We start from the raw sequence: 127,987 nt of genomic DNA, 5'->3' as shown, positions 1-127,987 counted from the left end.
GAACTGGACACAATTCCAAAAAACCCAAACAAAAATTTTCCGTTCCCGGGTGGCTATTTTTTTAAATTTTAAAAAAAACGCAACCCAAACCAAAAAAATTGGGGTTTCAATTACCCGAAATTAAAAAAATTTTAAAAAAATTAATTTTAAAATTTTTTACAAAATTGATTCCAAAAATCTTATACTATTAAAAATATATAGGTACAGTAAGTCATGTAATAGGATTCTAAAAAAAATCTTACAACTTACAAGGTCACTAAATATTTATTTTTTTACGTAGAAAGGTAAGGGGATATTATATAAATAATTCATTAATTTATATATATACATAATCTATCAAACCATTAACAACATTTGCACTATAATGGTAATAAGAAAAATATTCCTTTTTTATCATTTCTTTAAATTGTTTAAATTACAGTCATTACGTCCTATTGAAAAATTCATATCGATGACAAGTAGTAAATTGAAAAATAAATACATCTTGTAACTTTCTCATAGAAGTTATTGTCATAGGTTTTTTTTTTAAAAAATCTGCTTCCTTATTTCAAACACTGAACTATTCCTTAGTGGCTTTCAAACAGTTTAGAAAAGTTCATTTTTCTTAACATCAAACTGTAACACTTTTCAACATTAACATATTTAACACAGCATTAACTTATGGTAATTCTGAAGATCATAAATTTTAAGACACAAGTCAGGATCTGATTGGCTGACTTTCATTCAAATATTTCAAATTGACCAATGAAATGGTTGCAATCATTGACTGGTATACTTTAAACATACAAACTAATTTTCATAACCTCTAATCCAAAATGTGCTATAAATAGAAACACCTTCACAAAAGTAAAACTTAGCTAAATGTCAAATGGCATAAAGTTAATGCTTTCATGAGCTGCGATTAATTTCTTATTTAGTTTGATTTCTTGCTATCAGAACCTCCATCTACTGCCGTCTGTAACTTCTCCTGTAAATATAAGTTTGAATATAAATGAGCCGCGTCATAACAAAACCAACATAATGGGTTTGCAACCAGCATGAATCCAGACCAGCCTGCGCATCCGCACAGTCTAATCAGGATCCATGCATGTAAAAAAGAAATGCATACACATCATATGACATCAGATATGACTATTGACATCAGATCTGATGCCAGATATGACATCAATAACATTAAATAACGTTAGGATATTTACTTGTACGCTCAAATGTTGTTCAACATATTTTTAACAATGCCCTTTTTTTACTAGCATTTTAGAATGAAAATAGATGAGAATTTTTTTGTTTTATAATAATTCACGGTTTATTGTTCAAATGCTTTGTAATTAATCACTCAGGTCTATTGGTGATTGATTATATTTCTGCGCATTTGAAATCAACCCGGGCATTTTTCTACCCGACCTGTACATTTTTTCTACAACAACACTCTCAGAATTTATATCTATTTCCTGACTATTATCATTGTCCCATTGATCAAGACACAGGTAATTATAAAATAGTTGCCAACAATAAATTGTTAAAACTTCTTTTCCAAATATTAGGAAAAGCCCTGTAGGTAAATACACAAATCTATTTTATAAGGGGAAGTCTGAATATCAACCACAACTTTAAATCCAGCAGTAATATTAATCTAGCAAACTTTTGAACAATTAAATTTCCAGTTTAAATCTGTTCAAGACTATTTTAAACACATTTGGAGAAAAATTCTATGACATTTATCTTTTACTCTCATCATTTTCTAACATGTAAACAATTTTGCTTATCGAAAACATGTCTATACAATAAAATGTAAACAAATTATGTTTTAACTAAACATAAGGATTGGAATCATAAACCAACATAATGGGTTTTTCGACCAGCATGGATCCAGACCAGCCTGCACATCTGCGCAGTCTGATCAGGATCCATGCTGTTTGCTTACAAACCCTATTACAAGTAGAGAAACTGATAGCGAACAGCATGGATCCTGATCAGACTGCGCGGATGCGCAGGCTGGTCTGGATCCATGCTGGTCGCAAACGCATTACATTGGTTTTGTCATGACGCGGCTCATTCATTGGTTAAAGAGAACAAAGAATCCTTCAAATAAAGACCACTTGTCAATAAGGTCATGTTTGATTCCGCCTTTGGGTGGCCTTTGTTAACAGATTTAAACTGTAAATATGGAATAAAAGTAACTGAACATACCACTTCCTTCAGGAGTCTATCATATTCTTTATTTGTTCCTTCAGACTGCTTTTTTAAAGTGTCAAAATCTAATTGCTTTTTATCTAGCTCTGAAATAAAACAAATCAATAACATGTTTTACTTGCTACTAATTACATAATTAACTTTTGTGCTGTGAATCTTAATTTCATTGGTTGATTTAATGGCATACAATTTAATTTCATTAGTTTATTTCATAGCATAAGTAAAGTTATAAATGATTTCTATGGTAAAATGCCAAGAAAACCATTTTGTGCAAAATTACCAGTAAACAAGAGGGCCATGATGGCCCTGAGGTCGCTCACCTGTATATAGCCCCCCCCCCCCCCCCGCAAAAGCGGGGCCAGTTTAAACCCCCAGGGCTTTTATTTGAACAAACTTGGAAGACACCCATTAGAACATGTTTCATGATGTTAAGTTTTTACTACACACATATAATGAAAACTATGATCTCCCACCCCTTCCAATCCCTCCCTCCTCACCCCCCTCCCCCATTCCTTCCCCCCCCCGGCAGGGCTAATTTTTACCCAAGGGCTTTTATTTGAACAAACTTGGTAGACACCCATAAGAAGATGTTTCATGCTAAACATCTAAGCTCTAGCTCATTGGGTTTTTTTTTAAAAGAAGATATTTTAAGTTTTTACTGTACACATATAGTTAAAAACAATGACACCACTGGGGCGGGGCCAGTTTTGACCCCAGGGCTTTTATTTGAACAAACAATGTAGAGCCTACTAGAAGATGTTTCATGCTTAATATCTAAACTCTAGCTATTTGGGTTTTTTCAAAGAAGATTTTTTAAGTTTTTGCTATACACATATAAAGAAAATCAATGACCCCTGGGGCGGGGGCCAATTTTGACCCCAAGGGGGCCAATTTTGACCCCAGGGCTTTTATCTGAACAAACTTTGTAGACACTCACTAGAAGATGTTTAATGCTTAATATCTAAACTCTAGCTATTTGGGTTTTTTTCAAAGAAGACTTTTTAAGTTTTTGCTATACACATACATGTATAAGGAAAATCAATGACCCCCTGGGGTGGGGCCAATTTTGACCCGAAGGCTTTTATTTGAACAAACTTAGAAGACACCCTTTAGAACATGTTTCATGCTAAATATCTTAGCTCTAGCTCTTTGAGTTCTTTAAAAGAAGATATTTTAAGTTTTTACTATATGCATATAGGGAAAATCAATGACCCCCTGGGGCGGGGCCAATTTTGACCCCAGGGCTTTTATTTGAACAAACTTGGTGGACACTCATTAGAAGATGTTTGATGCTCAATATCTTAGCCATAGCTCTTTGAGTTCTTTAAAAAAATATTTTTTAAGTTTTTACTATATGCATATAGGGAAAATCAATGACCCCCTGGGGCAGGGCCAATTTTGACCCCAGGGCTTTTATTTGAACAAACTTGGTAGACACCCATTAGAACATGTTTCATGCTAAATATCTTAGCTCTAGCTCTTTGGGTTCTTTAAAAGAAGATTTTTTAAGTTTTTACTATATGCATATTGGGAAAATCAATGACCCCCCGGGGCAGGGCCAATTTTGACCCCAGGGCTTTTATTTGAACAAACTTGGTAGACACTCACTAGAAGATGTTTCATGCCAAATATCTAAGCTCTAGCTCTTAGGGTTTTTTAAAAGAAGATATTTAAAGTTTTTTCTTTCGGTTGCCATGGCAACCAGAGTTCAGCATGGAATTAAATTATTTGAACAATTTTTAAAGGTGACCACCAAAGGAACATTTCTGTGAGGTTTGGATGAAATTGGCTTAGTGGTTTATGAGGAGATGTCATTTAAAGTAAAAGTTTACGGACGGACGACGTACGGACATAAGCAAAATAAGCTCATAAAAACAAAAAAATAGCTCTTAATTTGAATTTTATGAGTTTATGTTTTTTATTTAACTACGGAATGAAGCTCATAATAATCAAATGTTGGCTCGGACGGACGACGGACGGACGCCGGACGAAAAGCGATCACAAAAGCTCACACTGTCACTTTGTGACAGGTGAGCTAAAAATCCATGAATTTAAGAACCCACGAAAATGACCGTTTTGATAAAACCACGAAATTTCATGCCCACGAATATAAGTGAATTCGCAGTATAGCTTACCTTTTCACTATCACATGTAATTGTAATGATATATGAGCCTCAAGATCTAATAAATAAGAAAACCAGTTAATACACTTTTTAACCAACAAGAATGTTTATTACCTTTCTTAGTCTTAGAAAGTTCTTGTCTAACTTCATCTAGCTCCTGCGCCAAATCTTTTTCCCTCTTAATAGCATCAACATCTGTGTCGTCTGCTCTAGCCTAAAACATATGTTGTAAGGCGGATTACTATATTTTATTTTCTTGAGTCAAACTTACACTGTAAGGTTGAACAGTAATTATTCCCCTTTACTAGTGAAGGAAGACCTCAGATGTCCTTCTGTGCATTATTTCAGGCACAAGTGGGCACCTGAACAAAGTCCTTCTAAAAGAATGCTAATATAAACTTGAGTTTGGTAACCAGTTCCTGGATATAAAACCTATGGGTTGGTCACCTGATGAAAACTTTTACGCAGATCTCTGGATAAAACCTTTTATTCTGCTACTGTCTATATCATCAGCTGGATAAAGCCTTGCCGGATAAACTTATCTATCTCCAGTCATTACGTCACATGATGACTTCAACTTTTTAACAGCAAAACTAAACTACATATAGATGCTATTTTATCGGGGAAAAGTAAGAATGAAACCATTTAATTATTCTAAAAACATGATTAAAAGCAGGATAAATCAAACACATGGTTGATGTCAGAATGGAGAATGTCTATCCGGTTCGCTGCGAAAGTGAATCTTGGCTCGCTAAAGCTCGCCGAGATACACTTTCTTGCTCACCGGATAAACCTTCTTCATCCCGACATCAACCATGTATTCTCTATTTTTTCCCCCCCCCTTAATAGGTCAGAAGGGCACATACAGTTAAATCATAATGTATTGTACATATCAATGAAATCATACACTATGTCATTGTATCACATTGTATAATGATTAAAGTTACATTAAATAAATATGTAAAAATATTTTGCTGTCGACCTAAAAATCAAGCATTTTACAGTATCATTAACCTGTTCAACAGTATTGTTGTAAATATCATCAAATATTGTTCATAAATTAGGATTTTAAACGGAAAACCCCACGGTATCACTAAAGTTCGTATACGAATTTTAACCTGCAAATGAAGATTATAATCAGCTTGTGTATGCGCTACGTCACAGTGTTATAGCAGCTCAAATATGAGATTTTCTTGTGCAAACACATTTTAACCGTTTAACTTCACGGTGCATTAGGCCCTAGGTTCAGTAAAATGTAATCGTCTCATAAAAACAGATTGAATTTGTATGAAAACATCCGTTACAATGCGGAAATATACCGTTAAATTAGAGCTGCTACTTATAGTCATGTTTGTTGATTTAATATTGATGTACGGATGATCTGAAGGCAAATAGATATTGTACTTCCGAATTCGCCACAATGAGGTTGTCCATTTTTTATGCTTATAAAACTCATTTTGGTTGTCTGGACACCATAATAAGATCTGGAGTCGATATGAAACCCAATTTATTTATGAAATGTCGCTATTTCTGTTTTTATGAATTTTATTAAATGTAATTTTAACAGTTTAACACATATAAATGTAATCAATAAAATTACCATTTAAATCATTAATTTAATTTAGAAAAGCAAAAATAAAATCTGAAACAAATAGCACGTTTTAGTTGAAGTTGTTTTCTTTTACATTAGTGGAGATATCCAATTATGATCTACTCATATTTTTGTAATGGGAAATAATTTATAGGCAGCTATTGCAAACTCTCAGCAATAAAGAACCTAAGTTTGTTGAAAGATATAAAATACTATTTACCATATTTGAGAGATTTTCTTTTTCTTCCATTAATTTCTTGGCAGCATCAGAGGCAGACTGTGCCTGTTTCTGACTAGCTTCAGACTGTGCCTGTAACTGTGCTTGCTGGGAAATCAGTGTAACCAGTCTACGAATAATACTGTAAATATGATAAAAAAAATTAAAATGCAGTTTTTTAGTTGACTAATTACAAAAAGAAAGCCATGCTGAAAATATGATAAAAAAATTTAAATGCAGTAATTTCGTTGACTAATTACAAAAAGAAAGCCATGCATGATTCATATTAGAATTAGAGAAATAAATACACTACTAATGCTTTTGATTCCAATGTAATTAAGCCATAACATACTTGTTTTCTTCTTTACATTACATGATTAACATAAAAATGGCAACTAAAATAGTTTTGCAATTTTTTTCTACAGTTTCTGGCTTTAAAATTTTTAACATCATGTGAAAGAATTCAATTTTCGTTGTCAATTTATAAAACTTATATTAAACTTGTCCCAGAAATATAGACAAACCACAGACTAACTATAAAATTAAAACACTGTCTTCATGTTTAATATAGGTATATATGGTAAATTGTATAACAATTTTATAAAAGATTATATTATATTTTATCCCTTTACCCGATGGGTTGGCATTTTAATGCATATGTGACCAATGGAGATCCTGATGTGACCAGTGGAGATCCTGATCAGCCTGTAGGCCTGTGCAGTCTGATAAGGATCTCCACTGTTCCCTTTTCAGTCAAAATGTTTTTTAATCTGGAACTACACTGGTCGCATATCCGTTAAAATGCGTATTGATAAATATTAAGGTATATTAAATGAAAATCTGAAAGTGATTAGCCATTGCCACCAGTATAGAGCCAGGTCAGCCATATAACCATAGCTTTCTAAAGTATCAAGTGAAAAAAGAATCTGTGATGTAACTTTGGTGTTATAAAATAAAGTAACATTTAAGCTCTTGTTTAATCATTGGCTTACAACCCTCATTTATTATAAGGCTAAATATTAAAGTACAAAAATGATTATGGAGAGTAAAAAGGCACACTCACAACCACAAGAAAAGTGCAAAACCAGCTATATATAGATTTCTCTGTGCTCGAAACAATTTCATGTGAGCAAGGTTCTGCTGTTCTGGGTTATGCTTCATGTCAACCTCGGATGTAGGACCTGCATATTTACTCACTTCTCTTGCAGCATCTGTGAAACAACAAAACAGGGAAAATTACACAATGTGAAAAAAAATCCTTATGAATAATATACATTCATAGCAAACTTGTAAAACAAGACTATCCATGACAACAAGTGATCCTTGAAAATGCCACCTAGATGTGGAAGAGCAGAAAAGTTTATTTTTAATGTCACTGACTATGAACCATCAAACTACATGAAGATCTTCAACCAAACAGATTTCCATGCATGTCATCCTACCTCATCAGCTCTGTCTACTATGTAGGGTCACTGCCACTCCGCATTATAACTCCGGGTCACTACCACTCCGCATTATAACTCCAGGTCACTACCACTCCGCATTATAACTCCGGGTCACTGCCACTTTGCATTATAACTCCGGGTCACTACCACTCCGCATTATAACTCCGGGTCACTACCACTCCGCATTATAACTCCGGGTCACTGCCACTCCACATTATATCTCTGGGTCACTGCCACTCCGCATTATAACTCTGGGTCTCTACCACTCCGCAATATAACTCTGGGTCACTACCACCCGGCATTATAACTCCGCATTATAACTCCTGGTCACTACCACTCCGCAATATAACTCTGGATCACTAGCACTCCACATTATAACTCCGGGTCACTGCCACTCCACATTATACCTCTGGGTCACTGCCACTCCGCATTATAACTCGGGGTCACTACCACTCCGCATTATAACTCTGGGTCACTACCACTCCGCATTATAACTCTGGGTCACTGCCACTCCACAATATAACTCCGGGTCACTACCACCTGGCATTATAACTCCGCATTATAACTCCTGGTCACTACCACTCCGCAATATAACTCTGGATCACTACCACTCCGCATTATAACTCGGGGTCACTGCCACTCCACATTATACCTCTGGGTCACTGCCACTCCGCATTATAACTCGGGGTCACTACCACTCCGCAATATAACTCTGGGTCACTACCACTCCGCATTATAACTCTGGGTCACTGCCACTCCACAATATAACTCCGGGTCAGAACCACTACTGCAACTCCGCAATATAACTCCGGGTCACTACCACTCCACATTATAACTCCGGGTCACTACCACTCCGCAATATAACTCCGGGTCACTGCCACTCCACATTATAACTCCGGGTCACTGCCAATCCACATTATAACTCCGGGTCACTGCCACTCCGCAATATAACTCTGGGTCACTGCCACTCCGCATTATAACTCCGGGTCACTGCCACTCCGCAATATAACTCTGGGTCACTGCCACTCCGCATTATAACTCTGGGTCACTAACACTCCTCATTATAACTCCGGGTCACTGCCACTCCGCAATATAACTCTGGGTCACTGCCACACCGCATTATAACTCCGGGTGACTGCCAATCCACATTATAACTTCGGGTCACTACCACTCCGCATTATAACTCTAAGTCACTGCCACTCCGCATTATAACTCCGGGTCACTGCCACTCCGCATTATAACTCTGGGTCACTAACACTCCGCATTATAACTCCGGGTCACTGCCACTCCGCAATATAACTCTGGGTCACTGCCACTCCGCATTATAACTCCGGGTCACTACCACTCCGCATTATAACTCCGGGTCACTGCCATTCCACATTATAACTTTAGGTCACTGGCACTCCGCATTATAACTCTGGGTCACTACCACTCCGCAATATAACTCTGGGTCACTGCCACTCCGCATTATAACTCCGGGTCACTGCCACTCCGCATTATAACTCCACTACCACTCCGCATTATAACTCCGGGTCACTGCCACTCCGCATTATAACTCCGGGTAACTGCCACATCCGCATTATAACACTGGGTCACTGCCACTCCGCATTATAACTCCGGGTCACTGCCACTCCGCATTATAACTCTGGGTCACTGCAACTCCGCATTATAACTCTGGGTCACTGCCACTCCGCATTATAACTCCTATCTTGTCTCTTCGATGAAAGCACAGGGCATCGACAGAACATCTGAAGAGCTTGACAAATCAGACTTCATATTCACACATAGATGGTAGACCCTAGAGGTTAAGCGAGAGGTGCTAAGCCTGTGTCACATTTGGCCAACAAGCTGCCAATGTCCTGACTAAAGCCAAGGTGAATGGCTCCTTTAAACAACCAGATTTGCATAGCTAGTCTAATTTATCAAATGACAAAATGATTACAAAAACTTACCAAAAAACAGAAGTAGAAGTATGGCTATGAAAACATTGAAATAGATATTGGAATATCCAGCCAGCTTATTTATCAGTCCAGAACGAAAGACCCTCTGCCATCTACAAACAAAAGAAAGAAATAATCACCTTGACAATGTGCAGTGTGCTTCAGGAAATGTTTATTAAATACAAACTGTACTATTACACGACACCAGTGCTTTCCATAAACGCCAGCAATCGCATTATTTCTGGGTACCGCAGAATTTACTGCCGGCTACTTTTGCCAAACCATGTTAATTAAAATGCTTAGAGAGCACTATAATATTGTTTGATTTAATCATATTTTATTGCTAATATATACATGTTAATTTATGCACAGAAACAACAGGGTTTCGAAAAAATAAGGGTTGGGCCCCAAGTTCTTTCAACATTAGCAAATGGCCATCTCCAAATTTACTGCTGAGGAGTGGCTACTCACAAATCTAATTTGCTACTCAATTATCATATAGGGAGCACTGCTGCACCTTAGTATTAATGTGACTTAAATTGGATAAATACGGTTTTAAAAATATTTACATATACGCTGCAGTAAATTAATGACCTAATATTTATTACTCCTGTAAATCAAGAATTGTGCAGTATTATAAAGGTGTTTGATAGATTATACGGGTGTAATGTGGCAGCTGTTTGCTATATAGCAGTTTAACCTAGTGACACAAATTATAATGGCTTACAAGTGTTTATATACGTGGCGGCCTGGCCATATAACCTGTCAAAAGTTTTGACACAGCTTGTGCTTCCATCCAGTGGAAAAGAACACATCGGAACAGTAAACATTCTTTCTGATATTTTTTGTACTTCTATTAACGCTTCCCATTCCCACAACTTTTGGAAAATGCAACATTGCCCTTTGGTTACATTCATTTAGCATGCAAAGCAAAAAATACAATAATCATAAACATCTATGTTAAAATATAAACATCTGCTTTACACCATTCCTTTTAAGATGGAAACTGAATTCCTTTTTAGGATTTTAACTTAATTCCTCTATAAATTTAAACATTTTTTTCATAAGTTAACTTACAAATGGAAATTAATACCAAAGTATACCTTGATGGTGATATGAAGGGTAACAATAGGAGTGACACTAGACCAATCTCTCCATATAGAAACACAGCTATAAATGTCCACTGTAACGTCATGCTGGAATTGTCCTGAAAATAGCAATATATTATTAATATATATAAATTCAGTATTCTCTGTATGCCCAAAGTATAAAACAAGATTCCTTTTAGATTAGTCAGGAATACTCAACTGTTGAAGATTTTAGAATTTCAAAACATCCAAAAAATTACCTAAAAATATCATTAATCCTTACAACCATAAATATCTTAAACATCTTAAATTCAAACACTAAATTTCCTATGTACAGTGGTCTGTTTACTTCACAACTGACTTTTTTCTCTATTTTTAGTGATCAGTAAATGCTCCACATGTGGAATAACTTAAATTTTTTCTCTTAAATTAGGAAATTCAAATCTACGATTCGAACAGTAAAATTCTTACATTGATCAGTAAATACTCAATATCTTTAATGATTGAGTCAATGACCTTATTCTTTAATTAAAAAGTTCAAACCTACAACTCAAAAACACTAAAATTCTTACAGTGATCAGTAAATACTCCATAATTTTATGTTAACAACTGATTTTTTTTGTAATTATTCAAGATTTTTTTTCCTTTTTAATATCCTACTACACAAACTTTACCATAATTTTGATTGTCCACTGATTTTTATCATCAATTATGTCAAGTCCTATAAATTGAGGAAATACACAAGTGTAAAATTCAGGATAACCAGTATTTAAGAGGTCAAAATAAACAAACAAGTGTTTGCCTATAATTTATTTGCTGATTTTCGGTAATTAGCTTTCTCTACATGACTTGATGCGGGAATTAATTTTTGCTCTTTACCTGCTGAATTTGTGTAATGGATCTGCCTAGATTTCATTTTGGAACAGTCTATTCCAGGATAAAGGGATTTCAATATTTAATGACATAAACTAAGATACCAACAGTATAAAGCCTGGTCAGACTGCTTCCAGTGGGTCAAGGTTCAGTACAAGGTACGACTTCATTTATCAAAATCAGGTCAAGCCTGAATATATTCATTTCTTACCCAAGATGCATTATTCATTTTTGTTGTTGTGGATGTCTGCTATGAAATGCTTAAAGACAAATATCTAATCTCTTGGCATTGTAGTTTCACAAAACTTAAATGTATTTTTCTGTATATAAAGGAGGGAGCATTTTTGACACCAGAGGCATGGTTTACATAAATTTTGTAGAGGACCACAAGGTGATGCTACATGCCAGATATCTAAGCTCTAGAAATTGTACTTGAAAAGATTTTTCAGACATCATTATTATACAAAATTAAGTAAACTAAGTGACCCCCAGGGCGGGGCCATGTTTGACTTTAGGGACATGACTTTTTTTACTTATGTAGAGACCCACTAGGCAACGCTAAATGTCAAATATCAAAACTCTGAGCACTGCAGTTTCCTATGAGAAGACTTAAACTTTCCTGTAAGCCTATCTGTAAACTAAGTGGCCCCTAGAGTGAGGCCATTTAAAACCCCAGGGCATGATTTATTTAACTTTGGTAGAGGACCACAAGGTGATGCTAATTGCCAAATATCTAAGATCTGGGCATTGCTCTTTTAGGAGAAGATTTTTAAAAAATCCTTTTTTTTAAAGTGTATTTTTAGCTCCTGTGACCTACTTATGCATCAGAATGGAAGTTTATATGATTTTTGTAGAGGACCGCAGAAGGATCATTGCTGTAAAGTTTGGTCAAAATCCATTTAGTGGTTTAGGAGAAGATCACCTTAGAGCTCAGGTGAAGAACACACACTTTGAAATACTATAAGCTGCCAGATTTTGCTAAATTTACTGAAATCCACTTAAGAACAAGAGAGTACAATTTTTGCGGCACTGAAATGGTATTACTTATACAGTCAAAACTTCATTAGCGGTCACTTTTATACAATGTGACCCTGTCTCCAACGGTCACATTAAGGTCCGAATGAAAAAAATTATATACTAAGACACCTTGTATAATGTGACCCTGTATAACGCTGTCAGCTGCAACCAATTATCACACCAAAAATTCTCACCATTTCAAAATTTTTATAAATAGTGAAACAAAAACAAATTGCCAAGCACCGGCATTTTTCTCAAATTGACATGCAGGGAAAATAATTATGCCCCGAAAGTAATTTCTTTTTCACTATATCATCTTTATTTTCCAGATTTTTTTAAACCATTATTGCTTCTCAATCATGCTTTACGCAAGTTTAACTCCAGGAACATCATTTTCATTGAGAGAAATGTGAATAATAGTATTCGTAACCATTATCTTGTATAATCTACATGTAGATTAACCCAGATTCTTTGTCCAAAACTTATCGATATGTGGCTTTATTTTTAGAACAGGTCTCTTATCAGTGACGTATATGTTGCTTATCTCAGATCATTGGCTATTATCAGGCATTTTGTTTTATCAATGCTGATGGTGTTTTAATGTTCCACAAGATTTTCTTGTCGAACTTACAATGGGCTCTGCCAAAAATATCTCAAAGCAACATCATATTTATTACAGGAAATATGTACTGTTACAGTCTGTATATCTTGTTTTCTCGTTTTATTGTAGGGCTAAGGACTAAACTTGGTTGAATAATTTTTATAAAACATTTTGGTACAGTACTTTTTAGCCTGATACATAGGAAAATACCTTACAATATCAAGGAAGAAAGATCGTAACCATAAGCAAAACAAAAAATAATGCCGCTTGTATATACTGACCTTCATCCGCTATGTGAAGCAGATGCCTTCTTGTATTATCGTGAAATTTGATTGGTTTGCTGGTTGCTTTGTGATGATTTTATTCTACACACATTAGTGCCACACCTAATTAAGTGTTAGATGGCCTAAATCTGTAATTTTATTGTGTTTAAATAACAGCTTGGCAGGCCATATCAAACTTTTAGGATCATATTGACGCCTCTTTGGTACCAAATGATTTTGATTGTTCCGAAAAAATAGTTTGAACTCCATTTAGTGATCAATGTTATTTACATAATCTCTCTAATTAATATATATTAAGTTTACGTTTATTTATTAGTAACTTATTAGTTATAATATTAATGAATTAATGAATACTACTGTCTTCCATTGCTGTTGTCAAAAATGAAATGTGTTTAGGACAAACAATGTTTCATTATTGGTTTTTAATTGGAGTTCATATCTTTTTTATACTATCTATTCGTGGAACAAATATTTTGAGCTGTATTGTATAAATAGTAGTGTGAGACCGTCATTTGATGCGTCTTGCGTCAGAGACCCGCTACACGTTTCTGCAACATGGAAAAATCTAGAAAATTGATGATTTTTTAGGGGGAAATTGATAAATTTAATGTTTATTCTCTGGATTTTACGATGATTTCCTCAGTTATTTTGGTTTTTTATCTGTTTTTGTCGCATTTCTTTTATTTTTTTAATGGAGATGAAAATGCTTTGCTAAATAGACATGTTTTCAGATATCGACGGAAGTCGCGAACGTCCCTTCCATCCGTTTTTATTATTCCACGAGAATACGAGAAACCCCGAGAATACGAGAAACAGGGATATATAAATTTTTGCCAATGTGAAGTGTCTTTTGAGGAACACGTTTATTACTTTACTTCACTTTACTGGAGTTGAGGTCGCAAGACGTCATCGTCTTCTATAACCCCCCCATGGCTTTGTAACCAGTTCTGATCCGGTATGGTGGTATACTATGTTGCTCCCATGAATTTGTCCAACCTGTTTTTAAAACTGTTAAGTGAAGGAGCATTCACAACCACTTCTGGTAAATTGTTCCAGTCCGAGATAACCCTTAGAGAAAAGAAATGCTTTCTAATCTCAGTTCTACATGATTTCACTTTCAGTTTATACCCATGACCTCTTGTATTTGCATTGTTATTTAATTCAAAAAACACTTCATAGTTAATATCCTCCTTATTATGTAACAATTTAAAAACTTCAATCATGTCACCTCTAAATCGACGATATGCTAGCGAAGGCAATTTCAGTGTTTTAAGTTGTTGTTCATATGACAGATCTCTTAGTTGACTAACTTCAAGTAAATTATTCAATAATCATTTTCAATGACTAAACACGTTAAAACGGTATACTTTAGATCTAATAAAACAATCAGAATAATATACTAATATGCTAAAAATATGTTTTTATCTAATTTATACGGGGAAGTCAAAGTCCGGGCCCGCTTTGGCTTACACAGCTATAGACTACACGTGTCTATTTAAAAGAAAATTCAAATAAAAAACAATTAAAAAAATATAGAATTCTATACCTATCCAGGGCTCTCAATTGACACGGGGATCCGGGTTTTGACTCGTGAAAATCAGGAAATGCACTTATTTGACACGTGATAAAATCTGCACAAGAGTCAATTTGCAATATGGGATTTTAAGCTTTGCAATAATAATAACCTTAAATCCACCCCTAATTACCTATCAAATCCTACATGTGTTCAAATCACACTCAATAAAAATGTCAACAGGCAGTATAAGTCGTGTATAAAGTGCTATACACACAGCATGTGCACTGAAGCGCGAATTCAGTGGCTGCAATTTGACAGCGCTAAAAATAGCTCTACACAACTGATAAGAATTACATACTTCATATTACTTCAGGTGTCAATTATTGATTTATAATACGTCTTTGATTTACTTGGAGTACCTGTACATTTCATTTTGTTATTTCTTTTTCCATTAAATATTCCTTGTACATTTTGATATTTAAAATTAATATGATATAGCATACCAGTAAAGATGATTTTTTATACTTTATACAATAAATCAGAAAAGCTGCTGTTTTTTTTATTCTTTCACAGTAGATCTAAAGATGTAATTTATTTTTGTTTAGTTTTATTTGTTTTTTTGTTTGTTTTTTGTTGTGTATGTGTTGTTTTTTTTAGGGGGGGGGGGGGGGGGGGGGTTGATAATGGACATTTATAGCTCTAATACAGTAAATTTTGTAACTTAAAAATGATTCATGTAGTCAAATAACACTAGAAAAAAATTATTTGACTCGTGAAAATTTTGGTCAGAGTCTTTGACTCGTGAAATTCTGATCCTACTGAGAGCCCTGCTTATCGATGAAATTTTCAGTGTCAGTTCTAGTTAGGCGCCGCCATTTACAATGTAACTCAATGATAAAAGGCGGTGTATTCCGATAACGGAACAAATCTCAACTTTTCGGATTATTAATAATCGTCGAGTGTTCCGAGTGAAAACAGAAGTTGGTACATATAATACCGAATGACACCTTTAAAACGGAAAAATAAAAAGATATTTTACCGACTTCCCCATTCATAGGCTTTGCCTAATTTCATATTATCAATTAATCCTAAACCCATGCATGTATTAAACATCTAAATACTTCCATGAAATATTTTTTCTCTAATTTATCTCAATTTATAATAATTTAATAGTAAATTTATCCATTTATTAAACTAATCTAAATACTTCAATAATAATGTATTGATAAAAATAAAAATGGGGAGAGAACCGTCAGGGAGGAAACGTCAGGGAAGGAACTGGTAAGGGAGAGAATAGTCTGACTACCGTCTTCTATCCCGGATTAGATAATTTACACTTCTTAATTTGTGTCGTAGAGTTAAACTCGCGCCATGACAAGCGTATAAAACAAATTCTTGCTAAAACCTCGTAGTTTTTCTTAAGTGTCTACTTATCATAATACATAAAACAGATTTACAAACCGAAATAAATAACTTGGAATTCTGCGTGTAGTTCTGACAGCTACTTTACTTCCGCTTGTCTGGTTCTCGGCTCATACTTAAAACGGGTAGGACTAAAATACGCAAGGTTTTTTGTTTTGCGAAACGGGCTATCTTTAGTATCTGTAGATACGCCAAGTTAATGAAGCTTATTTTGCAACTTTTCTATGCATAAATTTACTAAGCCACGGGAGAGAGGAGTTAGTCATAATCATAATGGCATAGGAAAAATAATGAAAAGAAAAAAGTGTTTTGCTATACAGAAATATTATATTAAACACGGGGCCTGAAAAGACAGCGTTTCACAAGTTGTTTTATAAACCAAATAATTAACATAAAGAAAATATTTTTTTTAAATGAAAAGTATTAAGATCTAAACTTTGAAACTGTAGAAACAACAAATAAAAGGAAGTTGCTATTTATATTATATTTCACCGATAACAATAGTTTATCAATCTGTGAATTGCTCAACGGCGCTGTTTTATTTGTTAAATATGATTCTTATGAAAGATAATATTAAAAATGTTTCTATATATATTATTACCACAACAGACGACTCAAACTGAAGATAGGGGCAACGACGTTAACACTCAATTACAGAACATAACCAACTTGTTCAAAATATGTTCTTCTTGAATACGTGTAACCAAACCTCCACTCCCATATATAAATAGAATCATTAAAACCAGCTAGGCTCGAGCATGACACGTTTTCAATTGTGCCTAGTTGTGTCATTCCTTCCCACTATTTTACCATAGTTTAGCGATTCTGCGTTTTTTGCAAGTATTTGTGCATATACACAATGTATGGTCTATTTCTGTTCGTGTGTATAGTTGGTATGCAAGTTGGTATGCAATAACTAAGGTTTTTTTCAACCTTGGGCTATAAGCTAGATCATTACATTACAAATCAATGCAATAATATTTCTTTAATTGGTCAAAGATGTAGATGTTTTTAAATTGAGATATTTACATTAGCATAAACATGCAAAATTTCGTTCAAAGTCATCTATTGGTAAAAAGAGCATACATATGCATGTATAATATTATAATAATTTAACTATAGGGAAGAGTATAAAACTATTTGAGTATTGTTAGCTTTCACAAAGAAATTTGTTCTAAGGATATAGTTGTTTTCTGAAAATTCTCAGTATAAAATACATATAAATACTCGATCTACCAGTTCACTGCTTACCTCTATTAATCTCTCCAGTCTTAAACTGAGAAAGTGCTGCAGGCCGAAACAATTGAAGACAGAAGGAGTCAGGCTCCTCGGTACCGAAAGATGAGATACCAAACGAGATATAAATGATTATGAAATGAAAAGCCAAAAACTTCAAAGCTTAAGGTTCTTGCATGAGGAATTTAGATTATTTATTACTTGGAATACATGATGAAATAACTTAGCAATTATCTAATAATGGTAAATAGCCTCCTCCTTTATGTTCTTATTGATTAATGAAGATGTTTGGGGTTAGTTATTTTCCATCAGTCATGAATTGATCGATCACTACTTGCTTTATCAAAAAATAATAAATATTTTTATGGTATAAATTAGTGTTGAGATTGGTTTAACAGTAAGTAATTGTTAACAGTCCTAACTAATTTTTTTATATAAAAGTTAAACATTTGTGAGACTTGTCGTTTTAATTTATTGTATGTCAATATGTAATCGAATAATTTGATATTTATAAGAGACTCCGCTGTGATGTTTAGACATGACGGGACGTGAACTATTTTTTCGGAAATTGATGTAGATCTGAATCAATAACTTGTGTGCAAAATTCTAAGGTAATTCCCTCACATCCTTTTTCCAGATACCAATTTTTATTAGGCAAAATGGCAAAAAACTTAAAAGAATTACAAAATAAATTTCGTTCAAATCAGGCTAGAATTTGTATTAACTATCAATTTTTAGGTCTTTATTCTTTGCATTTTGTTTTTCATTTTGTATACTCAACGTAATAGTTATAGTTCATGAAACGAGTTTATAACACTGGCTGGGGCGACATCAAGGGGTGTTTCTGCTAAAAAAATACGACCGAGACAATCTTTTTTTTTTGCAGAAACATCCCGAGATGTCGCCCCAGCCAGTGTTATATCCGTGTAACTAACGAGTTTCATATACTATAACTGTTTTATTGCATTTCATTTTTTTGGTAGTAGAAATCATTCATTAATTTTCTTTCTTATTTATTATTATTATTACCTTTTTTGAACTGTGAATGTTTGTTACCGCTGCCCTATTGGAGCCTCAGTAAAAAAACTACACTGATATATACATGGTGCAAAAAAAACTCAACCGCTATATGAATCAATGAAAAAAAAATGTACTGCTATATATTAATACAGTTTTCAAATGCTCATTGAAAGTGTACTGAGTGTAATGGGTTAGTAAGAACAAAGAAAAAGTTCCAAAGCATGCGATAATTTATCTATATAATAATTTCAAATTATATATTTCATAGTTTTGAGCGTTCTCTGTTGTATAAGAACAGAAAAATTACTTTCTCCTTATTCATTTTTAAAAAAATAAAACTGAACCTATTACATTGTAATAAAACATAGATCTTCTTTAAAGATCCTTTAACACATTATTTTTATGGTTTTATATACAAATTATGATGCTCAAATTAAGATTTATTGATATTGTAAGTTTCAAAAAACATTATTTATAAAGAATATTACCGAATTTAATATTCCATTACATAAAGGAGGTAATTAGAATTTAGTTTTCTATAATTCTAAGTCAATTTTTTCCAATAAGAAAAAGTGAATGCATATAATTTAATGATTACCTTAAATATGTACAAATATTTGCAATACATATTTTACATATTCCTCCATGTTTCGAAAAAATTGACAAATTTGCTTGAATTACATACATATATAATTCAATGAAGAGTGGTATGCAATCTCAATTACAAAACATTACAGGATCTTTAATAATTATAACAAATTAATTTTTATAATTCTTCTCATATAAGCTCTTATAACTTTTTATATATTATTATAGAAATGGCTTTGAATTTGCTTGATAAATTCTTTGATAGACAATTAATTAAATTAAACATGCTATCGGAAAAAGAAAAACGGAAAATTTCCACTCCTAAATTGGCCTGTAAAGAAAAAGTTTATGATTTTTTAAAAGAAATCGTTGCAAAAAATTAAAAGACTTTTATAATAAGGCAGATTGGACACTTTCTTGGCGCACCGCAGGCGCAACAGAGATCTTTTGAAACACATCTACTAATTATTTTATACAAACTGCATGTACAAACTTGTTTTTCTACACAGAACTACAAGAAAATATATCTATAAATTGACTTTCAGAAATACAACTATTTTGTTGCACAGTAAGCTTTTCAAAGGTAAGGTTAGACTCTTTGCAGATGATACTGTTGTCTACCTAACCATCAGATCTAAACAAGATGCCCAAACCCTCCAAGATGACCTATATGCTTTAGAAAAATGGGAAAAGACTGGTCCATGGAATTCAACCCTGACAAATGTGAAGTTCTCAGGATAACAAGAAAAAGAAACCCTGTAATATTTCCTTATACCCTCCATAACATCCAACTTAACTCAACTCAAGTAGCGAAATACTTAGGAGTCACTATTAGTCAAGACCTTTCATGGACCAAACATATAAACAACATCACATCTAAAGCAAATAACTCCCTCAGATTCATTAGAAGAAATGTTAAAACTCCAAATAAAAAGATAAAAGAAACTGCATATAAGACCTATGTTAGACCTCAGGTTGAATATTGCTCCATAGTTTGGCATCCTTGGCAGAAATACTTAATTTATAAGATAGGGCAAGTACAAAGATCAGCTGCTAGATACATTTTTAATGATTATGACTATACAAGTAGTGTCTCCAAAATGATAAATGATCTTAATTGGCAAACCCTTGAACAGCGTCGAAACATCAGTGCTGTAACCTACTTGTATAAAATCCAAAACAATATTGTTTTTGTTGACCACCAACACCTTACTCAAACAAGAAATCTGAACTACCTGATACCCTACTCGAGGACACAATATCATCAAAATTCTTTCTTTCCTAGGAGCATACGTCTTTGGAATAGCCTTCCCCTAACTGTTCAGTCTAGCCCCAGTTTAAACATCTTTACTGAGAGGCTTGACCCATTCTATAAATTCTAAACTGCACACTATGTTTTTAAATAAATAGTCTTGTAGAACTTTTATTCTTTTAACTTTTAATTTGCATATAAATAAATTCTTTTATTAACAGTTCCCTGACAACGCGCCTGCTAGTCATAATCAGAATTGATTGTTAAGCAGTATGATGTAGATGTAGATGTAGATATATTCTCCGTTGCGTCAAAATATATCCGTTGCATATTTTGTGTTTGGTCCTGCTAGTCCAGTCTATATCTGAAGTTCCGCTGATTCTACTTCACGTACATTCTCGCGGGAAAATAGTAGGTATTCCCATGACAACCGAGATTGATTACAATATGGCGTCCGGGTAGGGACTGCCACTATTATTTTGATAACAAAGAAATATTGTATTTTTCTATAACATAAGTCAACAATGTCGCACAGGTAAGTATCTATATATTTCGAATTTATAGTCATATAAGTTTCAAGAACACGTTATAGTGGTATGAACGTTGAATAAGCCACAAATTTAGAAGTTGTGGCACAAATAAACAACTGATAAAGTTTTGAATACAGTACGGAAACAATAAACATGATCAACATAATCATGGGGAAACATAGAAAGTGTCTCTGAAAAATCCCAAGAGTGTTACCCAGGATTGACAGTCAGTGGTCAAACCAACTGAGCTATTGCGCCAGATTTTAACACTTATTAGTCTCCTGTTATTGTCAAACCCCTCGTTGGGACGTAGACATGTCTATGTGTCAAAAATCGCAAGTAAGTTAAAAAAATGTTGTTTAAAAGAGGATAAAAATATTTAAAAATGTTAAAAACAGGGGCTGGAAAACTAGGATGTCAGAGACATGTCCGCTGGGGCTGCCTTTTAGCACAACAGCCTGTTATCTAGAAAACTTTTACCCATTTTAGACTTTGACCTCTGATTCCGTTACCGTAGTCATATATTGTCAGCAGTACTTTCTCATGACTGACTTTGTCGAAAGCCTTACTGAAATCTAAAAGAATCAGATCTACTTGTTTTTTCTTCTCATATACTGAGGTGACTAGGTTATCTACCAACATAGAAAGTTGCGTAACACATGACCTTCTTTCCCTGAAACCATGTTGGAGGTGGTAAATGATGTTATGGCTGGTGAAGTGTTTAAAAATGGAAGAGGAAACTATGTGTTCCATAACCTTACACAAAACATATGTTAAGGATATTGGCCCATAATTGGCAGGGACTGACCTATTGCCTTTCTTGAAGATTGGGGCTACATGGCAGACTTCCATAGGGATGGCAATAAGCCCTCATCAATGCACTTTTTGAAGATAACTTCTATGATTGGAGACAGCTCTTTGGAAAGTGTGTTGAGAATAATTGGTTTAATTTTATTTAGACCACAGGCCTTATGAGAGTTTAGGTTATTGAGAAGTTTCTCCATTTCTTTTGCTCATTTTGGGATATCTGGCGTAGAAGGGACAGATTGATCATGTTTAAGGTTCATTTTACACAAGGACACAAGGGATAGGGGAGAAGTGTCAGGCTAAAGACTGACTAAAATTGCTTATTTAAAGCTGCAGCCTTTGAAAAATCATCATGGTGAAATTTATTTTCATACTTTAATGGGGGTGTAGCAGATGTTTCTTGTTTTGAAAGTTTAATTAAGGAGTACAGCTTTTTAGTTTTGGCCTTGTGACCATTTTTGGCATCAGTGTTGCTTAAATTTAAGATGTCTTCAAGATACTGGTTATAAGCCTCTTTTCCGCACTAGATGTTTCATGTCACCCCTTTATTGTTATATTTTTGGCATTTTCGTATAACTGCATAATCTACTGAGAATTTGAGCCAAGTTACTCAAAAAGAAACAGTATCGTCTGGTGCCCTAAATTCAGCCCTGTCCAGGGAATCATGGCCACCAGTAGATACAATGTATTAAAATATTCTATTGTATGATTTAACTTTTAAAATTAAGATTGGGCACAAAAAAGACTATTCAATTTATTTGTCACTCCATTGCTTATATCAGCTTCTTACAAGAGCCCTCAAAAGCCTCCACCTCCTACACAACCCCACCCCATTCAATAAAAAAGGTAGACATACAACAGACACGTATACCACATTAAATGCTTCCTACTGCAATATTGTGTTTGCTATCTATAACACAAAGATTTTCATTTTAATTGAAAGACTTCAATAATCTGAAATAACAAACTATCAAATTCAAGTCACAGATAACTAGAAAATAAGCTACATCGTAACATGTAGGTGACCACCAAATTGTCTCTGAGAAATTTTTCTGTATTTATCTTACTTATAGATAATGCAATGATTGAATAAATTCTATTGTACTATTTTCATTAGATCAAGAGATCTAAGACTAAAGCTCAGCCTAAAAATATAACAAACGTTTTCAGGAAAAAACAACAACACCAAACAATAATTGATTATATATCTTCTGAAAGTAAATGTTTCTTTTCAAGAGTAATCTATGCATTTATTCCTGGAAATGTTTACATTAAAAACAAACATGACAGTTTATAGTGTTAAAGACTATAAATATTTATCTGTTTTATTTTTCAGTACATACAACAAACAATGGACAGAGGCACAGTCTGCTCTCATGGACCTTCTGGTCCAAGAGATGCCAGCAGAGCCACCCAAGCCAGAAAGGGTAAGTTGTTATAATAAATGTATTTCCTAGTTGTCAAGGGTTGAGAGCAAAATTGGTCTTTCATCTGCTTCTATTTCTATATAATTTATTAAAGATGGACCAGTTTCTCGCTCAGCCCTAGATATTGCCTCCTCCATTCATATGTCTTTCTTTGGTTCTCATATGTAATGTACAAATATAGATGGTTTAAGCACAAAGTATATACTGCAAAATTTCGAATTAAGACACATCTGCAGATGTTTTCATAACAGGTGATCATGGAAGCTTCAATGCGACACTTTAGTGCCATTCCATGAATAGCAGCATATGGTCACCAAGTAAAAACTTGCTTTGCCCTTAACGAGAAAACAGTGGGCGAAACTTTTTAATAAAATGGAATTTTGAAAGTGGTGATCAGAGGTTTCAAAAACCTGCATAGTATGTACACAGTTATTTCTTGCTATTTTTATTGAAATAATAGCCCAGTCTCTCTGTAATTAGGAAGTTTCATAAAGCACAAGTTATTTTACGCAAGTCTTGCTTATAACATAATATACACTGTCATTATTTGTCTTTCCACAGGATCGTTTGGCAGCTTTCCAGCTTTTAGCAACAATGTACATTAAGTACATACAGATTTTTCGTCGCCTTGAGATGTGCTATGACCAGATTGTACACCCTCAAAAAAGACGTGTATTAAGACATGTGCTGGATGGGACAATGGGACGAATACTGGAGTTGAAACACGAGATGGTCAATCTAGAATTCTCTGAGTACCATTACTTTGATGATGTGCTCTCTGATCTGAAACTTACGCCTGTAAGGATTAACTAAAGAGTTTTTGAAAAAATCAAAAGTTACTGTTTTCTTTCGGTTAATTTAGTATTAAAGATTTTATATATTTTGTAAAAAGTTCTGTTCAAACATATTTATTTAGCTTGACAGAGACACAAGTTTTGCAACTTCTATATATCAGTTTGGTGTCCACTACCTGGAACTTACCTGTACTGGTGTTATATTAGGAAACACGGGAGGATTATGGTTTTGACCGGAATAGGGCTTAAATATGCAGTGCCTTGGCTATCACTCTATTTATATACCTTTAAAAATGGATTACTTTAATACATTTTCATTATTGCTTTAACCATGAGAAAAAAATATTTATATTTGAGACTGATTACTTCATTTTAAATACTAAGCTGTGTAGATATACATTATTGATAAGAAGACTTTAATCTTGATGCTTCATTTATGATTATAACAATCAACATATTTATTATACATGTAGTTGCTGGGAGAATCTTTTGTTTAATGTCCACCATATGTTTGCTTTTGAATATATTGTTTCAGAAATGTTTTGATAAAATATTTTTAGTCATTTATTGTTTGTTTGTAATTTCAGAACGATGTTGAAATCCCAATTCCCAAATACTTTATAAATGAACGAAATGAAGCTTTGAAGGAAAGAGAAAAGTTGCTTGGACAAATTCTTACCAAAGTTGGACCACAGGACAAAGATCTAGTATGTCAATTGGTTAAGATTCATTTCTGTAAAGAAACACAAGCTTATTTCATTTATTTTTCAGGGTATTTAGAGCAGGAATAAACATTCAGATGTTTTTATTGCCATTCCATTCTCCAAGTGATAAGATTATGAATCAATTATTTCTCTATTATTTAAATTAACTATTTGTCTATTATTTAAATGGATGTTAACTTTTTAATCAAGCATGGAAATCAAAGATTATACAGTAACAAGTTAGTTTAAATCAATGTAGAATATTTTGATATCTGAGAATTTATAACCTTAGTCATTTAAAAAAAATTAATTTTATGGTATTTAAATGATTTCTTTGAATATAGTTAGAAAAATATATAAACCAACCTTGTGTTTTGATGTGTTGTTCTACCCTCCAAATCTTTTAATTTCTTTGAATAGTCATTGAAAAGGTTTTATTTACATTTAGAAAGAAGAGGTTAAGATGTCGTTTGAGGAGGCTATACGTCTCGTACAGATACATGAAAGGGCACGTCAAGGTCGTCTCAGAGCTAAGTTTATGAGAGAGATCAGAAGACAGGAGGAGATTGAGCGACAGGCGCAGACCCGAGGGGCTCCAACACTTGACCCTGATGTAGCTGCAACTAGAATTCAGAAGGTATACCACAGTCCTTTTAATCAAGTTTCATTTGTGTTAAATTACTTGCATAAAACATATGAAGGTTTCATTTTTTTGCACAGTTTAGTGTACACAATGTTATGAAATTTAGTTATATACTTGAATAAAACTAAAAATTGAAGTAATAATTTAAATCTACATACTTTACAAGGGTCAGTCTTTTTCATTGGCAATGATGGAATTTACTATTGAACTCCTGTCAACATTATATAACCTTAGACAAGGAAAGGGGAAGCTTAGTGGTTATGGTTTTTGCCTCTTAACCAAGGAGCTATTGGTTAGAATCCTTTTTGGTGTTACAACCATGTTTCTTTCCTATGACACCAGTGCTTGTTAGTTTCAGGAAGCAGACTTGAATGATGCAAATGTACATAGTATAAAAAATATTGAATATCATTGAGCAGAGATGTTATTTTAATAATAACATAGATTTGTTTCTTGATGACACATCTGAAGTCATTTGACATGTAAACATTACTTTTTCATCTATATATCCTTTAATTAAGAAATAATATATCCCAAACTGTGATTTAATGCTCAATAACATCACTGTTTTGAGTTCGGATGCGGGGAATTATATCACGAGGGCGTAGCCCGAGTGATATAATGATGCACATCCGAACGACAAACAGTGATGTTATCAAGCAATAAAATCACCGATTTGGATATATTATTTTGATTCTAACACGACATCAACAAAAAATAAATGCTGCCCGTACATGATAATTAGCTGAATTGCGCCTGATTTGTGTCCGTACTTATTGTCAGCGCGTCACATTTTAAGTGGTTACGTCACGAGTATAATGATTACGTCACATGTCTAAATATAGAACATCAAACAGTGATTTTTAGCTTGACTATTCGATAAGAATAAGTAGAGCTATTGCAGTCACCGAGCGTCGGCGTAACCACTTATGTTAAAGTTTTTGTAATAGTTTAAATATTTTCAAAGTCCATTGACATATGGCTTTGAAACTTTGCACACTTGTTTACCATCATTACCCCAACCTGTAAACAGGAGGAGGTAACTGTATCAATCATTTTGACAGAATTATGCCCCTTTTTGGACTTAGAATTTACGTTAAAGTTTTTGAAATACCTCAAATATTTTCAAAGTCCATTGACATATGGCTTTGAAACTTTGCACACTTGTTCACCATCATTACCCCAACCTGTAAACAGGAGGAGGTAACTGTATCAAGCATTTTTTTTTACAATCAAGCACTAAGAATAGTCGAGCGTTGCTGTCCTACAGACAGCTCTTGTATAGCATAATAACACACACTTTCGGTTCTTCTATGTTCAATAGGGAAAAATGCGGGTCGTGTTAGAATAACTAATAATGCACTGAGAACATGGGAATAGTGTGAAGCATGTCGGAAGATTACTTGACCTATGACATGTACATACAGCTTGTCTTAAAGAACCTTTATTAAGTTTGAAAACTTATAAGGTATGATTTTAATTTATCCTGTACAGGTTTGGAAAGGATTTTTTCAAAGAAGAAAAACTAGGAAAGAAAGAGAGGAAGAAATGATCTTTATTGGAATGGTAAGCCATTTGAGCCGTGTCATGACAAAACCAACATAGTGCGTTTGCGACCAGCATGGATCCAGACCAGCCTGCGCATCCGCAGACCCATTATGTTGGTTTTGTCGTGACACGGCTCATTTTTCTTTTTTCTGAAGAGGTTTTAAAGCAGCATGCCTCCAGATATGGCTAATTTTCATAAATTATTTAAGAATGTATTAAAATGTAAAATATTGTTAAGTGAACAAAGAAAAAAAAATTATGCAATGCAAATGACACATAAGATCTACGAAAATTACCAAAAGGAAATCAGAATATTCAAAAATAGCTCATCAGGAGGCATGCAGCTTTAAAATCAGTATCATGAAACACTTGAAAGCTTCTTGTCCTTTGTCATAGTAAAAATTTACCAAATTCTCTGTCTGTATCAAATAAAATAAGGCAGATAGGTTGAATACTGATTAGAAAAGAAAGACAACCTCTGATTGTCTGTCATTGTTATTTTATGAAACAGTTTTTTCCCATTTTTCACAAAACTGCAGTGGTATCTTTTAAAGAAAGCAGGACACTTACATATTTTCACACTTCAGTTGTAACATAAAAACTGCTATACTAATAATCAGTTTTAAATAGAAAACTACAAATAATTGCAGATATGAGGATGTAATCAAATGTTTCAATGCAAAACATGAATTTAACATAAACTATCACAGAATCTCATCTGGAGATTAGATAATCAATATTTCTTTTCTTTGACATTTAAAACAAATTCAACAAAATCACAAAATTCAGCTAAAAAAGTTAAAAAACACAAGGTAGCAAACTGTTTACATTATTTACTTATTTATTTACTTTGCTTCCTTACAAATAGGCTCCTCCCCCTCAACCACCTAGTATGAAGAACACTCCTCAAGCACTGGCAGTTAAGACAGAGCAGCAGCGTCGCCTGACACAAAAAATGCATGAAAATGAATACCAGCAGGCTCTTGTAACAATGAAGGATAAAATCAGAGAGACAGAGGGTCCCGACATGAAGGAGACGATGATGGACCAGATTAGACAATGGTTTATTGAATGCAGGTAACTATTCCCCGTCAGAATTGTGAAATATGGTCTATAATGGTCCAATATTTCGATCAAATGTAAACTTTGAGGAAGTCAAATTATCTCTGTTTCTAGGTCATAGTATCATCATTGTGGGCAGATTATTGTTTCCAGTTATCATAAATTTACCGAAAAAAGATTTTCACTTCATTTCTTGAGTATTTTTCTTAATCATCTTTTGTCATTCCTTCTGTTTTATGCTCCCACATGTGATCTATAAAGAAAATAAAATTTTATGGTTTTAAGATTTAGACCTCAGTGAGTTTCTTCAATGATTTCACTATAGCTGATTTTGGAAGTTTATTTTATAAGATGATCGATAATAATACTTTATTTTGATAACAGAGATGCAACCGGAAAATTCCCAGAATACCCTGATGAAGATGATGGAGGGTCAGCGACTATATTTAAACAGAAAGATCCTGCCGAAGTTGAGGCGGAACTTGCAGGAAAGGTAATTTTAAATTAGCCAATAATCTAGGACTTTCTATCTTTAATTTAATGTTTATCATAGTTAAGGTGAACATAGATTGTTCCCAGCCAGATTATGTCAAATTAGCCAAAAATCTAGGACTCTCTTATTTTCCAATTTAATGTTTATCATAGTTTATGTGAACAAGGATGGTTCCTAAACAGATAATGTCAAATTAGCAAATCTGTTAATATTAATCAATTGATATATCAAAGTTAAGGTAGGGAAACGAACCTAAATGTGCTAATTAATTTTAAATTAACAAATAATCTAGGACTTTCTAATTTGTTAATTTCATGTTTATCATAGATAAGGTGAATATGGATTGTTCCTAGCCATAAAAGGACAAATTAGCAAATCTATTAATATTAATCAGTTGATATATCATCATTGAGGTGAGCAAGGAAATGTACCTAGCCAGTTAATGTTAAATTAGCAATTAATCTAGGACTTTCCATTGATACATTATGGTTCAAGATACATGTACATCAATCTACACATATTGTCATATTTAGTGGTTATATATTTCATAAACAATGAACATTCATCAATCTTCAAGACTTGCAGTTTCCAGTAAGGAAGTAAATACTTTGTTTGTATTTAAGAGTGCTCTGCATGTATTGTTGATTTTTGACTATTTCAGTGTAATTTCAATTTAATTTTCAGGGATACAAAAATAACATTTGCACTTTAAAACTACAGTCTTTTTGTAATATATTTTTCATAAGAAAAAAAATATATATATATTTTTGATTTCTGTGCAAGCAGCAATACTTAAAACGTCACCAATCAGCTGTGTCCTCACTCACAAACACTACGACCAGTACGTGGTCGGACTGGGACGACAGCGAGGTAGTAATCTGATCATGTGACAGGTCATGTGATAAGATCATGTGTTGTCATTCATTTTGTTCTTGGTGCACTTTAAACTGATGTTCAAGTTTTTAAAAATTTCTGTTTCACCATCAAAAACAAGAGAAAGTCATGTGCTCACATCACTTGTGAATATATATATTGTATAAGTCTTTGCTCCCTTTGTTTATACAGAATTTATTTTAGTTTGATTGTATAGAAAGCTATAAACTTATAGAGACATGAATTTTCTAATCTGTTTTCCTGGAACCAATCAATACTGAGCAATGTGTGCAAAGTTTCTTTCTCAAGGAAACATAGGATTGGCTCTGACGTGGGTTTTTAACCCACGTGGCTAGTGATCAATAAAATACTTGTCTGATGTGTTAACTTCTATGCCAAACTGCCAGTTCACGTGGTGTCTTTGTTTTTAAATCTGCCAAACTGCCAGTTCACTTGGTGTATCTGCCAAACCCTCAGTTCACTTGGTGTATCTGCCAAACTGCCAAGTCACTTGGTGTATCTGCCAAACCCTCAGTTTTTTTTTTTTAAAGGTATTTTTTTGTTAAGTTGAGGTTTAATTGTACAATAAGAAATTAATGTTATGAAGGGTCTGGCCTAGCATATAATATGGCACTCAGCAGGGTTTTTTTGTTTTGTTTTTTATCTTTCAAGATTTTTCTTTTATAAAGTGGAGTTATAAACTATACAATTAGGAAGTAAATGTTATAAAGTATAATATTTGGCATTTTTGTGCTTAAGGATAAAGGTTTAATTTTTTTTTGCTTTGCTTAGAACCCACATGCAATGATGACTACATGTGATAAAAAAAGTTAAAAAAAAATGCAGCAAGTTAGAATTTAACAAACATGTACAATATACATGTTCATACCCTTCCAGAATTTTTCCGCCTTTTTGATTGGATATTGATCACTCGAAAGAAATTGATATAACCGAGCCAGACGGGTAATATACACACTAAATTTCCCCGTTGGGTACCCAACATTGTAAACAACATGAGCTGAGGTGATGCGCGTACGGTTCGATTGTACGCGGTGTAAATTCCGATTTACAAGCACTTTTTAACTGTCAAATGATAAATATTTACCAAAGTAGAGTAATGATACATATTCCCATCAGTATTGAAAACAAATATGACCTTGTGAAAGCTTGATATTAATTACAAAAAAGTGCGTTCAATAGACTACTACTTTTCTTTTGTTTACTTTCGTTAGGTTCGGGAAAAATACGTCATGTATTTATGTGACGTCATGTTGTGATGAAGAGGTACCCTAAAGGGAATCTTATTTCGACGTTTCATTTGAAACAGCAATGATTTTTTAAAAAATCGTCTAAACTCAGCAGGGGAAGGGTTATAAAATTGTTATTTTGGTTTTGGAGTGATATATGTGGATATATTACCTGCCAAGATAAAATATCATCCTCGCCTAACGGCTCGGATGATATAAAATCTTAGCAGGTAATAAATCCACATATATCACTCCAAAACCAAAATAACATATCATATGTATATGCATTAATAAGAGCCCAGAAATTATGTGGTACCATAATTTTTGTTTTTTGTAAGCACCTGTTTACACTGTAAAACTGTTTTCTTAAGCACAGCTCAGAATTATTTTTTCTGTACATAGGACATGGAATTTTTGGAATGATTTTTTTTTTGTATAATCCCATTCATTGATATATTTTTAATTGACCACTCTTTATTTAACACTTAATCTTTGGTATATTGTGTAATTGATATTTACCCATGTCTTGAATTCAGAAGAGTATTTTCAAAGTTTAAGGGATTTCAATATCAAGTACAAAAATTGAGCTACCAGCAGTATTAGAGCTTTTTTTAGACTTATCTGACTTCTCAGACATTCCAAGCTGATCTGACTATACTGGTGGCAAAGGCGATTAGAATCACTTTTTATTCCAGCAGGTTACGGGTGAAAAATAATTTCTGTGTCATTTATCAAATTTCAATATTAATTTTTACCCCAGCAATGCAAAAAATTAAAACCTAGAGTAATAATCAGCACAATTTTTACTTCAGTGATAATTATAATATTATCTACTTCTACTTCAGTGATAACTGTATCAACTTGTTGTTTAGTGATAACTATATCAATGGCAGTTCAGTAATAGCTATATGTAATTGTAATTCATTGATAGCAGTATCAACTTGTAGTTTAGTGATAACTGTATGAACTTGTAGTGATAACTGTATGAACTTGTAGTTCAGTGATAACTTCATGAATTGTAGTTTAGTGATAACTTCATGAACTTGTAATTCAGTGATAACTTATCAAGCTGTAGTTTAGTGATAACTGTATGAACTTGTAGTTCAGTGATAACTTCATGAACTTGCGGTTTAGTCATAACTTCATGAACTTGTAATTCAGTGATAACTTCATGAACTTGTAATTCAGTGATAACTTCATGAACTTGTAATTCAGTGATAACTTTTCAAGCTGTAGTTCAGTGATAACTCTATGACCTTATAGTTCAGTGATAACTTTATAACATATATTCTATTTCTCAAATGTAGTTGAGTAAGCAGTAAGAAAACATTTTTGCTTCTTTTATTAGGAAGATGGAAAGAAAGGCAAAAAAGAGAAGAAAGGAAAGAAGAAAAAGGACAAGAAGGACAAAAAAGATAAGAAGGGGAAGAAGGGAAAGAAAGGAAAGGGCAAAGGAGGCGATGACGAGGTTTATTTTCATTTTTTAATATGATTAGAATACTTATTTCAATAGAACCAGATTAATTATTACAATAAGACCAGAACAATTATTACGATAGGACCAGAACAATCATTATGTTAGGACCAAAACAATTACTACGATAGGACTGAACAATTATTTTGATAGGACCAGAACAATTATTATGATAGGAATTGAACAATTATTACAATAGGACCAAACAATTATTATGATAGGGCTGGAACAATTATTATGATAGGACCAAACAATTATTATGATAGGGCTGGAACAATTATTATGATAGGACCAAAACAATTATTACAATAGGACCAAACAATTATTATGATAGGGCTGGAACAATTATTATGATAGGACCAAAACAATTATTACAATAGGACCAAACAATTATTATGATAGGGCTGGAACAATTATTATGATAGGACCAAAACAATTATTACAATAGGACCAAACAATTATTATGATAGGACCTTAACAATTATTACAATAGGACCAGAACAATTATTACAATAGGACAAAAACTATTATTACGATAGGACCGGAACAATCCTTACAATTTTTCCTATAGGAATCAGTGTGCATTTGACAAGAATGTAAAAATAAAATAATCGTTCATGCATTGTATTTCACATTTCTTATCGGTAGAAATATTTTTAGGAGTTCTTTATTTTGAATATTCTCTTTGCCTGATGTTTTAAATATTTTAAAACTTGTAAAAAGTTTTGTTTCTTTTTAAATAAATTGCTGAGCAAACAATGTTGTACATGTATATACAGATTTTTTATCAGATTTATTATTTGTATTTATTTACTTTTTTTATTTTTTGTAATATTAAAGGACTTATCGGTGAGATTTCCTATCATGTTGTACCAGTAATTTAACTGTTTACTTTCTAGAACACTAAAGTGATTAGTTTTTTCCATTAGTATAGAGCCAGGCCAGTCAGCACATCAGCGCAGTCTGACCAGGCTCTATACTGTTGGTTGACTTAAATTTTCATCTTGATATCCCTAGTATTGATAATGGATAGTTCCAAAAACTGAAGCTGGACAAATCTTTTTAAGAAATTCAGCATGTTATAGGAACTCAACTTAGTTTGTAAAGCCTTAAAATCATAAAATTGAAAAATAATGTATGTAATAATAAAAGGTTAAAGAAATTTATACTCATAGTTAAAATGAAAATGGTATTTTAAACGTGTTTAAATACTCCTTATTTTTTGGTCATTTTTCAAAATTAAAATATGTATTTCAAAAGAAGGAATTGAAGTAAATGCTCTAGAAGTATGCACAAATGTTATTGGTGCCGTTTTCCGGTATCAGTTATATAAGAAGAAAAAAACACTGGTAGACCTTCAAATGGTACATAAATCTTGAAAAAAAGATTTTCAGTCCAGTTTTGTTAAAAAGCACCTCTGTGGAGTCCCTTTAAAGGTTAACTCTTAGAATGCTAGCATATTCCACCAATGTGGAGCCAGGCTGAAAGTCACTTTTGTGCAGCCGGAGAAGTCTATATATACTGCTAGCTTTAAACTGTACTTACTGTTTCAATGTAATAAAACACCCCTTAACATAAACAATGAACAGTCCCAAATTCTCCAAATTCAAAGACCAAGGGGCAAGTCCATTATTCTTATTTAGCATGGTTAGGATTAAAATTAATCACCAGTATCTCTGAATGGTAAAATTGTTGTTTCATGTAATATGTTTGATTTTTATATAATAATTCATCTCTAGAACATTTTTAGTTCCCTACAAGTTTAATTGGAGAGGACTTTATGTTTGCCCTCTGTGTCTCCGTCTGTCTGCAAAATCTGGATTCCATGATAACTACTAAAAAAGCACTGAATATATTTTTATGAAACTTGACATATGGATATATGACAGTATGGAGATTATATACAACTTCTTTTCCTTCCTATGTTTCATTTTGAGACAGAGAACCCTAAAACATTACGATGATACAGACAAACTCTTATTTAATCTGATATTTGCTTTATTTTTACTTACCTAAGTACTTTGATAATTGCTATTTCTTTATTATTGGAAAACAGTTTTACCGTCACTTTAATATCTTGAGAAACAATATTTATTATAAAGCTAGCTAATCAATTTTATAACCTGCGTTATGATAGGTAAATACTAAGTAATCGACTTTTTTCCAAAATGTTTGTTTGTAATAAATATGGTAGTTACAATTGCCCTAGTAGTGAATGGCACATGCACAAAGTCATTGCTAAACAGTTATAACACTTCTTTAAAAAGTAGAATAATGTTTTGTTCCAGAACATTTTATTATGTTCACATATAATATTCGTGTGCATTAAATAAGAGAGACATTCTATGTAACAACTCTTTCCAGAATCAAGATTATGCATGCAATATGTTGATAAATTTTATAAAAATGTTTCATTTAAGAAATAACATCGGCCTGAGAGGTGTATGTTGGCTATTTAACACCGGTTTGGAGTTTTGATGCGTAGGAATTGACCACGAAGGCCATAGGCCTGAGTGGTTAATTATTTCGCATCAAAACGACAAAACCGGTGTTAATTAGCGGATATACACCTCTCAGGCCGATGTTATTTCAAGTCTATCACAATAAAATAAGGAAGATCAAAATGTTATTTTTTCAAGCGGAAATAACTTTGGGTTTTCGTATAACGCTGTTCGATTTTCGCACCCTACTGTTGCAAAGATATAGAAATTATTAAACAAAATAAATAATAAGAAAAAACCTTATTTTATCAAGTTTTCAACAATAAAAACTTACGTCGTATTGTGTTTACATCAGTGCCCCATTTATCATTCTTGTATGTATGAAATAATGTCAGCTTGTTTATGAATGAGTTGTTTACTTACGATGACGTCATAACGCTGCTTACGGATTGGCGCTGTTTTGTCAAAATATTTATTTACTGATATGGATCAAATATGTGGCGTTACTGTATGTGAGATATTATTTCGGTATTGTATGAAAAGGAAACATTATTAAAACTGAAAATATCAATAAAAATGCTTTTTATTGTTGCTTTAAAAGCCTTTGTAAACTATACAATCGAGGGTGAAAACATAAAAGCCGCATATACAAGTAGTCCCTAACCAGTGTTTATTGGCAATTAAACAGCGTTTTTTTTTTCTTTCTTTGTCTATAGTGACAAAATCACATGGAGTGATAGAATAGAAGATATATAGCTTTAAACCCTTTAAAGATGTAGTTTATATTGTACAATGAATATTTATATAGTATTACACGTGCACTACACCACACAATGTTATTTAATTACTACAATTTATATCAAGACTAATATTAGACTCTTTTATATGCCTTGCAATATCTCAAAGTTCTTTTGTTCAAATTTAAATAATGAAATGTCAGATTGGAATCATGGTTTAAATTTCAAACTGGAATCATGGTTTGAAATGTCAGACTGGTTTCATGGTTGGAAATGTCAGACTGGTTTTGTGGTTGGAAATGTCAGACTGGTTTCATGGTTGGAAATGTCAGACTGGTTTCATGGTTGGAAATGTCAGACTGTTATTATATGGTTTGAAATGTCAGACTGGTTTCAATGGTTTGAAATGTCAGACTGGTTTCATGGTTTGAAATGTCAGACTGTTATTATGGTTTGAAATGTCAGACTGTTATTATGGTTTGAAATGTCAGACTGTTATTATGGTTTTAAATGTAATTGTCTTATTTTTAGGAAGAAGAGGAGGGATGGAAGATGGCACCATCAAACTTTGTACCATCTGTAAATGACGGAACTGAGTCATTCAAAGGTATTCACTATGCTAAAATGCTATTCTTATTTTGATAATTCAATTCATACTTTTTTTATGACATGCTCTCTAAAAAGGAGGAAGAAGAAGGTTGGCGGATGAACCAGTCTAAATTTGTGCCATCAGTTAATGAAGCAACAGAAGTGTACAAAGGTACAAAAGTATAAAGATGTGTAATAGTGTTGTCCTTAGTGTTGTGGTGTGTAATTTATACACTGCATGAATATTATGTGGGAAATGGTGTAGTGAGGGGAGTCACCAACAGGGGGCTGAGTGAGGGAGACACACTATACAAATATAAGATAATTCAAGGCTAAACCATTTGTAATGAGAATCATTATATGAAAGATTATAAGAATCTTACTTTGGCTGCCATTTGTTGTAGACGTAAATATATGGAATCTGAGTCACTGTTTAAAGTGGATACTTGGGTGTGACTACTGTAAAATCAAAAATAAATTTGTGGGGACTAAATTTTGCTTTTTTCAGCGAATTGAAGAATTTCCATTATAAATGTTCACTATGTTACAATGTACCATATAAACTTAACAAAATTAAAAAATAGAAATTTGTAAAAATTAAAATTCTCCACTTAGTCCAAAATGTTGATTACATGAAAATGTTGGTTCTGTGACAATATCTGATTTTACATATTAGTAAAGTAAGATGACTTTAAAGTTTTTAAATGACAATGTTCATTAATGTTGTTAGTCCATGGATGTTGTTGCAATACACAAATATTTTTTTCATTTTATTACAATATGTACTTGTGTATGAGTTGTGAATGTTGCACTTTGTATCCGTAAGTGTTTGCAAGGTCTGATTTATTTATTTCTTTTAAATCACTATCATCATTAGAATCTATTTCTCAAATGGTGGGTATCCTTAAGATCTATTTCATTTAAAGATGTTGAAGATGTTCACTTCTAACTTCATGTTTTGTTCATATTGGAAATGGGATCTTCCATTCAGTGGGGAAATTACCCTGAGAATCATTTTTGTACAGTTACACCCCCTTTCAACTTGATATACTTGTATAAATAGGCAAAGGTCAATAATAATTTTGAATTATACAACATACAGGTTTTTTCATAATTGTTCTTCTGTCCAAATATGAATCAAATCCATAAATAAATAACAACTTAGTTACCAACAATTCTAGCAAAATACACTAGTTTTAACCTTAAGTGTCAAGGTCAAATTAAAGTCAAGGTTAAGGTAAATTAAATTTTCATTAGTGTCTCAATATCCGAAGGATTGCTGTGCACGAATATGAAGACAATACATAGGTAATTGCAAATAAAGCAAAAACACCTGTGAACATTCTTCAAGGTCAAGGTCATTGATGAGTAAAAGTCATAATCAATTTAGTCTACTTAATGTTTTTTTTTAAAGGTGCTTGCATACAGAGGGCAACTAGAGGTCTTCCTCCACCAGTCTAAAAATGTCAGTGTTAAACTAAAAAAAAAGTTTACATGTATATAAATACTACTTTAGAGTATGTTGGGTACCTTACTTCTCTGTTTACGATTCTGTTGCGGGATCTTCTGTAACAAAGAAATTATAATCTCATTGCAGGTGTTTGGCAGACACGTAACGAGTCTGAGAATTTCCCTCAAAAACACGATTCTGAGCTGATCAAGGAAGAAAAACGAAAGGAGGTTGAGACGGAAGTGCGAGTTCAGGTTGACGAGCTTATGAGAACTGAGCTTAAAAATCTTAAAGCTGTAAGTTTGGTGGTTACCATATGTATGAACTTTCTAAAATACACAGTTACTTCCTTATGCAAAATATTTGTGAATTGCTTCTCACATGGCATAATTCTGAAAGCAATATTTTTGGAGTTATGCCTCTTTTTAACTTAAAATTTGTAACAGACGAGCATTAATTATGTCTCCCCCACCTCGGGGGGAGACATATTGTTTTTGCCCTGTCCGTCCGTCCGTCAGTCAGTCCGTCCGTCCATTCTTCGTTTCCGGACGATAACTAGAGTTCCTTTTGACCTACAGCTCTCAAACTTCATAGGATGAATGGTCTTATTGAGCAGATGATCCCTATTGTTTTTGGGGTCAGAAGTTCAAAGGTCAAGGTCACAGTGACCGTTGGTCAATTTCTCGTTTCCGGATGATAACTAGAGTTCCTTTAGACCTACAGACCTCAAACTTCATAGGATGATTGGTCTTATTGAGCAGATGATCCCTATTGTTTTTGGGGTCAGTAGTTCAAAGGTCAAGGTCACAGTGACCGTTGGTCAATTTCTCGTTTCCGGATGATAACTAGAGTTCCTTTTGACCTACAGCCCTCAAACTTCATAGGATGATTGGTCTTATAGAGCAGATGATCCCTATTGTTTTTGGGGTCAGTAGGTCAAAGGTCAAGGTCACAGTGACCGTTGGTCAATTTCTCATTTCCGGATGATAACTAGAGTTCCTTTTGACCTACAACCCTCAAACTGGGGGGAGACATATTGTTTTTGCCCTGTCCGTCCGTCAGTCCATCAGTCCGTCCGTCCATTCTTTGTTTCCGGACAATAACTAGAGTTCCTTTTGACCTACAGCTCTCAAACTTCATAGGATGAATGGTCTTATTGAGCAGATGATCCCTATTGTTTTTGGGGTCAGTAGTTCAAAGGTCAAGGTCACAGTGACCGTTGGTCAATTTCTCGTTTCCGGATGATAACTAGAGTTCCTTTTGACCTACAGCCCTCAAACTTCATAGGATGATTGGTCTTATAGCGCTGATGATCCCTATTGTTTTTGGGGTCAGTAGGTCAAAGGTCAAGGTCACACTGACCGTGGGTCAATTTCTCGTTTCCGGATGATAACTAGAGTTCCTTTAGACCTACAGACCTCAAACTTCATAGGATGATTGGTCTTATTAATCAAATGATCCCTATTGTTTTAATGGTCAGTAGGTCAAAGGTCAAGGTCACAGCGACCGTTGGTTAATTTCTCCTTTCCGGATGATAACTAGAGTTCCTTTAGACCTACAACCCTCAAACTTCATAGGATGATTGGTCTTATTGAGCAATTTCGTTTGACGCCCGCCTGCCATACGCTGATTGAATAACCAGGATTTTCAAAATTGAATACCTGGTTAAAAACAAACAGTTTACCAACATCTTCTCATACAACCTTTACAATAGAAACCATCCATAGACAGCCTTCATTGAAGTGACTACCGGGTATTTACATTATCTTATCTCCATTTCCATTCCTGTTTCCATTCACAGTTATTCTCAGCAGTGGGGGAGACATGCGCTTTTTTACAAAAGCATCCTCTAGTTTTTATATGCCCGAAAGGGCATATTATGTTATACCCCCTGGCGTCTGTCCGTCCGTCCGTCCGTCCGTCTCTGTTAGCAATTTGGTTTCCGGAGCATAATTTAAGTTCCATTTGACCCACAATGTTCAAACTTCATAGGATGATTGTCCATATTGGGTAGAAGATCCCTATTGATTTTGGGTCAAAAGGTCAAAGGTCAAGGTCACTTTTACCTTGATACTGAAAACAGATTCCGTCCGTTAGCAATTTGTCCGTTAGCAATTTGGTTTCCGGAGCATAACTTAAGTTCCATTTGGCCCACAATGTTCAAACTTCATAGGATGATTGTCCATATTGGGTAGAAGACCCCTATTGATTTTGGGGTCAAAAGGTTAAAGGTCAAGGTCACTATTACCTTAAAACTGAAAACAGTTTCCGGAGCATAACTTAAGTTCCATTTGACCCACAATGTTCAAACTTCATAGGATGATTGTCCATATTGGGTAGAAGACCCCTATTGATTTTGGGGCCAAAAGGTCAAGGGTCAAGGTCACTATTACCTTAAAACTGAAAACAGTTTCCGTCCGTTAGCAATTTGTCTGTTAGCAATTTGGTTTCCGGAGCATAACTTAAGTTTCATTTGGTCCACAATGTTCAAACTTCATAGGATGATTGTCCATATTGGGTAGAAGATCCCTATTGATTTTGGGGTCAAAAAGTCAAAGGTCAAGGTCACTATTACCTTAAAACTGAAAACAGTTTCCGGAGCATAACTTAAGTTCCATTTGACCCACAATGTTCAAACTTCATAGGATGATTGTCCATATTGGGTAGAAGACCCCTATTGATTTTAGGGTCAAAAGGTCAAAGTCACTATTACCTTGATACTGAAAACAGTTTCCGTCTGTTAGCAATTTGTCCGTTAGCAATTTGGTTTCCGGAGTATAACTTAAGTTCCATTTGACCCACAATGTTCAAACTTCATAGGATGATTGTCCATATTGGGTAGAAGACCCCTATTGATTTTGGGGTCAAAAGGTCAAGGGTCAAGGTCACTATTACCTTAAAACTGAAAACAGTTTCCGTCCGTTAGCAATTTGTCTGTTAGCAATTTGGTTTCCGGAGCATAACTTAAGTTCCATTTGGCCCACAATGTTCAAACTTCATAGGATGATTGTCCATATTGGGTAGAAGATCCCTATTGATTTTGGGGTCAAAAAGTCAAAGGTCAAGGTCACTATTACCTTAAAACTGAAAACAGTTTCCGGAGCATAACTTAAGTTCCATTTGACCCACAATGTTCAAACTTCATAGGATGATTGTCCATATTGGGTAGAAGACCCCTATTGTTTTTGGGGTCAAAAGGTCAAAGTCACTATTACCTTGATACTGAAAACAGTTTCCGTCCGTTGGCAATTTGTCCGTTAGCAATTTGGTTTCCGGAGCATAACTTAAGTTCCATTTGACCCACAATGTTCAAACTTCATAGGATGATTGTCCATATTGGGTAGAAGACCCCTATTGATTTTGGGGTCAAAATGTCAAAGGTCAAGGTCACTATTACCTTGATACTGAAAACAGTTTCCGTAGCATAACTTAAGTTCCATTTGACCCACAATGTTCAAACTTCATAGGATGATTGTCCATATTGGGTAGAAGACCCCTATTGATTTTGGGGTCAAAATGTCAAAGGTCAAGGTCACTTTTACCTTGATACTGAAAACAGTTTCTGTAGCATAACTTAAGTTCCATTTGACCCACAATGTTCAAACTTCATAGGATGATTGTCTATATTAGGTTGAAGACCCCTATTGATTTTGGGGTCACAAGGTCAAAGGTCAAGGTCACTATTACCTTGATACTGAAAACAGCTTCCGAAGCATAACTTAAGTTCCATTTGGCCCACAATATTCAAACTTCAAAGGATGATTGTCCATATTGGGTAGAAGACCCCTATTGATTTTGGGGTCAAAGGTCAAGGTCACTATCACCTTAAAATCGAAAACAGTTTCCGGAGCATAACTAAAGTTCCATTTGGCCCACAATATATAAACTCCTTAGGATGATTGTCCATATAAGGTAGAAGACCCCTATTGATTTTAGGGTCACAAGGTCAAAGGTTAAGGTCATTATTAATAACTTAAGTATTAATCAACCTACATCTGTAAAATTTTATAGGATGAACAGCTAATTCCCATTTCTTACAAATGCTTCATCCTTACTTAAAAAAAAACACTTTCGGGCATATAATGCTCCGCCTAGCGGTGCTCTTGTTTAATGCATGCAGTGCTCTTGTTACTGTTACCGGTAAGTACTGACAATAATTGTCAGACAACTTTTTGTTATACTTTCAGAAATATATAATAATATAAATTTGTTTAAGCTTGTAATAATATTTGAAAGGGAATCACTTAAGGTTTCATGGCATGACAAGACCTGAAATATTTTTCTGAGATTCATTTGACTGTATATAACATTTAATGACAAAATCCCCGATCATTTGCTAAGTATAGCACAAAAATATGATTTTCAAATTAAATTTTGATAAATTTTTTAATAATTGTCTTCTTCTTCAAAAAAAATTGAATTTTAAATGGTAAAAAAAATTTGCTTAAAATAGCAGCATATTATTTTGGTCCAGAACAATTTACTCCATTTACATTCAATATTCATGTGCTAGAATATCAAAAGACATTCTATGTTACAAATTCTTTTGTGAAATTATTGAAACAACATAATTTAGTTGTAAAAAAAAATTAAGAAAAATGTTTCATTAGATATAGTTTTATACCATTAGATCATATAGCATAATACCATAAGATATAGAGGATATTCAAGTTTTTTCTATCAAAACAGGATTTATTTTCATTGAGTGGAATGAAAATAAATATTTCATGAGTGGCGGTAGCCACAAATGAAATATGATAATTTTCATACCACAATATGAAAATAAATCCTGTTTTGATAGAAAAAACTTGAAAATAAATCCTGTATTTATAGAAAAAAACTTGAATTTTCTATTAAAATATACATTTTTCTTTTTGATATTACAATTTGAAAGATTCCTCCTTAAATTTTGTGTATTGGCTAAACTTAGAAGAAAGTAGTCCGGCAAGACACCAATGAAAATACAGAAAATATGTTTCACTGCAGTGAAAATTTTTTTTTTTACAGTGAAAATAGGGAAAATGAAATACGCATTTTATTTCATCAATATTTCTCAACATTTCATTTATAAGTATATAAAAATAGCTTCATACCATTTAAGTAGATCTGCGGCTTCTCTTGATATTGTAAATAAATCTTTTAGGCTGTCGATAGAGAAAAAGGTGGAAAGAAAGGCAAAAAGAAGTCTGGGAAAAAGAAGAAGAAAAAGAAGAAGAGCGGAAAGAAGGGAAAGAAAAAGAAGAAGGAAAAGGATCTGACACCTGACAGGTAGGCAAAGTTTGCATTTCAGTTTGTTTTTTGTCTTAAGGAGGAGTGTGCCATATTTTTCAGTTTGGTAACATATCTGGGACAGGAATGGCTGGGCTTAAAGTATGCCACTTGTTTTTTCAATAATGATTCCATTCAGATGAATTTAACCTATAAAGGGATGGAAGGAATGTTCAAAAAATTAAAGGAATGTGAAAAACAAATTTGAATTTTTGAAAGGAAATGTATATTAATAAAGTTAATTTTAAAAAAATACTTTTTTATATCAAAAATTGTTGTTTTTATAAAAATATAGTCATGCCACTTTTACTGAAAGAAAATCATTTAATGCTTGTCAGTTGTTCAAAACCATTGTAAATATTGTTTGATTCATTCTCCACCACCACTGATTAATGATGATGTGTAGAAGTTGATACAGACTTGAGACACTCTCACTAAGTAACTCACTATTGGGCTTACATTCATTTCCCTTGCACATTGCAAACTTAACCAAAATCAAACAGACATACAGACAAACATATGTTTTTACCTTGTTGTATAAATTTTACTTTAATGCATCAATATTTATAAGCAAGCTGATGTGTTCATTCTAGGGGAGTGTTACAATAGTTACATAAGGATTGGAAATAAAACTTGTGACTTCAACTTTCATAACATTCCTGTTGTCATGGGAATGAAGTCTTTTGTAAAAAAATATTGTTGTTTTCACTGCTTCTGTGTGATCAGATTTTTATGTACATTAGCCGTAAGTTACATAAAAAAAGTACTTTGCATCCTTGTCACATTTTTTTTTTCATGAGGTTTTGAAAATATCAGTGAGATGTAAGTTATATCATTTTATTTTAAACTGAATGAGTTATAGATTTTTTGTTACCATTCTAAACCTTCTAAGAAATGGAAGAAGAAACCACAACACAACAAGATATTTACGAATAGCAATAGACAAATATCCTCTTTTTATGTTTTTGCAGAACTATTGAGTCACTGTATGAGGAACTGGTCATGCAGGGAGTTATTGTGCGAAGTCCCCAGATAAGATTGGCCGACTTCGAAGGTGAATATAGCTACCTCGGCACAACCTTACGTCAAGCCAATATCGAACCTATGCCATCACTCAGTGACGTTCGAAGACTTGTAACTGAATTTGGTATTTTACCACTAGGTGAGAATTTGTGTCATAGAATTAGATTTGAGCCGCGTCACGACAAAACCAACGTAATGCGTTTGCGACCAGCATGGATCAAGACCAGCCTGCACATCTGCGCAGTCTGATCAGGATCCATGCTGTTCACTATCAGTTTCTCTACTTGTAATAGTGTTTGTAAGTGAACAGCATGGATCCTGATCTGGATCCATGCTGGTCGCAAACGTATAACATTGGTTTTGTTGTGACATGGCTCATTTGTTTAATCTTTTAAAGTTAATTTTCATTTTGAAATTCAGACAAACCTTTTAAATGACCTCAGGTATTGTAGAGAAAAAAATCTCTGTTGTTGAGTTGTTTATTTTTAATATGTACAAGTTAACCTTTAATCTACCAGATGCTTTGAATTATTCAGTGCAAGAAAGCATACCAGCTAGATTGCAATTTATAGGGTGTTCCATGAGATACTCGTTTGCACTTAATTAGTGCACTTTTAAGCATCTTATGCCTTTAAATTTTGGTAGTTGGGGAAAAATCACCATATGATCTCAACTTTACAGTTGTGGTTTTAAATAAACAGTTACACAAAAATCTATGTCCCTTAGATGCCTTTAAGTTAAAGATATTGTGCATTTTTTTGGCCATAGGTACATATTTATCGATTGACTAAAACGGTTATAATGGAGAAGATAAAAAATGCTTGCATATCAGACAAGATTATCTAGTGTTTATGTCATTCCCGTGCATTTTTAGAATGAATTGTGTTCATAGGATGACGTCATTTTTCAATTATGAATGAAGCTAAAAAAATTCATACGCTACTGTAAGAAACAAGTGCCCATGAAAATATCAGTTTTCGTTAAAACTTTCCGCAGTATGATTTCCATTAATTATATATGTAAAAGAATCAAACACCGACTGTCATCACAGACGGAAATTTCTAGCTTGAGTGAAACTGTTTAAGGCAGTAACGAGGCTCTGCTGAGTTTCCCCTGAATATATATATACATATAGTGAGTAGTTTTACATTTTTTTCTTGAAATTTTTTACAGGGTCACCAGCAGTTCATGAACAAGCTCCTCTCACAAAGTCTATTTTGCTGTCAGGGCCACGTGGTACGGGCAAAAAGATGCTTGTGCATGCTATATGTAACGAAACAGGTGCAAATCTGTTTGATCTTTCACCAGCAAATTTAGCTGGAAAATACCCAGGCAAGGATGGTTTGAAAATGCTCATGCATCTCATCTTTAAGGTATGATGTAAAAAACTTGTTATGTATAATAACTATAAGTTTTCTTATTAAAATGTCATCACTGTCAACTAAAGAAAAACATACATGTGTATCAATTTTTCCTTATCTTACACCTTGTATGAATCATTTTTTTGTGGACCATTCATCATTTTAAGGGGAAATTTCAAAATATATACTGATTGAATAGCAAACAGTACAGACTATGATCAGATGGCATGTAAGTGCAGACTTCTGCAATGTGCCATAGCTAAAATCTGTTGCGTTCAGCAGGCTAAGGGTTAAGGGCTAATATTTTTATGCCCCCGCCATGTAATGGCTGGGGCATATAGTGTTACCCTGTTCCGTCCTTCCGTCCTTCCGTCATTCCGTCATTCCGTCCTTCCGTCATTCCGTCATTCTGTCATTCCGTCATCATCAGTTTCCGTTCATTATTTTAGTAACGGTTGCACACATTCAACTCAAATTTGACATATGGATATGTCATGAGAAAATACAGGTCAAGTTCGAATTTGGTCATGGTTCGATGATTTTTGGCAGAGTTATGCCCCTTTTACTTTAAAATAATATGAAATTTTCAGTTTCCGTTCATTATCTCCCTAACGATACAACACATTCAACTCAAACTTGACATATGGATATGTCATGAGAAAATACAGGTCAAGTTTGAATTTGGTCATGGTTCGATGATTTTTGGCAGAGTTATGCCCCTTTTACTTTGAAAATAATATGAAATTTTCAGTTTCTGTTCATTATCTCCCCAACAGTACAACACATTCAACTCAAATTTGACATATGGATATGTCATGGGAAAATACAGGTCAACTTCGAATTTGGTCATGGTTCGATGATTTTTGGCAGAGTTATGCCCCTTTTACTTTGAAAATAATATGAAATTTTCAGTTTCTGTTCATTATCTCCCCAACAGTACAACACATTCAACTCAAATTTGACATATGGATATGTCATGGGAAAATACAGGTCAACTTCGAATTTGGTCATGGTTCGATGATTTTTGGCAGAGTTATGCCCCTTTCACTTTGAAAATAATATGAAATTTTCAGTTTCCGTTCATTATCTCCCCAACGGTACAACACATTCAACTCAAACTTGACATATGGATACATCAAAGGAATGCGCAGGTTAAGTTCAAATTTGGTCGTGGTTCAGTGATTTTTGGCAGAGTTATGCCCCTTTCACTTTGAAAATAATATGAAATTTTCAGTTTCTGTTTATTATCTCCCCAACAGTACAACACATTCAACTCAAATTTGACATATGGATATGTTTTTGGAATGCGCAGGTCAAGTTCAAATTTGGTCATGGTTCAATGATTTTTGGCAGAGTAATGCCCTTTCACCTTGAAAATAATATGAAATTTACAGTTTCTTTATTATCTACCCAACAGTGTTACATATTCAACTCAAATTTGACATATGGATATGTCAAAGGAATGGGCAGGTTGAAATTTGGTCATGGTTATATCCCTTTCACTTTGAAAATAATATAGATACATCTTAGGAATAAGCAGTTAAAGTTTGACTTTGGTTGTGGTTCAATGATTTTGGACAAACTTATCTTTCTTGAATATTTGAAAAATTTTGAACTTTCAGTTTCAGCACTCATACTTTTAGCCATTATTTTGGCTACAAATATGAAATATGCTATTTTCAAAAGGTCAACACTGAATAATTTCAGTGCCTTGAACATTGTATGAAAATGGTTTGTGTTAACATTGAAAAGTTTTAAGGCTTTGAATTGCAAATGAAAAAAATAATTTGTGCAAACAAATTTGGAACTAAATATTATAACATCTGAAATTTTGGCTGCATGCGGGGGCATCCGTGGCATGATGACACATTTCTAGTTTTTTTTTTTTTCAGAAGTTAAATAATATGAGCTGTGCCATGACAAAACCAACATAATGGGTTTGCGACCAGCATGGATCCAGACCAGCCTGTGCATCCGCGCAGTCTGATCAGGATCCATGCTGTTTGCTTACAAACCCTATTACAAGTAGAGAAACTGATAGCGAACAGCATGGATCCTGATCAGACTGCACGAATGTGCAGGCTGGTCTGGATCCATGGTGGTCGCAAAAGCACTATGTTGGTTTTGTCGTGACACGGCTCATATAATGGAAATCATGGAGTGTTCTGGTGGGTTGTAATAATCACTCCTGTATATTGTGCAATATTAGATATATTAAACTTTGCAAAATCAACTTGAGTGATACATCTCATCAAAAAAGCTTTCTTGTGCAATAATTTTATTTATCACATACCAATGCAGATATTTTATGACTCAGTAAAAATGGTATTTAAGGCCATTTAATATCCTCTATTTATGATTTATCATTGCCATGCTCAGTATGTGTAATACAGACTAGATCAGTAGTGAAAATATTGGATTTGTAATCCAGAAGTCGCTGGTCTGATCCACAGACAAGTCAAAATTTCTCTTTGACAACTGATCTAGGATTTTCAGCTTATTGATTATTTGTCTCTCACTTTTAATTCAAAAATCATGTGGGATTCATAGTCACTTCAGATTCAGTGGTTCTTACTGATAAGTAATCCGTGGAAGCCGGCAATTTGAGTGCCCAGATATGACCAAAAAACAGCATTAACCAAGTATGATACCATGAACTTTGGAGGGCATGAAATTTCATGGTTTTGTCAAAAATGTCATTTTTGTGGGTTCTTAAATTTGTGGATTGTCTGGTTTTGCAAACAAAATTGCAATGTACTCATTATAAAATATTCGTACAGCAGACAACAGCAGACAAAATAGCACTTATTTCGTTAGACTTTGCATTTGTGGATTAACTCATCCCTGAAAACCACGAAAATTAGTGCTTTACGAATAAAAATGATTTTGCAGTAGATATGCCTTGATTTGGATTAAAGAGAAGTTCAGTGCAACTGATTCAAACATTAAAGTGCTCATTGTTTTTTTTTTCAGGTTGGGAGAGCACTTCAGCCATCAGTTTTTTACATCGGAGATTGCGAGAAGATGTTCAAGAAAAAGATTCCTAAAACAGATCCAGTAAGTTTATCCATATTTGCTTATTGAAACAGATATTATATTAATAATAAAAAAGGGGGTGGCAATTACAGCTATTTTCTAACTGATGAAAACTTACTTAATGAATTTTTTATGTTGAGTGTTCTGTATAATATACAGAGATATTTTTATTGAATGAGCACGCACATGGACAATATGGGATCAGCCATAGATCATGTCTTGCAATTTATAATGTCAGTAAATTGAAATGTCGAAAAAATCACAGGTCAGTCACATTTACATAGGATAGTCAAAAAAACATTTGTTATTTGTCAAAAATACAACGTGAAAGCAAAAAAATTCGTCAAAGGAACCAAAAGGGTGGCAGTAATTTTTCACAATCGATTCCAGTTAATTTGAAACTTCTGTTGGTCTTATTAAACAGAATTGTCTACCACACACCATGTTCTAACATGTTATTATATTCGAGTGGAAAAAGTAATAAACACATTCCTCTCCTGCTATGCTCGATTAATTGTGGAACACTCAGGAATCATATGGATAACAAATATTAACATGTCTGACAATAATTTTCTTTTCCACACTTGCAAATTTTTGAAGAAAACTTTGAATACAAATTTTTGAATACTATTTGATGTATTTTTGTGCCTTTTTACCTTTCACCAAAAAAAATAAAAACAACAAAGAAAAACCCACACACGCACAAAAAAACAACCACAAACCATAAAAAACCAACAAAAAACACAAGGAAGTATGAACCTTTTTGGTTTACATGTATTGTAATTTACACCACTTTCAGATGGCTATTACACCTTTATAAAGAAAAAACACCTTTTTAATGGACACTAGTATTTGTATATGACTGAGCCTTTAAGTAATAAAACTTTTTGTGTGTTTGTCAGTTCTCAGTCATTGGTTAGTGTACATTCTTTGACAGTTTTGACCAATTAAATACCTGAGATCTAGGTTTGACCATAAAGAATGACTTTATAAGGTCAGACCCTGTTGCCAAATAGGAGTTAGCCCGTAACTGCACTAAGGTGAAGATGTTTGTTTACACCAAATTATCTAATGAGAAATCTTCTTTTTTGTGAGATTTTTTTTCAAAGTTAGTAAAATCATTGTCAACATAGAGGTTTGAACAAGTAGAGTTAACTGTAAGACTGGTAAAACAAACAAACAAACAAAACACACCTAGGGTTTCAGTTCAAGGTCACTGTCTTATATTGTACCACCTTAATATGAGCAGCGCCATGATAAAACCAACATAGTGCGTTTGCGACCAGCATGGATCCAGACCAGCCTGCGTATCGGTGCAGTCTGATCAGGATCCATGCTGTTCGCTACAAGTAGCAAAACTGATAGCGAACAGCATGGATCCTGATCAGACTGCGCAGATGCGCAGGCTGGTCTGGATCCATGCTGGTCGCAAATGCATTACGTTGGTTTTGTTGTGACGCGGCTCATATGTTATGCACAGATATGTACATGTAGTTAGGCATGGTTATATCACTTTGAAATATTCTGATAACTTGATGCCAGTCTTAAAGTATTTTTGTGTGGCGGAAATTTTGCAAAATAGATCATTGTCATATAATAAGGTACATGATGAAATGGATGGAAATTTTAACATCCTCTGCAATTCTTATTTGAATATAAACAATCAAAGGACACCCCTATTTTAATACAATTTAAAAAAAAAAAAATAAGAAAATAAAATAATTTTTGTTATAATTCTTTTTTTCTTCTTCATATTTCAGACTGATCCAAAGCGACTGAAAAAAGAATTACCAAAGGCATTGAAAACCATCAAATCAGATGACAGGCTGTTGTTAGTGGGAACGTCACGTTGTCCATTTGATGCGGAGATGAAGCCGCTTACAGGATGTTACCAAAGACTTATCCTCATCCCACGTCCTGACTATGCCTCCAGACACTGTAAGTTATGGACTTTAATTTTTATAACTTTAAAGGTTATTTATTAAAACAAAAGTTATTTAAGCTTAAGGTATTAGCACCCTAATGCACTACCTCCGCTTTGAAGAGTATTCAAATAGGCTAGAACTACTGTTTAACTACATTGAAAATGAGGGCCATGGGTTTCAATCCCCAGAAGGGTCAACTTTTTTTTTTTTCTTTTTTTCTTTAACATTATTTATGTATCTCTCATGTCCCATTTGGAAAGAAAAAAGTGTTTAAAATTTTGATTTTTTAATTTATATTGGTATTTATTGGCTAAATTATGCTAAATATAGTAATAAATATGGTACCTGATATTTTCAAAGTGTAATATAATCAAAACAAGACCGGTAAAAGTATTTCATATTTTACAAGATCAACCAATATACTTTTTTAACAATTTAGGGAAACTTTGAAATCAGGCACTCATTTGGGTAAATTTTAAGAATTTTTTAAATTAGGCTCCCTAAGTAGAAAAATGGTCAGACATCTGGTAAAAAATAGGTGGGGTTAGGGCAACATTTTTATACATGATTTCATAAATTTTAAATAAAAACATAAGTTTGCTTATTTGGATTGTTAGCTGAATGGTACTATTTGTTTGTTTATCAAAATTAATGGGAAAAACATTTTTCATTAGAATTGTTATTGCAGATTATTTTAAAAGGTTCTTACTTTCTAAAAAAGGGCCCTCATACATCCTAGCTTGAGTTCAGAAAAGTGGCCATAACTTGATTTCCGTACGGTAACTTTTGTATGAAATTTTGCATACAGGTGTACTTTAAGGTATACATCTGACTTATGATGTCAATTTTTTAGTTCCTGATAGTGCCCATTAGGGTCCTAATACCTTAAATGGCCCATAACTGTAGCATGAGTTTTGATTGAAGTATGACCCTTTGTGAACTAACAAATATCCTGTATAAGTTTTGCATGAAGAACCAGTGTGCAAAACTTCTGAAGTTTTTCAATTGAAACTTAGCAAATGTCTTTGGGATCATTATTGGAGGTCACTATCGAAGGCCCATAACTTTGACAAAGATTGGGACTGTATTATGGCTCTCTATAAGTTAAATTGTTACACTTTTTTCAAGGCTAAAACTAAAGCATTTGTGTATTAACTTTGAAAATTTTAAATTCATTATTTTCAAACATTAAAATGAAGGAGTTTTCAATCCTGACAAGATTTTGGTTTAAATTTTTTAGTCAATAATAAGCTTATGAACATGCATTTACTTGTTTAAATTTGAGCTCATTTTGAAAAATTTAAATTTGGCTACATAAGCATTTGAATGTCTACCATGCATATGACACTTTTAACCTTGCCAGTACTGATTAGATATGAGGAAACATGGTTTTAACCCTAGTATGGCTTGATTTTAACCACAATCGCTTGGTTGAGAGGCAGACGCCTTTACCACTTGGCAACCACTCCCCTTAAACTGGATTCTGTAAGAAATTGACATGAAAAGTCATGACCATAATTAATTCAAACAGAGAGTAAGTAATTCTGTTTTTAATACATTTACTATTATTATTCAGTGTTATGGAGAAGACTAACAATAAAGAATGGTGGAGCGATCACTAATTCACTAGATGTCAGCTCCCTGGCAAAGGTGACGGATGGTTATACACCTGGACACATGCATACTGCAATAACACAGGTGCTCACAGACCGACGTATTCAACAACTTTCAAAACGTCCTTTGACTGCAGTAGAGTTCATAGCTCCTCTTGCACGCATCGATCCCATATATAAGGAAGAAGAGGAATCTTTTAAGGTAATTCACACAGACCATGAATGATGTGTTATTTAAAAGTGATCTTTGCTCAAGTTCTGAATTACAAGTTTGCATGCTAGCTACGGTATAAAATTCTTACACTTGCTGCCTGTCTATATGGCAATGTCTGTCTGGAGATGGCCTAACCAGGCTGATATGCAAGAATGTTAAATGTATTTTGTATAATTAAAGAAATATCCTTCTAAAATATCAAATTACAGGCACAAGTGAAAGAACATGATTTTTTTTTCCAGACTGAAACAAGTTCATTATTTACTGGAAACAAACTACGTAATTTTTATCCAATGTTTATTTTATAGTTTTTGCATTGAAACTTGTCAACCAAAATGGCACCAAATTACCCTTATTTATATGATGTAACTATGACGATGATGACATCATAAAATCTTTATCCATTCTACTTTGTTAATATCATTCAATGTATAAAATGGGAATCAGAAATCTATGATTTACTCATTTTGATACATTGTGATTAATATCTCATAAACATATTTGAGTATTTTATCCAAAAAAAAAACAATATAGGATAAAAATCATAATTGTGTCTTTAATATTTCAGGCATGGTATGCAAAAACTCCTCTTGGAAAGAAACGTGCAAAGGCTGCTCAAGGTGATGATGATGACGGCGGGGGTGGAAAAGGGAAAGGAAAGAAAGGCAAAAAAGGGAAGAAGGGTAAAAAAGGGAAAAAGAAGAAGAAATAGAAATTGGATTGTCCTCCTTTTTTTAAATTTATGTCATCTTTTTGTTGTTACTCAGACTTTGTTCACAAAAAATGTCACTACTGGACAATTTGTTTGTATTTACACAACCCAGTGACTCATTTCTGTAGGCTTTTGTAAATGCAGAAAATAATTATGGAAAAAAATTTCATATGAAAGGAAAGTTTTGATTGGAAAATTACTGTGTTAAACTGCTGATTTATAACATGATGTTCATATATTTTTTTTTAAAATGTATTTGTTTTGTATTTGAAATAACTTCACACATTCCCCCAAATACTGTGATCATGATGAATAAAAGAGTTGCGTTAGTGATATAACATCATGTGTTTTAATTTTTGATATTTACACAGTTTATGGTACTATTTTTTATTTGATAGTCCGTCCATGCATATTGTGATAACAATTTGATTTAATTTTTAATAAATTATTATTCATTGTACAAATTGTTTGTTTGTTGTTACAACAATGCACAGGGCTTAGATACTTAGCATGTAGCACCACATTGTGGGGAAGTTAAATGATTCATGCCTCTGGGGTCCTAGATGGCTCACAGTTGTGGTCACTTAATTGTCCCCCGCCTTTTCCAAGAAAAAAGGGGGGATATAGAAATAGGCTCTGTCCGTCTCTCTGTCTGTCTCATTTTCGTGTCCGGTCCATAACTTTGTCATTTATCAAAGGAATTTGTAATAACTTGGCACAAATGTTTGTTATAATAAGATCATGTGTCGTGCGCAAAACCTCCCCTACCTCCAATGTCAAGGTCACACTTGGTGATTAAAGGTCAACATTGTCTATTTGAAGGTATATGTCATGTCTCTATTTGAAGGTATATGTCATGTCCGGTTCATAACTTTCTTATCCATGAAGGGATTTTGAAAATACTTGGCACAAATGTTCACAATGAGATGTGTCAAAAACCAGTCGCCTACCTCAAAAGTCAGTCACAGTTAATATTGGAGGTCAAAGATTAACATAGTCTGTTATAGGGTATATTTTGTTTTCAGGGCATAACTTTTTCACCCATCAAGGGATTTTGAAATAACTTTGCATAAAATAGTTGACAATAATAAGAGGATGTGTCATGCACAACACCCTGACCCTTATCTCCAAGGTCAAGGCAACACTTAAATTAAAGGTCAAAGCTTAAAATGGTCTTTTACGGGGTAGGCCTGCATTGTGTATGCAGTCCAATTTTTTTTGTATTGTTTAAGGGATTTTGAAGTTACTTGGCACGAATGTTCACAATAATGGGACCATGTGTCATGTGCAACATCCAGACTCCTACCTTTAATGTCAAGGTATACCATAGTCTCCTTATCAAAATGGAAACGGACTTTTGCCTAGTTTGATTTAACAAACCGAGACTGAATGTAAAATAAATAGAGTTTATTGAATTAGTGCAAGCTCAATACTGAATTTATTGCACGAGTTGAATAAAATTATATTATGCGAGCCTCTAGCTCTAGCAAGCATAATATTATTTTATTCAACGAGTGCAATAAATTCAGTAATGAACTTACACGAATTAAATATTCTTTTTATCACATACCCAAAATAAAGACCGTTTAAAGTGAAATAAGAGTCATTTTTCATTGAAGCGCCATAGTATAACGCTTTCATTTAGCGCGTCTTTACACTATGTTTGTACGCTAATGACGTCACGTCAAAATATATGCACAGCCGTGAAATACCATATTTACGGAGTTACAAAATCGGCAGGGGTGTGTGATAAAGCATTTTTGTAAACTAAAAAAAGTCAGCCTCGAGAATTTTCCGTAATTTTCTCTAGAGGGTCTACCTTTCATGTAAAAGAAAGTTTATGTTGTTTATTTTCCGTAGCCATTGCCGAAGCACTCTTCATTTGAAGATGAACGGGAGAAAGCACGTGTCATGTTTCTTAAATGTACATGGGGTTCTCGGGTTGTTCTTGATTATATCTACTAGAGACACACGAAGAAGAAATTGCCCTTAATTTTGAGCGGAGTGGAATCCCGATGATTTTCGAAATAAATTCACATTCGGAAGATCCCTTATTTGCCAGTTTCTATCCAGTTCCGTAAATCCTATTTCCGACTTTAAAGCAGCACGCCTGGCCGATTTACAATTGCTTTATTTGCTCACCTCACAATATTTTACTTTTAAATACATATTCAAAATTTTCATGAAAATTAACATGAATCTGGAGGCGTGACAATCCAAGGAAATTACCAAAAAGTGGTCAACATATGCAGGAACATCCCTTATTGCGTTAGTAACGCAGTAGAAATATGGTGATAAAAGTCTTAGACCGCAAATAACTGTCATGAAATACACGATTATTTTTATTTATGCCAAATTCTTTATTTTTGTTTTTGAATATATAGACCCTCTAGTTTAATTTAAACTTGTAATATAGATTTTCACTTTTTTGCTAAAATCAATGAATGAGCTATAGATATGTTATTGCTCCTCGTCTTTGTACATAATAACTTCCCGCCTTAAATAAGAAAGGCGGGAAAATTATACTCCACGCCACGACTTTCTCACTGTTCTTGCTTTTCTTGTAATGAAACTTTTTGGCTGTAAATTAGCCTATATAAACACGCCCTTTCACAGCATTAGTTAGATTCGAACATTACAGTTTTTGGAATATATAAGGTGTGTTATGTTTAGTTAAAATAAGAATAATAAGTTTTATAAAAAGTTTGAAATTAAAAATAAAGTGTTTATTGAAAAAGAAATAGTTTGTCTTCAATGTTGGTGTAAAACCTGAATCTCCACCACAATAACATGCATAATGTACTTGAATCTTGAAAGTTATTAATCATAATCGACCCGCAGGACACGAGTACGTGCACACACTGAAACACTGACGTGTCAAACAGCTAGCAAGTTTTTAGCTTAGATTATTATTTGTAAAAACATTGTTTTATTGAAATTTAAAGAATAAAAAATACGGAAATTTGCATTTCAATCAGAAAATAACACGTCCTCTGATTCGAGTGGAATTGTAGAAATGCTTCTATCAGATCTATCAAGTGTATTAAAGACGTTTAATACACTTGTTACTATATATAGTATCAAAAATGCCTATGATTTCAACTGATTATGAGTGTCACGTGACCTATTATGAGTTTGCGGCCCGGGGCCGAGAACTAGTTATCAGCCCGCAGAACATGTGCACGTGCACAAACTGAAACAATGACGTCATATTTTACGTCATCAAACAGTTAAGTGTAAAAGTGAAAGTAGGTTGTCAGCACGAATTGCTTTATTTTTATTATGAGAGCTTAAGCGTATTTAGTACAAACACATTTTTGTTACTATTGAAATTTGAAGAAATTATACGACAAATCCATTCGGAAAAATAAGGAAAATAAAACTTGCTTCTAGATTCTACTGCTTTGAACACACAAACAGTAAACATCTCTGTACAGAACAGTAGAAGAGTAGACAAGAATTTCAACGAAAGAACTTTGTTGTTGTATTGTTTTAAATGCTACTTTTAAATCTACCAAGTGTATTAAAGACATTAATACACGTCAGAGTAGGGCCGGGAGGTGATAATCGGCCCTGAATGAATAATGGCCCTCGGGCTAAAGCCCTCGGGTCCATTATTCATTTTGCGGGCCGATTATCACCTTCCGGCCCTCTCCTGCCGTGTATTAACCTCTTATTATTCACGTCATAGACCGACTAGAAAGTGTTAAACGGCCCTGAAATGAATAATGCCCTCGGACTGAAGCCCTCGGGGGCCATTATTTTTCGGACCGATTATCACCTTCTTAAACTACTATGACCAGAATAAGGAGAGTCATTGTGGTCCTCTACAAAAGTTGGCTTATTGGCTCAAAATTGGCCCAATCCCAGCTGTATCAATAAGAGGTTAATACACGGCAGGAGAGGGCCGGAAGGTGATAATCGGCCCGCACAATGAATAATGGACCCGAGGGCTTTAGCCCGAGGGCCATTATTCATTCAGGGCCGATTATCACCTTCTGGCCCTACTCTGACGTGTATTAATGTCTTTAATACACTTGGTTGATGTAATAGTGGCATTTAAAAAAAAAAAAAAAGTTCTTTCGTTGAAATTCTTGTCTACTCCTCTACTGTTCTGTACAGAGATGTTTACTGAGCAGTAGAATCTAGAAGCAAGTTTTATTTTCATTTTTTTCGGAATGAATTTGTCGTATTATTTCTTCAAATTTCAAAAGTAACAAAAATGTGTTTGTACTAACATGGAGTTGAATGTGTATGTATATCTGTGGTACTAAATACGCTTAAGCTCTCATAATACAAATAAAGCGATTCGTGCTGACAACCTACTTTCACTTTTACAGTTAACTGTTTGATTACGTAAAATATGACGTCATTGTTTCAGTTTGTGCACGTGCACATGTTCTGCGGGCTGATAACTAGTTCTCGGCCCCGGGCCGCAAACTCATAATAGGTCACATGACACTCATAATCAGTTGAAATCATAGGCAATTTTGTTACTATATATAGTAACAAGTGTATCAATAGTTTATATTGACTTGCAAGAAAATAAATATCAGCCTTACAGTCAGAACCAATACACACTATTCCTATAACTTAAATACATGTATTTGACATGCAATATTTGCCCGGAAAATCTTCAAGAAAAGGTACATAATCTTATTCCTTGGGGGCTAAAAATGACTTCACCCTGTACGTGGTTCAATTTATATACATGCTGTCAACATGCTTAATATCTTCGAAACTACAGTGCATAGATCATAGATATTAATTTTGGCATGTAGCAAGATCTTAATTGTGGTCCTCTTCAAGAGTTTTATGATTTACATAGTCAAAATTTGTCACTGAGGTGACTTAGTTTAAAAGACTTGTACAGTGAGAAACATTTAAATCGCGTCGAAAAGCGCAATGCATTTGGCCATGTGGATGTCTACATTTGTCATATGATTGTGTTTTTATAATGCATGCAACTTGAGTAAATCAAAGTACTGAAAGTCCTCGATAATCCAAATATTTAAATAAACAAGTATATCCAGTGGCTAAGTTCACAATTTACACCAATGTTATTCTGACAGTATACATCAGCAACAGAATGAAAACTTAAAGTGGAATTGTGAGGGTTCTATCAACAAGCATCAAATTTGGTTTATTAATAAATAAGTATGCGTTTTAAGTTTGATTTCAAATAAGGATATATAATTTTATGTCCGACAGTTTTCCTTGAAATGATAGCTATTTTAAAATTGGACGATAAGAGTTTCATTTATTTACCCCCCCCCCAGCACCATGTACAAGTTTTAGCAGAATTCAACATTTAAACCGGAAACGGAAAAACTATTTATACTCCCTTATGTTGGAACTGATCGTCCAAACATTTGGGGAAAATATAGCAAAAACAACACACCCAATGTAGTCTGCAGGCGGATATAAGCTGAGCGATCCAGTGCCATCATGACCCATTTGTTTGACATACATGTATTAGTGTTATTAGGGGATCATTTTCCTTGAAATGCACTGTATTTTATTATACATAAAGAAAACATTTTGTCTATTCATTCATCATCATCATCATCATCTCAAGTAATTGCATCACTCCGCAAGGAGTATACTCGCAATCTGATAAAAACTGTATATACATACGCAGCAGGCAGGACTGACTGTTTTCCAGAAAAAAAAAGTTCCCCTATTTACAGTTTCTATTAAAACAGTAAAAACAACTCCGTGATTAGTATTTTATATGTTGGCTGGCCAGAGCTGATTGGAAAGCATCCAGGCTGGTCTGGTCAACAACGTCTTGCGGCAGCTTGTTCCAAAGCACGATGGTTGCGGGAAAGAAACTATTTTGGAAGATGGAGGTGCGTGCTCTGATTTGGCGGAAGCGTTGGTTGTGCCCTCTGACAGTCTTAGCATTGATAAGTGGAGGATCTGGTATAATATCCACAAGGTTGTGCAATATCTTGAAGAACATAGTTGTTCTGGTGTTGTTGCGCCGGTGTTGGAGGGTGTCCCATTTGAGGTCGGTAAGCATGTCGGTGACGCTGCTTGTTCGCATGTAGTCTTGTTTCACGAATCTTGCAGCGCGACGTTGGACCATTTCTAGTTGGTTGATAAGACCCTCAGAGTGAGGGGACCAGACAGATGAGGCGTATTCAACAGTAGGTCTGATTTATGTCTTGAAGGCATTAGACTTGGCGCTTGAAGGGCTAGAACGTATGTTTCGCCTGATGAATGACATGATGGAGTTAGCCTTTTTGGTGATGTTATCGATATGTTTTTTCCATGAGAGGTCTGAAGAGATGGTGACTCCAAGATATTTGGCATGGTCTGCAGTGTTGAGTTCTTTTACGTGGATGCTATAGGTGTTAGTAATAGGTTTTCTTTTTGTGGAGATGTGGATGACTTCACATTTGTCGGGATTAAAAGCCATCTGCCAATCATCCTCCCAGGATTGGAGACTATCAAGGTCATGTTGAAGTTGGCGTGAGTCCTCAGGGCTACGGATGATTCTATACAGGAGGCAATCATCGGCGAAGAGTCGAGCCGTGGATTGGACTTTTGATGGTAAATCATTGATGTAGGCCAAGAAGAGAAGAGGGCCAAGGACGCTGCCCTGAGGGACACCAGAGGTGACAGGTGAGGTAGCTGAAAAGGAGCCCCTCAAGGACAACCTGTTGTGTGCGCGACGAGAGAAAGTCTTCAATCCAGGAGTGGGTTGTGCCTCTTATTCCATAATGGTCCAGTTTCTGAAGGAGACGTGAGTGTGGAACTTTATCAAATGCTTTTGAGAAGTCAAGCAGAACAGCGTCAATTTGATGGTTGTTATCTATTCCTTTGGCTAAGTCATTGATGGTCATTAGTAGTTGAGTGTCGCAGGAGCGTTTTTTTTCTGAACCTATGTTGGTAGTCAGAGAGGATGTTGTGTAAGTCAAAGTGAGACATGATGTTGCTGAAGATGATGTGTTCCAGTACTTTGCAGGAGACTGATGTTAGAGAGATAGGTCTGTAGTTGGATGGTGATGAGCGATTTCCTTTTTTGAAGACAGGTGAGACAAAGGCGGTTTTCCAGTCAAGTGGGATCTAACCTTGATCCAGAGACAGTTGGAATATCTTAGCTAGGCCTGGAGACAACTCTTCTGATGCGAGTTTGAGGAGCCTAGTGGGTATCTTGTCTGGGCCTGGAGCCTTGTGTGGCTTAAGATTCGACAGAAGCTTCTGGACGCCCTTAATTGTGACATGTATAGGGTTTAGAGTTGGTAAGCAACTTGGAGGAAGAGTAGGGCGTTGAGCCATGTCCTCTTTGGTGAAGACAGAGGTGAACTGGTCGTTTAGAAGTTCAGCTTTCTGTTTACCATCGCTGTATGCCAAACCGTCCTTCTTGAGTGGAGACACACCAAAGTTGTCTTTCTTCTTGGATTTGATGTAGTTCCAGAAGACTTTTGGGTTTTGATGGTCTGGCTGGAGCATGTCTGATATGTGGGCATCGTGGACAGATCTGCAAAGGCGCTGGGCTTTCCTTTTGATATCTTTATATTTGACCAGTCAGAAGTGGAGTTTGAGTTCTTGGCACGCCGGAACCACCTTCGTTTCAGTCTGGTAATTCGCCTTATATCCTGTTTGATCCATGGCTGATTGAATCTTTGAGCACTTTGGCGATGTGGGACTTCATCTTCAATGATCATTTGGCAGCCATTTTTGAAAATAGTCCAGATGTAATTAATGTCTGAAGAGGGGTTGATTTTCTCTAGTAAGGTATCTGATAAAGCTTAGCTTTTTTCTTTAATGGTATTGATGTTGGCCTTCCCCCACATGTACAGGGTGCGCTTTGTTGGTTTAATCCGTGTGGCAACAAATATGGCGTGGTGGTCGCTTATCCCTGGGGTTGCTGTACAGCGGTTGACAAGTTGTGGTCGATTGGTGAGGAAAAGGTCAAGAATATTGTCGCCTCTTGTAGGGAAGTCAACAATTTGTGTGAGGCCTAGTTCAGGTTCTAGGAGAAGAAATTGTTCATTTATTGCTTTCCTGTATTGGTGTCCATTGATTGCGTTGTTTGACCAATTAATATCTGGTAGATTGAAGTCACCTGCAATCCAAATAGTAGCATTTTTAAATTTATTGCAGATGTGTGAGATGGCTTGGAATAGATGTCTTGAATATTCTTCATCATTATTAGTTGGCCTGTAAGCTGAGCCGATGATGAGGGTCTCTTTATTGATGCATTCAATTTTCTGGAATAGGATGTCACATGGAGTGTTGACTTCGACTGGTTCGCTGACAATGTTGTCCTTAATAAGAATGAGGCTCCCTCCATAGCCATCAGGTCTATCCTTACGGTGAATGGTGTAGTTGCTGTTAGTTGGAAGAACTTCAGCATCATAGATTGTTGGGTTTAGCCACGTTTCACAGCCACATATTATTGTAGCCAACTAACAAAAAATGCACACAAAAAAACAAATAACAAAAAATAGACGCATTACATTAAAAACAAAAGAAAGATAAGAAAGGATTTAAACAACATACATGGTTTCTTTGGTGGCAGAACTTTTAATCACATAATACTTTAAGTATGCGAGTAGAAGATAAAATTGTATATAGAACTTGCATTCACGACCTGTAAATTAGGAGTTCGGTGCTTTAATTATGACGCAAGCCAAACAAGAGTATTCGAAGAAGGTATACTTCAAGCGCACTTAAATGCAGTAGATGGTCTACGGAGGTTCTTGAGCATGTCAGAATCAAATTCATATCAGGGTCTTTCAAATTTGACCTGTTGATGTTAAATCTAAATTCTTCTCAATGTACATGTAAAGTTAAATGATACATACTGAATCTTCATGATGGGCATACGCATTTTTTTTACTTGGGGACCATTTGCTGCTTTTCATGGAATGGCACTTACGTGTCACATTGAAGGTTCCATGATAACCGCCATATGAACACATTTGCGGATGTTTCAAAATTCAAAATTGTACCAATTCATGTAAAATGTTGAATTCTGCTTAAGCCGGTGCTAGAGGGCGTGGACGGTAGTTTGCACTTGACAGTACGTACAGTACATGAACAGGCTCAATCAAACCGAGCATGCAATATTTTCAATTTTGCTGTGCTTGGCTTTCTTTAGGGATTCTTATTTTCTCTATTTCATGAAACAAAACATTGTTCTTGCAATGATAGAAAATTAAATACTTTGTCTAGTTTTTTTTTTGAATAGGCCCTGTAGCTAGTACAAATTTTAAGTAAAGGCCAGATGGACTTTTTTAAGAGTAAGAGCATGGAGCGTGGAAAGTGGAGGCCAATTGGGGGAAAACGTCGTTTGGCCGTGACAGAGAGAGAGAGAGAGAGCCAAGCTCTATTAAAGGGCATTTTATTCTGTCATGCACCTTTACAAAATGATCCCCCTTTTCTAAAATGTTATTTTCCTTTTCTTTTTAGACATACGTTGACAATATAGTTCTATAATGCTTTGCCCCACCCATTAAAAGAAAAAATCCTACTTCCACTTTTTTCATTTATTCCTACTTTCACTACATTCATTCATCAACTTACTATCAAAATAAGTAAAAAAAATACTTCAAAATTTGTTGTAAGTGATCGTGCGACCATATGAACGCATAACAAATTGAACATTTTGTTAATCAGAGGGCATAGATTTATAAGTAACCCCTACATTTTTAAGATTTTCCTCATGTGGTACCTCAATTTTATTTTTGCTGACAATTTTGACAATGTCAGACTGTTTAGAGAAAAGCAAAGCTGAAATTGATAAAGAACTTAAATGTCAAAAGTAATAAAAAGAAGAAAACTTACTTCTATTCATCCAAATTACCAAATTATCTTATTTTTTGTTTCATTTTTACAGTCTGAAAAATACATTCCTTCCACATGCAAAACTGTTCTTGATGATATTTGGGCATATTTAAGTATCGTACGGGAAAAAAACTGTCGTATGCTTCATGAAAACTTGAAAAGCAATGTCAGCCATCAGCCCGAAAAATAAGTAAACAACCCAGCGTTCGTGAGGCAGCCTCTCAACCAATTTTCTAGCCGTTTTTTGAATGTTTAGACATCTGTCAACACTTATAATGTCTGTTACAATCCTCAAATAAGTTAGTTTTCTTTCTTTTATAAAGGTGTATGACTAACAAATCCAAATGATATCCATCTGAATCAAACACAATTATTTTCCTCCCGTGAAATACACAACTTTTAAAAATAGCGGCCATTTACATTTAACAGAGCCAGGTTTAATATAAATTCGCAGTAAGTAACAGAAATATGGATGGATGGTTGGACTTTTTCTCCTACTAGAATTGTTTGTTTTTATTATTAAAACAAGCGATCATTCATTTTTTTTTTAAAATAAAATGAATAATATCACTGCCATTTAACGTTGATTATCGAACTTATTTTTCAGCCCAAGACTTCTTGTATTTTATGAGAAATTCGACTTATACATGTACGTAATAGAAGCTACCAGTGGGGAAAACAGATTTTAATATTAATTAAAGTTAAGATCAGGGAAATTTCGTTTTAACTTGTTTTTAAGCATAAAATAAAAAGAAAATTTGTTTGTTTGTTGTGTAAGATGCAATTTTATTTTATCTCGTGAACTTTAAAAACAGTATTTTCACTCGTGGCTATATCCTCTATATATTTTATATCATAAGAAAGGTCTGTAAACTCATACTTAGTATACTTGAAAATAGATTGTCAAAAAATTATAAAAGCTTAAATTTGGTGCATCTAAGCTGCTTTACAAGACTTATGAAAATTAGCTAAGTTTTCTTTTTAAAGGCGAATATTGAAAAAAAACTTCTTAAATTGCCAAAATACACGAACTTTCAAATAATATTAGAATCTGAAAATTCGGTGCACAAATAATGCACAAATATAAAAATGTTATGTGAATCAAAAATAATCTGCTGTTTTTGTTACTGCTTCTGGTAGCAGGTGCTTGTGATGCACTCAGTTTCCGAGGATTGTGCATGTTGTTTTATCATTTGTTATATTGTTTGTACTCTTTTATGTCCCCAAGGGCCATGGGTTGTCTTAAACAAAATAAATACAAGTGAATATAACTTATTTATACAGTCTTTATTTAGTACTGAGGGGCCAGTAGGGATCTCAATGGGGTTTGCCTAAAATACGAAAGTGAGATTTTTGACGAAAGTGAGCGAAAGTGAGCGAAAGTGACTTTTAAAATATTAATTGTAACGTTATAATAGACTGTTACAATAAAATTGCAGTTTGTAGACGTATATTATTAGAAATTACTTATATTTATTATGAAAAATAATCATAATGAAGATTTATTCGGTTTTTATTTGCATAATTTATATACACAAATTCTTATATCTTCCTTTCGCTTACATTGAAAAATACGAAAGTGACTTATAAAATATAAAATATACCATTTAAATTGTTTAAATTATTTTTACTATTATTGCGCAAAGTGGAAGTATAATATCAGAAAATGATAATATTTACTTTCAAAGATAATCATTATGATGATTAAATCGCCATTTATTTTGCATAATCTATATACACAAGTTATATACAGAGATCTTCCTTTTGCTCGCATTGAAAAATACGAAAGTGGCTTACAAAATATCAAATATACTGTTTAAATTGAATGTATTACTAAAATTGCAATTAATTTGTAGACGTACAATATCAGAAGTCAATTATATTTATTTTTAAAAATAATCATTATGATGATTTAACCGCCCTTTTATTTGCATTACACAAGTTAACAAATCTTCCTTTCCCTCACATTGAAAAATACGAAAGTGACTTAAAAAATGTCAAATATAGCGCTGAAAGACGCATGTTTTCAGAAATGAATAAAATATATTAAAAAAATAATCATTATGATGATTTATTATCCATGTATTTTCATAATTGCTGTATAGCTGTTCTGATATCTTACTTTTGCCCACATTGAACAATACGAAAGTGACTTAATCGGACGAAAGTCAATGTCAATATTCACGATATTAATGTTTTTTATAATAAAAAAATAAATGAGTCATTTTCATTATTATTCATGTTTTCATGGTGATTGACCTATAATTGATGATGAAATGACTAGCACAAAATATAAAAAAAAAATCCTAACTTATAAAAAGATTGAACTTTACCGATATATATAATACGATATTTATAGAAAATTCCGTGGATTACTTATTTCCTTTTTTCATAGTGAAATATCATTTTAACATAATGATGGGAAATTCCAAATTATTTTTCAAATTAACATGTACATTGCTCATCTACACCTGGGTGAGCCTAATAACTGCCACTTTTATCCGTGCAAGATATCTATGGTGGTGCAGAAGAAAGGTTAATTCAATTGTCCACTCAATAAACAACCGGGCAAGTGTCATCAGTTACATACCTATGATTGGATTATAATAATACTTTAGTGGGATTAAAGCGTCATGCGGTCACCGTCGTGTGTACTATCAATTAAAGTGGGTGCGAAAATGATATGACAACCGTGTTTGCATGTAAACATATTCATACTTTATTTTGTCTCATTCGTATACATGCATTTTCAAACATATATACAACTATTCACATAATGATTTTTAAGTATTTTTTATTCATTTCTGAAACTATGTGTCTACAAACTGTTGTATCAATATAAATTCAAAATAAACGGTATATTGAATGTTTTATAAGTCACTTTCATATTTTTCAATGTGAGCGAAAGGAAGATCTATGTAGTTGTGTATAGAAATTATGCAAATAAATAGCAATTAAATCATCATATATAATGATTGTTTTTGAAAATGAATATTATCAATTTCTGATAGTATACGTCTACTTAGAGAAATCTTAGTAAAAAATCAATTTAACCAGTATATTTAATATTTTATATGTCACTTTAGTATTTTTCAATGTGAGCGAAAGGAAGATTTCTGAACTTGTGTATAGAAATTATGCAAATAAATGGCGATTAAATCATCATAATGATAATTTTTAAAAATAGATATTACCGATCAAATTCCAAAACTATACGTCTACAATCTTTTATAATTATATAGATTCAAATTAATCGCTATATTTGATATTTTGAAGTCACTTTCGTATTTTTTCAATCTGAGCGAAGGAAGATATCTCAACTTGTGTCTAAAAATAATGCAAATAAATAGCGATTAAATCATCATTATGATTATTTTAAAAAATAGGTATCATCAAGTTCTGATAATATACATCTACAAATTGTAATTTTAGTAAAAATTTCAATTTAAAAAGAATATTTAATATTTTATAAGTCACTTTCGTATTTTTCAATGTGAACTCAAGGAAGATATAAGAACTTGTGTACTGCAGTATAGAAATTATGCAAATTCGTAGCGATTAAATCATCATTATGATTATTTCTGTTAATAAATATAATTATTTTCTAATAATATACGTCTACAAACTGCAAGTTTGTTTTAAAAGTCTATTAAAATGTTATAATTACTATTTTAAAAGTCACTTTCGCTCACTTTCGCTCACTTTCGTCAAAAATCTCACTTTCGTATTTTAGGCATACCGATCTCAATGTATTATTGATTTTTGAGGGTGTGCAACCTAAAATGGCTACTTCGGACGGACTCCACTATATTGAACTGTCAAAGTCGCCAATAAGGTTCGAACCCATCAGTAAAGTGACGAATGTGTTCTACGATGATGCAAATCAACAGGTTATATTGAGTTTTTGAACAAAACCGTAATAATATAATGGGTAGAAACATCACTTCCTTAATTGAAACATAAGTGCACTAGTGTCCGTCTATATAACAGTAATCGGATTCTTGGACATTTGTGGCTATTTTGTTGCCTCACCCCCCTCCTTACTGAGGCATTTGTCCCCGTACTTTGACGGTGCAGATATAACTTTTATGTTTTGAAAGGGATGGCAATCACCCGCAGAAATATCTGTTAAATGTTATTTGCGTGTGGACATTTGTCCCCATTCCACTCCATTTCAGCCATTTGACAGTTGTTTGACTGGGATTATCCTTGCACTTTTAATTATGATAAATAATATTCCAAATTTTCATCTTCTGATTTCTAATTGATGTAATTGATTGTATTTGAAATGTTTTATATTATGGAAATTTTATCTATGTGTAAACGGGGAACAGTCTTTCGGTTCGATATCACAGGACCGTTTGTGTAAATTAAACAAAAGAAATGAGAATAAAGGCAAATGTAAGTTTTATGAATTGTATTAAATATTTAAGTCATTATATTTCATAATTAACATGCATATAAAATAAATAAGGTAGGGGAAATAAAAGAAAATCGGAAAACTTCCGAGAAATGAAAACGACGGATTACCGCAATGGTGGTCAGAGCGCTTCTCCCTTTTATGACGTCAAACCTTCACGTCCAAGTGTTCGTTCAAGTTTGACGTCATAAAGTGACGTCATAAACGTGTTAATTAACAGGACACTTGTTAATAGCAATTAACATACAGAATGGGATAAATTTAAGTTGGCAAAAGTGCCAAATGATTCCAAATACTTATTGTTTAGCAGCGTAATAATATTGCCTAACTTTAAACAAGAAAAGTGATCGTATAGTGTTTCAAAAGTGATCGTATAGTGTTTCAAACGTGATTGTAAAGTATCAGTACTAGCATAATGGAAATTAAGATATCAGAATTAAATAGAAATATAGTACTTATATAAAGTAAATTTGGTCATCTATTACATATGTATTGATCTAGACTCTAGCACAGATACTGTTAGTTCTGGCTTCCAAAACTTTATATGCCGCTATTAAACATTTTTGTTTTTCATCTGATGCAGCATTAACGTTTTGGATTAGACCCGTTACGAAACCTAACCAGAATAACATAAGTTGATTTAACCTTATTTTTCACTTGCAAATACACTTGACCTGGGACATAAGATTATCTTATGTCCCAGTCTTGACCCAACCAATTCTTGTGCATTTTATGATTAAACAATTATTTTAACATTGTTCTATACCAAATAAAGTATCAAAATATTAATACCGTCATTAGAATTGCCTATTTAACTGTAAAACATCAATTACTCCGACTACAGTCGGCCATGACACTTAGGTGCCACGCGAGACATCGTATGACGTCATTCGCGGGAACCGATTAGAATAGAGTCGTGTACTATATTTAGAACATCTTTGTTGACAATTGATTTCAATATTTATATTCAAGATAATGTTTGTATTTATTTTCATTATTTTTTTAATACTTAAACCAGATTCACGCTAATTTTCATGAAAATTTTTAAAATGTATTTAAATGTATAATATTGTGAAATAACCAAAAGGAAGCAATTTACACATTATCAATGGCACTTACAACCCACGTAAATTACCAAAAAGTGGTCAAAATATTGAATAAATAGCCCTTACTGCGTTAGTAACGCAGTAGAAATATAGTTGTAAATACTGTAACATCAGTTATTAACCGCACATAACATATAAAATATTATTTGAATCTTGAATCATTTTGCTTTTCCTAAAATCGTGGTACCTATTTCTCAAGTTTGATTTTATTGAAATATTTTGACTAATCTGGAGGCATGCAGCTTTAAATATGATTTTATTGAATACAAAAGTTAGTAAATCACCTTTTTCAACTTTAAAAAAAGTAATTATAAAAATATTGGAAGCACATGGGTTCGTAAAGGTCAATCTTGTAATCACATGGTCAAACATTTTGGCAATATGGCACCCAAGTGCCGAAATTTTTACCTGTCGGAAACCATAAGGTAGTTTATGTTTGTAATAAGATTTTTATTTGTCCATCCTTGGCTTATCAACAGATTATCAAGGTATGCTTCACTTTACTTCATGGCATGTTCGATGAATAAATACGAGCGTATCAGATTCCTGGCACGTTTATTGGTTGACTTTCTCTACGGGGTTGTCTTCAGCGTTCACGTCCTCATAGTATATAAAGGGGTACGCTGAAGACCTTAAGCTAAGATACTGTATAGTCAGATTACTGTCATCATGCGGAGGATAAACTCACGCCACCACACACAAATTGCGTATTTGATCATGCAAGTATTTTAAGATATTAAGTAATATAACTAGACTAAGAAGTATCATGAAAACAAATTTGTTGAACAGCATTGTAGATTGGTGAACGGTAGTAATTCCGGCACTTTTTTGAAAATCTTCATTATCATACACTAATTTGTGCATAAATTTGTGCAATGCAAAATTTAATGAGGTTAATTTAGTTATTTATTTACTTTAGAGAATTTTTTTAAACTTAAGAATACATGCTTACAATTATGACAAAATATGAAATCGGAATTTAATTACTGCCCGAAAGTTTCAAATTTTCATTGAATTAAAACACAAAATCTCTTGAAGTGCATTTAGAACAGAAGTTTTTTTCCAGTCACTGTGTATAAAACAGGATATAACATCAGCAATAATGTTTGTCTGAAATACATGGACCACACATGGATCTTTATTTAACAGTTTAATTAATTCCTTTACAGTTTCTGTTTTCTTTTCATGGAATTTCTGCCAAGAAGATTGGTCATAATAAACTGTAAATTAGCAGTTTGTTCAGTGATCTTTAACATGTTTCCTTATTGGCTTATAATATGCATGCACTTTAATTTAAACAGAATGCATTATTATCACTGTAAGGTGTTTCAGTGCTTTGTTTTCCTTGAAATTCATTCCATATTTTAACTGCAAATATTGGCCCCAAGGGGGGATGGGGGATGTCTGCCCTTCCACAATGGATGGGGCGGGGGGCAAATATCCACATTAACAAAAAAAAGGAGATAATTGCCAGCAGGAGCCAAATGTTTTTTTCCCCAGTAATTGTGACGTGATGTCACTTGCGTTATATATAAGCATAGCGTTAAAGTGTGTTAATGTTAGCATTACACTACAGAAGCATACAATAAAAAATGACTCTTTTCAACAGTTTACCGTTCTTATATTATATATGGTATTAATTAGAATATTTTATTCGTGTAGATTCAATACTAGATTTATTGAACTGGTTGAATAAATTTAGTATTGAACCTACAATCATTCAATATCTTTTATATACTTCAGGTATTTGCTGTTAGATCTGGTGGATCAATGGGAGTAGTTGTGAAGGGGCCAAATGATAAAAATGGCATCACATTTAGGTAAGTATTACTAGGAGATATTTAATATATATTGTAGTATGGAAATGCAGTGGACAATATTGATTATGAACAGTTACTACATGTAGTTTAGACTCTTTAGGTTCTTGGTATCAAGCTTTAATTATTTGTTTACAGGCTTTAGCAGGGGCTATTTTACTGTTAACCTACGAAGTTAATGTTGGACACTTTTTTCATAAAAACTGGTATTTAGTGGTGTCAATCAGTTCCCTGTGACTGGGGAATGACATGTTCTTATTTATTATCAATAAATATCATTTTGCTTGATGCTAAAGTAAGTAAGTAAGTAAGTAAAGTCTTTATTTACTGAGGCTACACATTTGGTTTCCCAATCTTCCATGTGGGCCTCAAAACATAAATATACATAAAATATACATAATTTACATAATGGTTATACAGCAAAATTTTCAAATAACATACATGAAGACAAAAATGCATAATATATACATGAAAACACAACAAAAACAATGTACATTCAAACAAAATACATATTCAAAACACAATGCATGTACATATATTACTTAATACTTAATCTATGCAAGACCAAGGTACTTATGTGAAATTCCAACTGATATAGGAAGCTTGGAATTTTTCTAATAGTTTCAGATTTACGAATAGAATGAGGGATATTGTTCCATAGTTTAGGGCCTGAATATGTCAGAGATTTTCTAAAAATTTCTTTTTTAGGTTTGTGGCACAAATAAATCTGAGTTTTTTGCTGACCTAAGGTTATGCTCATGTCTTTGATGAATAAATTGAAATTTGTTTTTCATGTACTGTGGAAATGAGGCATTGTTTAAAGATTTATACATAATGACAGCTTTTTTGTATCTAATTCTTTCATCAAATTTTATCCAATTTAATTCATTAAATAACTCAGCAAATAGAGCATCATAGTTTTTGTCAAACATGATTCTTGCAGCTCTTTTCTGAAATGTTTTATTTCATGTATATCCCAAATCTGTGCATTGCTACAATCCCCCAGACTGTACAACAATAACCTTGTAGGTAAGATATGGGCATTAAAGAACTATTTTCTTGCATTTTCATCAAGGTTTTATTCTGAGAAGGTACAACTAAGTATTGCATTTCTTTAATGTCTTGTCTACTTGGGTTTTCCACTTAAGATTATTGTCAACATGAATACCTAGTTACTTCTCTGTCTCAGAAATTCAATTTCATGTTCTTGCAGATGTAATGGTTGTATAATTGTTGTTTATTTCTATTGGATGACAGGTTCATTGCTTTTGTTTTCTGGGCATTTAGCATCATTGCATTTTGTTTGCACCATAGATTAATATTGTCAAGGTCAGTTTGAAGTTTATTATGTAAATCTTGTGTAGAGAGGACCTGATGCTATGAGAGTAGTGTCATCAGCAAAAAGATCTGCTCTGAGGTTTTCAAATGGAGTGGTAGATCATTTATGTATATGATGAAAAAGCAGAGGTCCAAGGACAGATCCTTGAGGTACCCTGATATGACTGTTGCTGATTTTGATAGGTTGCCAGATACAGTGACCTTCTGTGTTCTATTTTCAAGATATGATGTAAACCAGGTAATTGCACCAGAAGAAAATATGATAGTAATAAAGTTTTTGGATGAGTAACTTATGATTTACAAGGTCAATGCCTTGACAAGTCAAGAAAGATTGTGCCAATTAGCTTTCCATCATTTATTGCCTTAATCCAGTTGTCACAATATTTGTCAATGCAGTTTCGCATGAATGTTTTGTTCTAAATCCTGATTGGGTGTTGAAAATGAAATTATACAATTCTAGGAATTGTTTTAAATGATCAGACACATGTTTTTCAAATATTTTAGAAAGTATTGGAAGAACAGATATAGGTCTATAATTATTCTTATCTGATTTGTGTCCTTTTTGAAGAATGGTGTGACCTTAGACTGTTTTAATTTTTCAGGAAATTTACCTGTTGTGATACTCAAATTGATAATAGTAGAAATTGGTCTACATATAACCGGGGATGCAGTTTTTAGAAATTTAGCACTAATGCCATCAAGTCCAGTAGCCTTTGTAACATCAAGAGAATCTAATGCTTGTTTGACTTGACTTGGATCTATAGGTGGAATATCAAATTTTGGTGTATTTTGGTCAATTATGCTGTTTAACATTTCTTTGAGTATGTATTCATTTGCACTTGTTAGTTTTGTAATATTTTCTGCATTTTTGAATAAATTTGAAAAAAATGTATTAAAAATTTCTGCTGTCTGTTTAGGGTCATAGACTGGATTTCCACTGTCATCATTAATGTAATTAGTTTGGTGGTTTTCAGCTTTTCCACTCAAGTCTTTTAAATTTTTCCATAGCTTTTTAGGATTTTTGTTGTTTGAAGATATCTCTTGATTAAAGAATTCTTCCCCTTTTACTAAAATATCATGTTAATTTTCCTACCTGTGAAACCCCCCCCCCCAAAACAAAAACAAAACAAAACAACAACAGCTGGGTATACCCTGCTACTCATTACTATAATAAATGTATGAGGTCGTCCTTGCCATCATATTATACAGTCTGACTATGCTAAAAATACTGATTGTAATTCAATTTTTATATTTTGATATTAAAATCCCTTATACTTCAAATGGACTATTCTATTTTCATAGAATGGCTAGTCCATTACACAAACTTTAGAAGGTTATTGTTAAAAAATGGAACATTTTTGTGATTTTCCTTTCTAATTTCAGAATGGAGGACAGGGGTGAGGTTATTTCTATGAAATTTTCACCAGATAGACGAGTGTTAGCTATACAAAGATCATCCAAGTCAGTGGTATGAAAAGAAATTGTTATAATTCAGATTATTCCTGAAATAAAAGTATTACATTTAAAAAATTTCTTGAAATCCCAACGTTTATTGCTTGACAATAAGTCTTCAAGGAGCTATTGAAATTTCTGGCTGCTCATAAAAAAAGAAAAGAAACAAAGAAAAAAAATGCTATTTTTAATTTTTGTATGTGCGTCTGCTTGCAGATAAATTCAGTTCAGAATTTCATAATTATCAACTCTTTCATATAGGATTAACTTGGATTAAGATATGGCAATTTTGTTATATAAGTTTTTTTACATCTTGTTTTGTTTTGGAAACAATCATAAAAGGCTGGAAACTTGAACCCCTGGACATTAGGTCCCCAACTCTAAAATTGCATTAATGGAGATTTGCCCCCTGGTGGAAATATCTAATCGCACATTTGCCCCAAAATAAGAATATCATGTATAAAAAAGAAACACATTTACAGTAAATATTTTTTTTCAGTTCAGCCAATAATAAATGCATTAAAATACTGAAGCATATAAAGTTAATACTATATTAAACATACATGTATTGTTAGGGAATGTTCAAAATAATCAGAAATCTTGGGGCAAATGTCCACCGTAACATTACAACATGGGACAAATGTCATGGGATGCACTTTTAGAGTGGGGGTAGTGACTACGGGGGAGGAGGGGGGAATGTCGTAGATTTCATAAACACATAACAATAATTGATAAGTCTCCACCATTTAGTCAGCACCAATCAATTATCCGGTAGGATAACAATTTTTGACACATCTCTTGGGGGGCGTCCGTGGCCGAGTGGTTAAGGTCGTTGACTTCAAAACCACTTGCCCCTCACCGCTGTGGGTTCGAATCCCTACAGGGACTTTGGATTCTTTCATGTGAGGAAGCTATCCAGCTAGCTTAAGGAACGTCGGTGGTTCTACTCAGGTGCCCGTTTGTGCCTGAAATAATGCACGGAAGGGCACCTGAGGTCTTCCTCCACCAGTAAAGCTGGAACGTCGCGATATGACCTATACTGTGTCAATGTGACGTAAAACCCAAAACAAACAAACACATCTCTTGGTGTATGTTCATATTTTGACATTGAAATTCCTTATAGTTTAAATGGACTATTCCAAATTCAAAGCAGGGTAAATCCATGACATAAATTAAGCAGGTTTATGGAGAATAATGATGACTTTAAGGGTTGTTTTTTTTTCAGGAATTTATAAATTTCCAAGAGGATTTGACAACAGACACTGCTGAGTATTCACAGACATGTAAGGTAGGTCTGCATATACATGTAAGATGGTTGAGTATTGCAAAATCATTATTATTTGTAGGATGCTAATTTTCGTGGATAGATCAATCCACGAATATAAGATCTGAGGAAATTTCATGTAAGATTATCTTGCATCACATTACCAATGTATTTACATTTAACATTACTGAAAAATAAATAGTCCACGAATATATTAAGAACCCATGAAAATGTTCTTTGTGACAAGATTTTAGAAATATGCGTTGTTGAAGAGTTGAATAATAATGTATTGTTGATGACCTGAATTAAGTAGTGATGCTCCAGGAGAGAATGAATAAGTATTGCTTAATTAAAGAAATAAAGTAAATTAAAGTGTATAAAGCTATATACCTGCTGCAAAAATTATTGTTTGAATTTTAAAAAAATAATAATTTCAAAGTGCTTGTATGAAATGAATATATATGAATTGCCTTAGAAGCAAGTGAGCAGGAATGAAATCATTGCTTAGCAGATAAACTCCTATTTAAAATGGCAGAATAATATTTTGTAATGGAACACTTTCTTCTGTCTACATACAATATGCATGTGTGTGAAATAAATAACAGAGGCATATTTTAAGTTACAGCTCTTCGAGAATCGACCATAAGATTATGGAACCAATGTAATTTTACTGTTGATAAATTTGATAAAAAATATTTCATAAGATAAAGCTTTCTACCCTTTAAGGGTTCAAGAATCTCATAGTCACATACAATAAGCATCTTTTTTCACATTTTTTAGAAGATATTCTGCTAATTTAAGAAACATGTATGTATAAATGAGGTATTTTTCTTTATATTTCAGGGAAGATCAAATCAAATTAAAGGATTTGTTTGGACTAATGTTGGAGAGATAGCTTTTGTAACAGAGCAGGGCATTGAGCTGTTTCAGGTATGTACAAAGCAGGTCATTGATTTGTTTCATGTATGTATAAAGCAGGGAATTGAGTTGTTACAGGTATGTACAAAGCTGGCCATTGATTTATTTCAGGTATGTACAAAGGAGGTCATTGATTTATTTCAGGTATGTACAAAGATAAAGCAGGGCATTGAGCTGTTTCAAGCATGTACAAAGCCAGGCATTGAGCTGTTTCAGGTATGTATAAAGCCAGGCATTGACCTGTTTCAGGTATGTACAAAGCAGATCATTGAGCTGTTTCAGGTATGTATAAAGCAGGGCATTGAGCTGTTTCAGGTATGTACAAAGCCAGGCATTGACCTGTTTCAGGTATGTACAAAGCCAGGCATTGAGCTGTTTCAGGTATGTACAAAGCAGGTCATTGAGCTGTTTCAGGTATGTATAAAGCCAGACATGAGCTGTTTCAGGTATGTACAAAGCAGGGCATTGAGCTGTTTCAGGTATGTATAAAGCAGGGCATTGAGCTGTTTCATGTATGTACAAAGCCAGACATGAGCTGTTTCAGGTATGTACAAAGCAGGGCATTGAGCTGTTTCAGGTATGTATAAAGCAGGGCATTGAGCTGTTTCATGTATGTACAAAGCCAGACATGAGCTGTTTCAGGTATGTACAAAGCAGGGCATTGAGCTGTTTCAGGTATGTATAAAGCAGGGCATTGAGCTGTTTCAGGTATGTATAAAGCAGGGCATTGAGCTGTTTCATGTATGTACAAAGCCAGACATGAGCTGTTTCAGGTATGTACAAAGCAGGGCATTGAGCTGTTTCAGGTATGTATAAAGCAGGGCATTGACCTGTTTCAGGTATGTACAAAGCCAGACATGAGCTGTTTCAGGTATGTACAAAGCAGGGCATTGAGCTGTTTCAGGTATGTATAAAGCAGGGCATTGAGCTGTTTCATGTATGTACAAAGCCAGGCATTGACCTGTTTCAGGTATGTATAAAGCCAGGCATTGAGCTGTTTCAGGTATGTACAAAGCCAGGCATTGACCTGTTTCAGGTACACTGGAGCCGCGATATAGCGCTCATGTTGGGGTCCATGATCTCAAGACAGCGTTGTAACGAGTAACTTTTTAAAACTCTCATTGTGTAATTATAGCGAAAATATCGCATTACCCCACCCATCGCAGAAAAATATAACGCTTGTTAGTGGAAATGATTGTTTACTTACCTTCCAATGGATATCAGTCCAAGCTTTTTTATATATTATTATTAATTATTTTGTAAAGCATTACTGAATATCTTTAATATAAACATGAACTTTACGAATTAAAAATATAAACCACGAATGTACAATTGTTTATAAATTTCCAGTAAAACAGCGGTGTTAACGTGTGTTATGTGTGGTCATGAAAATTGATACCTAGTGGATGGGACTAAATTAATTGTCTTTCCTGCTGTCTCTTGTGAATAAAAAATCAGTCATCCTCAACAACTTTTTTGCCAATAGATCGAAAGTAATTTTAAAATTAATTGTACGCTTGGGTGATTTACTTAACTCTTCGGTGTTTGCATGTTTTAGCTAACAGTTTGATACCTGACTGATCAACAGTTCAAAATGAACAAAAGAGCGGATTAACGCTTACCCCTGTATGACTTCACACCTTCTTATCATGAGTGACGTAATTATGACTGTTTATTGCACTCGACTGACACACTGAACAAGCGTTATAGTGGATAAGGTGCGGTATTGATATACATGAAAAAAAAATTATAATCGGCGAAAAATACGATTTTTTTTTTGGGAGCCAAGGCATATGAGCGTTCTACTGAGATTAGCGCTATACCGAAGAGCGCTATATCGCGGCTCCAGTGTATGTATAAAGCAGGGCATTGAGCTGTTTCAGGTATGTACAAAGCCAGGCATTGACCTGTTTCAGGTATGTACAAAGCCAGGGCATTGAACTGTTTCATGTATGTACAAAGCCAGGGCATTGAGCTGTTTCAGGTATGTATAAAGCCAGGGCATTGAGCTGTCCAGGTATGTACAAAGCAGGTCATTCAGCTGTTTCAGGTATGTACAAAGCCAGGCATTGAGCTGTTTCAGGTATGCATGGAGCAAGGCTTTGAGCTGTTTCAGATATGTTCAAAGCCAGGCATTGAGCTGTTTCAGGTATGCACGAGGTACAAAGCAGGTCATTAAGTGTCATATAATTTAGACTTACGTAGACTTAAGTTTATTGTCAGAAACCATACTAGGTTTATTTGTTAGATACCGTAAAATACAACTGTCTGGTTTTCTCAAATAATAGCCTCAAAGACAGGACTGGTGCTAATGAATTAAACATACTATTTGATATGTATTTTTAGCTCGACTATACGAAGTATATGGAGAGCTGTCCTACTCGCCCCGGCGTCGGCGTCCGCGTCCAGATTTTAGATTAAAGTTTTGGTGCAGTAAAATATTTTTCACTATAACTTTGTCATTTCTTAAGGTATCAACTTCAAACTTCAAATATATGTTCCTTATCATCAACCACATCTTATGTGACAAGGTTCATAACTCTAGCACCAATATTTTCAGATTTATCTCCCCTTGAACTTAGAATTTTCCTTAAAAAATACTATTTTTTACTGTAACTTCTTTATTTCTTAAGGGATCAACCTCAAACTTCAAATATATGTACCTTATCATCATCCCCATCTTATGTGACAAGGTTCATAACTCTAGCACCAATATTTTCAGATTTATCTCCCCTTGAACTTAGAATTTTCCTCAAAAAGTACTATTTCTTACTGTTTCTTCTTTATTTCTTTAGGGATCAACCTCATACTTCAAATATATTTACGTTATCATCATCCCCATCCTATGTTACAAGGTTCATAACTCTAGCACCAATATTTTCAGATTTATCTCCCTTTGAACTTAGAATTTTCCATAAAAAATGTTATTTTTTTACTGTTACTTATTTATTTCTAAAGGGATGAACTAAATACTTCAAATATACAGTCTAACTTGCCCATGCGACCACGTGTATTAAGCGACTTTTGTCTTAAACGACCACTTTAAATTCCCCCCGATCATTTTCTCTCTATATCTTTAATGTATTAAGCGACTTTTGCTCAACGCGACCAGCGACCGCTAATTAGTCACCTAATTGACATCAATCTTTTCATTAAACGACCACTTTTACCTGTCAAGTAATTGTGTTTTTAGAGAACGCCACCTCGTTAAGTCACAAGTGTCAACAATCAAAACACAACAATAAACGTGTGAAAAACTCTATTTCCCATACCGTTTTAGCGTATGCAAATGAAGTTAAGTATACGCGTGACGTGTATTATCCAATAATATCGGATAAACAATGCAACGCTCCGCCCATACTGAGATGGTGTATACGCTTCGCTTGTTGACATTTAGACTGCATTGAATTGACCTTGAACTTGATCAGCCATTAAATTAATCGTAACAAATAGATGTAGTTTGTTTATTTCAAATGAAAAAAAATGCACAACAGAAAACGTCTTCACTAATAGGGTTTTCGTGTTGGAGACAAGGAAAACAACGGAGAAGTTAAAAAATTCTGGAAAAAATGTCAAACATGTACGTAATGGATCTTGAAACTGTTTTGTCAATAAATATCAGAAAGTTATTTTTTACATTTGCATCCATTTAGATTATCGGAGCGTACTTGTTTCAACATTTATATAAAAATGAAGTTGAAAAACAATCCCACCGAATAAAAAAGATGTCATTTATAAATTTTGACTTTTATATCACGCTGACTGTCTTAAGAGACCGTTTCATTAAGCGACCGTTTTGGGTGTTTCCCTTGCCCGGTCGCTTAATACACGTTTGACTGTATTTATGTTGTCATCATCCACATCTTATGTGACAAGGTTCATAACTCTAGCACCAATATTGCAAGAATTATTTCCCCATATACTTAGATTTTTTTTACTAGAAAAATGTTATTTTTTATTATAACTTTTTTATTTTTAAAGGTATCTACCTCAAACTTCAAATACTTATTCCTTATCATCAATTACATTTTATGTGACAATGTTCATAACTCTTAAAGCAATATTTACACATTTATCTCTCTTTGAACTTAGGATTTTCTTTAAGAAATATTATAACTTCTTTACTTTTTAAGGCATCTACTTCAAACTTCAAATATTTTTATATTTCTTATCATTACAATGTTTTGTGACAAGGTCCATAACTCTAGCATGACTATTTCTTGAATTATTCCCCTTGATCTTGGAATTTATGTTAACAAATACTATTTTTTTACTATAACTTAATACATAATTAAACATAATTGATTTTTCTTTCATAGTTTTGTCCTCCTTACTGTGTCCAGTATTTTATTAGTCGAGCTTCGCTGTCTCCTGTGACAGCTCTTGTTGCTTATGGCCATTGTTTATTCATAAAGCTGTCAACAGGTGTTAACAACTGTGTATCAAAAAATGGCTAACTTGAAAATTGCATTATGCTGTGCCATTTACTTGTTACACTTTTTGCTATATCATCAACAAACTCTTCACCTTTAATCTGCATTCTTTTAGCATATTTAGCAGGAAAAACAAATTAATAACACTTAACCTTAAAAAAACCCAAAAGATATGTAAATTTGATTAATTTAGCTCTTTCAAATATTAAAACGTAAGTTCCCATCCTTTGTTCATTTTTATTTCAGATAAATCCAGAGAAAAAAACGTTGAAAAATTTGAAATCAATGAGTATTAGTATAGGATGGCATGTATGGATGGTAAGTATTCTTTGTTAATCCCCTGTGAGTTAGCTGGGGGGGGGAGGGGGGTAGTAATAGGAATGGCCTCCAACAGTTACTCTGTCTGTCTTTATGTAACACTTTCATGTTCACTCTATAACTTTTAAAGTATTGAAAAGTTATAACATGGCTCAAATGATCCCCATTATGAGACAATGTACAGAGCCCAACAACAGAGTCCCTACTCCCAAGGTCAAGTTTATTCTTAAAGGTGAAATGTAAAAAAAAAAAGTCAGCATTTCATTTAAGATACCTTGGCACAATTATGTCACACAACCCCATCATGAGATGATGTACAGAGCGCAACAATTCGACCGCTACCTCCAAGGTCAAGGTCACATGAAAAGGTTGATCTAAAAATGTCACGTTCGAATCCCAACAGGGACTTCGGATTTTTTCATGTGAGGAAGCTATCCAGCTAGCTTACGGAACGTTTGTGGTTCTACTCCGGTGCCCGTTTGTGCCTGAAATAAGCATGGAAGGGCACCTGAGGTCTTCCTCCACCAGTAAAGCTGGAACATCGCCAAATGACCTATACAGTAAAAACTCGCTAATGAGACCAATGAAGGGACTTTACAAATCTGGTCTTTATAGCGGGTTGGTCTCATTAATGAGTTTGGTCAAACAGAAAACCAGGATACCATGTATTGTACACATGTTTATTTCTGAGCTAACCTATTTCAAATGAGAAGATATAAAGCATACACTTTTATTTTTTTTATTTTCATTTATTTTTTTCATTTCACTTTTTAACATTATAAAATTTTCAAACTTCTTTAGAGGTACAAAATGTATTATGAATGTCTTTAAACACAAACATATTTTTTCATTCTTGTTAAAAGAATGACACATCTTACTCAATTAAATCACCATTTTACTACAAAGCACACCGAACAATTAACCTTTAATTATTTTCACAGTTTTCATCGCCGATAACAACTTCAAAAACCTAATCGTATCATGTTTATGTTTGTTTAAAATTGTGGAACGAAAGAGATAATGATAGCGGCAACACCTCTAAAAAAAACTTATTGAAAGTTTTTTGTTCAATATTTTGTTGTTTTAACCCTCCAGTTATGACTTTAAAGGTGTGAAACTAAGAAATTATCGACAATATTATTGATCATTTCCGGATTTTATACAAAGTAACCTTGACCTCCGCCGTAAATTGGATGTCGTTAAATGTCGTAAAACTAGGACAACCGTTGTTTACATCACGTGTCAAAAAGCTTTCAGCAATATACATGCATGTCAATATCAAGGTGAGAAAGTGCCCGCGGTCGTATTAATGGGTTTCCAAACGTACAGAATTTACGAAATGGGACTGAATTTACTGGTCGTATTACGGAATAACGGGGTGGTCTCAAAATCGGGGTTAGCGACCATTAAAATAAAGAATAAAAAAATCGGGTCTTTAAAAAATCGTTCGTATTAGCGGGTTGGTCTCAAAAACGGGGTGGTCTTAAAGCGGGTTTTTACTGTACTGTGTCGGTGTGACGTAAAACCCAAAACAAACAAAACAAACTAAAAATGTCAGCATTTCTCCAAAAAAGTTTATAGAATCACTTAGAATAAATGATTACCATTCTGAGATGATGCCAAGAGTAAAAAAAACCCGGATTGCTACTTCAAAGGTCAAGGTCATACTAAAAGGTTGGTCAAAGGTTAAAAATTGAACTGCAGACACTGTGAAGGTTGTATGGCATTTTTACAGCTTTACTGGTGCAGGCACACTTTGAGTATCCCTCTTAGAATATTATTTAAGGCATGAGATTGCACCTGAGTACACTTATATACCTCACATTAAACAATTCTTGTCTCAGGTGGGTGTTACACAAGGACAAGTGATTTTAGGTCAGCAACCTTAACCACTCATCCACAGAGGCCGGAAAGGTAGGGACTGTTGTATAAACCCCTACTTTGCCCGAACTGGAAGTGATAATGGTAACATTTGGCACCGGGATATAGCCAGACCAGAAGTCTGTAACCGAGTGATTAAGGTTGTTGATTTAAATCCATTTGCCCCTCACCACTGTGGGTTTGAATCCTGACATGGAAGCTGGATTCTTCAATGTGAAGAAGCTATCTAACTAGCTTAAATAACGTTGATGGTTCTACTCTACTCAGATGCTCGTTCATGCCTGAAATAATACAAGGAAGGGCACCTGAGGTCTTCCCCACCAGTAAAGCTGGAAAGTCTCCATATGACTTATACTGTGTTGGGGCGATGTAAAACTCATCCCCACAAAAAAACCTAGAGCCAGGCCAGCCATCACAGTGGCACAGACTGACCAGGCTCTTTACTGTTGGTAGCTCAGATATTGTATTTTGATACCCATAACACAAATTTAACAGGTGTCAAGTAATGTCTTGATTATAATGTAAATATAGATGCTTCTTTTATAGGTACATTTACAATTATACATGTATATATATTCTGCAGAATCAACTGAAATAACTTTTTTAACTGTGTCAAAAAGAATAATTTTTATATGACAATGAATGCCTAGTTTTATTGTGCCCCCACTTTAGTAGTGGGCATTTAGATTTACCCTTCTCCGTCCGTCCGTTCGTCCGGCTGTCCGTTCTCTTTTGTGTCACACGTAACTCAAAAAGTATTTGACCTAGAGTCATGAAACTTTACAGGAATGTTGATCAGCATGTGTAGTTGTGCACCTGGGTATTTTCGTCTGGATTTATTTAGTATTTTTAGAGTTATTGCCCTTGACTTAGAAAATTTTTGCAATTTTCAACTTGTGTTGCATGTAACTCAAAAAGGATTTGACATAGAGTCATTAAACCTTACGGGAATGTTGCTCAGCATATTTAGTTTTGCACCTAGGGTTTCGTTTGGGGATTTATCTAGTATTTGTAGAGTTATTTCCCTTGACTTAGTAAAAACCGTTTCATTATGTTGTTATTTGTTCCTTGAGTGCTTGAGTTAGAATCAACCAACTTCACAGGAATAATGATAAACATCACTAAATTACAGGAATAATGATAAACATCACTAAATTACAGGAATAATGATTCACATCACTGTGAAGCTATGCACCTGGGACTTTGCTTGTGGATTTTTTTCAGTTTTATTAGAGTTATTCCCCTTGACTTACAGTAGTATAAATTTGCAATTTTCAACTTGTTCATGCATAGCTCAAAAAGTATTTTACTTGTAGGCCTGAAAGTTTACAAGAATGTTGGTCAGCATGTGTACTTATGCACCTTGGGGTTTGCTTGTGGATTTATTCAGTATTTGTAAAGTTCTTGCCCTTTACTTAGTAAAAGATTTTTAGTTTTCAAAAAATATTTGACCTAGAGTCATAAGATTGACAGATCAGTGGTGGGCTGGGGGCAACCGTGTGTTATGGACACATTTCTAGTTATTTTATTATTATATTTTCTACTCAGTCACGAAGCGAGGGCGGACTCCTATTGGTAGCTACTGGTCAACTGGCCAACAATCTGCAGCCTGTATATTTTAATGTAAGTTGTTGATTATTTTTAGCCTTTTTTTATACATTCTTATGCCCCTTCATTGATATATTGGAGAGTGTTGGGTTGTATTGTATTTCTTTCTCTTTGTCCATCTGTCTAATTTGAATGTTTTTCCGTCTGCTTTGTAGAAAAGTTTAGCCGTAACATTTGCCTCTTTATTACTAGACACAACATTTAGACAAGCGATTCATTTTGACATACAACCTTGATCCTTAAAGGAACTTGATATCTCAATGCAAATTTCAGGAAATTATATACAATTTTCGTGATATTTCAATGTTATTAGTTAACATCATGATATATGTATTAAAAGATTTCAATTGTGCCCTTTATATAATATAAACACATGTTGTTAAAAAATGAAATGTAAGAATAAATCCATGTAAATAAAAACTGGAAAAAAAACAGCAAAGAAAGATGAAAAAAGTCTTGTGGAATTTCTTGCCATTTTTCCTGTTTGCCAAAGTACAATTTTAGCCTGATTTTCAGAAATATTTTCACTTGATAAAATGATTACCTCCCAACTGATTCTTTATAAAATGCAAACATTGTTGTTCTATGGATTAAAGTTGTTATATCTTTTAACGTTGTTTCTGATTCACAGGCAAATGTTCAACTCCTATTATAGCCTAAAATCGGATATTTTCCCCCCTTTTGCCCATGTTATAACGGGACCAAAACCATGTGTTAACATAGTCACGCACTCTTGTTATAGCCCGGTTTTACCTTTGCGCAATACATACAGGGCCAAGTAAACAGACAAAAAAATGACGATTTGGCCTGTTTGCCAGAGTGTTATATTGAAATTATTGATTCGAGGGCCTCAATTGCATAACGCGAGCAGCATTCAAGTATCTATGCTGGAAATACGGCGTATAGACATCGCCGCTAATCTTGGTTGTCGCCCTTTCTAAGAAACGGACAGTTGTCAAACTGTAAACAAATAAATGTCGTTCAGTTTAACCCTCAAATTAACTTACAAAACAAGATAACACAAAATGAATATGAGAAAATGTTGTTTTATTGATGTTTATATTGATAACTTTTCTTTATATTTCTTTAAGAGAATAATGTTTAGTGCCTGATATTCTTTTATAAACTTGTGAGCTTGAAAAAAAAAAACGATTCTGATGTCACTGATCTTTTATCTACCGTCAATCTGAAATCATTCTAAGAATTTCTGAGGATCATGTTTTGTCTTGGGCAGAGTAATTTGTTGTTGTTTTGTTTTTTTGAGTTAATAAATATCCAATGATAAGCTTTGTTAAATCAATTTAAATTTGAATTTTCGAACGGTTCTGAGCATTTGAATTTCCCAAGTAGTTGGCCCCGGAAAAATAAAACGCATACGTAAAACATGTAGAATTGAATAAATACCGTCCAAGCACAAGGATTTAATGTATGTGTTTTGTATTAAATATACATCATGAATCTTTTTTTAAAATTTTATGCTATAATAGCGTCAACGCACGTTTATTTCGTGTTATAAAGTCTGCAGAGTCCCTCGGAACTGTTGGAGCCCTCGCCCTACCGGGCTCGAGCACCAACTGTTCCTCGGGACTCTGCAGATGTTATAACACGAAAAATGGGTGTTAACCCTATATTGTGTCATAAAACCATAATTGCCACACACCAGTGTTTTCCTTCTTGAAAGGTCTGGTAAACACAAACATTCGAAATGCTAAGAATGCAAATGCAAAAAAAAAAATCATCCAAAATGTTCCAGAATTCATATGTATGAACATAGAAAATAGGAGTGAGACTACAAAAAGTGTTGGAGTACCACACTTTTAACTGTACCATTATTCGGTTTATACCGGACAGGGCGCTGGAATGATTATTTGCTTAAGTCTTGCCATCTAGTTAATCTCTTCACACTGATTTATAATATACAATAATATATGAAAAATGTAAGAATCAGCGAAAAAAAAAGGTGATATTTTGGTACTTTGAGATCATGAGCTTTGCAAGCATCTATAGGTAGAAGGGAGAAGTTCAGGAAGAAAGAAGTTCCGGAATTCATACACTGTATGATGTGACTGACTCACTTATTTTTGTCGAGCATGCATCCTTAACTCAGTAGGAATCTGTCAATTGTGTGAGGTGAATCGAAGTTCAATGCCTGGGAGTAACATGTTTTCTGTGATGCTAATTAGATATACGTGTATGGGATTGAAAGTCTTTTAGATTGATTTCATGTCCAACAAAACAAAAATTTCATACCCATAGAAACTGTACACTATTGTTGATTCCCAGCTGGATGCTTTGATTTGATTCCCTGTCTGAATTTTATTATAGGATTTCTTTTATGGATTCTGTTATTTGATTCCCTGTCTGGATTCTGTTATATACTCCCTATCTGAATTCTATGATTTAATCCCTTAATGTGGATTCTATTTTTTGATTCCCTTTCTTGATTCTTTATTTGATTCCCTCTCTGGATTCTTTGCTTTGATTTCCTTTCTTGGTTCTTTTTTGTTGTTTTCATTCCTATCTGAATTATATGATTTGATTCCTTTCATTGATTTTATGATTTGATTCCCTTTTTGATTTTATTTCTGGGTTCTATGATTTGATACCCTTTCTGGATTGTATGATTTGATTTCCTGTCAGAAGGAATAAGATGAAAAAAAAAAAGAATAGACATGTTGGAATAATGGAGTCATAATTTGGAACTCAAAATGATAGAATCTGTTTGAAGAAACCCTAAAGGATATGCTATCTCTTTTATCATTGTTTAAACTCATTTTAAGAGCATTTTTTTTTCCTTTTTCAAAAGGGAATGTTGTTTTTTAGTTTTTACCTTCACACACAGATGTAACATATATTCACGATCATTTAAATGGCAATGTGCCAAAATTTCCATGACCTAATGATAGTCTTGGTGCTTTTATTGCTTATTCAAGCCTGGGGCAATGACAAAGTTACCAAAGTTTGAAGTAGATCTACCAACACTTCCTAGACAACAAAAACAGCCGCTGATGGAGCGAGATGTCACAATAGCTTACATGTAAGTATGGTAAACATTTCATTTATATTTTGTATTTTCATTCCCCCAAATAGACCTGGCGTATATACTATTTGCAAAGTTCACTTTTGTGTATTGGATTAGGGTGACGGAATGGCTATCAGGGCAAAAAAACCCTTCTTTGTAGAGGCCGAATATAGGCTGCTTCCTCAACCAAACTAGCCTCTTTTTTCCCCAGTTTGGTCCTCAAAATTCCCCAGTCTTTTGAAATTTCCCATAGAATTTAGAACAAAATTAAATAATGGTGTTGAGTTAAGGTCCTTTACAGCCTTATTAGTATTTCCCAGTGCTTTTTGCTTTTCTATTTTCAAGAACTTGTTAAAAGTTTGTGTTAAATTTGAGACCCTTTTTCCCAAAGTATGTGAAGTGACAGTTACAAGTACCTGAAATAATGCACAGTGGAACAACTGAGGTCTTGATCCACGTGTAAAGCTGGAAAGTTGCCGGTTATGTCCTTTACTAGTTGGTATGTCTGTAATGCCCCTAAAAAGTTAATTAAAAGTTATGTAATTTTTACTTTCATCTTATCAGATATGGGCAGCTGTACATTATTTTACTTGCATTTTATTATATTTGGGCAGATGTACATTGTTTTACTTTCATCTTATCAGATATGGGCAGCTGTACATTAGTTTTACTTTCATCATACTGTATGTGTAGAAATATTTGCGGGCTTCAAATTTTCGCGATCTTCGCGGTGACATTCGATCCGCGAATTCATGTTCAGCGCGAATATTTCTACACCAATAATTTCTTAATAGTCATATTTTCGCGCATCTATAGAACAATGTATATCAGTATGTTCATGGCTGCCATAAGTCTTGTATCCGTGGCGCTTTCAAAGAGTGATTTAACTGTTGTAAAAACTGTACATGTAACATTCAGCTCTGTATATAAATTAGTTTGCTAGTGTATTATTGTGTGACTGATATGATTATCGGATTCTTGTTTAAGTATATACATGTTTGAACAATACAATTGCATCACGCTATTTATTTCATAGTCTGGGTCATAAACGTCTTGACATCTGATCAGATTATATTTTGTTTTTCTAAACAAACAAACAACACAAACTTAAACGATTTTAACTGTTGAAAACATGGAAGACAAAACAAAATTACTCAGTCAACATATTAACAAAATCGGTGAAAAATTATGGTCTTATTCAGTGCTGTTTAAAACTGTGAAAAATAACACACGTTAACGGACATTCTTTTGTTTGCCATAATCTGTCCGCTAGACAAATTGAATGTCTTTGTTCTGTACAATAGCGTATTGTTTGACACAAGGTGTTGAAAATTACTATGAAGGCCCACAGTAAAAAGTATGCAAAATGAAAGAAGGCTGCTTGCGAAAACCATTTACTAATCGTGTAAGAGTAATTTCCCTTATTTTTTTTAACTTGATGGGTGTACGCGAATTTATGATTTTCGGCAGTCACCTCCGCGAATTCAAAATAGCGCGAATATTTGTATATACCCCCAAAATGGACCTTTCCGCGAAAATTTGCTTCCGGGAATTTAAATACACATACAGTATCAGATATGGGCAGCTGTACATTATTTTACTTTCATCTTATCAGATATGGGCAGCTGTACATTATTGTATTACGTCATCAGCCTAGACCTGGTGTGGCGGGGGCGGAAGTTGTCTTATACCAGATACAACAACACAAGTAAGTAATAGAAATATTAGACTATACCAGATCTGTTTACTGTGCAGAATGCCTCAAATAATAATAATAGCCTAGTTAATTAACAGACTTATCGAGGCATATAATTATATATTTGAGGAACCTTTATTGGTCTTAGAAACCTCTCCTTTAAGATTTATTAGTAAAAACACTAGTGGAAGATCTAATTTTTTTCCATTTCATATAGAATTGGTTTTCTATTTATATTTCAGGGAGGCTCCAGCTAAAAAGACTAATGTGTTAAAGTTGGAAATGAGCGGTAGATTTGCTATAAATGTGGTGGACAGTCTTATTGTTGTACATCACCAGGCTTCTAAGGTAAATCAGTCTATTCTTTTTAATATATACTTTTCTTTGTTACTCTGAGGGAAAAATACCAATACCACCACCACCTTCCCTTAATGTATTTAATTTTTTCTTAGTAATCTTGTGACATAAGCATAATTACTTGGCATTATCAATGGTTCTCTCCGCCCTTATTTAAAGATCATTTTTGATTATGTTACAATTTTGATTTCTTGAAACTAATTTACATTTGGGCATATATTGCCATGTCAATGTGGTGCCTTTGTTTACTACTTTTGCTTTATTCAGTATTCATCTGCCTTCATACTGACCAAGGATAAAGTTTTGAAAGTATCTTTATGTCTGTGTAGATTATGTAAAGACACTACCGCAAATTGTCTCTCCGGTTAACAAGTTTCCTGTTGATCCTCGCATGGTACATGCTAACGAATGTTACAGTTTAAAGACATTATGTGTGAAGTAGCACTTACAAGTCCTTTGTATTGATTATTTTTGTTGTTGTTGATGTGAGTAAACATCCATCAGCATACTCTTTAGTGAAAGGTACACTGTTAGCCTTTCATTAAATAGTTTCTGAAGATGTTATTCTTTCAAGTGAATGCTTACAATTTGAATGGAAATAAAACTAAACTTTTACTTTAAACGACATCTCCTCATAAACCACTAAGCCAATTTCATCCAAACTTCACAGGAATGTTCCATTGGTGGTCACCTTTAAAAATTGTTCAAAGAATTTAATTCCATGCAGAACTCTGGTTGCCATGGCAACCAAAAGAAAAAACTTTAACATCTTCACGTGGGTGTCTACTAAGTTTGTTAAATAAAAGCCCTGGGGTCAAATTTGGCCCTGCCCAAGGGGGTCATTGATTTTCCCTATATGTAATATAGTTAAAACTTTAAAAATCTTCTTTAAAAAAAACTCAAAAGAGCTAGACTTCAGATGTTTAGCATGAAACATGTTCTAATGGGTGTATACCAAGTTTGTTCAAATAAGAGCCCTGGGTTTAAAATTGGCCTGCCCCGGGTATAGCAAAAACTTAAAAAATGTTCTTTTAAAAAACCTAAAGAGCTAGAGTTAAAATATTAAGCATGAAACATCTTCTAGTGAGTGTCTACCAAGTTAGTTCAAATAAAAGCCCTTGGGTTAAAATTGGCCTCGCCCCGGGGGCCTATATACAGGTGAGCAATTTCAGGGCCATCATAGCCCTCTTGTTTAACTTTTGGCCATTAGTCAAGTTGTAGTTTATGCCACACTTCTCACATTCCACTCAATCACTGCTTGCTTCACAAGATAAGCATACAACATGCTTTAAATCCATTTTTAAAACATAAAGCAAAAGTTTGCATTTTCTTTGGAAGAAAAATCATTAATTTCCAAGGCTTCCTATGCTTTTAAGAAATAATATGTATTAACAGGGTTCAGCCATAGTATAAACAATGTTTTTATGCCCCCGAAGGGAGGCATAATACAATCGCACCGTCTTTCAGTCCATCCGTCTGTCCATACAAACCCAGAGGTACTTGTGTGACTTGGAGAACAATGGGTAACGGTACATTTTCTTTGATCCTATTCATTCCGTTTTTACTTGTGTGTCTTTTTTTAGGCCTTGTGTGACTAAAAATGGCTGAAAAGATCAAAGGAAAAGTCACATAAGTACCATTTCGTAAGTACATCCGTCTGTCCGTACAAACCCAGAGGTAATTGTGTGACTTGGAGAACAATGGGTAACAGTAAATTCTCTTTGTTCCTATTCATTCCGTTTTTACTTGTGTGTCTTTTTTTAAGCCTTGTGTGACTAAAAATGGCTAAAAAGATCAAAGGAAAAGTCACATAAGTACCATTTTGTAAGTACGTCCGTCTGTGCGTCCCCACTTCATTCGTGTCCAGACTGTAACTTTGTCATTCATTGAGGGATTTTAAAATTACTTGGCACAAATGTCTACCACATCAAGACGATGTGTCGCATTCAAGAACCACATCGCTACCTCAAAGGTCAAGGTCACACTATCATTTTGAAGTTTCACATTGTCGCAATAAGAGTAAATAGGTACACACATTCATGTCTGGACTGTAACTTTGTCATGCATCAAATGATTTTGAAATTCTAGGCTTAAATGTCTACCACATCAAGGCGATGTGTCTCGTTTAAGAATTACTGCTCTACCTCAAAGGTCAAGGTCACACTCACATTTTGAAGTTTCACATTATCACAATTAGAATTAATAGGTACTCACAATTGTGTCTGGGATGTAACTTTGTCATGCATAGAAGGATTTTAAAATAACATGGCATAAATGTCTACAACATCAAGACGATGTGTTGCGTTCAATAATCACGTCCTTACCTCAAATTTCAAAGTCACACTACCATTTTGAAGTTCACTTTATCACAATTAGAGTTTATAGCTACACACATTCGTGTCCAGGCTGTAACTTTGTCATGCATCGAAGGATTTTAAAATAACTGGGCATAAATGTCATCAAGACAACATGTCGCGACAAAGACTCATGTTCCTACCTTCAAGGTCAAGGTCACACTTATAGTTTGAAGGTACTCATTTTCTCGAAAAGAGTTTGAAGATACACATTCATGTCCGACTGTAAGTTTGTCATGCATGGAAGGATTTTAAAATTACTTGGCACAAATGTCTACCACATCAAGAAAATGTGTCGCTGCTAAGGCTCATGTCCGTCTGTCTGTGTGTCCCCACTTACACAACAATCATGTCCAGACTGTATCTTTGTCATGCATTGAGGGATTTTGTAATAATTTGGCACAAATGTCTATCTCATAACAACATTTTGTCGCATCCAGGAATAAGTACCTTCTTCAAAGGTCAAGGTCACAATTATATTTTGAAGGTTCATACTATCACAATCAGAGATTACAGGTACCGTACAATTATACAAAGAACAATATTCAGCAATTAGTTACTTTGATTCCCTTATCTTTTCATAATACCTGCAAGGTTAAGAAACCTTTTCAGGAGCATTCGTCATTTGGGTGACAGCTCTTTTTAGTTAACTTGCTTTACAATGCAACCTCCCTACAACAGCCAGCTGGAATTATCAGAAATGGCTGTTGTAGAGAGTTGTTGCTTGGAGAATTTGTGTCACAGATGAAATTTTTTATTAGTTTTACTGTAATTGAAATATGTAGAGATGTAGAGACATAACAAATTAGGAATACAGGACCCTTTCAAGTGGTTATCATCTATATGTCGGTACAGGTATTCATTACTTAAGAATTGTTGATGCTCACAGACAAACATAGTTTTATATTAAAAAAAAAAACAATAAAAAAAACAAACAAACCCCAAAACAAAAACTTTTATATTCGCGCAGTTTGGCAAGCGATTTCCGGTTCAGTAGCCACTTTTAAATTGTAGACTACTTAGGACATTAATTAGATCTACAGCTCCTGCATTTAGCTTGGAGAAAATGGAACTTTATGAAATGCATAGGTGTTCAAACATATACATGTACAATTTTCTCATTCTAAATCTAATTCAACAATGTAAGTTTTCCTGTACAATAGTCATACATTCTTTACATACAGAAATAAGATTGGCTTTCCATTAATGAATTCCATTATTTTTTAAGTTGAAAAATAGGAAAAGCAATAAAGAAAAAATTTAAATATGTTTAAAAATGGAAAAGTCACCCCAAAAAGATTTTTGCTGGCCGCTCTAGAAGAAGATTTCCTTTTTGAGAAAAGAGTGGCTGTTGGTGGGAGTTAAATTATATAGTAAAAGACAGGCAGTGGCTTGGGTGGTGTAGTTGTTGTGAAAAGCAGATGGTATGTGAAAATATAATTATGTAAGCTTTGTTGTTCTTGATTTTCAGACATCTGTGATATTTGATATTCACTTGGATGGGGAAACAGATGGCTATGTAACGACTCATTACCCAGTGGTGTCACCTTTACCAATCAAACCATTTAAGCTCCTCCTTCCAAGTAAGTCCCTGTTAACTCCACCCTTTTGTGTCATTTTTTTGCTCCACTTTTCAAAGAGTTTTTTATTTATGGTCACTAACTTAACAGTCTTATTAAAATCATATCGTAACTGTTGCTCCACTACCCTTTGCTTGGTAGCGAATAAGAGTAATGAAGCGAAAACGATAATCTGATTTAAATGAGATTGCTAACTTTATCTGTTGATGCACATTGATGAGGTCAAGGTCACTAGGGCCTTAAATAACAAAAAAAAAACACCCAAAAAACTGGCCAATTTACAAAATGCATTGACAGAGAAACTTCAAACCTTGTACACATTGTATGTAGATGCACCTTGATAAGATCGTTACCTTAGTGCAATAACTGGTTAACTCCTATTAAATTAAGAAGGACTTAACCTGTTACTGCATTAAGGTGACAATTAATGAAGTTTTTGTTTCATGTAAATAACTTAAACTATGACTTTGAACTTGTGTATGCATCTTGATGATTTTTTGCCGGGGCCACCCCCCTTTTTAAATAAAATTTATTTTTTATTTAAAAAAGATTTATAAAATAAATTGGGTAAAGTGGTGGATGCTTCGTTTTGAACAATTCTTTTTCATAAGGGAAAAGACTTATTCTGAAAGAAAATGATGTTTCTTTCTCTAGTTTTTTTATGTTTTTTGATGTACATGAAAAGTACTACCAATGTCCCCCCTTGGGTTTTAAGCACATTTAACGGGGTTTAATTCCCCATTAAATTTAAAGTGGGGGATAGCCTCTACTGCATGAAAATTTTAATACGTAAACCTTTTATACCTCCATTTAAAAATATTGAAACTATCTTCACTATTTTAATCAAAAAGTGTTGTTTTCTACATATAAGAATATTAAGAAAATGCCAGTTGTTACAGATACACACACACAATTTTAATGGACTTTATTGAAGAAATAAGTAAAATGTTTCACTAAGACACTGACAGAGTTAAATTATTTTAGTTGAAAACTTTGTTGTTGAGTTGTAAAATATGTCCAAACATTGGATTAATGTAAACACTGGCTATATGGAAATATACATTTACTGTGATAAAAGTGATGAGGCAAATTTAGTTGTTTTTTGTTTTGTTTTTTCTTTGTTTGTTGGGTTATATGTCGCACCAACACAGCTATAAGGTTGTGTAGCAGCATTACTGGCGCATTTCTTTAGGCACAAATGGACACCTGAGTAGAACCACCAACTATCCTTAAACTTCAAGCTGGAGAACTTTCTCAAATGAAAAAATCTGAACACACTTGTGTGGCTTGAGCCTACAGAGATGAGAGGCAAGTGGTTTTAAGTCAACGACCTTAAACCACTTGGCCACAGAAGCCCTAGGTTATGTTGACTATAATTTGAGCCGCGTCATGACAAAACCAACATAATGGGTTTGCAACCAGCATGGATCCAGACCAGCCTGCGCATCCGCGCAGTCTGATCAGGATCCATGCTGTTCGCTATCAGTTTCTCTTCTTGTAATAGAGTTGGTAAGCGAACAGCATGAATCCTGATCAGACTGCGCAGATGCTCAGGCTGGTCTGGATCCATGCTGGTCGCAAACGCAATATGTTGGTTTTGTCATGACGCGGCTCACTTGGTTCTTTGCCATTTTTCAGCGTTGAATATACAGCAAGGTCAGGAGAAAATGGAGTACACATGTGAACTTTGTATCCTTTGTATAGAATACTATTTCACCATCTGTTATTGAAGACAAAAAATGTCATAATCAAGTGGCCCTTTTAATAGCTCCAATTTTCAAAGAAAAAAACCTTATCCTTTTTGGTGAAGTTTTTGTTTATGGCACAAACTTCAATAAAGCTATAATATTAAAACAGCACTTGTTTTTTTATAAAATCTGTTATTTTGTAATGTTATTGTTTATAATGATTAAGTAATATATTATAAATAGTTTTTCAAAAATAAATTTAAAAGTTACTAAAGGGGGCCACGATACCCTCTTTTGGGTTAACCCAAACTGAATTTTCTTTTCCTTGAGGTTTGGGGTTCAAACCCGGGTAAAAACCTTGGGTTTTTTTCAAAAAACATTTTCGTGTTTCCCCCCTACCCTAGAGGAAATCCCACTGGGCTTTTTAAAAAAACCCAAAGGGGGTTTTTCAATAAAAAGCTGGGGATGGTTCCCGGTTTCCCCTTGTTTTTAAAAAGCTGTTTTTTAAAATTTTAAAACCATGTAAAACCTTCCCTTTTAACACTCTTTAAGAGGGGTTGGCACCCCCCAAAAGATAGATAGATAGATAGGTAAAACGGGTTGGAGAAAGCCAGGTACCTGCATGTATGAGTGCTTTTACACTGGGATTTTAAAAAACCCAAGGGATCTATTCAAAAAGAGCTATGGAATGGTTCCTGGATTCCCTTGTTTCTCATAGCAAGGACCCTTTTGAAATAAGTGCTTGCACTTTTGTAGGTTATCCTTGACTGCCCAGTTTAAAGAAAATCAATCAATCACGTGCAACTGAGGTAAACTTTTATAAGCCTTTTTGGCTCACCTGAGCTAGTTCAGGGTGAGCATTTAGGAATGTTGAATGTCAGTCATCCGATGACACTTGTTCATTAACACTCTAGCGGTCACATTTTTGCCTCAATCATCATCAAACTTTGTCAGGATGCTTGTCTAGGTAAAAGCTTGGATGAGTTCAAAAATGGGTAATCTAAGATGAAAAACTAGGTCACAGGAGCTGAAAATAATAAAATCTTGTTAAAACTCTAGTGACTACTTTTTGATCCAAATATCCTGGAAATTGGTCTGAAAGTTTGTTTTGATGATTTCTAGGTCAAGTTTGAATATGGGTCACCTGAGGTCAAAAACTAAGTCACACTGCTCAAAGATGGAAAATCCTTGTTAATACTCTAGTGGTCACATTTTTGACTCACAGGTCTGTCATGAAACTTGGTCAGAATGCTTGTCTAGGAATTGCTCGGATGAGTTTGATGGGTCAGGTGAGCGATCTAGGGCCATTTTGGCCCTCTTGTTTAACAAAATGGGATGTATATTGTAGGTGGGCTGCGTCAAGACAGTGTCTCTCTTTGACAGCAGCATTTCTTCTACATGTGTGGATGGATATATGTATTACTTGATAAAAAAATGTTCACAACCGGTAGACAAAGTGTTATAATAAAAAGCTAGTGGTACTACATCCTGTAAAGATCATCACCAAACTTTGTAGGTGACATCCAATAGAATTGTTTTTGAAATATTTAAGCTCTGTTATGTACTGTGCATATGATCTTAACCCAATACAGATTCTGCCAACTGGATTGTGTTCCAGCCAGACATTGTCATAGATGCAAAACTAGGTAAGCTCTTTAACAGCCTATTTACAAATTTAGGAAAGTATTATAGACCAGTGTTTTGTACTGTCCATGTGTTTGTCTTTCCATAATTATGACACTTAACCTGCAAAAATAATTAGCCCATTATGTTTAAAAAACAACAAAAGAAAAAAAAAACATGTCTAGATGGTCACTTTATATAGACTTGTATAGTTAATATATCTGAAAAACTTGTGTCTGAAACTAAAACGCTTAGAATATTTTGTTTCTGTTAAAGATATTCAATTCTTTGAAATACAAATGTACTTTTTCATTATGATTGGCAAATATGGTAAGTCTGCTAAGCTCTATGGCAGAATATTTTTCACTCCATGTAGCAGTCTGTGAAAGGTGGAGGGTGCTGTCCATTGACAGGCTTTGTTTAGAACTATTTTCTTATTGAAGCTGAAGATAAAAAAACAAACTTCATGACAGTTACCAAATGTTTCAAAAACCTGACTTGTCTTTTAACTTTTAAGTGTGTTTAAGACATCATTTTGAGCTTGACTAAACAACATATATGGAGAGCTTTCCTACTCGCCTCAGTGTCCGCATGCAGATTTCAGATCATAACTCTTGAAGCAGTATTTTCAGATTTATCTCTCTTTGAACTTAGGATTTCCTTTAAGAAATATTATAAATTCTTTACTTTTTAAGGTATCTACTTCAGTGACAGCTCTTAACACTGTTCTCATGTATTCGCCAACTTTGTACAGTTTTTAAATGTCACTGACATCACGTTTTTATATAATGTACACATAACTAGCACGTGGTAGACTTTAAAGTAATATGCCTCCAAATCTTACATTTAATTCCATGTAAACTTTGAAATTGTTCAAAGAAGTAAAAATAAAGGCAAGTTTGTAAATTTAATGATGCTATCTAGCCCAAGACACTGTCAGTGCTGTAACTTATCAAAATGATAATATTTATCACATACAACTGCCAGTTACAGCCATGCATATATCTTGATGTGATGTCATTTGCAATATAAAATGTTTTGATGCACTAAATGTGAATGTTACTCTACATGTGCGTCTATGAAAAATTATTCTTTTGAACTTTAAACAGTCTTTGTTTTCGTTATGTAATCAAAAGATATTATTTAATAATATAGTATAATAATTATATAATTTTATTCAACCCATTCAATAAATTCAGTATTGAACCAACACCTATTTAATATCCAGTATATATTATGCAGAAACTTCTCAAACTCTGTTAGTTATAGGTAGAATTCTGGTTAAATGTCATATTTTCCGGCATAAATTTTTTTTACATGGATTATGAATACACTTTTTATTAGGGCTAGCTCCGGAACCATTTGTATGTTTTTCAATGACAAGTTGTTATCTTTACTTTAAAAGGACTCCACTTGGTGTTTTTGACATGAAGAACCAAAAATCTTTTTTTAAGATTTTTGTATAACTGTAACTATGTAGGTTTGTATGCAAAATTTCAGATCATTTGCTCACTCCATTTTCCAGGGATAATCAATATTATTGGACAAATTGACCCCAATCTATTCCAGCAAGTTGGATTTAGTTCTCAAATTTCTCCTAATATTTTCTTTTATGTAATTATGTCTTCTATATTTGGTAGGTAGATACTTTTAATGGTCCTCTTACTTTTGATGTAGTTAGGAGTTACTTGAGTCTCGAATTATTTTGTTACACATTTTTGCTCATACAGCCTTTATTTGAAATTGACACCTGTCATGTTTAATATGGACATGCCTATGTAGGTCCTGTTCCTTCGGGTGTAGTTAGGGGTCATTTGGGTCAATGTCAAGATCACCATTGCCAAAAATAGATATTTTATACTTTCACAGTTAAAACTTTCATTAATTGACAGATGTCTTATATATGATAGGAACATAACTTAAGAAGTCTTCTACCTTTTGTAGGAGTTAGGGGACAGTTGGGTCAAAGCCATCAGTGCTTAAAATAGATTTTTACACTTTTGCTCACACAGCCTTTATTTATTGACAGATGTCAGTTTTATTTGATAGGAAGATAACTTTTAAGTTCTTTTTCTTTTGATTTAGTTAGGGTCAGTGGGTCAAGGTTGAGAGTGCCAAAATAAATTTCTACACATTTGTTTATGCAGCCTCTATTATTGACTGATGTTTTTCATATTAAGTTGACAGATAACTTGCATGGTCTTCTTCCTTTGGATTGAGATTAAAGTCAGTGGGTCAAGGTCAAGTGTGCAAAAAAAAAAGATTTCTTCACATTTGCTTATACAACCTTTAATTATTGACTGATATGTTTCACATTAGGAATGAACATACATTGGATGGTCCAGTGTCGGCTCACAAGTCAAGGTCACCTGTGCTAACAATAGATTTTTACATTTTACCTCATTTTACCTCAGGTTGTCATTAAAGTTTGTTTGGAGTTTGAGGTCACTGGAATCAAGGCTAAGGTCTGGTATTATATATAATTGATAAACAACTTCATCAAATAGCAATGACATGCCAACTTACATTTTTCACACTAACAAAAAGTCATGAGTCTTTCAAGTTATATAGCTGTGTTTACATTGGTTTTTTTTTAGCAATTTTTTGTCCATAACTTAGGGAATGGGTAAACCTTTTTAGAAAATTTGTTTCTGACAAAAATCTGGGCGGGGACATTTTAGTTTACCAAACACATTCTTGTAAATATTAAAAATCAAATATTTCTACATGGTTTTCTGTTGCCATGCACTGACACCATTAATGTGTGATAATTAGCCAAGCCAACATATAAAAAAGATAAATTTGCAGACATTTCTATCCTAAAAAAATACAATGAAATAAAATTGTTTTATAATCAAATTGTTGTTGGAATTATGAAATATGAAATGAACTTGATTTTTCAGGATGTCTTTGGAATGTAGAACGGCAACTTGTCCCATTAGTAACTATGATTCCAGATAAGGTATTTTAATATTGTTTTTATTGTAATTATTATTAGATATTGACATGATGTCTTTCCATCCATCCATCCATCCGTCTATCCATCCGTCTTTCCATCTGTCTGTAACAATATCTTGCAATCTATTTATCCAATCTTTTTGACACTTGACACTCTCATTTAACAAATCTCGAAGAGAATTCACATTTTCATTACTTGTTGTTGGTAGACCAGATTTCGGAGCATCAGCAACTGATCCTAACTGTTCAAAACTTGTTCAAAATTTTGTAAATGTTCTCTCTGCTCACAGTAGATTTCTTAAATTGATTTAAACATCAGTAACACTTTTAGTTTCATAATATTATTTCACCACAAAAATGTGCTGATCTAAGTGTCAAACATGCCTAGTTTGAAAAATATGTTATTTTTGAAATGACGTCATGACGTCAAAACGTTACAATTTTAGTACCGCTTATAAAAACTTCATAGTTTACCCTTTAAAATGGTGTATTTTTAATTTAAATAGTCGAATATAAAGCAAAAATATTGAGATTTCAAAGTGTTTCTTTTCTTTTGGGACACCCTGTTTATAAGAGTCTTTGAAAACAATTACAAAATAAAGTATTATTGAGGGTCTTATGCATTGATTTAAGTCTTTTTGTCATGCTGGTGACAATTGATTCTACACATGGACCCAGTGTAGACCAAGATTAACCAGCACATCCATGCTTCTGAACATGGTCTCCACTTGTTGCTATTCCTTCAATCCTTCAGTACTTATTTAGAAAATTTCCCTGAAAGAGATCAATGGATTTTTCCAGTTTGAAAAGCAGACAAGTTAGAGATGATTAGTTATCGGTAATATTCTTTTTTGAGAATAGTTAATTTCCATTTTAGCTCACCTGTCACTGAGCTTTTGTGATCGCTTTTCGTCTGGCGTCCGTAAATTTTTACTTTAAACGACATCTCCTCATCTCTCTTGCCTGGCCCTGGGGGTCTGATTTTTATGGCCCCCTTCGAAGAAGAGGGGGTATATTGTTTTGCTAATGTCGGTCTGTCTGTCTGTCTGTCGGTCTGTCCGTCGGTAGACCACATGGTTTCCGCTGATTATCCTGAAAAGTATTTATCACAAAGTCTTCATATTGTCGGTCTGTCGGTCTGTCCGTCGGTAGACCACATGGTTTCCGCTGATTATCTTGAAAAGTATTTATCACAAAGTCTTCATATTTTACATAGTGATTGGTCATAACTAGTAGATGACCCCTATTGATTTTGGGGTCACTAGGTCAAAGGTCAAGGTCACAGGGACCTTAAATGTCAAAATGGTTTCCGCTGATTATCTTGAAAAGTATGTATCACAAAAGTCTTCATATTTCACACAGTGATTGGTCATAACTAGTAGATGACCCCTATTGATTTTGGGGTCACTAGGTCAAAGGTCAAGGTCACAGGGACCTTAAATGTCAAAATGGTTTCCGCAGATTATCTTGAAAAGTATGTATCACAAAAGTCTTCATATTTCACACAGTGATTGGTCATAACTAGTAGATGACCCCTATTGATTTTGGGGTCACTAGGTCAAAGTTCAAGGTCACAGGGGCTTTAAATGTCAAAATGGTTTCCGCTGATTATCTTGAAAAGTATTCATCACAAAGTCTTCATATTTCACATAGTGATTAGTCATAACTAGTAGATGACCCCTATTGATTTTGGGGTCACTAGGTCAAAGGTCAAGGTCACAGGGACCTTAAATGTCAAAATGGTTTCTGCTGATTATCTTAAAAAGTATGTATCACAAAGTCTTCATATTTCACGCAGTGATTGGTCATCACTAGTAGATGACCCTATTGATTTTGGGATCACTAGGTCAAAGGTCAATGGTCACAGGGACCTTTAAAATGTGAAAATTATTTCTGCTGATTATCTTAAAAAGAATTTCATCACAAAGTCTTCATATTTCACATAGTGATTGGTTCATCACTAGTAGATGACTCCTATTGATTTTTGGGTCACTAGGTCAAAGGTCAAGGTCACAGGGGCCTTAAATGTCAAAAGGGTTTCCGCTGATTATCTTGAAAAGTATTCATCACAAAGTCTTCATATTTCACCTAGTTATTGGTCATAAGTATTAGATGACCTCTATTGATTTAGGGGTCATTAGGTCAAAGGTCAATGTCACATGGGCCTTAAATGTCAAAATGGTTTCCTTTGATTTTTCCATAATTGAAACACTTCCATGTACCCATTTTGGCAAGTTTCTTTAATAAAATTACCCAATTATGTGAGTCAATGGCTAGAAAGGGGGGGGGGGGTATATGTGTCGTTCGACATTCTTGTCCTTACATGTCTATAGTAAAAACTTAAAAAGATTTTCTTTAAAAAAACCCAAAGAGCAAGAGCTTAGATATTAAGAATGAAAGATCTTCAAATGGATGTCTACAAAGTTTGTTCAAATAAAAGCTGTAGGGTCAAAATTAGCCCCATCCCAGGGGGGCATTGATTTTCCTTATATATACATGTATAAACTTAAAAAACTTCTTGTGAAAATCCAAAAGAGCTAGTGCTTAGATATTTTGCATAAAACATCTTCTAGTGGATGTCTACCAAGTTTGTTCAAATGAAAGCCCTAGGGTCAAAATTGACCCAGCCCTAGGGTTTATTGATTTTCATTTTATGTACTGTAAATCCTGTATTTTTCTCAATGTTTTGATTTTCGCAATTTCTTCTCGGGTGAAAGGGACTCCACTTAAACTTTTTGACCTATTTCTCAGGTGAGGGATCCAGGGCCCTCTTGGCCCTCTTGTTTCATATTATACCATTATATTTATATTTTCTTTGTCAGTGTCGCTTGATTAAGTTCCTTCTTCAAAGACAAAACAGTAAAAGTGTGATCCTAGATGTATGTAGACAGATGCTGTTACCAGGGCAACAAGCTAGGCTACCTGTGATATCCCGTGTTGTAGATATGCTGAATCAGGTCTACAAAACTCACTTGGAGGCAGAGATGCTGGCCCTGGTAAGTATATATTCAAAACACATTGATTTATTGTGTTGTAGATATGCTGAATCAGGTCTACAAAACTCATTTGGAGGCAGAAATGCTAGCTCTGGTAAGATTATATTCAAAATACCACTAGATCATCAGTATTGATTTATTGTTTTGTAGATATGCTAAATCAGGTCAACAACAGTCACATGAAGGCAGAAATGTTGGCCCTTGTCAGTGCATATCAAAAAGAAAACCCTTATTTCATAATTATGAAACTTAGGGATCTGCTTGGAATAAAAAAAAATGTAACCTAAAACTGCATAAAATCAAAATTAGTAGCAAAAAAATTTACAGGCCAGTGAAACTGCTAGGAAGTCATTTTTAGCTCGACTTTTTTTTTTTTTGAAAAAAAAGTAGAAGTATTGCTACAGTCGCGGAAGGGCAACCTGGATCATAACTTTTTTATTTCTTGGTGTATTGTCTTCATACTTGGCCACAACAACCCTTGGGACAAGACCTTTCAGTAGATCACACTAACCTTGACCTTCATCCATAAATGACCTTGACCTTCAAGGTTCAAAGTCCAAATTTTGCTTGTTCATGCTGTTATTGGCTGTAACTTTGTTATTTTTGAATGGATTGTCTTCAAACTTGAACATAAAAATCTTCAAGGATAACCCTTAAAAATAACCAGACAGACCTTGACCTTCACTCATTAATGACCTTGACTTTGAAGTTCAAATTATTAAAATTTTCATTATTTTGGCTGTAACTGGCTGTAACTTTGCTATTATTGAAGGGATCAACTTCATATTATAACAGAACATACTTAAGGACAAGACCTTGTTGTTTCTTGACACCACCACGTGACTTCACCATGTGACTACGCCACGTGACTTCACCACTTGACTCTACCACGTGACTCTAACATGTGACTCTACCACGTGACTCTACCATGTGACTCTACCACATGACTACCACATGACTCTACCACGTGACTCTACCACGTGACTCTACCACGTGACTTCAACACGTGACTTCACCATGTGACACCACCACGTGACACCACCACTTGACTCCACCAATTGAATCCACCAAGTGACTCCACCACGTGACTCCACCAAATGACTCCACCACGTGACTCCACCACGTGACTCTACCACGTGACTTCACCACATGACTTCACCATGTGACACCACCAGGTGACTCCACCATGTGACTCCACCACGTGACTCCACCAAGTGTCTCCAACACGTGACTCCACCACGTGACTCCACCACGTGACTCTACCACATGACTCTACCACGTGACACCACAACATGACACCACAACATGACACCACAATGTGACACAATGTGTCAACCACGTGACACCACCATGTGTCACCACGTGACTCCACCACATGTATCTATTTATAGAATTTTCTATTTATAGAATTGCGTGTTTCTATTTATAGAATTGCGTGTTTCTGTTTATAGAATTTTCTATTAATAGAATTGGGTGTTTCTATTTAAAATATATAGACAAAACTAATGTGACAAGACAGACCGATTAATTTTAAAAAAAAGGAAAAGTTTAGATTTTGTTCAAACATTTCTTTGTTTGCTTTTAGAGAAAGTAAAAAGTCGAGCGTTGCCCCCGCCCAGCGGTGGCTCTTGTAACGTTTTGTTGTTGTTGTTCAGTCCTTTTAAATGCTTTAACCTTTTAATTTACAGGCCAGTTGAACTGTAAGCCATTTTAATGTGTTTTCTTTTGTCATTCAGCCCTTTTAAATGTTATACCATTTTAATTGACAGGCCAGTGAAACTGCTAGTCAACCAGATGTACACAGGAGAGTAATCATTGATCAATCAGACATGTACACCTGTGTTTTCTCTGTACTGGAAGATAATGTTGTAAGTTCTTTTTATTGCAAATTGGAAATTGGTTAAAGTTTTGGCTTGTATGTGCTACTGTTTATAGGGAAGTTGATTCATGGTTTTGATTTTCTTCCATATCCGCTTTTTAAAAAATCTTTGATTTCAAAAACCACTATTTGTGTAACAATTATTGTGTTATTCATAAATAGTTGTTTAAGTTTTACACAAAATTCATTTTGCAGTATAAGTGTTGTAAATATTAGAAAATAAATATCCCAATACAAGAACAATATAAGTATGTTAAGAAATATTATGGTTTCAATTTTTTTTTAATTCACAAGGCAATCTTTGACATAAACATCAATTAAGTACACACAGTCACACAAAATGCAGGGCTCGAATTTAACTTTTTTGGCCACTAGCAATTTTTTGCTAGTGGACAAATTTTTAACTAGCAAAAACTGAATTTAACTAGCACTTTTACTACAATGATTTTTTAATTCCAAAATTGTTTAAACTTTTGTGTACATTCATTAATTGTTTAAATTATCATGTACCATAATAATAAATTCATTGTTGCTACAATTATGTATCATAATAATGAATTATATTGAAAATGTTTTTATTAATATGAATTTTTTTTTTTTATTTCTGCATTAAAGGCTTTAACATATTTTGTAACAGCTAACTTAATCATGAAATTGGGCATGAAAAAAATTATAATACTTCAAATTTAAGTTTAATTATTTGATGTGCTGAAAGACAAAGTTGTTGCTGGATATAGAGAATAACAAAATTAAAATTGTAATTTATTTGGACGAGTTCAAACTGCCCGGGGTACGAATCAGCAACGTAACTTTCTACTCGAAAACTTGATTTAGGGGACAGGGATTCTTATCAAATGTCAATCTACATGTAAAAAAATAATAATGCAATATTGTCGCTATAACGACGATATCTGGTCTGGATTATGCGCACAACAGTCGGCGCAAAATATTTTGGCAACATTTCAAGCTTCATCAAGTTTGTACATAAGACTGACATGCAGTTCTTTCTCCCATTTTTTAACCGATTTAACTGAAGGTCTGATTGTCTTCCTTTTGATAGACTGTGAATCATCTTCTGTACTCAGAGTATTGTTATCAGAAGACACATTTGCTTCAGTAAGTGGGAAGAAGTTCGTTATTTTTCGTTTAGACATTTTATTCCGATCACGCTTGATTTACACGGACAAAATGACATTTGGACTTGTTTAAATTTGTGTATTTTTTTAAGCGAGGTTAAGGTATAGAAAATGTAAACAAGACAGCAAGTGTGCGCATAGTCATAACTTGGGACTACCTGCGAATATTACGCCCCATTTATAATTTCGGATTTTCCTGACGAGCGTATTCCGTTTTTTCTTCAACTCGCAAAAAATTGCGAGTAGTCATAAATCTAACTCGCAAAATCATTTTTCAACTAGCATTTTGCTAGTCTGCGAGTGTTAAATTCGAGCCCTGAAAATGTACAGTTATCACAGCAAATGAAAACCTTAAACATGTATATTTTAATTTCTATAGTATAAATGCCTAAAGCATATATCAGTTAGATTGTACAGTTAACGTTTATCACACAGGACAGTTTACTGATAATTTCTTTTCATCAAGTCCAGCTAAAGCAAGTGACCTCTTGATCATATCAGTTTGTTTAGAATAGACATTTTGTGGCACGTGTTTGTCAACCATTGTGATAGAAGTTCTTATATTTAAGATAGGCATTTATTGATATGAGTCGCGTCATGACAAAACCAACATAGTGGGTTTGCGACCAGCATTGATCCAGACCAGCCTGCACCTCCGCACAGTCTGATCAGGATCCATGCTGTTCGCTATCAGTTTCTCTACTTGTTATAGAGGTTGTAAGCGAATGGCATGGATCCTGATCAGACTGTGCGGATGCGCAGGCTAGTCCGGATCCATGCTGGTTGCAAACGCACTATGTTGGTTTTGTCATGAAGCGGCTCATATTAATTTTAGATATGTATAAATGGCATTAGCGTATTATCAGAACATTATGGTTCAGTATGAAATTTTACAATCAAGTGTCCTGATCTTTTTATTTCAAGAACGCGAAAATTTAGCTTATGCGTTTAAGAAAAATGCTGGAATTCATGAAGCTGTGAATAAGTTACTTTCGGTATAAAGGAAAATACAATGCCAGTGAATTTAAAACCCTTTACAGTAGTTCAAGTTGTCATGATTCTAGATGTCTTTTGACAAAGGGGATAAAGTCAAATCATAATAGGAAAATTGTAAACATTTTAGAGGTCAGATTTTATTTTAGAAGCTTCAAGATTCATTGCCAGAAACTGTTCACTCTTAGCTTGCTATAATTCAGTTATATTTTTTTGCATTCACTACATTTTGTGAGAGCTTATTCCAAGGTTTTATGGCAGGATATGAGAACTGGCCCGACTTTCACTAACTGAGACAGCTGTGAAAGCCAAACTGAGAAAAATCTCATTCTAAGTTTCTGAGTTGAGAACAAATCTCAGATTTGAGCTGAGATTTTGACTTTGAGAAAGTAAGTGAAAGCCAGCTCTGATGTTAGCAATATGTTATACTACAGTGAGGCATTTCTAGTTTTAGGTAATAATCTTTTGTTAAATCAGAAAACTTGAAAAACTTGATAACCTACAAAATCTTTCATGATTTTATTTTTTGTATTTTATCTCCCCTTAATAAAATGAAACAAACAAACAAAACATACTTGATGTAGCATACCTGATCTTAATCTCTTATGGGTCATATGTGATGTAGCATACCTGATCTTAATCTCTAATGGGTCATACTTGATGTAGCATATCTGCTCTTAATTTCTAATGGGTCATACTTGATGTAGCATACCTGCTCTAAATTTCTAATGGGTCATACTTGATGTAGCATATCTGCTCTTAATCTCTAATTGGTCATACTTGATGTAGCATACCTGCTCTAAATTTCTAATGGATCATACTTGATGTTGCATATCTGCTCTTAATCTCTAATGGGTCATACTTGATGTAGCATACCTGCTTTTAATCTCTAACGGGTCATACTTGATGTAGCATACCTGCTCTTAATCTCTAATGGGTCATACTTGATGTAGCATACCTGCTGTTAATCTCTTATGGGACATACTTGATACAGCATACCAGCTGATAATCTCTAATGGGTCATACTATATTACAGCATACCTGCTCTTAATCTCTAATTGGTCATACTATATACAGCATACCTGCTCTTAATCTCTAATGGGTTCAACTTGATGTAGCATACCTGCTCTTAATCTCTAATGGTCATACTTGATGTAGCATACCTGCTCTTAAGCTGCTAATGGGTCATACTTGATAGAGCATACCTGCTCTTAATCTCTAATATGTCATACTTGATGTAGCATACCTGCTGTTAATCTCTAATGGGTCATATTTGATACAGCATACCTGCTCTTAATCTCTAATGGGTCATACTTGATACAGCATACCTGCTCTTAATCTCTAATGGGTCATACTATATACAGCATACCTGCTGTTAATCTCTAATGGGTCAAACTTGATGTAGCATACCTGCTCTTAATCTCAAATGGGTCATACATATACAACATACCTGCTCTTACCTGCTGTTAATCTCTAATGGGTCATACTTGATACAGCTTACCTGCTCTTAATCTCTAATGGGCCATACTTAATGTAGCATACCTGCTTTTAATCTCTAATGGGTCATACTTGATGTAGCATAACTGGCTCTTTAATTCTCTAATGGGTCATACTATATACAGCATACCTGCTCTTAATCTCTAATGGGTCAAACTTTGATGTAGCATACCTGCTCTTAATCTCAAATGGGTCATACTATATACAACATAACCTGCTTCTTACCTGCTGTTAATCTCTAAATGGGGTCATACTTGATACAGCTTACCTGCTCTTAATCTTTAATGGGTTCATACTTAATGTAGCATACCTGCTTTTAATCTCTAATGGGTCATACTTGATACAGCTTACCTGCTCTTAATCTTTAATGGGCCATACTTAATGTAGCATACCTGCTTTTAATCTCTAATATGTCATACTTGATGTAGCATAACTGCTCTTAATCTCTAATGGGTCATACTATATACAGCATACCTGCTCTTAATCTCTAATGGGTAATACTTGATACAGCATAACTGCTCTTAATCTCAAATGGGTCATACTTGATACAAACATACCTGCTCTTAATCTCTAATGGGTAATACTTGATACAGCAATACCTGCTCTAATCTCTAATGGGTCATATTTGGATGTGCATGTTTCAAAATTGTCAAGGATCGCTACAGATATACAAGGACTGACTAAGATTGATTACATTACAAATACAGAGAGCTTACTGCCAGTAAGGTAGCTACAGACGATGCAGGAATTAATCCCTAGCTCTTCCGTGAGCGTTTTCTGTGAATATGTGACCGGATTATTAGTAAAATTAATGAAAGATTGTGTAGGATAATATAACTTTATTGTTATTTTTATCGCAGATATAACCTGTATACAAGGCAGTTATGCAAACATGGCTTTGTAGAGGAAAATTGGTTTCCATTGTGCAAGCAAAATTGTTTAAAAATGTAGAGTGACAAAGATATAATCAAAGCTTATGAAAAGATTGTGATATTATGATTATGCATGTACATGTTTTTATTATTAGTCCCCTACCGGTTTACCGGAGGGGACTTTAGGTTTACCCTCCCTCCGTCCGTCCGTCTGTCTGTCCGTCCGTCCGTCTGTCCGTCCGTCAGTCCGTCCGTCCACAAAACTGGATCACGCGATAACACAAAAACTACTGAAAATATTTTAATGAAACTTGATATATGGATAGATGGCAGTATGGAGATTATGCACGTCTTTTTCTTTTCTTCCTATGTTGAAATTCTGGTTGCTATGGCAACAAATAGACTGAAAATATGGCAAATTTTACACATAACCTGGATCCCGCAATAACGCAAAAAGTACTGAAAATATTTTTTATGAAACTTGATATATGGATAGATGGCAGTATGGGGAGATTATGCACGTCTTTTTCTTTTCTTCCTATGTTGAAAATTCTGGTTGCTATGGCAACAAATAGATTGAAAATATGGCAAATTTTACACATAACCTGGATCCAGTGATAACACAAAAAAGTTACTGAAAATATGTTTTATGAAACTTGACATATGGGTATATGGCAGTATGGAAATTATGCACATCCCTTTTCTAATCTTCCTATGTTGAAAATTCCTGGTTGCTATGGAAACAAATAGACTGAATTTTCAAGATTTCTGATTCTAGTTTTTAGTTTTTTTCACTATAAGTTTTTATTTCTTAAAAGTATTTTCTCAAACTTTAAACATAAGTTGCTTGTGTAATCAACCACATCATATGTGACAAGGTTTTACAACTCTAGCACAAAATTTATCAGTGAATTTCCCCCCTGAACTTAAAATTTTCATGAAAAAACATTGTTTTTTTTTTTTTTTTAAAACTTCTTTTTCTGAATGTATCTACTTCAACTTCATATAAATGTTTCTTATTATCACTCAACATTTTGTGATGGTCCAATACTCTAGCAAGACTCATTTCCAGAATTATGCCCCTTTTGAACTTAGATTTTTTTTTGAGAAATTGGTAATTTTACTCCAACTTCTTCAATCATGATAGGATTTTAAAAATGATATTTTTGATAACAGGGATGTTTAAAAATAACTTTAGAGTGTCCTTCAGTCCGTCTGTCACTGTTTCCTGTGATCACTTTTTAAAGAACTTTTTCAACAAATTTACTTAAAATAGAAACATAAGTGAATGGCAAATGGCCCTTCAGAATTTTTGCTTGGGCTCTTACCGGTAGGGGACTTATGGATTGCTTGCAATACTATGATAATTGCTTGTTTTAATTAGTCCTAGTCTTTTTATCAGTCTAAAACTTAAGCACAATATTTATGCTGTTGAAATGATTTAAAGGGTTTCTTTCAATAATGACAAAACTTTTGAGCTGGAAAGCTTGAATAATGACCCTTACAGCTTTTTTGTCAACACGTTTTGATAATGGTACTTTATCAATCAGTTAACCTTAGTACAAAAATTTTGATTTTAAAGGAAACCCCTTACAATTTCCCAAAGTTGCTTTTTTTAATTAAATTAAATACGTCCTTGATTTGGGGGAAATTTCCAGTTCGGGTTTTAAGAAAAAAAAAATTCAAAAAACAGGGTTTTTAAATTTTATGTACAAAAAAATGTCATGATTAAAAGCCCAAAAACTTTTTAAATGTGAGGTCCCAAATATGTTTCTTTTTAAAAAGCCCAAGTAGGGGCCCAGGTTTTAATTTTTCCTATTTGGCCGCCCATGAAAAACCAAAATTTAAGGGTTTTTGAAACCCGCAGGGATTCCGGGCCCAGGCTATCAGTTTTTTTATTTGTTAAGGGTTTTGAAACAAAACCCGTATGATCCTGATGACTGTGGGGAAATGACAGGTGGTCTGGACCCCCATGCGGGCCCAAAAACCCCATTATTTTTTTTGGGTTATGACACGGCTTAAATGGTACTTATGGGTAGTATAAATGATATTTGGGCATAAGAAAGTTTCAATACCAAAGCATATTGGAATGCTTAGTACAGAAACAAGGAAAGACAATAAAGGGCAAGAATGTTTGCAATTACAGCTTCTTTGCTTATCTCAAAAACAATATCAAATATGAAAGACAGTCAAAAAGTGACAAAAACCAAACTATTTGATTCCAAAAATATTTGAATTTAATAAAAATGACCGTTCACTGGGATTTTTATGGCTCACCTGAATATGTTCATATTTCGGTAAAAATTATTATAATTTCTGAGGAAAGAACTATTTCTGCTAAAGAAAACATTGAAAGATTTGTTTCAATGCCGACTCACAATATAAGGAATTGGATCATTCCTTTGTCACAGTTTCTTAAAATTTTAAAAAAACAATCTGCTCGGAAGCCAATGACAGGCGATTTACAAATTTAATTATGTTTCGTGCGTACATATTCTTGGGATTCTTTTAAAGTACATTATGGAAGGGAAAAATTAAGTACGCCACAGAAAAACAATTTAAAATAGATTCAATGTCAATAAGTGCCTCTGTGCGTAAGAGAAAACAAACTGTAAACGCTAAATTTGTTTTTTCTTTTTTTATTAATCAGCAGTGCAAATGTGATAATGATGTTTGACGTATGTGTTTATGTACAAACTGTGACTGCCATCACTAAAAGTTTATTTTATTCATTTGAAACCTTATAACTGACTTATTTCTTTAACATGATTTTATGTAACTTATATACTTGAATCATGTAATGATTTTGGTTCAAATTTTAACTTTTTTTGTTTCAAACATTTCTCCATTTTTTTTAAGAGAAAAGTTGATACGACATTGATAGTAAATTATTGATTTATAATTGTTATGACAGAAACAAACATTTGAGACAGTTTCGCACCTACGATTCTCGTTGACTCCCAATTTAAACAATTAATGATGAGGTCAAAATAGCTAGTGTCTTTTTAAAGAGACATGACCGGAATATAGGACTTATCAGGACCGATTACAATTAGATGTGCTTACAATCTGTATACATTCTTTTGAGATTTTCTATCTTCAAGGAAAGTCATGGTAAAACACTAACCGACAAATCTGTGCTGGAATCAATGATCCCGAAGGATAAAAAATACATCAACACTGAAGTACTTGACAATGTTTTAGATGCCACGCTGCACTTGACACTTGCTGTTTAAATCATTTAAATTGCAAAATAGTGTTGTTGATGAATAATATATTATACTGAATTCGGAACAATAAGGCAATGCATTAACATTTTATTTTGCGTTCCCCTACTTTACATTAAATACTTTGATAATTATTTAAGTTATGAAGAATCCAAGAATTGCAAATAAGCAAACACTTTCCAGACAATAGCTGAACAATAAGAATATGTGACTGCAATTAAAGCAATTTTATAAAATAAATAATAAAAATATATATGAAATTAGAGTATGAGCTTATAAGCAAATGGCATGTAAAATATACATATTTTCTTTTCCATTGTTGATTGATTTCTTGTTGTTTTAAGTTTTTTTTGTTTTTTTTCATTAATTATTATTTTTTTCATTTTTTTCCCCAAATTATCCAGCAAGCTTACAGTACGTCCATGGTTCTAATCAGGTACCCGTTTGCAACAAATTATAAAAATGCGAAACTGGAAATATTTTACAACATATAACCTTCACATTCTGATCAGGATCCATGCTGTTCGCTTACATACCCTATAACAAGTAGAGAAAGTGATAGCAAACAGCATGGATCCTGATCAGACTGCGCGGATGCACAGGCTGGTCTGGATCCATGCTGGTCGCAAACCCATTATGTTGGTTTTGTTATGACACGGCTCAAATGTACTTATTGGGTAGTATAAATTATATTTGCGTAAGAAAGTTTCAATACCAAAGCATATGCATATGAGAATTGCAAAGTACAGAAACAAGGAAAGAAAAGAAAGGACGAACATGATCGGGATGTTTGCAACACAGCTTCTGTACTTATCTCAAAACAATATCAAATATAAGACAGTCAAATTGACAAAAACCAAACTATTGATTCAAAAATATTTGTTCTAATAATTTGACCGTTCACTGGAAGTTTTTATGGCTCTTTTGATATGTCATCTTTCCGTAAAACATTTGAGCCGCGTCACGACAAAACCAACATAATGCGTTTGCGACCAGCATGGATCTAGACCAGCCTGCACATCCGCGCAGTCTGATCAGGATCCATGCTGTTCGCTTACAAACCCTATAACTAGTAGAGAAACTGATAGCGAACAGCATGGATCCTGATCAGACTGCGCGGATGCGCAGGCTGGTCTGGATCCATGCTGGTCGCAAACGCACTATGTTGGTTTTGTCATGACGCGGCTCATTTATATTTCTGAGGAAAGAACTATTCTGCTAAAGAAAACATTGAAAGATTTGTTTCAATGCCTACTCACAATATAAGAATTGGATCATTCCGTGTCACAGTTCTTAAAATGAAAAAACAATCTGCTCGGAAGCCAATAACAGGCGATTTACAAATTTAATTATATTTCGTGCGAACATATTCTTGGGATTCTTTTAAAGTACATTATGGAAGGGAAAAATTAAGTACGCCACAGAAAAACAATTTAAAATAGATTCAATGTCAATAAGTGCCTCTGTGCGTAAGAGAAAACAAACTGTAAAAGCTTAATTTGTTTTTCCTTCTTTTTTTAATTCTCAGCTGTGCAAATGTGATATTGATGCTTGACGTATGTGCTTAATGCTTATGTACAAACTGTGATTACCATCACTTAAAGTTCATTTTATTCATTTGAAACCTAGTAACTGACACATTTCTTTAACCTGACTTTATGTAACTTATATACATGAATCATGTAATGATTTTGGTTCAAATTTTAACTTTTTTGTTTCAAACATTTCTTGATTTTTTAGAGAAAAGTTGATACGACATTGATAGTAAATTATTCCACTGATTTATAATTGTTATGACATAAACAAACATTTGAGACAGTTTCGCACCTACGATTCTCGTTGACTCCCAATTTAAACAATTAATGATGAGGTCAAAATAGCTAGTGTCTTTTTAAAGAGACATGACCGGAATATAGGACTTATCAGGACCGATTACAATTAGATGTGCTTACAATCTGTATACATTCTTGAGATTTTCTATCTTCAAGGAAAGTCATGGTAAAACACTAACCGACAAATCTGTGCTGGAATCAATGATCCTGAAGGATAAAAAGTACATCAACACTGAAGTACTTGACAATGTTTTATAGATGCCATGCTGCACTTGACACTTGCTGTTTCAGTCATTTAGATTGCAAAATAGTGTTGTTAATGAATAATATATTTTACTGAATTTGGAACAATAAGGGCTATGCATTAACATTTTATTTTGCGTTCCCCTACTTTACAATAAATACTTTTATAATTATTTAAGTTATGAAGAATCCAAGAATTGCAAATAAGCAAACACTTTCCAGACAATAGCTGAACAATAAGAATATGTGACTGCAATTGAAGATCCTGTCACTCAATTTTGTCATGGTTTTATTTTATAAATATGATGCTCAAACTAAGATTTGTCAATATTTTAAGTTCAAATAAACATTATTTTTAAAGATATTACCCAATTTAACATTTCATGTAAATAAAGGGAGGTAATTAGAGATTTATTAGTCCCCTACCGGTTTACCGGAGGGGACTTTAGGTTTACCCTCCGTCCGTCTGTCCGTCCGTCCGTCTGTCCGTCCGTCAGTCCGTCCGTCCACAAAACTGGATCCCGCGATAACGCAAAAAGTAGTGAAAATATTTTAATGAAACTTGATATATGGATAGATGGCAGTATGGAGGTTATGCACGTCTTTTTCTTTTCTTCCTATGTTGAAAATTCTGGTTGCTATGGCAACAAATAGACTGAAAATATGACAAATTTTACACATAAACTGGATCCCGCGATAACGCAAAAAGTACTGAAAATATTTTTATGAAACTTGATATATGGATAGATGGCAGTATGGAGATTATGCACGTCTTTTTCTTTTCTTCCTATGTTGATAATTCTGATTGCTATGGCAACAAATAGTCTGAAAATATGGCAAATTTTACACATAACCTGGATCCAGTGATAACACAAAAAGTACTGAAAATATGTTTATGAAACTTGACATATGGGTAGATGGCAGTATGGAAATTATGCACATCCTTTTCTTATCTTCCTATGTTGAAACTTCTGGTTGCTATGGCAACAAATAGACTGAATTTCAAGATTTCTTATTCTAGTTTTTAAGTTTTTTCACTATAAATTCTTTATTTCTTAAGGTATTTTCTTCAAACTTTAAATATAAGTTGCTTGTCATCAACCATATCATATGTGGCAAGGTTTACAACTCTAGTACAAAATTTATCAGAATTACCACCCTTGAACTTAAAATTTTCATGAAAAAAACATTGTTTTTTTTTAATAACTTCTTTTTCTAAATGTATCTACTTCAAACTTCATATAAATGTTTCTTATTGTCACTCAACATTTGTGAGTGTTCAATACTCTAGCAAGACTATTTCCAGAATTATGCCCCTTTTTGAACTTAGACTTTTTTTTGAGAAATTGGTAATTTTTACTCCAACTTCTTCAATCATGATAGGATTTTAAAAATGATATATTTTGATAACAGGGATGTTTAAAAAATAACTTTAGAGTGTCCTTCAGTCCGTCTGTCTGTACATAAAAACTGTTTCCTGTGATCACTTTTAAAGAACTTTTTCAACAAATTAACTTAAAATAGGAACATAAGTGAATGGCCCTTCAGAATGTTGCTTGGGCTCTTACCGGTAGGGGACTTATGGATTGCTTGCAATACTATGATAATTGCTTGTTTTCTATAAATTCTAAGTCAAATTTTTTCAGTAAAAAATGAATTCATGTAATTTATTGATTAAATATAATGTGCACAAATATTTGCAGTACACATTTTATATATTCCTTGATGTTTGAAAATTGTTTTATTTGCATAATTATATACATATATAATTTTTTGCAAGTGTGGTATACACGCAGCCAGCCCGCATAGCTCAATCGGTTAGAGCGCGAGACTTGTAATCTCGACATTGTGGGTTTGATTCCCGGGCTGGCCAACTAAAACTACTAATCAGTCTTTCGGATGAGACTTTAAACCGAGGTCCCGTGTATGGGTGTTTAAACACTTGGCACGTTAAAGAACCAGGAGAAGCTTCTGGAATTGGGGCATCTTACTGTATCTGTAATTGCACTATCCTCCAAAAAAATAAAATGACTAATACTCTTCTGGAGGACTCGCCCATATGGGCAACCGTTGGCGAGTATAAATAAACACAAAAACACACACGTATACACACAGTAACAATATCAATCACAAAACATATAGGATCTTTAAAGCAATTTTATTGAATAAATAATAAAAGTATATATGAAATTTGAGAATGAGCTTATAAGCAAATGGCATGTAAAATATACATATTTTCTTTTCCATTGTTGATTGATATCTTGTAGTTTTAAGGTTTTTTTTGTTTTTTTTCCCATTTATTATCATTTTTTTCCCCAAATTATCCAGCAAGTTTACAGTACGTCCATGGTTCTAATTAGGTACCCGTTTGCAACAAATTATAAAAATGCGAAACTGGAAATATTTCACAACATATAACCTTCATATTCTGATCAGTCTGATCAGGATCCATGCTGTTTGCTTACAATTACCCTATAACAAGTAGAAAAAATGATAGCAAACAGCATGGTTCTTGATCAGACTGCGCGGATGCGCAGGCTGGTCTGGATCCATGCTGGTCAAAAAACCCATTATGTTGGTTTTGTCATGGCGCGGCTCATTTATTTTTTGAGTAGAAAACACATTAAATTAATGTGGATTGATCTACAATGGACATATTTTCTGAAATAAACCATGATGATGAAAATGTTATGGACTAGACACAAAATATATACTGTTACAGAATATATTAAACTTTGACCTCCAAGTGTGACTTTGACCTTAGAGGTAAACATTCGTGTGTTGTGCAAAAACACTTTGTCTCATTATTGTAAGCATTTGTGCCAAGTAATTACAAAATTCCTTGAACGATTGAATTAATTTTATATTTGTCACATTTTGTTTTTTTTGGAAATGGTGATAACAACTATACAAATGTATTTCTATTGACCAGTGGTTATTTCATTTTATTCTGTCGCCTTGAAAAAGGGCGACATATAGGGATTGTTTATGTCGGCGTCGTTGTCGTTGAAGTGCAGTGCATAGAAACTGCTGATCTGCATTTCTTATTTTTGAGTTATTGCCCTTTGTTGATTTTCAAATTTCATTTTTGTCTTTGCCATTTCTCTTAAACTATATTGTTCACAAGGCGACACATCCGACTTGCGGAGTTCTAGTTTCTTTAATGAATTCATTGTTGCATGTGCAGATCTAGCATTGATCAAGATTTTTCACTGAAAGTCCAGATCCATAATTCAATCTACTTGAAATTGCACAATTTAATGCTTCATGTAAAACATCCCTTATGCGAGAGACATTGGTAACTTTGTCACAAATTCTTGTTCCATTCACAATATTTCTCAAAATATAATTTATCAGTATATATTATCCTGTTTTATTTTCAGCACTATCTTTATGAATTAATCATCAACATCCTAGTACACAACAACTGTTTCTACCAGTTACATCAGTTCCTACAGTATCATGTGCTTAGTGACTCAAAACCTCTTGTAAGTTATACATTTATACTCAACAAATTTATTATTATTTGTAGGACACTAATTTTCGTTGTTTTAGTGGATAGGTAATTCTTAAATTTAAGATCCATCAAAATTTTATTGCCTCTGCTGTAAGATTATTTTGCATCACATTATTTGCATTTTAGTACCAAAATCATTTAAATATTAGCTCAAAGGTAACAGTGAAGGGATAAATTGCATTTGATATGAAGTAGTTTTGGTATGAACATAATGTAGTTGTGTTTTTGCTGTTCTTCTATAGAAACTGTAAGATGGTGACCGGAAAATATTTATTAAACAAAAAATTAAATGGCTAATAAGCAATCCATGGGTTGAAGAAAAGTTACTTTATTATTGGTTACAAATGTTATATATGCAACAAATTGTGCTTATTAAATGGGAAAGTGTGCTTAAAAAAGTATTTGAGTTTTGGCATTGGATGTCTGTACAAACTAAGGTGTGGTTAAAAATAATTTTGTATCATATTGCACTAGAGATGACTATTGTTGTAAAACTTCCTTTTTTTAAATGGTAATTATGTACTTATTTCCTTATTCATAAACATATACCATTACATAATCAGTTTCTCTGTGACTTTCATAATGGTTACTTATTCTTACTACCCATAAAAGGTAAGAGGGAGGGGGCATTTGTGTCTTTTTGACATTTTTTGTTCTATATGTAGCTTTGTAAATGTGTCATATAAAATTATTAGAGCTGTCATTGATTCGGTGCAAAAGCATATGATATTGATGATATATTGATATGGGATGACATTTATTGGCGATACATTGATATATCAATAATATCTTGTCTATAATTCACTTTCATATCTGTTCAAATGATTTCAATAAAAAGATTATTCTGTTCATACAATTATGATATGTCTGTGTTAAAAAAAATGCCAATGGCTTGTGTTCTTTTTTTCTCATCACTTCTTTGAAACATGTCCATTAAGTGGAGTGGTGGCCTAGTGGTTAAGGTGTCTGCCTCTCAACCCAGAGATCATGGGTTCGAGCCCTACTCGGGTCACGACTATGTTTCTGTATATGACACCAGTACTGATTGTTTCTAGGAAGCGGACTTGAAAGTGGTTAATATTAGTTGCAAAGATTGTTTCGCAATCATAAAATAAAATAATAAATAAATATGTTTAAACCAACATGTCTATTGCATAAAGACTGCAGACACCTGTTTCTGTACTGGTCAGAGAGATAAATTGGACTCATAGATAACCCTTACTCTTGTTAAATATAATTGTCATAACTTTGTTTTTCCACAAACAAGCACATGGTCACCTAGTAATATAGGAGTCGGACAGAATGTGATGATTTTTTGTAAGTTGGTAAACTTTTTAATGTTTTTTAGGTAACCTAAACTTTTAGTAGGCAGAAACTGCTTCAAAACGTTCTCTTACCAAATTTACAATAAGGTTAGAATTTTATATACCACAGGCCACTGACCTGGGAAAGGTTTTTGAAAAATTGTTCAAATATCCACAAGAAATAGATAAAACTTTTAAGATGTAAAAATATCCACATGAAATAGATAAAACATATAAGATGTAAAAATGAATTATTGATGCTGATGTTCCAGTCATTTTTCAGATTAAAGTGTCGCCTTTATCTACTGTTGTGGGGTAAAAAGACTGTGTTTTGTATGCCTCATTTAGGACCTTATTGAAGTACCAGTTTCTATTTTGATACATAATTTTGTAGTGTAATATTATGTCTTTATACTGAAATTTGTTTAGTCGGTTCATTACTTAATATATACAGGGAGATAGTTAAGCTATTGCAAAAAAATGTGTGTTTAAGTATCAGAGTTATCTCTTCTGCAACCAGTATAGGTTTTTGGGTGAATGTTCATAATTTTTAGGCATTTAATCAGTCAGTCAAAATTAATCGATTTTTATGCCGCCGCAGCATCTGCGATTCGGTGGCATATAGCGATTCACCTGTGTGTGTGTTTGTGCGTTTGTGTGTTATATAGATTATATAGTGAACTTAAAAAATCTTCTTGTGAAAAACCACTAGTCCAATTTCAACCAACTTGGCAGGATTGATTCTAGGGTGAAGGGCTTCCAAAGAATTTCATTCCATGCAGAAATCTGGTTGCCATGGCAACCAAAAGGAATTATAAGAATAAATTAAAAAATCTTCTGGTAACGACCCAAAAGGCCTAGAGCTTAGATATTTTGCATAAGGCATTGTCTGGTAGACCTCTACCAAGATTGTACAAATTATAGCCCTGGGGTCAAAATCGGCCCCGCCCCAGGGGTCATTGATTTTCACTATATGTACATATAGTAATAACTTAAAATACCTTCTTGTATGGACCCAAAAGGCCTAGAGCTTAGATATTTTGCATAAGGCATTGTCTGGTAGACCCTTACCAAGATTGTTCAAATTATACCCCAAGGGTCAAAATCCGCCCCACCCGGGGGTCATTGATTTTCACTATATGTACATACATGTATAGTAAAACTTTAAATACCTTCTTGTAAAGACCCAAAAGGCCTAGAGCTTAGATATTTTGCATAAGGCATTGTCTGGTAGACCTCTACCCAGATTGTTCAAATTATTGCCCTGGGGTCAAAAATGGCCCCGCCCCGGGGGTCATTGGTTTTCCTTATATGTATTTAGTAAAAACGTTTAGTAAAAACTTTAAAAAAATTTCTTGTAGCAATTGACAAATGCTAGAGGTTAGATATTTTGCATGAAACATTGTGTAGTGAACCTCTAACAAGATTGTTCAAATCATAGCCCTGGGGTCAAAATTGCCCCCGCCACGGGGGTCATTGATTTTCAATATATACATATAGTAAAGAATAAAAAAATCTTATTGTCTGAAGGTACAAGGCTTAGAGCTTTAATATTTGTTAAATGATATCATCTATAGGTACTCTACCAAAGTTGTTCAAATTTTGCCTCTAGTGTCAAAATTAGCCCGCCCCAAGGGCCATAGGTTTTCCTTATATGTATGTAGTAAAAACTTAAAAAATCATCTTCTCTAAATTTACAAAGGCTAGAGTTAAGATATTTTGCATGAAACATTGTGAAGTGAACCTCTAGCAAGATTGTAAAAATTATAGCCCTGGGGTCAAAATTGGTTCCGCCCCGGGGGTCATTGATTTTCATTATCTTCATATAGTAAAAAATCAAAAAATCTTCTTGTCTGAAGGTACAAGGCTTAGAGCTTTAATATTTGTTAAATGATATCATCTATAGGTACTCTACCAAAGTTGTTCAAATTTTGCCTCTAGTGTCAAAATTTGCCCTGTCCCGGGGGCCATAGGTTTTCCTTATATGTTTTCAGTAAAAACTTAAAATATCATCGTCTCTAAATTTTCAAAGGCTAGAGTTAAGATATTTTGCATGAAACATTGTGAAGTGAACCTTTACCAAGATTGATCAAATTATAGCCCTGGGGTCAAAATTGGTTCCGCCCTGGGGGTCATTGATTTTCATTATGTTCATATAGTAAAAAAAAAAAAATATTTTTGTCTGAAGGTACAAGGCATAGAGCTTTGATGTTTGCTATAAAATATCATCTATAGGTACTCTACCAAAGTTGTCCAAATGTTTTCTGAATGGGAGAAAGCTACAGCTTAGATATTTGACTTGCAATGTTGTTTGGTGGACCTGTATCAAGATTGTTTTGAATTAAACCCTTGGGTCAAAATTTTGCCTTGCCCAAAGGGACAGTGACCTACTTTCTTGTCCTTTGATGTACAACAATGAAATTTTGACCATGTGCACAGTTTTAGTTGTAAAATTGAACTTTGATTTCAGGTGACCGAGATTTTGATGATGTGACCTACTTGTCCTTTGATGTATAGCTATGAAATTTGAACCATGTGCACAGATTAAGATGTAAAGTGAAGTGTCTTACTGTGTTGCTTTTGATGTAGTCATGAAATTTAGGCTGTGTGAAATATATGACCTTCACCACCAAATTCACTAGACTCAAGTGCATTAATATATTCCTACTCTGATCTTTTATTGGATTAACAACAGATTTAACCACTAATCTGATAATAAGAATTAGATAGGTCAGGGATATATGCATTATGACAATCTTCAATTGTATAGAAACAAAAACAATCTGTTCCTACACTACTATGTAGTGTTGTATTAATGCGGTGGCGTAGCATTTTATCAAATGCAATCTTGTTTCAAATATGTATTTATATTGATCAACAAAAACCTATCAATAATTTTTCTACCGATGACAGCTCTAAAAAATACAACAATTTTTCTACCGATGACAGCTCTAAAAAATACAAATCTATACATCTAATGTTATATTCTTTTCATTTTGATTTAAACTTTTTGTTGTAGGCATGTTTGATGCTGTCATTGGAAAGTGTTTATCCACCTGCCCACCAGCTTGCATTAGACATGCTTACAGTAAGACTTTTTGTTCATTGATCTACTGAATATGTATTAATCTACTGTATAAGTGGTTATTCTCGTCACAGCCAGTCGATGCGTGGCTTGGATAGTATACATGTAAATAACAATGCCCACTTATTTTTATAAACAAAATATTTTTTCACTCATTTTTATAAACAAAATTTTTTTTTCACTCAAAATGTTTTTAAAACATCTTATTTTCAATGAAACAAGAAAGGAAAGTTGTTTTTAAAATTTTTATCCATATATACTATAAATATAGTATTTATATTTATAGTATATATGAATGAAATTTTTAAAAACAACTTCCCTTTGTTGTTTTATTGAAAATAAAATGTTTTTAAATATTTTATTATAATATTAAGTGAAAAAAATATTTTGTTTATAAAAATAAGTAGGCGTTGTCATGTACATGTATACTATCCAAGCCATGCACCGACTGCCTGTGATTTTCGGGTGTCGAAAATATAGCGAATTTAAAATTCCAGACATTTTGTGTATTTGAGTAAATATTACCAGATCCTGCCAGGGTAGCATTTAATGACAGGTTGGTTGATATTTACGCTAGAGAAAATTTTAACAATTTTCATCAATTCACGAAATTTCCTAATATTTCTGCATTGCTAACTTAACAACTTATATAGTGTTTGTATTAATACAAATATACAGTTAAACTGTGTTCACTCAAACTTGGACTAATTGAAAACCTGTCTTTGCTCATACTCACCGTCTTGTTCAGTCTAAATCCTTTATATTGTTCTACTTTGGATTACTCCAGCAGTGATTGCTCAAACTCTTATACCTTCCACCACAGACTTTAATAATGACATTATTTTTGGGCATGTTCAAAAATATATAAAGAATACGAATCATTTTAGAACTTAATATATCTTAATGATAATTAAATATAACTCCGTGTTTCTATTTTAATGCTGGTCCAGTAACGGAAATGGAGGCGAAACCTGTTTTATTTTTTATCATTTTCAGAGGAAAGGTGAACAGAAGTTTGGATGTTTTTAGAATGTGTGTTTTTTTTTCTATTGCATGATATTTAAACCTCATATCAATTTTTTTTTGTTGTTTTTTTTTTTCTCATAAAATTTTCATCTAAATACTTTAATATCAATATAGATATATATAGAAGCAAACTGTAAATATTGCTCTGATGATGCGCAAAAAACATATATTTTCTTGTTTCTTCGCCTAACACATTAATTACGTAAACAAGTTTTGTATCTTTATAATGAACATTTTTGTTATTTAAACTTGCCTGGGAAGGGCCTTCATTAATGTTGGTAAAACTTGTGGCCCAACCCATTTGCTTCAAACTGTTAACATACATGTTTCCTTATTCGTATTTATTGTATTCTGTTTTGTATTAATGTAATCTTTATGTTACATGTACATGTTTCAAGCAATAAAATATGATTAAATCAAATCAAATCACAGACTTTAAAGTACGTGCTTCCACCAAATATGGAAGATGATCAGGAAAACGAACTAAGAAGTTTCGCGTCATTGACAGAATGCTCTGACCTTGTTTTCCTATAAACAAGAAATTTTGCATTGTTAATTGTATTATATATAGTATACTATATATATATATATATATATATATATATATATATATATATATATATATATATATATATATATAGTTTGTGGCATTACAAAGTCCAGATAATTTTGGAACATCTCTATTATTTGATGATAATCATTTCGTTATATTATATAGTAAACTGTTTCTTCGGATATTAAAATGTTTTGCTCAAGTGTTTTTGCATCATATGCCCGGAGAGAATTCCATATAAGCTTTAAGCTTTCTACTCAATCCTGGATAAAAGTTATGTATTGTAATTTTGTTTGTTGCCCTGATGCATATTGTCGGGGTTTTGTCAATTTGTTGCTAAAAATAGTAAATCTGTTTCCAGTCAATAACTAGAGTAAGGAATAAAATATTTCAATTTAACTTAGTGTATAGCAAGCTTATGTAAATATCTTGCTTTTGGGCCTGCTAAGGTCAAGTTTAGGGTCACTTTTACTAAAAATAGAAAATATGTTTCTGGTCAATAACTAGAGATTGGAATTAGATATTTTTATTATACCCCCGCACAACAAAGTTGTAAGGGGGGTATACTGGAATCAGCTTGTCCGCCCAATAACTTAAGATTCCTTTGACCCACAGTCTTCATATTTGGCATGGAGGTTAGTTTCATGATTAGTAGATGACCCCTATTGACTTTGAGGTCACCAGATCAAAGGTCAAGGTCACAGGGGCCTTGACTTCAAAAAGCTTGTCCGCCCAATAACTTAAGATTCCTTTGACCCACAGTCTTCATATTTGGCATGGAGGTTAGTCATGATTAGTAGATGACCCCTGTTGACTTTGAGGTCACCAGGTCAAAGGTCAAGGTCACAGGGGCCTTGACTTCCAAAAGCTTGTCTGCCCAATAACTTAAGATTCCTTTGACCCACAGTCTTCATATTTGGAATGGAGGTTAGTCATGATTAGTAGATGACCCTATTAATTTTGAGGTCACCAGGTCAAAGGTCAAGGTCACAGGGACATCAAAAAGTTTGTCTGCCCAATAACTTTAGATTCCTTTGACCCACAGTCTTCATATTTGGCATGGATGTTGATCATGATTAGTAAATGACCCCTTTTGATTTTGAGGTCACTGGATCAAAGGTCAAGGTCATAGGGACTTTGACTTCAAAAAGTTTGTCCACCCATTAACTTAAGATTCCTTTGACCCACAGTCTTCATATTTGGCATGGATGTTCATCATGACTATAAGGTGACCCCTATTGATTTTGAGGTCAAAGGTCAAGGTCACAGGGACCTTGACAAAAAAAAGCTTTTCTTCTCAATTGCTAAAGAATGTCCTGTCCGCAATGTATTGATTTTGACATTTTCACATTTGAAGCATGTAGAATACATAACTTAGCAATGCACTGGCTTAGTAACCTCAGATTTGGCAGGGAGGTTGTCCTTGAGCTCTAAATGGCGACTGTTGATTCTGACAAAGTGGTATGCAGGGGTATTCACGCCATGATAGTGGCAGTTCTAGTATTGCTATTGAAATAAATGCTATATGCTATAATTATCATGTTTTGTTCTTTAGGGATTTGGATGTGAAGTGGTGGGGTTTTGTCCACTCTGTAAAATTTAGTAGTGGGCTTTTGTCCACTCTATAAAATTTTGATTGGTGGGGTTTTAACTGGTGGGGTTTTGTCCGTCTTCCGTCATAAAAAGTTATTAAAAATGAATTACCAATCATTTCATCTTGATAAAAATCTTAGTAAAACTAGTATAATTTGGTGCAAAGCAAGTTTTTATAAAGACCTCACTTGGAATGGCTTGTGTGCTCCCAAGGGTCAAGGTTACTGTTACTAAAAATAGAAAATTCATTATTTATAATTTACATTGCACATAATTACATTGATTGTTGCTTGTACATGTATTTGTATTTCAATTACAACCGATCTTTCTACAATGGGTTATTAAAAACCTGGTTTCCTGGCATTGCCTTGTTTCTTGTTTTGAATTTTGTTTGTTTGGGTAAGAATAAAATTCTAAATGGTTTATATTTTACTATCAAGTAATTTTATTCCTATATTTTATTTTATATTTACAGAGACTGGCTACTGCCAATGAAGAGATTATAGAAGTTTTGTTATCTAAACACCAACTTCTCCCAGCTGTGAGGTATGCTATTTATAGATAAGATTTTAGCTTGGCAATACAAAGTGCATGGAGAGCTGTCCTGTTCTCCATGGCATCCACATCTGCGTCCAGATTTCTGACTAAATTATTTATTCAGTAAAATATTTTTTACTATTATTTCTTTATTTCTTAGGGTACCTACTTACTACAAATTTTCAATATTTGTTCCATTATCATCAACCACATCATATGTGACAAGGTTCATAACTCTTCTAGAAGCAATATGTATAGAATTATCTCCCCTTGAACTTAGACTTTTCCTTATAGGTACTCCATTGAGGTTATTTGACTTGGCATGTGACTGAAAATATTTTTTTGGCATTAATATTTCATTTGATATAGGTCTAGACCAACTAATGTGCACATTTCAGATCATTCGCTCACTTTGTTTTTCAGAATAGTTATTCTAAATGTGGGAAATGACCCGAAATTGGAAAAGCAACCCTTTTTGCTCAAATATGTCTAAAAATAGCACAAAATACAACTTTCAACTTTTTAAGTATCTTCATTATCTTTGGCATGTCTTTTTAGTCTTATACACCACAACTTTGTTGTTTTGATAAGAGATTGTGAATTGAGAGTTTGTTGCATTTAAATTGCTTATCCTTTCATTGGTGTGTTTTAAAATTGATTAGGATATACTGATTACAAATAATCTGGAGTACTTTGCCATTTCTGTTGTACAAGTGTATAAAGTGTCTCTTCACTTCAGAGATGCACATGAGTTTTTTGGCAGAAAGATCAACTCAATCAAAAGTTTTGCTTTCATGATTTCTTTTGTTTTTAGTGATCATTTAGTCGCTGCTTTGTCTGTCTGTCCGTCCTCTTTTCTTGTCCAGGACATTACTCTAAAAGTATAAGAGATATCAACATGAAACTGTGTGGGTAGATAGATCTCATTGGGTAAATGTGCAATGCCAAAAAAAAACTGTAACTCTGCCTTGCCTAATTTTGAAGTTATTTTTGTTAATTTTTGACACTTTGAACTTTGTCGGGGACATCACTCTAAAACTATGAGATATAAACATTAAACTTTGTAAGTAGATAGATCTCATTGAGTATGACCTTGACATTACTGATATCAACATGAAACTTTTAGGAAGATCCATAAGATCCATAACTCTGCTTTACCTAAGTTGGAGTAAATGCCCTTTGTTCATTTTTACACTTTAAACTTTGTGTGGGACATAACTCTGTAATCATAAGAGGTATCAACAAGAAACTTTGTAGGTAGATAGACCTCATTGAGTAGAAGTGCTGTGTAAAGAACAGTAACTTTGTTTGAATTTTGTCCGGGGCATAACTCTGAAACTACAAAAAAAACACACTTTCTGTGTCCAAAACCTATTCGGGGAGCATCACCCGGTTCAACCGGCTCTTGTTTTTTTTGTCTGCAGATTTATAAGAAAGGCAGGTATCACTGACACAGTCTCATCCAGAAAATTTCTAGAAGCTGCCATGAACACAGAGGACAATCAGCTATTTTACACAGTCTTCAAATTCTTTCAACAAAGAAACATTCGAATGAGAAGCAGTCCAGTATTTCAACCAGGTAATTGATACATCTCTCAAGTACATGCTAAGATTTGTAGAGAATTCATATATCTCTCTAGTTTATATACATCTTTCAAGTTTAGAGAATTTATACTTCTTTTAAGTTTAATAATTTATACATCTCTCATGTACATACTGAAATGTTTAAGATATTAAACTTAAGAATTTATACATCCTTCAAGTACATACTGAAACACTAAGAACTTAAAATCTCTCAAGTAAAAGAATTTATACATCTCTCAATCTTAAGAATTTATAAATCTTTCATGTACATTTTGAAACATTTAATAACTTAACACCTCTCAAGTTTAAGAATTTATACATCTCTTAAACTTAAGATTTCATACCCTTCTCAAGAATTTATACATCCTTCAAGTACATACCAAAGGGTTAAGAACTTGAAAATCTCTCAAGCTTCAGAATTTAAAAATCTCTCAAGCTTAAGAATTAATACATCTGATTCTCTCATGTACAACTGGGGAGGTTTAAGAATTTATTCATTTTTTATGAAGAATGAAGACATCTCGAAAGTACAACCTAAGAGGTTAAAGAATTTAGACATTTTTTTCAAGTACAAACTTGAGAGGCATAAGTACAAAATCTTACACTATTTTGCTTGTTTAACAGAAGTTGAATAAGTCTGATACAGATTGGTTTTTTTACAGATGTTTGCCATGATAAAGTTGTAATGTGACAAAATCATGCTTCACCTTGCTGGAAATAAGGGATTTCAATATCAAAATACTGAAATTGAGATACATGTGCTAATATTATAAATCCTAGTCCGATATACAGGCTGGTCAGACTCGATACTCGGAGCCATGGCTTATCACTTTTGGTTTCAGCAGAATGGTTAAAATTGACAGCCTGTCGTTTCAAATGTTCTGTATATTATTGTCTTAATTCAGGAATGGTTTTCATTTACAAGTTTAATTATTGTTTTTTTTTCTTATTTACTACAGGAGAGCACTGTGAACTTTATGTTAAACATTTTGAGAAGTTGTTTGGTGCAGATGCATTAATGCCATTCTCTAGTTCAACGTAGGCCATAACTGGAAAATGTTTTCATAGGTAAGTAAATAAAAAGAAAGACATGTGATAACAGGAAAATAGGACAATATTATATGACATAAAGAGGACAAAATAATATATCAGCATAACTGAATAAGATGGTAGCAAAAGGGCAAGGCAATATTTTAGAAAAATAGGACAAAATTAGATGATAGAATAAGACAATGTAACATTACAGGAAAATAGGACATTGAAAAATTTCAGCGAAGGACAAAGCAATATTACTGAAAAATAGGATAATATTGAATTATAGAATAGGACAATGTAATATTTCAGGAAAATAGGACATTTTAAGATGAAAACAAAGAGGAAAAAGTAATATTATTGGGAAAATAGGACAATATTGAATGACAGAAAAGGACAATATAATATTACAGGAAAATAGGACATTTTAAGATGAAAACAAAGAAGAAAAAGCAATATTTTTGGGAAAATAGAAGATTCAAGATTGCTGCAAAAATAGAACTTTACAAAGTGGATGAAAAATAGAATAGAACTATTCATTATGTTTTTAATATGACTTCAGCAGTTGTTGCTATAGTTTGTATATAAGGATTGAAGACTTGTAAGAATGGCAAAATATAGGACCATGCATCATATAAGTAATAATATTTATAATAGCTGCCGGTTTCTTTTTGCCGCGCCAGTTTTTGGCAAATTCAACCCCTATTTTTACACGCTTAAAAAAAATGAAAACTATCTTAAATTGTCATATTTACTACAAGGTTTAAAAGTTAATATGTTCTGTTTTTCTATCTTTAATACTTTTTTGTAAAAATGCATTTAAAGTTTGCATTTGCCATGGCAAAGTGTGTTTTGCCATGGCATTTCGGCATTTTGCCATGGCAAATAATTTGCCATGGCAAATTAAAATTGCCATGGCAAGGTTTTTCCTACTTTTGCCATGGCAAATTTGCCATGGCAATTATTTTTTTAAAACATCACAAAACTTTCTAAAACTTGTCCTATGACATGTTATTGGTCGTATTGTTATGTTTTTATTGTAATCTCTAATTTTTTTCATTTTGCCATGGCAAT

General features: G+C 33.8%; 3 protein-coding genes across 4 annotated transcripts; 2 read left to right on the top strand and 1 right to left on the bottom strand.

Annotated features, from left to right (window-relative positions):
* Window positions 1-633: 633 nt before the first annotated feature.
* LOC132756015 (B-cell receptor-associated protein 31-like) lies at window positions 634-16,428 on the bottom strand. 2 transcript variants are annotated; one of them, XM_060746960.1, is made up of 8 exons: window positions 16,347-16,428; window positions 10,610-10,713; window positions 9,519-9,619; window positions 7,185-7,332; window positions 6,125-6,263; window positions 4,428-4,527; window positions 2,188-2,276; window positions 634-967 (listed from the first exon to the last, which is right to left on the bottom strand). In XM_060746960.1, the coding sequence occupies exons 2-8, from the start codon at window positions 10,699-10,701 to the stop codon at window positions 914-916; spliced, it is 723 nt and encodes a 240-aa protein (XP_060602943.1). In that variant the 5' UTR covers window positions 10,702-10,713; window positions 16,347-16,428; the 3' UTR covers window positions 634-913. The 2 variants fall into 2 exon arrangements, with proteins under 2 accessions (XP_060602943.1, XP_060602942.1); XM_060746959.1 differs by lacking the exon at window positions 16,347-16,428 and having other exon boundaries at window positions 10,610-10,760.
* Window positions 16,429-20,782: 4,354 nt separating this feature from the next.
* LOC132756013 (dynein regulatory complex protein 11-like) lies at window positions 20,783-52,837 on the top strand. The gene is made up of 18 exons (XM_060746958.1): window positions 20,783-20,938; window positions 23,077-23,167; window positions 23,729-23,965; window positions 24,549-24,668; window positions 25,114-25,302; window positions 26,803-26,874; window positions 27,725-27,933; window positions 28,303-28,411; window positions 31,880-31,999; window positions 35,715-35,790; window positions 37,369-37,517; window positions 42,365-42,489; window positions 43,461-43,651; window positions 44,686-44,885; window positions 47,847-47,930; window positions 49,670-49,847; window positions 51,411-51,649; window positions 52,230-52,837. The coding sequence occupies exons 1-18, from the start codon at window positions 20,928-20,930 to the stop codon at window positions 52,371-52,373; spliced, it is 2,544 nt and encodes an 847-aa protein (XP_060602941.1). The 5' UTR covers window positions 20,783-20,927; the 3' UTR covers window positions 52,374-52,837.
* Window positions 52,838-65,936: 13,099 nt separating this feature from the next.
* LOC132756024 (regulator of MON1-CCZ1 complex-like) lies at window positions 65,937-127,557 on the top strand. The gene is made up of 21 exons (XM_060746983.1): window positions 65,937-66,064; window positions 69,444-69,520; window positions 72,239-72,323; window positions 73,533-73,595; window positions 74,415-74,501; window positions 79,169-79,240; window positions 82,670-82,744; window positions 85,663-85,766; window positions 87,367-87,459; window positions 87,690-87,795; window positions 91,630-91,741; window positions 93,377-93,427; window positions 95,019-95,072; window positions 97,953-98,011; window positions 100,830-101,003; window positions 102,773-102,902; window positions 115,995-116,170; window positions 120,523-120,591; window positions 124,236-124,306; window positions 125,722-125,876; window positions 126,841-127,557. Exons 1-21 carry the CDS (start codon window positions 65,957-65,959, stop codon window positions 126,921-126,923), a joined length of 2,004 nt encoding a protein of 667 aa, XP_060602966.1. The 5' UTR covers window positions 65,937-65,956; the 3' UTR covers window positions 126,924-127,557.
* The last annotated feature ends 430 nt before the right edge of the window (window positions 127,558-127,987 follow it).

Source organism: Ruditapes philippinarum, unplaced genomic scaffold (genome assembly GCF_026571515.1).
Source record: "Ruditapes philippinarum isolate M1 unplaced genomic scaffold, ASM2657151v2 ctg1017_1_1_1_1, whole genome shotgun sequence".
Lineage (NCBI taxonomy): Eukaryota > Metazoa > Mollusca > Bivalvia > Venerida > Veneridae > Ruditapes > Ruditapes philippinarum.
The sequence above is the reverse complement of the archived record's forward strand: the minus strand, read 5'-3'. Positions and strand labels throughout refer to the sequence as shown.

What these genes read in the sequence shown, in the direction of transcription:
- LOC132756015 (XM_060746960.1), bottom strand. Translation starts at nt 10,701, where the DNA reads ATGACGTTACAGTGGACATTTATAGCTGTGTTTCTATATGGAGAGATT. An exon ending in CCCTTCATATCACCATCAAG is followed by an intron (nt 9,620 to 10,609) that starts GTATACTTTGGT and finishes TTTTGTTTGTAG; the next exon opens with ATGGCAGAGGGTCTTTCGTT. An exon ending in ACTTCTACTTCTGTTTTTTG is followed by an intron (nt 7,333 to 9,518) that starts GTAAGTTTTTGT and finishes GTTGTTTCACAG; the next exon opens with ATGCTGCAAGAGAAGTGAGT.
- LOC132756013 (XM_060746958.1), top strand. An exon ending in AAATGATCTTTATTGGAATG is followed by an intron (nt 26,875 to 27,724) that starts GTAAGCCATTTG and finishes CCTTACAAATAG; the next exon opens with GCTCCTCCCCCTCAACCACC. An exon ending in AAGAAGAGGAATCTTTTAAG is followed by an intron (nt 51,650 to 52,229) that starts GTAATTCACACA and finishes TTAATATTTCAG; the next exon opens with GCATGGTATGCAAAAACTCC.
- LOC132756024 (XM_060746983.1), top strand. Translation starts at nt 65,957, where the DNA reads ATGGCTACTTCGGACGGACTCCACTATATTGAACTGTCAAAGTCGCCA. An exon ending in AGTATTCACAGACATGTAAG is followed by an intron (nt 73,596 to 74,414) that starts GTAGGTCTGCAT and finishes TTTATATTTCAG; the next exon opens with GGAAGATCAAATCAAATTAA. An exon ending in TTATTGCAAATTGGAAATTG is followed by an intron (nt 102,903 to 115,994) that starts GTTAAAGTTTTG and finishes AACTTTGTCACA; the next exon opens with AATTCTTGTTCCATTCACAA.